This window comes from Sturnira hondurensis, unplaced genomic scaffold (genome assembly GCF_014824575.4).
Source record: "Sturnira hondurensis isolate 20B ecotype Veracruz unplaced genomic scaffold, ASM1482457v3 Scaffold0000780, whole genome shotgun sequence".
Lineage (NCBI taxonomy): Eukaryota > Metazoa > Chordata > Mammalia > Chiroptera > Phyllostomidae > Sturnira > Sturnira hondurensis.
The window spans coordinates 12261994-12406172 of record NW_028073411.1 but is presented as its reverse complement, the minus strand read 5'-3'; the positions used below and the strand labels follow the sequence as shown (position 1 = coordinate 12406172).

General features: G+C 40.2%; 1 long non-coding RNA gene across 1 annotated transcript; it reads left to right on the top strand.

The window, feature by feature from the left end:
* The first annotated feature begins 52322 nt into the window (after positions 1-52322).
* Positions 52323-102790, top strand: LOC118989770 (uncharacterized). The gene is made up of 4 exons (XR_005067083.1): positions 52323-52643; positions 58847-58901; positions 100788-100973; positions 102082-102790. It is a non-coding gene; the product is annotated as an uncharacterized LOC118989770 (long non-coding RNA).
* The last annotated feature ends 41389 nt before the right edge of the window (positions 102791-144179 follow it).

Sequence of the window (144179 nt, the reverse complement as noted above, 5' to 3'; positions counted from 1 at the left end):
GTAACAGTAATGATGTTATTATCCCACCTCAAATGAGCCTCACAGTGGTTCAGAGGTAAGATAGAATTTCAATCCAATTCTTCTGATATCAAGCTTTCTAACTCTAAATCTAATTTTCAGTCCTCTCCGTGGCTGTTGCTACCTGAATACAGAGTGGTCAATAAAGGTTTGTTGAACTGGATTGAGTGGAACTGGAGGCCAAAGGGAGTTTTAGGTCTCCCTCCCAATAAAGACAATTTTCTCTGGCCCAGGTCCCCAGCTTTCTCTTCTGCCTCTGAGTTCATTTGATAAGAGACTTGATTTGGGCTTGTTTTAGTAGATAAGTTCAGTTAATATTTGTTTTAGGAAAGTGGGATTAGTGAAGATAGGCGGGGAATGAATTATACATCCTTTGAGCAACCGAAGGTCATTAGGAAAACGTGCAGCTGCCAGAGATTTCTAAGTGAGGCGAGCTCAGAGAGGGCTGGAGGCGATTTACAAATGTTTTGGTTTACATGTATTGGGGTCACTTTGGAAGCGGTGAACTGGGACAATTAAGTTCTTAATTAAAATGGAAGAGAACTTTTAAAAAGAGAAAGTGACACATCTCTATTTAAGTATGGAGAAGGCAATTCTGCAGACTGGGAGGATCCCAGGAGGAGAGTTGCCTGATTTTGTTGAGTCACTGTGTGTAGGAAGTCAAGAAGGAGGTAGGAAGAACCAACTCAACTGGCAAAACAGACCTGTCAAGGGCAGCCGTTCTAATGCAGAGTCCACAAAGTGTTCCCACCTCAGGTACCATTTGGAACAATGTGGGCAATGAAAATTTTAGAGGCACAGACAATCTCCAGGAGAATGAGACTAGAGGTTGAGATTGGGCTGTAATAATAGCTAATAGGACATTTTTCATCCTGCGGCCCCATGTGCTGGGCACTTTGTGTGAATCAGCACATTAAATCCTCCCAATGACCCTGTGTTCCAGGGAGGATCATACAAAATTTACAGATGGGGAAAAACTATAAACCTTTGATGTCTTCACCCAGTTCAGAAGCCCAAAGTGGAGGATCCAAATGCAAACTCAGTTAGTGTTGAGCTGTTCTGTAGCGGAGTACTTCATAGTGTATCCTAAGCTTCTTTGGAAAGGAAATCCAGAGAGCCAGCACGTATGTTGTTTAAAAGGTCCTCTAGGGAGATGAATTTGAAGCATTACAATTTGGGAGTTTTATGGGTTTCTGGAGTCCTGTTCTATCTCAGGAAAAACAATGTGTTGGAACTATCCCTCATCAGTTGATGGGGCTGAGATTATGGATAAAAACGGGGTACACATGGGCAGGTAGGTAGGGTCTACCAGGTGTTCCAGTGAGAGAGTGCTGGTGGAAAAAAAAGAGCAGCAGAAGGACAATGGTCTGGGTGTCACTTATTTATACTGCTGGTTCTAGTTCTCTGGAGGAGCCTGACAATACAGTTCAGGATACTGAAGTACAGAAATAGGATCTTTCTAGGGACCCAGGGAAGAGGATGGGATAACTTCCAACTGGTCCAGGGCTCCTTCTGTGTAGTTGTTCACTTCGCGCTGCATCCCAATAATTAATGCTAGTCTAGAACTAAAGAAGATGGCTTCACAAAGTCATATGAGATCTATATTTGGCAGCTAAACTCTGTTCAGGGAGAAAGATGGGCCCTGCCAATGTCCAAGGGAAGATTCAACACTTACTGAGCATCAAGCAGGCTCACATGTGTTGCCTTTTTTTAATCCTCACAAAATATGCCTTTTTTTCATTTTTGGATGAGGACACTGAGGCTCAGGGCCACAATCCAAGCAAGGTCACAGAGCTGGTCCATGAATGAGGTCACTTCTGCCTGAATCCAGAGCTCACATTCTCACCATGAGCTTACTCCCTAAACCTGAGCCCAAGAATGGATGAAATGCACTCCCAGACCCGTTTACAAAACTTCTGGTAGGAGAGAGCCTGAGGGGCCTGAGGATGTGTGAGACAGTGCAGTTCTGCTTAGGACCCCAAGTCTAGTCTCACATCCATCCTGTCTGTCCCTCTTTATCACTGGCTCCGTATGCCTATGTGGTACTCATGAAGCTGGGAAGATGCCAGGTCCTGGCGGGCAATGTTTGCTTTATAGCCAAGCACACCTGCTCCCTGCAGCTTGCCAGACCCTTTAGCTACGGCTGCTGGTTGATTATCTGTCTCCCTTCAGACCCCATGCCTCTTGCCTTTCTTTTGCGTGAAATAAATAGCATCTCTCTCTCTCTCTCCCCCCACCCCACCCTATCTCTCCCCATCCATCTCCTCTATTTCTCTCTCCCGGTACCCTTTCCTTCCCTCTTTCTTTTTGGTTGGACTTTGTTCTCATTTTACAAAGATAAAAAAATCAAAACCTCTTCTAAATGCTTTTGCTGACACTTGAAATCAAGGCCCATTTCATTTAAAAGCCAGATGCCCCTGGCCTTCTCTTCTTCATCCTTTATTTGGTACCCCTACCAATCCCTACCCACCCATTTTCCTTTGTTGCTCTTTCTTTCTGCAGAATTTGACCAAGCTGTAAACACAGGTGTTTGTTCTGACTGATGCTCTGCTGTTTGTTATGCAAATAGGATTTCACTTTCGACATGATTTTAATTTGATGGATGTTCTGGTTGTTTGTCATGCTAGCAAGATCTTGCTGGTAGAACATTTTTATCTACCTCTGGTAACTCCCACATTCCCACAATCACTCAAGTCATTTAGTCTTATTACATGGACCCAGGATTTAGGTGAATTAAAACCACTTTGGCTATTTTCATTAAATCCATCATCTATAACAGTTTTTCATAGCCACATAAATGCATTTTTGTCATGGATTTTTTCAATGGTTAAAAATAGCAATATTTTTCAATTTTAAATATATTTGTACACATACATATGTACACATTTATACACACATGCACATCTGTATGCACAAATGTATATTCATACCTACAATGCTATACTCTTGAAATTACTTGTTATTTATATTAATAAAAACAATGACTTATTTTTTCATTAAAAAGCAAGAGCTCTTACTGGGGTGTGGCTTAATTTGTTGAGCATTGTCATGCAAAATGGAAGGTTGCCACAATAATTCCCAGTCAGGACACATGCCTGGGTTGTGGGTTTGGTTCCTGGTCATGGCACACAGGAGAGGCACTCAGTTGATTTTCCTCTCTCACATCAATGTTTCTCTCTTACTCTTTCTTCAAAGAAATAAATAAATACATGTCAAATGCAAACAAACAGAAAGCAAAAACAAGAGCTGTAGATCCTGGTGCTGAGTTTCACATGCTGACTGGAACATCCGCAGGAAAGATCCAGGGATGTGAGAACGCCACGTGCCTGTACAGAAAGGTGCAAGGAGTCCATAAACAGATGTCGTGCAGGGTGCAGTGGGCCTATGGGTGCAGAGGGCATTAGTGTTTGGCCCCAGGGGGGCAAAAGAGGGGGGCCTCATTATTCTCAGGTAAGTCCACTCAAAGTGAATCTACAAAAATGAAAATACATATTTTGGGGGAAGTAATAAAAGCAAGTTTGGGATAATGTATGATAAATGAAACTGAAAATTATGATAAGTTCATCCCGTGTTATATTGAAAAATCTGAGCTACAAATGCAATCAGAATCTAATTCTTCTATTAAATAAGGAATGGATCAAGTTGGTTTCATTATTTTGAAGGTAGGTGCTTTTCATTATAAATGTATGTGATCAGGATAAAATATTCTTTGCTTTCCAACAGTTTTCATACCATAACCTTGAAGAAAGTGCTGTTTTAAAAAGTAGTTAGTACTTTCATCACGCTTCTAAAAGCCCTTCTTAATCTTTTGATAATCAAATTAGTCGCTCTTGAAATACTTTAAGGTTATCTTTATAGTTTGTCCTTTTCCCCATTGTTAACTGATTAAGCTCTTCCATCTTCTAACCCATCTCTGGTTTTATGGAAAAATTGGGATCACCTCTCACATTACCCTTTTTTCCATGCTGTTCATGATGACAAATTTTGTTCAGTGTTGAAAAGGAGAGATGACCGTGAGCATACTCCTTTTGTCTAATTTTATTGAGAAAGGTTTTAATGGCTCGCCATCTGTTCTGATGCTTAGGTTTCTGAAATTCACCCCTTATCAATGTCAAGAGTTTATTCTAGTCCTAGTTTTCAAAGTTGTTAATAATTAAAGGATATTTAGTTACATCAAATAATTTTTATTCTTTTTTGTTAAAATGTTGGGGTGACCCTGGTGAAGTGATACAGGTTTCACATGCCCAATTCTACAACCTGTCACCTGTACACTGTATGGTGTTCATCACTCCAAGTCAAGTCTCTGTCCATCACATTTATTCACCCTTCACCCTCCTCCATTTCCCTGCAACCTCGTCCTCCCAGCAATCACCACACTGTTGTCCATGCTCATGAGTTCTTTCTCTTTTTTCCTTCTTTGCACAATCCTACACTACCCCCACCTGGCCTGTTCTCTATCTGTGAGTCTATGTCTATTTTGCTTGTTAGTTCATTTTGTTCATTAGATTCCATATATGAGTGAAATCATATGGTACTTCTTTTTCTCTGACTGGCTTATACACTCTTAATATTTTGTATTGTATTCCTGAAGCTGGAAGCCATATCAAAACAACAGATGCATTTATAGCCCCTGACAATCACTAAAAGTCTAAGCAAACAAGACATTGATACAGTATATCAAGGTGAATGCCAGGGTTAAAGGGCAGATAAGTGAGAGTACTGACTCGTTTTGTATGTGGTTATTTCATTAGTGAACATTTTTACTATTGTTTTGACTTTTGCTTTCCTTGAAACTATTTAACTGTGGGAATAAAAACAGGAAGAGCTGAATGAATTGTGAGATCTTTGGTCAAGAATCACATCTAAGGGCCGTTAGGTGGTTTGGCAGCAAGAGGAGAGGGAGCGTTCAAAATCCAAAGACACGGGAAATACACTGGGAAGCAGAAAGGCAGGGTAAATGTCTTATTGCACAGATGCAGGGTGAAGCTGACATCTTCTGAACTTGGTTTCTGCTGGGGGCTTATGTACAAATGCCGGACACCCTGGGATTGTACTGACAGAGATTAGCATGCAGGAGGTGTTAGTAGGGGAAGCTCTCGGGGTCTACACTGGTGGCAGGGAAAGGAAGGAAGCAGGACTGTGCAGAGGGAGGTGACAATTTGCAACATGGTCTTATCAAGAGCCTCAGCCAAACTTTGGAGGCTCGACCACTTCAGAGTTGTCTTGCATTGAGGGTGAAGGATGCAGTCATACCCTCACAGTGAGCAGTCAGTTCCAGGAAGGTGATGTGAGTTTAGGTAGGTGCCCTCTTTCATGGGGGCAATCTCTACAGAGTGCCAGTGAGTGAGGCTGTATGCCAGGACAGTCCTGTGAGCCTGGGATGATAATAACTTACATGTATTGAGAGTTTACTATTTACTGTGTGTGTAGTCACTATTTAAGGTGCTTCATTTGAATTATTATTGTTTAATCATTTATTTTTTATTGTATTTTCCATTACCATTTATACCCCTTATACCCTCTTTCCCACTCTCCTCCTCCCACAATCACCATACTGTTGTCCATATCCAGAAGTTTCTTTTCTTTTTTGTTCAATCCCTCCAGGCCCTACCCAACCCTCTCCATCCCAGGAGCTGTCATCCTGCTCTCCATCTATGAGTCTGTCTCTGTTTTGCTTGTTAGTTGAGTTTGTTCATTAGATTCCACATAGGAGTGAGATCATATGCTATTTGTCTTTCTCTGACTGGCTTATTTCACTTAGCATAATGTTCTCCAGGTCCATCCATCCTTTCACAAAGGGTAAAAATTTCTTCTTTTTTATGGCCAAGTAGTATTCTCTTGTGTAAATACACCATAGCTTTTTTATCCACTAATCTCCTGATTGACCTTTTGGATATTTCCAGATCTTGGCTATTGTAAATAGTGCTACAATGAACACAAAGTTGCATATATTCTTTCAAATTAGTGTTCCAGGTTTCTTTGGATAAATTCTCAGAAAAAATAACTTATAACAAACTTATATAAAAGATGCTATTTTACCTTCACTTGAAAGATGATGAAATTGAAGTTTAATTAGTAAATGGAATAACTCTAGGCCTGCTGTTTATAGTCCAATGCTCTTCCCAAATCACCCCTATTTATCAAACAGCTCCTGTGCAGAGTCTTGCTAGTGCCCGAGAACACCACATGAGCTATCCTTCTAGTCATACGTTCCTCATCCAGTACATTGTGGTACCATTTTTCCTTTTTTTAGGTGTGCCTTACAAAGCACATTTCTCTATTTCCTATAAGAAAGAAATACTTGTTGCTCCATGTTACAGAGAGAAACATGCGATTCACTTTTCCATTCATTTACTGTGTCAAAAAAAGTAGATCATCAGCATTATTGTCAAGCAGTAAAAGCATGAAGCTTGGGGGGTGTCAGCAATGAACAAGTCAGACAATGTAACTTCCTTTCCAAGTTTATCGTCCACCTACTTACAGAGTTTAGTTGACTGCCAAAGTCACAGTTGTGGCAATGGTCAAAATTAGGGTGGGCACTCTGGCCCTTGGACTCTAGAATACCTGTGCTTGTCCCTGGGCCTCCTGAATCTTGGATCTTTATTCCGACCTCCTCTCACCTGTACACAAAAGGAGGGCCGCTCCTGGGAAAGCTGCCTTTGTCCCTCCAGTCCCCACACAGAGAGCCTTCTAAGGAAAAGTCACCTGCCCGTCAGGTCTTCTGACTAGATGCTTGTGTCTCCACACCTTCATGTTTGATGCATATCTGCTTCGTGTGTTTCATTGTCAGCCACCAAAACTGATGAAGGAATAAAGAACTTTGGTGGGAAATACATTGCCTCATCTGTACTAAGCCTGGAAACATCTGGTTTGGATTTTGAGAAGGTGATTTCAATGCAATGCCTGCCCCCAGGCAGCGGCATGAACCAAAATGCCTTCAGCACATCTATTCTCCCCTGGGTGCCATCTCTCCTTCTGAAGGCAGAGCATCCACCGAAGCGGGGAACAGCCCAAGGATGAATGAAGGTGATACAGATGTTTAGAAAGATTTGAAGTAAGTTAACACAGAATTGCTGTCTACAGAAAGGATTTCCACAGCGTTACTGTGCTCGGTGGGTTCCTCATGACGAAGCCTCTTCTCCTTTCCTGTTTGAGGTTCTCGTGGCTGATGGAAGTTAAGTGGTTCTATAAATAGTTTTCTGAATCTCTATGAATACAATTCAGTTATGACAATTGTATAAATCTTTCCTTTTCAACTTCCTGAGCTAAATATATAAAAACTATCAATACTTACAACAGCAAATGCAAGAATATAGAATCCTGGGCCAGGAAGATGGGAAGCAACCACTAAATGTAATACATTGTAATACCATGGCTCTGCCATTGTTTATGAATACCTTGTTTTAACGCTTTGTATACATGATTTTCACAGACACTAAACATTTTTAGAACAACAGGATGAGTATAAGGATGAGTGATGCCATTCCCGAGTTTACCGTTATGTGCAAGGGGTTCTGTAAAGCATTTTATTTTATTTAATCTCCTACACCTGAAATCAGATTCGAGTTACTCAAAAACATGTTGATTTTAGAGGCAAAATCAGAATTTGAGCACAGGGTGAATGTGACTAAAGATTGCTCTATTCCCTAATTCCACTGGCTCACCATAATCCCTATCAGTGTGCAGATAGTTAAAGCATTGTTTGTGCATCTTTGTCACCTCAGTCTTCTGGAGCATGGGATGGGTATCTCCAAGGCTGGGTGATAACACCCATTTCTTGAGCTCCTACCATTGTTAGGCATTGGACTTGACTCTGGGAAAAGAAAGATAAAAGATGCAGATTCGACCTGCAAGGGGTTTAGAATTTTTAAGGAAATAGTACTTTACTCATTACGAGGGCTATGGGAAAAATATATACATATTCTTTTATATGGCTTATGAGTATGCTATTGAATTTTATCATCCCAACCACATTGTAAGGAAGATAAGAACAGGTATTATCCAACTTTCGGGAGTCCAGTTTTCTCATTTGTCCAATGGATTTCCAGTTTACACAGTATCTGATACAGGATTGCCAAGTGCTGGTCTAATTAGCAGACCTTACTTTTCTGGTCCTAGGTAATCTCATGTATGCCCTATGCAAAAATTGCTATCATGAAGTTAAATATACAATGTAAAGAGTAGCTAAAGTGGTTATGGGAATTGGAGGAAAGTTAAGGAAGGAGGGCAATAAAGAAAAGCTATAAAATTTTGTAGCAAGTCTTTTATGCATGAAGCATTTTGCTTATTTCAGTTTTTCAGAGAGAAAGAGATTACATGGAGAAGTAAACTGTTTTGTTTGAGATTTCATAGCTAGAAAATGATACAGCCAGGAATGAAATTCAAGCCCTTTTTAACCCCCAAACCTGGGTTCATTTGACTGCACAACAAACCCAGGCTCAGAGAAGGGCATGAGCAGAAGAGATCATTTGAAGAGATCATTTCTATGGCTAGGGGAGTCCTGTAGTGTCAGCTCTTAGGACAAAGACTAAATTCCTCTTTTCTTCCTAAGTGCACGTCATTGTACAGATTGATGGCAGGCAGCAGTGAAAATCAAGGGATTAGCTTTATGTAATTATGAAAGCTTTGGTCTTTTCTTTTTGGTTCTGCTAATATCATGGATAATTGGATCTGACTCTGGATAGATAAACAATAAAGACAACTGTTCTAGCAGAGATGACTAATATTCTGTTGCTAAATATAAATGTTAACAAAGAAAACCACTTCCTTTCATTTGGAAGATCAGTGCTTGATACATGAAAGCTTTAGTACAATTCAAAGTAGATGTTTATTTATAGGTAAAAATGGAGTGTTCGCAAAAGGAAAGCACAAACGTTGTGATAGTCTCTAGTTTTACTCTGAATACCTCCGTCTCTGTTCTTTCTGGGTGCATTGAAGAACAGAACTTCTGATGCCTTAGTGAAGTAGAGATGCTATATGAGTATTTCTGACCAATGGATTGTGAGCAAAGGTGATAAGGAGCAAGATTTGAGCACTGAAATGAGACCTTCCAGTTTTCTTATTCTCCTTGGTGTGTTGACCGGTAACGTTTGAGTGCTTGCTCGTCCAACAGCCCTGGTTTCTGAATGAGTCCAATGAGAAAAGCCTCCACCTACACCCTCTGTCCTTGCTGACCTCCAGTGATATGTAGTATAAACAAGAAATGCATGTTTTTTATTTTAAATATTGAGCTTTTTGGATCATTTTTTCTTGAAACTGATCCCACACTAGCCTGACTCATACAAGAATATTCATGGGACACACTTAGTAAAAGTGTTGGTATTCTTGCCCCAAATCCTTTTTAATATCAGCATTAGGAATTATAAAGAGTGCTTCTCAAACTCAAAAAGAACAATTCCTGAAGAAGGGGAGTATTTCCCCTTTTATTTCTCTAGATCACCTCTATATTTCTGACAAAGCAGGGTTAGAAATAGAGTGATAAACTTAAAGGTATTATTTGAGCGTATTTGGTTTTGGACTTTGTATTCTGGATGGGGATAAACTTGGGATAAAAATCTGTGCTTCTACTGTTTGTGGAAAGCATGCTAGCCAAAGGTGCCACATAACACATGCTCAATTTAAGATTTTTATTTTGAGTGGAATCACCTGGGCCAAAAGCCACACATGTCAATGGAATTACCATGTACTCCTGAGTTTCAAATATCACTGAGTAACTTTCTTTATTCTGGATTTTGCCATCTTTGGAAACACTGATGTTAGCTTCACCATTTTTATAAAAATGGACTACAGAGTGATGGTTTTATATGATTGAAGACCAATAGTTCAAAATTTTAAAAAAGTTACATAAAACAAGAATTCCAAACAGTTCAACACAAAAATTTAAAATACTGCAAGAAAACATTATATTCTTATCATTGACATCTCATTAAAAAAGAAAAAATGCTTTGTCTTCAACAACTTCTATGCAAAAAATCATGTCTGTATATCTTTATATATACAGATATGTATATATACATATAAATATATGTATGCATATATGTAGATAGGTATACATATAAAGTATATATATATATATATATATATATATATATCAACTACTTATCTGTTAATAAACAAAGGGAGTAGCTACCAGGTTTTGAAAAACTAGACTGAGGGACTCTGAGAAATGAAATGCTTGGGCAATGACTCACAGTAGAAACAATTCTTTAAAAAGAAACCTTGGCAAATTTCAAGATTTGAAAATAACTTTCCTTAGATCGAGGACAGCAATATTCAAGACTGATGGAAAACTAAAAAAATCTGTTAAGGTTATCTGTTCAGCACTATTTATTTGCAGACAGTTTCAGATGGATAATTCCTTGGAATGCACAACCATGTACATAAATAGCTATATAAACTCTCTGTCTCTCTGTTTCTCTCTCTCTCTTTCACTCTCTCCCTCTCCCTGTCTCTCTCTTTCACTAACCTTTTCTAGCTCTTGATTTTTTTATTTTAAATATATTATCCTTTGTTTTACATTTCTATTTATTACTTAAAGACATCTATTATATTTATTATTATAAACTTCTTTATTCTAAATTTTTATTTAATAATCTTTGTCTCCCTATTATATTTTATATGTAAACTTAACACCTTCTTGCATACAAAATGCACACAACTATACTTCTAAATACTTTATAATAATTTTTATATCTTTAATGCTCTTAATATCGTTGCACTTACTTTTGAATCTTTACCTTTTTACTAATATTATCTGTAAGTAATATTTATAAGATCTTGGTTGCAAATGAGAAACATTAGACCCAAAACATCAATTTTATTTTCTATCTACTATGGACATTTTGAGCCATCCTATTGTGCTTTTTGACTCATGTTGCATTTTCAATCATTGGAAAAATATTTTCTCTCTCTTTTGAAAAATAAAGATAGTACCCAATTCATAAAGTTATTTAATTTAAATGGGGGTTTAGAAAACATATGGATTCAATAAGTGTTGCTTATAATAACCATTATCCTCCTTCCCTCATTCTTCTTATCATCTGTAATCTTTACATTATTGGCTTTTTCATATTATTTAGGTTGAGAGAGAGGGAGAGAGAGAGAGAGAGAGAGAGATTCTTCCCAAAATAGTCCTCTCTAATCACCCTCTGTTGTCTACCATTTATGATCTCTCCTGCTATTTCTCTAGGAAATTCTGGGAGAATCTGGACCCAAGTTGTTTCCAAAGGTTAATAAATTGTCAGCACCACGGAGAGCACCACGGACCACATCACTGCAGCAGCATTTAGTGGTGTTGCATCAATTCACTTGACTCATCCCATTTGTCTTCTATCTTTACTCAATCCTTTATATCCTCTCATACAAATCCCCTCAAGTTTGCCTTATTGAGACCACAAAATAAAGTTTAATGTCATCTCTAATTAATTTAATTGCACTTGTTCGGTTTTACTGTTAATATTCTATAATTTTAAACACTTATTTTGTTGGATCATGACTGTCAGAAAAAAAATTATAAACAGTTTTTGGCCAAAACACTAAATGCGTGGGTACTGATAAGGGTTATTTAATTCAAATAATAGATGTTGCAGAGCCCTTACCTTGTTTTGAGTTCTAGGTAGACACAGAGAGAGGGGGACAAGAGTGGGGAGAGAGAGGAAGAGAGAGTGGGCAGGAGAGAGAGAGAGAAAGAAGACAAAAGAGGAAGAGGAGGAGGAAAGGGATGGGAAAGAGGAGGAGAGGATGAAGGAGGAAAGGAGCAGTAGAGAAAGGGAGGAATCCAAGGAGAGATGGAAGGAAAGAAAGAGAGGGAGAAAAATAGAAGATACAGTCTTTACTAATGGCAGGAACCTGTATTACAAAGAAAAGATTGATATATGTGGAATTATTTATTATATTGATAACATGTGATTAGTGTTATGAGAAAAGCAATGGCATTGCTAAATAAGAATTCTTTGTAATTGTATAAAATTTAAGAACTTGCAGATTATTTTCACATGTGGTTAAAACTTAATTTTATAATGCCTAAAACATCCCTGTAAGATCAATATCCCAGATAAAATATTCTATTCTATGAATAAGATTTGGCCCTCAAATTAAGTCTTGCTATCCCTATTTCCCAGTAAATTCCTTCTTTTTTATTATGCCTCAATTCTATGATATTTTATTGATATTTTAGCATCATTTTTTTGGCTTTTTAGTTTAAGATCAACAGTGTCCCCTGCCACAAATGGGAGAATAGTTTTGATCTTGGTTTGTGAACATTTGTTTAATAAAATTTGTGTTAAAAAACAACCAGACAAACAAACAAATCTGTTTACTTTCCAAGACCACATAACTTAATAAACACACTTTTAATTTGTGTTTAGAATGTGCCAGTAACTCTAATAAGCACAAAAAATACTGAATGGAACAAGATAAAGCTCCCCATCTTTAACAGCTGAAATAAATATGCGAAGACAAATAATATTATCTATCTTCTATTATAGGAGGAAGCACAGAGCATGCATAGACATAGGACAGACATAGCAGAAATCATAATTCAATACAGATGGCATTGTGCACTTGTATAACCCTGAGACTGACTAGCTTTGATTTTTTGTCACAGGGACCTCACTTGTCTCAACCCAGTCCTGAATTCGGTGACAGTGATGCCAATTCTGTTATATACCCACCTGGACTATAAGTGTCTACGAATCTTCAAAAAAGGTAGGTAGTGGGGGTACTATCTTAGACAGGGGAAAGGCAGAGAAAAGCTCCTTGTAGAAATTTTACGAGGAAGCAGCCAACTGAGGATAGAGATAGAAACATTCTGGGTAGAGGGACCAACATGTGGTCGGGCTAGAGACTATGAGAAAGTGGTCATGTTATGAAAAGAGAAAAATGGGGAGTAGGAAGGAAGGTGGAAATGGGGTGAAGGAGCTTCCTCACACGTTATCTTCCTTTCTTCTGGAATGACCACCCGAAGCACTCTCTGTCTCCATACTCATTCACATTCCTGACTCAAACATAGAAACACAGATCAGGAATCTCCCTAGAATCAGTCATCTGATTCTTCTGCCCTAAGTGAGTTTGAAAGTTACTTCTGCATGGCTTTCTGTATCTTGGGTCTCAAACATACCCCATCGTGGCAGTTTTCACTCTCGTCTATATTTCCTAATTGATGAACCTCCCTCTTGGCCAGAGAGTAGACTTCCAGAGTCCTGTTAAATCATCAGTGCCCATGGAGACTGGGCATATAAACATTTAATGAGAGTCAGGACAGCTGCTTGGAGAACACATAAACACCCAGACACCTGGGAGGCACTGACTCCCATTTTTTGGCTCTGATCCTGTATTTGGGTGGTCGAAGAGTCCAGGTTATCTCTTCAAGTTTCTTCATTTAGTAGAATAAGCATAGTGCCCTGTGCTTATTCTTCCTAATCAGGCATTATCCAATTTTATAAAAACCCACAAATGCTATTAAAATGCAAAATGTGAGCTCTTAGTCACGCACCCAGAGAGCTCTCATTCTCCAGCTCACACTGCAAGCTGAGTTGAGGGCAGAGCTGGTGGTGATGTCTCAGCCCTCCCCCTCCCGGGCTGAACCCCTTCCAACCCTGGCACTGGGCCTCTCGCTAGCTTGCTTGATTCAGCAATATTTTAAAAAGCCAGATTAAATTTTGGAAGTGTTTTTTAATTTTTTTCTAAACATTAACAAGGCAGCTGAAGTTTCAGAGCACTAGATTCACATATTAAATTAACTTTGGTTTCCTCTTTCATTAATATGTTTTTCTATTTATTTGTTAAGTGCTCTCAAACTCCTGGGCATGAGCTAGCTGCAGGGACTGCAGTGAAGGGTAGGTTAGGACAGAGTCTTCATCTCCCTACTTCTAAAGAGCTTTGAGTCTGAGAGTTGTGAATCCTACAAAACACAAGTCACATTTATCATATGACACTTGCTGTGCTGAGTATTATTCTGGAAAGCATTGAAGGCAAAGGTCACAGGATAAAGGGGAACCTGTGCTAACATAGAAATAAAGAAATAAAGGAAAGATTCTCTGAGAAGAGGGCCAGATAAGGTAAGAGTGGGGATCTATCATAATCAAATTTTAAGGCTAAAACTCTAAGGCTTTACCAAAATTAATCATATGTGCTTAGAAGAGGGTTCTAGAGAAATAGACTTCGCTCAACCTCTTCCTTCCTGGAAGTTCAAAGTCAATTGAGACACCTACATATGAGTCAAATAGGGATGAAAGCAGCTTTATTGTTGGTTAAGGGTGATGAGAGAATGTGGCTTTGACTTGCAGTCTAAATCGGGCTTTCTGTTCTTTCTCCCTAAGTTCCAGCTTTAGGAAGAATAGGTTCGCGGATCAGCTCTTTGCCCATCCTGCTGTATGGAGGTCATGATCTGCTCATGCCCATGGACCCAGAAATGATGAAAGTGAACACAGAGGTGAGCCCCCTGATCTGCCTCTGGAAGGCATCCCTGGACCCTTAGTCATGTGAACCTTCAATGTGGATGAAGGGCTGGAGGAAAGAAAGCCCTATTCTGTAGGCTCACTAGGGAGAAAAAAAGCCCAAAAGAAGCTGCCCAGGGCAGTCAGACAAATCACTCCTCATCCTATAGAGAGGACTGACTATGAGTCAGAAAAAGAGAAAATGTCTCTACCTGATACTTTTGAGAGGGTCAGAGCTTCTAACCATGGCATGCCAGGACCAGACAGAGAGGGAGGTCACAAGTCTCCCAAAAAGGTATCATGTACTCTGGAAATTGTTAGAAATCTTCATTCACAGGAGATAAAGGTCACTCCTTGCACTCTCTTCAGTCATTTCCATTCATTCATTTAACAAATACTTACACATGTCCTAGAATACAACCAGTTGTAAACATAGAGATACAAAAGTAAGGAAGGTCCAGACCATGCTGTAAGGGGCTCACATAACGTGGGGAGAGAATATACAGGGATGATGTTTATTGCAGTGAAAGAAGATCTTCAAGGAAGAGTCAATGTGGCCTTTTGTTTAAAAAAATAATAATACAGAAGGGATAGAGGGTAGACACCAGTTAGCCCCGTTCTGAAACTAGTTTAATTTAATAAGGGGTGGGGTGGGGTGGGCAGCATAGGTTATTTGTGGGGTCTTGTTCCAAACAACCTGGGTGCAAATTCCAGCATTATCCAGCAAATTCCACACTTACTAAATAGAGCACCCTGGGTAAGACACTAATTTATCCATTTTTTTTCAATTTGAATTTCAAAAAAAGTAATAGTAAGTTTTTTTCATAAGAATGTTCAAGCATCAAATATGGTAGAACATATAAGGCATTTGGCAAAGATCTTGTATATAACATGCACTCAACACTGCAGATTTCTTAAAGTATATGAATAAAATGGAAGAGAAGCTCAAAATAAGTTTCATTCACTATCTTACAATGAGAACAGACCACTGCACGCAGGCACTTGGCCTGAAGCTCAAGTTCTATTCACTTTCTTACATTGAGAACTGACCACTGCATGCAGGCACTTGGCCTGAATGCTCTGCTCCTCTGTATTTGTCATTCTTACATTGTGCTGTCTTCCTTCCTATAATGATTACTATGAAAAGGCAGGTTTGATAGATTTGGATTTAGGGACAGTAAGGCAAGAGAAAGCTCAGGCTGAGGCACCTTGTTCTTTAGTGAGTTTGGGGGAAAGTTGACTCCCAAGGCCCAGAGCAAGGGAAGAAATAGAGACCCGGGCATTCACTCTTTTTGATCCGTGATTATGTCTTAATTTAGCAAAGACTACAATGTTGCACTGATGTCACGTGACTTTCCAGGTTGAAAATTTGATGTGAATAATTTTTTTCTCATTTTCATTGTTTTAATTAATAACTAAACTTTCTTTACATTAAGAATTTGTAATGGTCACTAATTTTATGTAATTTATATTGAATGAAGTTTATTCACTTTTATTATTTCCAGTCCTATTTTTTGTCATTTTTATTGTAGTTTTTCATTACCATTTAGTCCCCATATACTCCCCTCCCCCCAGGAATCACCACACTGTTGTCCATGTCCATGAGTCCCTTTTCCTTATTGCGTAATCCTTCCACCTTTCATCCCACCCCCCTTAGCTGTCACCCTGCTCTCTGTGAGTCTGTCTCTGTTTTGCATGTTAGTTCAGTTTGTTCATTAGATTCCACATATGAGTGAAATCATGTGATGTTTGTCTTTCTCTGACAGGCTTATTTCACTTAGCATAATGTTCTCCAGGTCCATCCATACTGTCCCAAAGGGTAAAACTTTCTTCTTTTGCACAGTTGAGCAGTATTCCCTTGTGTAAATATCCCACAGTTGTTTTATCCACCTATCTACTGATGGACATGTGTGCTGTTTTTGTATCTTGGTCATTGCAAATAACACACTATTTTTGAATTTTTTTTCTTTGTTTTCAACTTCTTCTCTGTGCTAAATTATCTTTCTGGATTGTGTCACAATTTCAATTTGTACATAGGCTAAATAATTTAAAAGGTTGAAGAGTAAAATATAATAAATTAAAAGTGTACAGAATTTTAATTAATGTTCGTCAAAATGTAAATTAAATGTAAAAAATATTTTTGTTTATTTTTCATTTTTTCTAAAATACTCAAAAACTTAAAATTGAAATAATTTTTAAATTATATTACTATGTGTAAAAATAGAAAAAATACATTTAAATTATTGCATAAAGCTGGAATATTTATTTATTTGCAAATTTATTTAAATCTTACTCTTTTTTTAGCAATACTATATACTATTCTAACATGTAAGGTTCATTTCAGTTACCAATGTAAGGAATCAGTATCATGCCCCATGACTATTATATCTACAAACAAACATGTAAAATGGTCAGAGCACGATGAATTATTGAATGTGGAAGAACATTCCTATATTCCTTAGCGGTCCTGGGGAACTGATGTGAAAAACACACCAGTTCGAGTCTACCTCTGGAACAAGGAGATAAAACATGAACACAAAGCGAAAGACTAGATGCCTTGTGTTATGTTGTCACGCACAGATCTACTGCATTTGTACTGTCTGCAAAGAAGGATCACAAGTTAATTAATTTCTGCTCTTGCCTAACGCTCCTACAGCAGAAGTCCTGCAGCCTCTGTGTCTGACACGGGCCATAGCACACTTGTAAATCAGCTGGTGTTCACAGGCATTTACCTTCTGTTTTGGGGGCTCAGGGCAAACAAAGTGGAGAGGCATTTTCCTGGGGCTTGAGTACTTCCAGGAATGGAGGTTCAGGGATCACCCTGTATCAGAACCGATACAGTGATGGAGGTCAAGAAGCAGAGGTGGTGGTACACTCTTTAATAAATGCATGTTCTAGTCTGTCTACAACATGCAGCTGCTTCCAAAACAAGGGGCTCAGATGGAGGCCCTTGCTGGCTAGCTTTAAGGGTAGCGCTACCCAGGGATAGGTTGGGTTGTGGCCACACTCAAGAGGAAATTAAAGATGAGCACTTAGAGACAGGAAGTAAGGAAGAAACGCTGTTGGTAGCCAAAGTGGCCCCAGGGATGTTTGACATGAATATCAAAAACCCATGTCTTTGTGACTGCACCTAACTGAAGATTAAAATAATACTGATTAAAATCACCTAACTGATTAAAATAACACTACAGAAGTTACCCTCCCCCAAACACACACTCACACACACACTCTGCAAGAGTTGCAGACTTGCCTTGCCTGTGAATGGATTACATATATTCTGCTGCATGAAAGGCAGGAAAATGATACCTTACTCCCTTGCACCCTGACTTAAGTGAAACGTACAAGTACCTGCAAAAAGCCCATCCCGTGCCAATCACTAACATCCCCTTGGAGACTGTTTGAGCCTGCAGTTTCTCAGAATCACCATATTTTAGAGACCTTCGGCTTTCAGATTTTTGAGGCTGATTTGCCAAGTCATTAAAGTAAAGCTTGGAATCGCTGAACAATGCACAGTACTTGCCTTCTGCCACCAACAACTCCCCAGTCAGATTTTTCTGGCTGCTCCCCGGGAAGTAACTAGCTCGGCTCTGGGCCTGGAGGTTCTTTACTGAGGACTATAGTCTGTGTGCCTTCCAGCCGGAGGGGCCACTTCTCCCCCTTCATGGTTGTTGGTCAGTCAGAGAAGACATCCTGACCAGGACTCTTCTAATAATTTATCATTGAAAAATTATTTATTTATTAAGTTCTTTCTATGCATCCAGCACATTTCCTATGGCCAAGTGAACAAACCAAACCCGTGTCCTTCCAGAGCTACTTTCTGTTGCAACAGTAGGTAGTGGGAAATTCTCAGTGTTAGTCCATAACGTGCCAGCTAATCAGAAAAATAGAGAAGGGAGGAGGATAAGACATGTGGAGTGACACTTGCTATTCGGGTCAATTGTGCAGGGAAGGTCTTCCTGCTAAGGTGTACTTATGCAGAGACCTGAATGAAGTTCACTGTGGAGGTCATGCATGCACCTGGAGCAAAGACATGTGGGCAGAGAGCACTGTGAGTAAAAGGACAGGGATGTGCTTGGGTGTGTCATGTGTCAGAGGGACAGCACAGGAATCTGGGGTGGCAGAGGGAAGGTGAGAAGGGGAGGCCCATGGGGAATAATGTCTGAGAGGCCAGGGCCCAGATCAGTGTGAAGACTTTGTTTACTGGGAGTATGAGGTGGTAATTTGCTGGAGTATGGGATTGTTTATTTATTGAGTGACTTTCTCTGGCTGCTGGGTGAAGAGGCCCTGAGGAGCAGGGATGGAAGCAGAAGGAACTGGAGAGATGTCACTACCACAACCATGTAGACAAAAGATGGTAACAATAGGCACCACTTAGCTTTTACCGCAGGTTAGGGTCTAAGCATCCGTCAAAGTCCTTTGCATGTGTGTTAATTTACAAGTACTCACAACAGCTTTATGAGGTAGGTGGCAATACTTTATGTATTTTGTGGGTAAGAACACTGAGGCACACAGAGTTTAAATAATTGACCCAAGGACACACAGGTCATTGACGAGTTGGACAAAGGTCATGGCCTTTGAGATGGGTGGATACAGATGTCCCCTGAAGATAGAGGCAACAGGCTGTGCTGATGGAATATTTTCAAGACGTCAAAAGACCAGAGTTCCCATTTACCAAACATAAAATTTTGCTGGCTTCAGGGCTAAGCTGTTTATGTAAATCACCTCATGCAACTTTCACAAGTACTTCGTAAATTAGTTATTACTATTCTCTGCCGTTTTTAATCATGGGAATGGAGACTTCAAGAATTTGAAGTCTTTATTCGTGGTTATTGCTGGCAGGTACCGGAAGGCTGCAAGCCTCCATAGGTTATGAGCTCCTCAATTGGACCTCCTTGCTTTTTTTCCTTGCTTGCTTATCCATCTTTATGTTTATGCAGACACCTTTTGCATCATCCGTAATCTCTGGCTCTACATTTGTCCTTTGAACTTGAGAGCAGATCTAAGCTCTTGGCTTTAGATGCTACTTTCTGCAAAGGCCTTTCTCTGGCCCTTTCCTTCCTTTTTTAGTCCTTAGTCTGTATTTTCTACATAATATTAGATCATATCACAACTCACATGACACATACCATATCATACCCAGTTATATGCATTATGGTCTGGATTGTGTTTTCTCAGATTCATACTTGGAATTCAAATTCATATCTTACTCCAGATATAATGGCATTTAATTATGAGGCCTTTCAGAGATAATTAGGTTTAGTCAAAATCTTGAGAGTGGGCCCCGTAATGGGATTAGTGGCCTTATAAAAAGAGACACCAGAGAACTCTCCTTCTACCATATAACACACGAGAAGGCAGCCATCTGCAAGTTGACCCTGTTGACATCCTGACCTCTAACTTTCAACCCCCCTAATTCTAATCAAATAAATTTCTGTTGTTTAAAACACACAGTCTATGCTATTTTGTTGTGGCAGGCTGTGGTGTCTGAGACAATATGTATCATATATAACATATGATGTATATATGTTATATATGATACATGCATGTTATATACATCTATATAATGTATTATATTATCTCTTTCTCTCCTACTCCGTTTTTTATTTTGTCAGCCTGCTTCATCCTCTATCTCCAGAAAGTTTGATATCACCTAGCACATAGTGTTAGCTAGGCATACAGTGATATTTGGTAGATGCACAAATAAATAAATGAATCTAATTACAGCCACACCAAATACCTACCACCCAGCTCAGCTTCGCTCTGCCTGACCAATGTCTCCAGGGAGGCTTCCTCTGGGTCCAGTGGAGGATCCGACCGGTCAGCCCCTTCATTCAACCCATCAACGTTTCCTGAGCGAATCCCAAGTCCGCAGCTCCCTTCTCCAGGGACCCCGGGCAAGCCACTTCCTACCCTCCTGCTTTCGCTGCCTCATCAACCCTGGGCACAGCCAGGGTCGTGACAAAGGCAGGGTCTGAAGATCAGCATGAAACGAAATGACAACTGCTAAGGGTAGCATAAATCAGAAAAACACCTCCAAGTCGATCATTCTTCTTGGGACCAACGCTGTCATTCTTTGTGTCCAGAGCTGCTGGAGGTGGGGACAGAGAGGCCTGGGACTGCCCACCCACCGTGGCTGAGTTCCAAGTCTAAGAAACGGGTCAAACTCAAACCTGTGTTTTATCCTCTCTTTCAACAGGCTGCTGGTACAGAGGCACCGCTGATCGATTTGCGGTGCCCCAATGCTTGCCCCTTTCCCAGGGGCAGTGCCCCTGCATATTTAGCAAGACAGATGATCATCCCAAATGGGGGTAGAATTGAGCTGGGTGGTTTGGGTCAGCCACAGCCTGGACTCTCAGACTGAAAAGAGAGGACCCACAATTTTTGCTGATTTGGGGCCAAGTTTTTTCTCACTTCATTTGCCACTTTAAATCTATGTACTTTGCTCCCAGCAGCTTCCCGTCTGGATAATAGAAAACACTTTCCTTAAGTGGTTAACTTGACAGGCTTTCATTTGTACCTGGGCTGCCAGGAGCTACGTGTAACTCCTCCATGTTTACTTCTCCGGGTACCTGGCTAGGATTCATTTGTTCATTAACCCACTCATTCATCCATTCAACCAGCTTCAATTCAGTTCCCACTATGTGCATGGAAAAAAAGATAAGTAAAGATGTTTCTACTCTGAACAAGCTCTCTGTCTAATAGACCAGGCATGGAAGGCAGAACACACCGTAATACAATGTGTGATGTGTTTTGATGAGTGACATGAAGAGCCATCTGGAAAAAATGGCCACAGCTTGAGCCCAGCTTAGATTGGCTGTCAGAGAGAACATTTCAGCGTATGTGTCTCTGTTTGATGGCCACTGTTTTTATCTCAACATTCAATATTTAAGTAAACAAATCACTGAATATCTTGAATATCTTGGGAATTTTGTTTCCTCAAATCAGCCAGTGAGATCAGGTTTTAACAAGTTTCCTAGAATTTATACAAAAATATCTATTTTCTAGGTATCCTCTAGACTCGCCCCCACCCCCTGCCCCAGTGAGTAATTCTTCAGAGCAGCTAAGAGGCTAACTTTGGAGTCAGACAGCTAGAATTCAAATTATGTATTCACTTTTCACAGTCTATATCCCATAAGAAAACTGTTTAAAATCCGTAAGCCTAAAATTCCTGGCTGTAAGTCAATGTTTGAATAGGAACACCTTCATAAGGTACCTGGAAAAAACTTTATTTAATAGTATCTATGACTGCAGAAAAACATTAAAAGCTCCATGAAAACCTATTGTATTTGTAAGAGAAGACCACTGGAATATGTAAAATATACTAGCCAAAATACAGAAGTAGCTCAATGGTTCTCAAGCACAGATTCCCTCCAGAAGGGACACAGAGCATCAGCAGAAAACACATGGGGTTTCCACAGTTCAGGGAGTGATCTGGGAGGTGGCAGCCAGTGATGTGACAACCCTCCTCCAATGCACAGGACAGCCTCCACAGGGAACTGTCACTTGGCCCAAAATGTTAATAGAGTTTAGGTCGAGAACCCTGGATTAGCTAAAGGCATCTGTTTAAGATGACTGAAGACATGTTAGAATCAAGAGCTACTTTGCATAATGACAAATATTCATTCCTTAATTTAGTAATTTTTTATTTAATAAAGATTGAGCTCATTCTCCTGACCCTTCCCCAGGTACTCAAGAAAATGAGGCTGCAGCCTGTGAAGGAATTACTTGTAAACACTGAGATGAGAGGAAAGATTGAAACAGTCTGAATTATTTCAAGGACAAAATTAAGACCTGGCCTGGAGTCAAAGGAGTTCCATGAAAGTGGATCTGACAAAAGAACAGTTAGGGACAGGGATTCTATTCTCATTGTGATCTGGGGGAGCTGGGATGAAGCTTCTATGACTTGACCTCACTATCATTTGACCAGCCTGGGACTCAGCTGTCCCTTTATACCTGACCTTCAGCCATGAAGAAATATCCCCACCCCCATCTTTCTAATGTGCTGTGGGTGTGGCTCTCACTGGTCTCCACGCCCTGGTCCACTGCACTGGAGTGAAGTGCTCTGTAAGACGCCACATCTGGACCACACTCTCTGACTCTTCACCAGAGAAAACCTGTAACAACATCTTTATTCTATAACATCCCAAGTGGACATCCAGCCTGTCCCTGAGCCCTGGGTTATGCCATCCGACCTGCTTACTGCTGTTCATCATGCTGGAAGCCACCTAGGAACAGGACCCTTGTCACCTGTCATCTTTGTTTCTCAGCAGCCAAACAGAGTTCTGGCATGAACTGGATGCTCTGTAAATATTGGTTGAATAAATGAAAAATTTTGAAACCATTTCTGCTTCTAAAATCGTGTCTTTTGCAAGCTACAAAGAACCTGGCTAGCTGGGAAGACCAGATGAAAAAACAATGAACTAAGCAGTTGTATCTTCGAATTTACATGTGTGCTCACACACTGATGGGTGTCTGAATGTTGCTGCTCGTGCAGTGTCCTACCACTGCCCCGAAAGAAGGGGAAAATTTCCTGTGAGAATTGGGACAACTGTAGGTGAACAACAATATAAATACATATATATATATAAACAAATGAATAATTAAGTAAAATACAATAAAACAAAAAAAGGAAATGAGTATCAGTTATGTTCTAGATCATTCAAAGATGCCTATTTAAAATCTTTTAGGCTGGAATTAAACACCAAACAATACCAACAAAAGTAGACATGGAACTGTAACTGGAAAAGCTGGTATTTATGCTGCCTGTCATCTACCAGACCAGATGCACAGAGACAGGGATTGTGAACCTTTACAGGTGCTTTATTCAGATGGTCGGTGATCTGAGAAGATGGCAGATTTGTACCCTGACAGACCATCTTACACTCCATTTTAAAATGGCCTTTTTTATAAGGAGAACAAATTGTAGGTGAGGGGTTTGGAATGCAGGGAATTAGGTTTAAAAAGCTGCATCGTTCTCGCCCTGGGCAGTGGTTTGTAGCTGTGCCCTGGGCAGTGGTCATCTCACTCTAGAGTGTAATTGCTCAGTCCCATCTTGAATTGCTTGCAGTCCTCCTGAGGCACAAAGGTGGAACCACTTATAGTCTCCTGGAGTCAGGGTGGGTCCTACGTTCAGTTCCAGGGCAATAGCTTTTACATGCATTGATTATTAAGCTTATTAAGTATTACTTAAACTAAGATTTCCAACTTTTGAGTCCTCCATCAGAACAACTGACATGGGTTCCAGAAGCCTCCGTATTTTTGGCACTGCTAGAAGCATTGCAATCTTACGGTGGCCACCAAATGTCAAGTCTTGGTTCCCATGGCTATGCACCACATGTTTTCATACAAGGTGGGTAGTAAAATCTCCTGTGAACTGTAAGCAAACAGATTGACCATAATAGTGGAAGATGGGAAACAAAATTATCCCGCGAGTTGAAGAAGGGAGGTAACTTACCTACGATTTTGCCTCTATGAGCCTTACATTTGTAGAGTGGGAATAGGAAAACCTATCTTGAAAGGTCTCCATAAGATTTAAAGCAAACAATGCAGGTGAACAAAATTCCTATGTAAGGAGTGGAGGTGGCTCAGGGCCTGACTGCTTGTGTTAACCATTTTCTTTATTTTCTGGATTCTGGCACATTGACCTGGGGGGCTTTGTTGTCCGTGGAAGGACTGGCTTCCCCAGGGCTAGCCATTTCCTAGCAAAAACAAACCACTTGCCTAGGGAACATTCTTTTCAGATGCAAACCAACTATTTAGAGTTAAACCCCAGCTACCTCTTTTGGGGGGGTTTTCTCCTTTGGGCCACTGCCTTCCTGCTCCAGTTACTCCAGGGACCAGACAAGTAGCCAGGCAACCAGAGACCACCCCTATGCATCAAAGCTGCTGAAAGGATTCAGACAAATTACTCAGGCCTAAATCTGCTTGCCCTGCCTTACCTGCTATTTCCTGCAGAAAACTCAATGAAGATTCTTGTCCACAGTTTTCCCTTCTCCGCTGCCTCCTGACCAAACTCAGTGCTTCCCCAGTGGCTCCCCCTCCCCTCCCGTGGCATGACCCCCTTCTCTTGGGATCTGTGAGGATAAAAATATATTTTAATGGCAGTTGTCTCATAATCTGTTGATGTTACCATGCCTGAATTCTGCTCAGTGCCTCTGCCTCTCAACACCCACCGTTACAGAACTATTGTGAGCTCAGTCTGAAACCACAAAGAGCACATGCACGAAGTGCCAGGCAGAAGCCAGGACCTGCATCAGGCCCAGAAAGTCTCCCAGGGGGGAGATTTTTGTCTTCCTTGCTTTTTTTCTCCCAACTGGCCTGAATCACTATGGCCGATGGAATCTATTTCTTGTCACCTTTCTCTTCATTCATGCTATTATTCCCAAAGGGCTTCTTATAGACAGGGCAAGATATCTTGCTATAAAATTATTTTTTTTCTATGACTTTGTATGTACCAATGTGAAACATAAAGCACCTGTTCCAGAGGCGCACCACTCACTTCGGTGATGTCCTGCTAACCCAAGTGGTCCCAATGGATGCCACTTCTGAAAACAGCTCATTCCATGCAAGTTGACAGTCCAATTGTACAGCCCAGAGGGATACTACAATAAGATGCTGGTAGGAAGTAGGGAACAAACAGTTAGCTTTGTTGACCTTTCTTACCAGCTATTTCCCTTCTGTCCCTGGTACATAGTATTTTGGAAAAATCATTCATTCACTGTAATAAGTCATGCTTCCATGCCAGGTTCGTGCCCAGTCCAAAAGACATAGATACAAATGAATTGCCATTGCTGTTCAAACTGGCCAAATGAATAGCTGTGCTCATTCAAATATGCCTCTATTCAGTTCTCAAGTATTAAGACCAGGATTTGGTTTTGGAGCGTGGGACCACCTATAAGGTCATCCTCTGTCTAGTGAGGGGAGCACACAGCATACAATAGGAGGTCAGAGATAACTATCAGGAGAAAAATAAAAATGAAATAACATGGATATTTGAAAAAAAGGTGCATATTTACTTGGGAGGCCTGAGTTACTAAGAGAAATGAGACTTCATGAAGAAGATTGTATTGAACAACTGATTTAAACTAAAAAACTGGAGAGACGAGGTTTCTGGAACAATGAAGAGTAAACAAGTAAAAAGATAGTGAAATGGTTTGAACAGTGTCCCTCTTTCCCCAAGTCTGTGTGCTGCAGTCCTTTTCTTCAGCAGGAGCGCATTTGGGGACAGGATTTGGGGACAGGATCTTTACAGAGGGAAACAGGGTCAGGTGAGGTCACTGGCGTGAACCCTAATCCAAGATGACTGCATCTTCACATAAAGAGGAAAATTGAACATCTATTTGAGTCCTGACTTTAAAAAGTCAGCTGTAAAAAATAAATAAAAATATTCTCTATTATTTTCCTGACCAAGCCAGGTTCACTTGTTTATTTATGCTCCTGTTCACATTTCATATGTGACCTCTATTCTAATCTAAACCACCTACTTTTTGGCAAATTAATATGTACGTGGCTTGAGCATGCAGAACACTCTAAGGAACAAAAAGTAGGAAATCTTATCTGTTTTGTTTATTGCTCTGTCCTCATTGACTAGATTACCTGGAACTCAGTAGGTTCTCAATCAATACCTGTTGAGTGAGTGAACAAATGACTCATATTTAGCTAAGTACAGGGTTGGGATTTCTGATTTTCTGTTTTCTGATTACTCCTTAGCATAATTGTCACCTCCCCAACAGAAGATGTGTTATTGATATTCTGTCCCATATACCCCTGACCCAGTTGAGTTCACACATCAAATACAGTTTCCAGCATGCTCTCAACTTTCTACCTAAGCACCCATTTTCTCCCCCCATCTAATGGTTTTCTTCTGCAGGAAAGTAAGCACAACGCAGAGGTGCATAGCCCCAGGAGTGCCCCAGGAGCTGCCCTCAGCTAATAGGGGACTGGGGGCCATTGGAGACATTCTTCGGGCTTTCCGTCTTCTGGCAGTGGCTCAGAGGATCCCAGGGGAGCATGAACCCAGTTATCCACACCAGTTACCTGTGTCGGAAAGTGTTAGGGAAGCTTAAAATACCATCCTTGTGCCTTATCCTTGTGACTTGTGCAACCACACATTTCTACAGTGGAAAGGCATAGCTGTTCCAAAATCTTTATGTACCTTTAAGCTTCACAGTCCTTGTGAAGTAGGGTTATTATTCTTGCTTTCAAATATGATGTAACTGAAGCTGAGAGAGGTTAGCTAATTGATTCAGTAAAAGACTGGCGCATATTGCAGTGGCCAGGATGTCCGTTCAGCTTTGTCAAAACACAGAGGCTCTCTGCTCTCAGCTATAAAGGGGTACATTCCTACATTTCCAGGCTGAGGGAGTAAGAGACCTAAAGATATTCTCAGTTCAATAGTTGATTTTGGAACCTCAATGTCATCCACTTCATTATTAGCAAGCATCTTAGTTTTCAGCATTCTGGTGCTTTCACTGAAGAAAAGATTTATATCCTAGAAATCACTGTTTCTGTCTTTTCACCATTTCTATTACATTTTCAAAGGGCAAGATGATGGAAAACAAAAACATTGAGGAAAAGAAATAGAGAAAGGTAAAATCAAGCATTTTCAATTTCAAACCCCAAAGCTATTTTGAAGATAAATGGCATACCAAAGAGATAGAGTTAATCTTGGGCTTCAGACAACCCCTGCATGGGGTTTTCTACCTTCTCGTTTACTTATTTGATTTTGGCCTGGCAGACCCACCATCAGACACATTCTTAAATCTGTGATCATCTACTTGCCGTGACCATGGGTGCCCTCTTGTTGTTCTAGAGTAATAGTAAACAAGTGAAGAAAATATTAACACGATGACCAGGGACCCCGTTGTAGAAGATGGGAAGTGATGAAGAGGGAGAAGGTAAGAGTGAGTCTGGAGGAGGCTTCCCTCCAGGGGCGGACACACAACTTCCTGGGGTCTGAATAAATGACACAGAGGTAATGGAGGCCACATTCCAGCCCCATGAATGCTTCGAACCATTTGTTAGTCACATCAAGACTCTTTTGGACCAGGAAGCACGTTTCATCTGCATTTTACACATAAAAATGTGACGTGCAAAGAGGATAAGTGACTTCCCTTATTCACTCAGTCTGTAAATTGCAGAACTGGGCTCCCAACCAACACAGTGTTTTTCTTGAGCCTGGTCTTAACTGCTATTCGATGCTGCTTAGCACCCTGTGTGAGCTCAAACACATTAGCCCATATTAGCGATATTTAACTGCAATCAACCAGGGAGCCTCAGTTGCTAATGTAAAAGAGACGTTCTCAACTTCTGTTTTTTTCTCTCTAATGACGCGAACCAGATGGTTGCCAGTTACCACACTGTGCGTTCCCTGCCATTCTCCCCTTGTACTTCCGCTCCCTTTCTCAAGATCTCCTCTTTATTATTTCAGTCAAAGAACCACTTTCCTAGTGATTCCATAGAGTAGAGTCATGTTTGGAGTAGATATTTTAACCCCTCTTTCAGAGTCTATTGTTAATCTGATTATTTGTCAAAAGGAATGGTGCATTTACGGTGTGTTTAGGGCAGAGTACTGAGATGGCAATGGCAACTCTCAAGAGTTACTGTGCCTTGTGGTACTTAGAATTTTCCAAAGTTCACAAAATCTGGTGATGGGATTCTCAGTGGTAGCAATTTTTCTTCATTATTGGAGGATTTGCATTAATGACATGACCATCCAGCTGTTGAGGAAATGTACACTTCTCAGTGTTCCCTTTCAGTGCCCTTGTGCTCTAGAACTAAGCTCTCCCTCCCAGAGAGCCACAGTCCACCCGCACCATCACTGCATCGTTGCTTGGCAACAGCAGTTCTCCTTCCACTTGCAAGATGGGAAAGAGACAAATGGATAGCCAAGAAAACCCCAGCCTTGTAATTTCTCACACCATTGTGTAAAGGCACAAAGTGAATGCTCAGCCTTAATGCTATCTCAAAATTGCAGCCTGAAGATATTTTTGTTACAAGAAAGGGACTATTAGTATCCACCCCACTTAAAATTAAGGGCCTCTTTAGCTCTTAAAGCTGTAATGGTTTAGGTAGTGATCTTTATTTATAAACCTGATTACATTGCTAACTACTAGGGAGATACTAGTGGTAAATGATCTGGTAGTTACCCTGCAGGTAAATTGATGTAAAGAAATTAATCAATCCATAACTCATGCAAACTTTAGGGAAGACTTATTAGGAACACCAATAGCTATCATTTAATGACTACTTTTGACATGTGCAGCTTCATGCTAAATGCTCTACACATCACCTAGTTGAACGCTTATGATGCTCTTGTGGGATAGAATTTATTATTCTTGCCTTAGAGTTAAGGAAATTACTGCTCAAGCAGGTGAAATAAATTGTTCAGTGTCACTCAGAGTGTCAGATTGGAACCTAGGGCTGTCTGACTCCACAGTCCCTTAACCTCTAAGATCATTTGTCTACTCACTTGCTACTCAGCCACCCCTGTGCCAGTCTCTGATATGTTTTACAATGCTAACCATTCCAACAGTTCTTACCATGTATCTACTATACAAAAGCACAGAGCTGATGGACCGAGGCTGAGTGAGTGAATGAATAAATTCAGACAATTGACTGATATAGGGATCCAAATGAATGGGATTGAGAAACAGCAAAATAGAAAATGACGTACTTGAGAATCAAAAATACCTCGATTTTATAGTTGGTTCCATAATTGGTTCCAAAGCTTTTCTGCAGAAGCTTAGACATGTTACATCACTTCTGTGAGTCTCACATTTTTTATATGTAAAGTGGAAATCATAATAAAAGCAACTCAGAGGTATGGTAAAAATTACATGAAACACTGTGTGTGTAGATATATAAATATTACCTGCAACACAGAAAGCAAACAATATATTTTATGAACTCTTAATATATTTTGTTAATGTATTATAAACAATACATTATTATGAAAATTACATAAGGCTCCCTGTGCGTAGATATATACATATTACCTGTCACGTTGAAACAAAACACTGTATTATTATGTACTATATTAAAATATATTCAGATTATTTGTATTAAAAACAAGTTCAAGCTAAGTTAAGCAGACAAAAGTGGGAGGCACGTGATGTCTCTGAAACCCAAGTACAAAATGGCTTCTAGCTCCCAGGAAGGATGAGAAAGGGACTAGATGAAGAAGGAAATCCTTTTTGCTTCTCATTGCTGCTTTATTTTCATTTGTTTCTTTGTTCTGTTAGTGTGACTGATCATTTCTTTTCTTATTTCTTTAGGTTGTCTTTCTCTGCTCCTGGCACACATGGCAGAAGATGCAGACATCCCACCACAGCAGAGACTTTAACGTTGGACCCAGCCCAATGAAAAGACACTATGCTTCTAATTCTAATATCTCAGGGAAGAGATCCTATGTGGTTTGTGGGGTTAGATGCTCACCTTGAATCAACTTGCTATGGCCTGGGGGCAGTTGGAGGGTGTCGTATAGGGAAAACCCAGCTCGGCGTGCCCACTCCTGTGGAAGAGGGGTAAGCAGAAAACTCCAACACAGTGCTACTAATTTTATTATCATACCATGATTTGGGTTTCTAACACTTAAAACCAAAGAGTCTTGACTAAGGTATAGAATCAATAACACAGAGCTAGATCGTGCAGCCAGCTGGGGAACCTGTTTCACCTTGACCTAAGAACGATCGGAAACCACAGAATGCCTTTACTCAGCCATGATCACAGGCAAACTTCAGAACTGCCATCTTGGCTACAGGACAGAGGCTGAAGGGAGAAGACAGGAGACAAGAAAGAGAGTTAGGAGTTATTGTGGGTGAGAGGTAATGGTAACCTGGACCAACACCGTGGCAGCAATAAGAAGACAAGTAGTTGGACTTCAGCATTGATTGGAAGGTAGCTGGAGCATGGCTTGGCAATTGATTGGCGTGAGATGAAAGGAGAAAAAAGGGAGATGAGGACAATGCCCAGTTTCATTCTGGAGTGACAGACACGTGCAGAAAACACATTTCCTGTGACAAGACATTCAAAGGAGGAGGTTTTGGTTGGGGACTGATGGCATTGGCTTACAGGTGACTGGGTGGTAACATACAAATAGAGATGACCAGTGGCAAGGTTAGATCTCAGACCTGCTTATTAATACCCCAAAAGTGAAGCTCAAGATATGCAAAGTACATGGAGTATAAGTAAGTTGAGGAGAAAAAAACCAAAAGAATTACTTAGGAACCAGGGTTTTATAAAGCATTTTGAACACAGCAACAAAATTTAGGGAGCTGATTTGCCTCTTATTTCTATTGCTTTGTAACTATAAAAACATTTCTGAAAATTCAAACTGAAGAATAAAGTTAGAGCTAAGGCAATCAGCATAAGTAAACAACTGATGAGCATTAACTCCAGGGAGTCTCCTTGGCTAGGGAGTGTTGGTTTTACCTACCAGGGCCTCCGGTGTGGAGACCTGCACTGGTGATGGTAAGCATTTCCATGTGGCCATTTATTATTTCCAGCATGCATTACCTTTTATGCCTTCAGTGAACAGGACAGAATATTCTGAGAGTGCCCTGCCTTGTCCTGCTTGTTTGGTACAATGCTTCTACCTTCCCCGTGCTGGTCTGGGTTTGCTATTGTGCCAACAGAATGCAGTAAGTACGATGAGGTTACAGGCTAATGTCTGGCTCACTGATCACACAGACTTTACTTTCTAAAATGAATAGCCACAACAGACTGCATTGTAGAGGAAGCTGCAAGAGTGTTGCTCACAAAAGCATGCAAAGAGCTCAGGGAGAGGGCTGAGGGTGGTTCTGTGGGGACAGCTATGTTATGGGTGTGACAGGGACCATGGCTGCAGCCCCACAACCCAAAAAAGTGCTGCAGAATTTAAGGCCCATGTGATGCTTTCTAGAACATACTTATTTATGGGCAAAGTTGCATGGTGCTCAGTATATTCCAATAGTTTAAAAGAATAAATAAAATAAATAAACAAAATATTTTTTCTCTTGATGCAGCCTAATTCTTACGAAAATACATTGGGAGGAAGAAGGGGCTGAAGCTATATCTGCCTAACAAGGTCATGAAATAGGCTTGCCATTTCATCTTTTTGGAATCTAGCATTTACTCATTTAAAAAAAGACACAAGTTTAGCCAGACTAAAACTTCATAGAGTCTATGCAGGTAAAATAAAATGTTTTAAAAAGTGATTGCTATGTTATTTTTCAGTTGTGTACCCCTAATGAAGTTATTCAAATAATTTATTTTTATTTCTCTTTCTAATCAAGATGTTAACACATGCCTTGGTTGATTTCTAGTAACTACACAGAGACATGTCAGGCATACAGTAATAAAGGCTCAATATATGTTAGCTATGGATATTATTATTTTTCCTTTATAAATGAAAGAATGGAGCTCTGCATAGTGTGGCTTAGTGGACTGAGTGCCAGCCTGCAAACCAAAGGGTCACTGGTTCAATCCCCTGCCTGGGTTGCAGGCCAGGTCTCCAGTAGGTGGTGCATGAGAGGCAACCACACACTGATGTTTCTCTCCCTCTCTTTCTCCCTCCCTTCCCCTCTCTCTAAAAATATGTAAATACAATCTAAAATAAATAAGTAAAAGAATGGAAATTTAGAGCACTTAAGCAATGTTTTAAGCTCTTATAAGTAGTAAATGTTAAGACAATGTCAGATGGAGCAGAGGCTGTTCCAACACAATGCAGTGTCCTTCTAGATTTCAAACGAGGCCGCACTGCCAAGGCCCTTGCCTGCTTGCCTCCAGGAGATAAGGGGTATTCAGAGCTCCGTGGTTAGTCCCCGCCCATCTCAGCTTCCTTGGAACTTCTATTCATCTTTTGTTCATCAAGTATAGAAACAGATGCACGATATTAATTAACAGCACTTACAGATTTAGTTCAGAGGCATCAGGGAGGGAATAGTTTGTTTGTCGGCTACAGGAAAAGCAGTTTGAACACTGGCTGGCACGGGCTTTTATGCACGGGCACCAGCATGGAGATTAGTGACTGCCTACTGCATTGTTCATGTGCCCCAAACCAGGCAGTCATTTGGTTCAAGTATAGAGAAACTGTTCAGTTGGCCTCTACCCTGAGGGCAATGACTATTCATGACACAAATGAAAAGGGTAATTTTTGAAGTAAATTTTGATCTCTCCTGGGCAATGGGGAAAATGTTACCCATTAGAATCAAAGGGAGATCATTCCTCATGGGGAGAAATGCGGATTCTCTCCCTTAATTTGCTGAACTTGTGCAGGGACTCCGACTGCATGATGTTTACGCAGGTCGGTTTGGAGGAAAGGGCATCCAGGTAGGTATATAGACAATGGATTGTCTATAGACAATTGGATCTTAAATTTGGTTCTCTAAATTGTGTAACCATGGGCAAACCATATTTACTATTTACTCCACGTGCTTCAGTTTCATTTTGCATGAAATGAAGTACTTGGACTTGATTGGAGGATTTCAAACTTCTTCCTCACAGATTTTATACTTTTTGTTTGTTAAGTGACACTAATATACAATTAATTGAGTCTACATTGTCACTCATTAGGTATACATAAAAAAGTCAGTTTGGACTTGTGGTCATAATAAAATAACCTATGTTATTGAATTGATTTTTTTTGCAATCACTTTGGTCAAGTTCAAAGCAATTCTATGTTCAGATGGCCCAAGAGTCCTTAGGGTGTGTAAACAGAATTCTTGTGCAGTGACTACCTCTTCCTCAGTGGATAGGGCCTGCCCAAGTGCCTGACATTAAGATTTTGACTGTCAGGCATTCAATTCAAAAGACATCCATCTTGAATAAACATCACCCACAGGAGGTTATGCCCACTTGCAAACAATCAATAAGAAAGCAGCTTACACCTATGCATAAAGACCCCTTTTTAGAAAGCCCTGAATAACCTAGATGACAGACCACTTGAGCGACCCCACCTCTCCCCTTCCCTCACCCTAATTCCCACTCTCATGATTTAAATCAGCCAATAAAGAATGAACCTGTTTAAACCTAAGAGGTCCTACCCTGAGTCTCTAATAAGGACAGGGCCCTGGATCCCAGCTCTCCTTCTCTCTCTACCCCTGACCTCACCACGTGCCTGTCAGGATGCTGTGTACCTTGCAGGACCTGTGAATCATACATCTTGTTTCTCAAAGCCCCCTGATAATTGTTGCTGAAGTGCGCCTTGCAATTATAATAAGAACTGTCAGCACTGGTCTAGACACAATATTGGCCCTAGGGGAGAATGTCTGCTGGGGCCGCTATGAGGAAAACAGGCCCGAGTGAGGGCCTCACATACCCCTAGCCAAAGTCTCACTATCAGCGGACTGGGAGACACACAAGCCTGTTTCTATCCTTCCCAGCTTACCTGCTATCATTGTCCCTTCACCCACTTTTCCACAGTGACACTGGCTTCCTTTTGCTTCTTTAGTCATTGAGCCCTTTCTTGTCATAAGACTCCATGTACATTGTGTTCTCTGTGTAACTGCTCTTCCTCCAGCTTTGGTTCAAATGCCACCTTCTTGGAGAAGCCTCTGTGACCCCATTTTCCAAGTTGATTTTCCCCTGCTCATTTCTGTCGCTTAACTCAGTTTTTCCATCTCTTTATTGTCTTTATGGCAATTCATATCTATCAATTTCTTTGTTGACTTACTTTTATGTTGTCTGTCTTTCCGATTTGTGTGAAAAATCCTAAAAGATAGCAACCACGTTTGCTCTTTTTTAACCTATTTCCTGTAACCATCATGGTATCTGGCATAGCACTAACAATAACTATTTGTTGGATAAAGACTTTAACATTAGGGCCATTGTAAGACATGGGAAGTGGTCTGGGTGTCTTGTCTATGAATTTTATGCACTTCTAAGAATTTAAGGAAGCCATGGGATTAGTTGGCCCAAAGGTCCATTGAACCTCAAATAATATAAGACAGAATTCTTCAACCTACTTATTATTGGCACTTTGAACCAGGTGATTCATTGTCATGAAGGCTGTCCTGTGTATTGTAGGATGTTCAGCAGCATCTCTGACTTCTACCCATTGAATGAAAATAACAAACTTAATCAAATGTGCCTGGAGCACAAAATTGCCTCTTGGTTGAGAACTACTGAGCTAAGATGACAAATTAAAACACACATGTTAAAAGTTACATTAATTTTGAATGCTGAGACCCTTTCTCTTTATATATGAGAGATTTTTTTTATAAACAGATCTCATTAACAACAAAATTTATAGTAATTTTTTAAGAATGTCCCTTAACTTGTCATGCAGGTGAGGGAGTTTTTCAGAGGAGTTGTAATAAGAACAATAGAAGCTTTCTTTGATGTAAGAAGAAGAGGACTTTATTAAAAGCCTGTTAGGAAATTATAGAATTGACAAGAGTTTGGAGAACAAAGGATAGTACATAGCTCAGAACAAGGAAGATAAGGCCCCAGAAACCCACCAAATCTGTCCCCAGTGTGACTTGGCCAGGCACTGCTGCTGTTGCCCAGGAAGGCCTGATGTCTCAGCTTAGTGCCTCCTGTGGTCATCGTGGGTACTGTCACTCTTGCATGGGGACTGTTCCCACCACTGCCACTGCCACAGAATGAATTCTTTGAGGCTCCTGCTTCTCTTTGTTCCACCTTCCCAATTCGGAATTCTCTTGTATGCCTTTGATTAGCTGAGACACATGCCAAGATGCAAGAGTGACTAGAAAAGTATGATCTGGATTTTTAACTTCTCAGATGACATGTAGGTTCAATTTTTGAACAGAACCGTGTGATGGCAAATGCACTAATTACAGGAAAGGGGTCTAGATGCCAAAGTTCCAAAGCAATTAATATCCACTCACTAATCAAGGGATATACTATGGCAATGATCAAACATGTCCACAGTGGAATGGAGCCAGGTGCAGATTGGTCTCATCTGTTGGAGGACTAAGCCTTTTACACGCTGTGGTGTATTTAACCCTCTCCTTAAGAGGCACTTCATGGCCTTTCCATCCGGGGAGTGGGTGCCACACGCTGAGCTTCAGTATCCCATTTCTTTTCCTTCTCTTGGAAATCAGGGTAGACACGGTGTGATACCACTTGTGTGAATGTCCAGGAAGTCTTGAATGTGCATAGCAGGGCCCATTTCCTTGATATTATTCCCCAAAGGGACATGAAAATGGCTCCTGAACATGGACAGGCACACAATGTTCCAGCTACCAAAGTGTAGCTGTGTTTGCCGGGTTTCGAATTTGACCTCATTGAATTTCAATGTGCCGACTTGTCCTCTGTGCACCAGGCTGCATGATGAACAGGCAGAACCTCCGTGTATAATTCATGCTCCAGTAGCTTCTCAGTTCAGATGGAACAGCACCCACTTTGCTAGAGTGGAAAACAGATTATAAACTGCAAACACATTTGTTCTACAAATGTTTGCTGTACTTAGAGAAGCAGTTATCCATAATTTTCTTCATTCCCTTCTAGAGTCAACTTGCCTCTCTTTGAACATTTCTTAGTAAAATAGGTCCAGTGGATGTTGGAGTTGGAGATGACAGGAAAACTGGGCGTTGTATGAAGGGAATGGGGACCTTACTTTTTTGTGCCTCATTCGTCATGTGTAATACATTAACCACAGTTATTCAGAATTAGCCAGGTAATGCTGGAGTCAACTGTTAACCCGTAATAGCTACCTTTGCACTCACATAGCATGTCCAACATGCTTTTCCCAGAATTCTGCTCCACATAACTCAAAGTCACAGATATCTCTATGTGGTTTTATATAACCACAGGGGCCTGAGGCCAACCCAGATTGAACAGGAATATAAAGACTTTCTAAAGAAAATGAGGCCTGAGATAAGACTGCAATAATGAGGAGGGATTAGCTAGAGTTTGCTTAACTTTTCTTAAGCAGAGTACAAGAGCAAGAAAAAATGGGGTGTGTGCAGAACACTAATATTGTTAATCCTGATGATAGAGATGCAAAAAGACAAAGAGATTAAACAAGGAAAAGGCAAAGTTATAGATAACTCAAATCACCTTAAATTGTGTAGATTTATATACAATAGGTTGTCTTTGAAGGGGTTTCAAAAAGCTATGAAATGGTCAGACTGTTACTTCTGAGAAATCAGTTTGGCTGCAGTGCAGAGAATGGATTTAGCTGGGAGGGATCTGGTGGGAAGCAAGTTTGCAGGAGGATTTTCCTAACCCAGGGTGGAGAAACAAGTAAGAGATGGAAAAGTGAGGAAGGATACAAGTATTTGGAAGTACAAAGGCAGGCCATACATAGTGATTGCTAAGGTGGGGGGTGCTCAGGCAGAAGGAACTGGGTTCACGCAAAAAGGAACCAATTCTTGGTTTTTAGTCAGATAGCTGTTTGGATAATCACCCGGAGATATGGGGTGAGGGAGGGTGAACAATCTTGGGGAGTCACAAATTCAGAGTTGGACTAGTTGAGTTCGTGAAGACATTTGATGATGACATTGAGCAAGCAGTTTGGCTCACAGTTTTGTAACTCAAGGAACAATTTAGGATTAATATATATTTCAGAAGGCATGAACATATGTGTGGCATGGGAAATCTTAAATAAGAATAAATAATTTTTAGCAATATGGACACTGGGGGGGATCAGCAGCTCACGTATAAAAGTCCAGGGAGCACCTCCACTTTAATGGGTGGATAGTGGAATATGAAGTAGACATTAGCAAGCGGACTGAGAGAGACACTCACAGAGGTAGGAAGACAGCTAAGAGTTTAATGGGTCCTGGACATCAAGAAGGGAGATTGTTTAAAGAACACAAGTCATCCAACGGTGTGAAACACAGCAGAATGATCCAAGAAAGTAAAGACTGAAGTATCACCTTTAGATTTTATAGTCATCATATAGTTGATCAATTGTTTCCATCAATGGCAGTGGACTGAATCACCAAATATTTATGGAGCAGCTACCACGTATCAGATTCACAGTCAATCAAAAAGCTCTAGTCATGTCCTTGCAGAGCTTGAAGGAAAGACATAAATAGTCCCACACAAAATTTTAATAAATTTCTGAAGACAAATATGCAAAAAATGAGATGTTAGTGTGTATTTTTATTCCAAGAGACAATAACTCTACTTATAGGTAGAGTACAATCTGAGTGTCAAGAAAGGGTTTTGGATTGAAAAATATTTCAACAATGTTGCTAAAGAAACAGAATACACAGAAGTAAAGAGAGAGGAAAGAGAGGCAATGATTAATAGATCAAAGCCTGGAAGAAGCAATGGAGTGCAATGCTTCCTGTATAGGATGTGGTATACGTAAGGGTGCGGGGCACAGTCCTCTGAAAGAGAGAACAACACACTGAAAAGGAGGGTGAAAAATGGGTCTGGTGGGGTTGATGTTCTTCATGAAGTGGGAATCAAGTCCATTTCATAAGAGTGGGGAAGGCGGAAATTAAGTAAAATGAGTTTTTAGGAAAATATAAGAATTAGTAGCTATTTAAGAGCAAATAGACTATTTTTTTAAGTAAGCAGATAGGTTGCAGATGCATGTAAGCTAAACATGCTTTATGATCTCTGATTTAGAGGCAAGGCTGTGTGTTCATCACATTGGGGCTCACAGTAAGGCAACATAAGCCAGCATCATTTATTGTTGAGTTGGGGACTATGTGTTCAGGTGAAGGAAAGGTGGATAGAAGCAATGTAAGATACTTCCAGCCTTGGCCTCCAAATACCCTACATGACTCTTTAGCCCTTGGAAAACACAGGCTCTAGATATTGGGTCCCAGAGTCATCAAGTAAAAGAGAGCCACCAAGGAAAGCTACAAGTACTAAGTTACCTGTGGTGTGAATGAGAAATCTTTCTTTTTTTTTGGCTTAAATCACTGAGATTTCTTGACATGTTAGTTATTGTCACATAATCTAGTTTATCCTGACAATTATAACCACTATTGAGAGATTGTATTAATTTATTCATAATATATTTATCAAACAATTATTATTATTATTATTATCAATTACTTTATAGTTTTTTATTCTGTTTTTTTTAAGTCAGGAATGTATTTAACCAGACACTGTTATACTTATTACTTGAATGTCTTTAAAAAAATACTTTTAGATTTTATTGTTGTTCAAGTACAGTTTTCTGCCTCCCCCCCCCAACCACCTCTGTGACTCCAGCCATCCTCACCTCCCTCCCCTGATTCCACACACCCTTGGTTTTATCCATGTGTTCTTTACAGTTGTTCCTGCAAACTCTTCACCCTTTTTGAATGTCTTCACTTATTTTTGAAGCATAGAATTTAGGCCAAGATAGCACATCTTAAAAGCATAATTTGTCCTATTGACAAGATTCTACACTCAACTACTTGGACCCATTTCCCAACTTATTTCTTTGCTTTCAAGATCAAATTTCCGCTCTCTACATGTTCCTCAGAGCATAGGGCTCCTCAAAGAAGCAGGTATTGATTGGTGAAGACAAAAAGAAAAATACCTCTATTTCTTACAATAAATAACTATATCTTCCAATCATTTCTAACAGAATAGGACATGTAATATCAGGCCTTTCAGAATCCTAGAGTCCAAGATCATAGAGCTTAGAGGCCATTCACTTTAGCTTTTATTTTCTTTACATACAAGGGTCTCCCTTACCTTGTTCTTCCCTCTTCTACATAAAGCCTTCAAAATTCTCTACTCTCCCTTCCCCACAATTGGAGTTTCTCTGCTATTTTTAGTGCATGTAAAAGCACATTGCCAGGCATATAACAGCACAGCTTGTGGTCAGACAAATGAGTTTTTGGTATCTGTTTCTGATAAATGTTTCCCCTGTGATTTTGACGACATTCCTGAAAATAAGGGCCTCTAATCTCTATAAACATGGGGTAATTATTTAATATCTTTCTACCTTCATTTTCTTACCTATGGGATAGGAGTGGAAATTACATTAAATAATACATGTAACACACTTTAACCAGATTTTGATATATAGCATTAAAGATGAATTATGATTAACAAAAGCTGACTGTCATCTAGGAGTACCTAATATATGCTGGTCACCTTTTTTTTTTCAATTGTCTCTCTCATTCTTAAAAGAGTGCTGTCAAACACAACCCTTTATGGTGTTGGAAATGTATATCTGTACACCACCAGCACAGGTTGCTATTGAGCACTTCAAATGTGGGTAGCCCAACTGAAGAATTGATTTTTAATATTTAATTTGAACTAATTTAAAGTTCAAGAGCCACATGTTGTTAGTAACTACTATATTGGCCAACACAACCTTACAAAAACCATCAAACCAGAGACACATTATCTTACTTTTATAAAATAGAAAATGGTGTCTGGAATGTTAGTTAAGTTGTTTAGGGTAATTCAGCAAACAAATAAATGAACTAGGATATTAATCTACCTATCTCATGGTTACTTTTTTCCTTTTAGCCTGTTGCTTCTGAGAATATTAACATGCATGGATCCTCAGTTTCCTCATGTGCACCACTTTTGATTTTATATCAAGTAGTTTTCCTTCCCTGAAACTATAACCATGCAATATAGAAAAAAAAGCTCATGAAGTAGCTTAGTTCAACTTCTGATCTCCCTAACCCAGGGATAGTCTTTGTATTTCCCTATAGGTGACTTCCCAACCCTTTCCCAAATACGACCAGTATCTGGTGGGCTGTGACCTCACAGTGTCACCTGTGCTGTTATTATGACATGCTTTCCTATCCTGCATTAAACTACAACCCAATTCCATGTGTTGTGAGAGGGGTGGTTGAAATTGGATGAAGCCACTAAAATAGTGTCTTCTCTGCTCATGAAAGTCATTGTCCTGCTATCAAATTCCTGCAAATGTCCATCTTACATTGCAGACTTCAGGGACATACAATGGAAAGAGGCAATGAGTGAAGTGAGGTCAGATCCTGGCCAGGCAATCCAGCATATTTGTCATAATGGTTTGTGTTAATACTAGGACATTTTGTCAGGGCGGAACTCACTCACTCATATGAATGCTCCTTTTATAGGTAACACGTTTAGAAGAAAACAAAGTCACAAACTAATATGAATAGAGAGTAAGTAAGTGAGCAGAGAAGGACGGTAAGGCTGGAAGATGATTGTACAGTGGATCAAATATGAGAACCAGCACATTCTGCTTTACGGAAAAAAGGACTGTTTTCTCTTAGTTTGGAGGGTGCAGCTTCCATCATGGCCGTGGAGGAGGCCACTTAGGAGGCACAGTTTTTCAAGGGCAAGAGTTCAGGCACTGGAGTCAGAAAATTCAGCTCTGCCTGGCACTTGGTTTTCGTGCTTGGTTCTTTCTTCATAGCAGCTACTTCAAACCTTCCTAGTTCTTCTTAAGTTCTGGAGCTTTGCCATTTTAACTCATCACACTTACCGGGTGCTATTTGTCTCTGTATTAAAGAGAGATTAGAATCTCTCGAAGCTACTCCAAGTTCTTCAAATGTGTATAGATAAACTTACAAATTCACTCTCCCAGGATTTCTTTTTGTTAAAATGATCTTGCTTAGCTCTTTCTTCATAAGAATAATCCCTCCTGCCTCCTCAGGGTCCTCACTGTGCTGCATTGGCATCTTCTCCCCTGAATCTTCAATAACTCCCTTTTTATATACACATTCCCCCAGATTTCAAACCTGCTCAAGTCTCTCTTATTTAAAACACACACATATACACACACATCTGGAAACTTTCAACCATTCATTTTCCTCCAGGTCTCATTCTCCTTCTCACTTTCACATCAGTCTTCTCACATGTATTGCCCAAACTGCCTGCCTCTAAGCATGAATTTCACACTGTTTCTTCAACCCAATGCACTTTACATTTAACACCACCATTCTTTTAGAATTGTTATCACTAAAGTCATCAGATGCCAGCATTAGTTGAAAAAAATTTTTTTATTATTTAATCATTTTTATTGTTCTTCGATTACAGTTGGCCCAACTTTTCCCCCTTTGCCCTACTCTGACCATTCCACCCCCAACTTCCACAGTCAATTCCCACACTGTTGTCCATGTCTGTGGATCATTCCTACATGTTCTTTGTCTATTCCCTTCCCCATTTTTGCACCATTATCTCCTTCCCCCCACCCCTCTGGTCACTGTCAGTCTGCTCCATGTTTCCATGCTTGTGCTTCTGTTCTGTTTATTACTTTATTTTGTTCATTGGATTCCTCTTATAGGAGAGATCATATGGTATTTGTCTTTCACTGACTGGGTTATTTCACTTAGCATAGTATTCTCCCTTATATTCTGCAAACTATAAATGCACCACAATTTTTTGATCCACTCATTTAATGGTGGGCACTTAGGCTGTTTCCAGCACTTGGCTATTATAACTAACACTGCTGTGAACATTGGGGTGCTTAAGTTCTTTTGAATTGGTGGTTTAGTATTCTTAGGGTATATTCTCAGCAGTGCAATTGCTGGGTCGAAGGGCAGTTGTATTCATAGTTTTTTTTAGGAAATTTCATACCCTTTTCCACACTGGTTGCACCAGTCTGCATTCCCACCAACAGTGTACTAGGGTTCCTTTTCTCTGCATCTTTGTTAGCACTTGCTCTTTGTTGATTTATTAATGATGGCCATTCTGACAGGTGCTAAAACTAAAAAGCTCTGCATGGCTAAAGGAACCATGATCAACATGAAAAGGGAACAGACCACATGGAAGAACGAATTTGCCAATGATTTATTGGACAAGAGTTTGTTCTCTAAAATATAGAAAGAACTCATATAATTCAATACCAGAAAAACAATTCAATTTAAAAATGGGCAAAAGACCTAAATAGACACTTCTCCAAGAAGGACCTACAGATGGCTCATAGACATACGAAAATATACTTAACATCACTAGCCATCATAGAATTGGCTAGTGTTGCAAAGTAACACCTCAACAAGATATCACCTCACCCCTGTTAAAAAAAGAAATTCTTAAATTCTTTTTTCTGAGCAAACTGTCAGAGGAGTATATCCTATTTACTGACATTTTCTCCAGGAAATGCTCACCTTTGTGACCCCACACACTTCTACTTTGGCTTTTGTGTGTGTCCCATTTTGTTTTTTTTTTTTGTGAAGCCCTACTTATACCTAACATCCCAACAAGCAGAGGTCTTGGTTCAACATGCCATGTAAATGCTATTGTTGCATGGGACTCTAGTCTGAATGCGTTTTTTCCCTTTTACCACATAGCCTCCTATTCTTAAGGCTTCAATTACTATTCCCAGTTTTCTATGTCAACACCTTTTACATGTCTAGATCCAGTCCCATCCGTACTGAATTCCAGGACAATAAATAAAATCATTAGTAAACATCTTCTCTTACACTTCAAATGCCTGAAAACTAAACTCATTATTTTTTGAGACTATGAAATAGTCTCGCTTTTCACCCTGTTGCCCAGTCTTTAAATTTGGGAATCATCTTGGTCTTTACCTTCTTTCTTATATCTACATTTAATCAGTCACTATATTTTCTTTATTCTGTCCCTTCAGTAGTCCATAATCTTCTTTCCATTTCCAGTTTCAACCATAGTCTTAACTACTCTCATCATTTANGGGGTGGTGCCGGTGACCAGTTCTCTCCCAGAGACGGTGTTGCCCACCCTCGGCTCTCATAGACCGGGGCGGCCGGCCCGGGCCCTGGCTTGGCCTGGCAGGGGGCCCCGCCACCGCCTCTGTGCTGCTCCCTCATACCTCGTTGATTTGTGGTCGTCTCCTCTCCTCAACTTCTGGTCATTCAGTGTCCGCTACAGTCTCTGGAGTCCTGCTTTCTTATATGCTGAGTCCCAGTTTAGCATCTTCTGTGTTCTTCCGCAGATCAGCCAGGTCCTTCTCCGGCGCGTGGAGAGAAGCGAAATCCTTTGTCCTACTCCGCCGCCATCTTCCCCCTCTGCCTATGTCAACACCTTTTACATGTCTAGATCCAGTCCCATCCGTACTGAATTCCAGGACAATAAATAAAATCATTAGTAAACATCTTCTCTTACACTTCAAATGCCTGAAAACTAAACTCATTATTTTTTGAGACTATGAAATAGTCTCGCTTTTCACCCTGTTGCCCAGTCTTTAAATTTGGGAATCATCTTGGTCTTTACCTTCTTTCTTATATCTACATTTAATCAGTCACTATATTTTCTTTATTCTGTCCCTTCAGTAGTCCATAATCTTCTTTCCATTTCCAGTTTCAACCATAGTCTTAACTACTCTCATCATTTATCGTCTGTATTGCTGCAACCATCTACCATGTTTTTTCAGTTTTCTTTATCCTGCTTTCTTCCAATCCATTCTTCACTTTGTTCTTAGAATGATATTTTAAGCAAAACTGAGTATGTCATTCTTTTCATAAAATGTTTAAATGGTTTGCATTGCCTATCCTCCAATTGAAACTTATTGACCAGTCTTAAATGGCACTGTGAAATCTATTCTCTCTCCTTCACAACAGATTCATCCCTGCCTTTTGCTATAGGTACTATAATTTCAAGGGATCCAAACACCTTGAAGTCCTTCTATTAGAGGTTAATTCTAATTTCATGAGTTTCAGTCACCTAAAAAGACCACTCTTAATGCAAGAGATACTTTCTTAAACAGATATATCATAGGACTCAGTAATGCAAGGTCCCTACTTGTGAAGAAAATATCTCAATTTGCATCATCTCTTCCACTGATGCACAGTCAATGAAATCAGGTATCCCTGAAATTAAACACAGAAAGGGACCCACAGCCTGGTGCTTGTCTGTGAGGTGACATGGAGATATCATTGACCCTGCAACACCTATCGGTTTCTCAGCAGCAATTTCACAGCTTTGGCAGAATAGGAAGGTTTCACTCAATATGGCACCTGGCCCCTTACTCACTGGACAAGCTATGCATGAAGCCATCAAATGTTACCTAGAGAAGGGAGAGTGATGATGTTACTGGCTAGGTTTTAGACAGGAGGTGAAAATCTGGCTTTGGCTGCTGCTATTATCATTGGTAAGAGCAGTTGGCATAGGCAGAGGAAATTTAGATGACCAAAGGAAAGAAAAGACTAGAACATATTTCTGACTATTATCTCTAGCTGAGCTATTTCCTCATCTCATGCATCATTTCCCCAATAATCAAGGCAGTGTGAATGTAGAGCAGAGTTCAGGTCTTTTCATCACATCACTCTATTCCCCATTACCTAAGGGTTTAAATGAATTGCTTCTTTCTCCGATATCTACAAGAATCAATTCTGGCAGGGAAATGAAAAAGCTTAGAAAATAGAGTAGGTACAATAAATACAAAGCCAATTTAAATATACTAATATTATAAAAAAGAAGGTCCTTGTATTCTATAATCTGTGCCTGCTGGAAGACTGTAACCAATTTGAGTAAATATAACTAATGAGCTAGGTGTAGCAAAAAAATGATATGTAAAAAAAATTCTTCTCACAAACCTAAATAAAGTTGGACACAAGCATAGTTGGGAATGTCATGGTAATTGGGGTATTTGTATTTGAAGGAAGGGACTATGTAGAAACCCAAAGACAGAAAGGATGACAAGCCTGGTGGATACCTTGCCTTTTGAACTCATCCATGAGGTCTCTGGAAGGGCAGTAAATCTCAGTGGTTATAAATAGGGGCTCTGCAGTCAGCCTACCTTAGTACCCAAGGCAGCCCAGTCATTTGCTGGTTGTGAGACCTAGGGCAAATGGCTTACTCCTTCTGAGTTTTGTTTCTCATTTATTAAATTGGGTAAAATATCAAAGGGACATCATGAGCCTAAAATAAGATCTTGCACGTTTAGTATGTAGCACAGAGCTTGGAAGAGAGTATGTGCATAATGCATTTTAGCTTTTAAAGTTAGAGGTTGTAAAGAGAGAAGCCCAAGTACCATCTGAGGAACTGGTCCCTAAGGAAGTCCTTAAGAGACTGAGGCACAGGTGGCTACTGCTCTAGTACTAAGTATGACATTAGGTAGAATGATGGTTTTCAACCCCTCTTTCTAGAAATGTAGCTAGATTCTGGCATCACAGGGGGAGGCATCATTAGAAACACAAGAGAAGCCCCCAGCTTGGGGTAGATTTCCGTGCTCTCCCCTAGTATCTGTACACATGGACAGTCCCAAGCACTCCAAACTATTTGTGAGCAAATAACCCTAAAGCAAAGGAGAGGAGGAGGAAGATGAGTGGGCATTCTGTTTTTACTTTCTTGTGGATTTGGGGGTCATTCTTTAAAGATCCTGGGTAAGTCTCTGTGGCAAGAACCCAATGACTTTTGAGTTATTATTAAAGTGGCTCTGTTTGTCCCCATAAATGAGCTTTCCCCAAATATAAGGGCGCATGTTTTAGCATATTCCATTGTCCTCTTTACAAGATGCTTTAATATCTCCAAATTTGTAAATCAGAAGTCTGCTTATTTCCTAACATGCAAAGCTCCACAGACAGATGTTCACCAGAGTTAGTGGGGTGATCACCCTGTAAGGTATAAAAATGTTGAATTACTACATTGTACACCTGCAATGAATATAACCAGCATAACACTGTATATCAAATATACTTGAATAAAAATTAAATTAAAAACAAAAACCCACCACAGTTTAGCACACAAATTCTTCTCAATCTAACCCTAACTCCACTTTTACAGCTTTATATTCTGACACTCCCCTCTCCCCCCATAATTTATGATCTAGTTACATACAGGCAAACCCCAATTCTCAGTGAGTGTCTGACTTTTTGCTTCTCCCTCTAAGGTCTCTGTATATGCTGCGTTCTGTTTTTAGAAGACAATTTCTCTCCACACGGTGGGCTTCAACACAGAAAAGACTGCAGAAAAAAATTCTCTCTGCCAACTCCCTCAACATTCACTCTCAAATAGCTGGACCAGGTGCTCTCTCCTTTGTCCCTATCCATGACAAGTACAAAGTACATCATACTTGAACTTGCCTCCTTGATAACAAATTATTTGCATCTTTATGTACTATGTCTCAAGAGCTTTGCCTTAGCTGTTTCTTCTCAACTGATATTACTCCAGATACTTCTTATGGCTGTCTCCTCACCATTCAGGTCAATTGTTAATATGACAGTGTTTTGCAATTTCAAACAAGGCAGATCTGCCTGATCTGCAGACACTCCTGATCACTCTCTCTCACATGACCTTATTTTACCTGTACCTGACATTGTCTAATTTATTTAGCCACCAATTGATTATCTCCCTACCACCAGAAATAAAGGGCCTTGAGAGCAAGGATTGGCAGTTTTATTTCTGCACCTCCAGCACCTTGACCATGACTAATGCATAGTAACTGCTCAATAAACATATGTTGACTGCCTGTCATCCTCACTCGACAGTGACCCTTTAGAATGAAAGCTGTACCTTTGCATGCCCAGCACCTACCACAACGTCTGGCACGTGTTATGTGCTAAAATATATGTTAATCAAAGGCATGACATTTTTAATTAGCCAATCAAGAACTGGCTATTCATTGAGAGGTCAAGAAGACAAACAATTCTGTGGAGTATAATCACTGGGGGGAGAATGTCCTCTGGAGACTGGCTGGAAGACAGCAAGGAATTGATTAAGGTGCCAATGAAAAGAAACCCATGCTTTGCACATTGAACAAGTTGAACATATGTTTGTAACATTGACTTAACAAAAAGTGTTTTACACTTCAACACTAATTCACTATTTAAAAAATACCTTTTGAAACCTGCCATAGAATCACCTGCTGCTTCATTCAAATAGGGGATGAGTTGCTCTGTGACAGGTGTCTGACAACATGCTAATAGCCAAATCTATTGAATGCGCAATGTTGACTTTCAGGAGCGCTTTCCTTTTCTTCCTCGCCCTACCCCCACTTCACAAAAAGAATGCCACTCTCCTGAGAGTATTACAATAGCAGCCCACAAATGAATCCTCTTCCTTTGAGAGAAACTAACTGTAGGGGAAAAGATAATTACTTAGTGCCTTTATCTCCAAATTATTTGTAATAGAATCTGAAATCACACCACAAGGTCTTTCATGAGGATGTCATAAATTAAGATGCATTGGCGTATCTGGTGCATCTGTTCCATTCTCTGGCCCTTTGTCTTCTGCAAAGAGCACACCAACCTCAGTACCCAGCAGACAGCATTTACGCAAATGATGTCGTGGTCTATAGCATTAATATTCAGTGATTGTCTGTCATAGACACCTTACTGTACATCTGTTATGCAAATGTATGTTAATTCCGACTCCCTGACAGCTGCCTAGCTTCCCTCCCTAAAATGATCTTTTCCATTTTGAAGTTTGCAATCTGTTCCCAAAAATGTTATTCCAACAATTAGCTGAAATTGCTCAACAAAAATTGTACATGTTCAGTCCAAAATAGAAGGAAGCATTTAAAAATAGATGGTGAACCTTGTTCCCACATTGTTTATTTTCTGTGTGCTTCCACACAGGGTAAGGTAAACATTAATCTCTGTGCAGCTTGGCTTGGGGCAAGTGACAGGTTTGCCTACCCCAATCCTAGTAGTCCGACAAGATTGAATGGTATCACCGGTCCTGTCATTAAGGGACTTGGTCCTTAAGATGTTTTTAGTGATGCACAGAGTTTCTCTCTATGTCTGAAACAGCTTTGTTTTCCTCACCAAAATGATTAGTATCAAGCACTTGGATATTAACAAATGGCAACACAGAAGCATAAAGTAAGCGATGAATGGTTGTGAAAGGAGACCTAAGAGAACATCCTATGAGACACAGAGTGCTGTAGACAATCTTTGTACATGTTGATGATGTTAAATGGAGGATGCTTCCATATTTCCTATCTCTGTTCATTTTGAGGAATAGGTGAAGGGCTTTGGAACAATAATAGAACTATCCATTAAGACCTATAAAGGTATTGTGGTGCTTGATAAGTTACAATAAACATATAGTGAACAAATGAGTGCTTGTATCTGACCTGCCGTGTATTAGTCACCATGCTGGCTGTATGAATTAAATCTTGACAACGTTCTTGTGGGATGAGTATTATAGACAACCCATCTTAACAGTGAGGATCAAAGTGAGGAGGGACTTTGCAAACCAACAGAGCTGTTGTGACCCTCACCCAATGTTTATTTCCAAGTTTTTCTGCTGAGGAAGAACACTAGAACTGGAGTTTTTACAGACTGTATGCAGTGAAGAAATCACAAATTTCTGCTTTAATAGGGTTTCTGACTCTGACCTCTATTTCTGACTCTGGATATCTGATGCTTGGCCTTCTGGGAAATCTAAAGACTAACTGAGAGAAATGGACTTTAATCTGCTCTTGTCCAGCTGTCCTGAGGACTCAGTTTCTTGAGGACATTAACAGGTGGAATTCCTCTCTCACCGTGGAAGAGTCCATCTCTACTATGGTGGTGCTAAACCAGGTGATTCTCAAGGTTCTACTCTAGTCTAACATTCTTTCTTTATAATTTATTTCTGCATTAGTAATAGGACAATGAATGAGTTAAATATATTAAAAATATCTTGAATACATGATATATTACCTTTACTGATTTTCAATGACTCTATGATTAAAATGGATATGGTAATACAAACATTCATTAGTTTTCACAGGAGTCTTTATTGTTATTATTTTAATAGATTCCAAGGTCTTCAAATGTTATAGTTTCATTTTATTTGTACTTGAGTCCAAAATTCTTGATTTTAGATTCCATAACAAGTTCTAATTTCTCTTTTGCTATAATTTAAATGCTATAATTTGAATAGGATAGGATGGCAGAATTTTATAAACTATTCCGAGGGACCAAATACAGCTTTATGTCATTTTATTTACATTTTAAGGTAATATGTATAGACAACTCATTATAAGGCACTATCTAATTATGTTCTAGCGTTATATATATGAAAACAGGGACACAAAGTAGTTAAATATTTTGTCCAACTTCATATACTTAGTAAGCAGGATAGCTGAGACTTGGCCTAATACTGAATCTCTTTTTATATTACAAATCCATATACTATCCTAATTATTTTTAAAAAATAGAAGATTATAATAAATTATCAAATTTGTTCTCTGAATATGAGGTGGAATAATATATATTTATGTGTGTGTGTTTGCTGTCTTAATCCAGCGTAGGAGTTCTGGTTAGAAGCTGGTCTGTTCTCCTAACTGAGCAGGCAATTAGGACCTTCATCCTCTCCTTTTACAGGATCTCACACTTCAGGCCACAACACACCTGCCTCAGTTTTCCCAGGACCAGCTACTGGGCAGCCAAGGACAGCCCACGTCCCAAAACCTGCAGAAATTGTTTACACTGGTCAAGTCTAAGACTTCCTGCCTTGTCTTGTCCATTCCCACCTGTAGAAACTACAGTAAAAATGCTGACTCAGATAAAGTCAAGTTCAAGGAGTTCATCATCACCAAGCCCTTATTATATGAAATGTTAAAGGGACTTATCTAAGAAAAAGAAGAGAAAAATTATGAACAGTGAAAAGACAGAAAACTCACAGTTATTAACAACCACACCTAAAACAAAAGTTAACAACAGGGGAGTAGGGGGAGGAAAAGGGGGGAGAAGACACAGAGAATAAATAGCAAAGATGGTAGGGAGAAAATAGACAGGGAGGGGGCAAGAATAATATGGGAAATGTAGAAGCTAAAGAACTTGTGACACATGGAAATGAACTAAAGGGGAGGAATGGGGGGAGGGGTGTATAGGGTAGAGGGGAATGAAGGGGGAAAATGGGACAACTGTAATGGCATAATCAATGAAATATATTTTTTTAAAAAAAGGAAAAAAATGATGACTCACGGTTCCTCCCTCCCTGCCTTGACAGTGCTCCCACGCATCCCCACGTGGCCCTGCATGTTTTGCTGTGTTCTCTCTCAGGAATGCCGAGCATAATAAAACTGTAAAACTTTTAATTGCTCTCTCTTGGTCTACATCCGGCCTCATCATACCTCACTCAAGGTAATCAGGTTAAAACGGAGTGTGACAGTTCTAGGGATAAGAATCACCTGACTTTACTCAATCAAAAGCTGTGAAAGATTGCTGCGTCTGGTTAATGACCAGTGAAGAGCATTACTCTGAGGCTTGCGTTGCTTATTGTGCTTCTCTGTAAAAAGTTGGCAATAATTTCCAACTCATAAAAGTTGGGTTGAGGTTCCAGTAAAAAGACATATGCTACAAAAACTTAAGTCTTAGAAAGCATGCCTAAAGCAAGAAGAGTGACAGGGGGGAATGCAATTTATCTCAAAATTTAGAAATAAGTATATTTTTAAAGGTAACTCATTCCACAGAAATGTTAAGATTTAACTCATGTGACCAGCATAGTGACTAGTACATCACAGGTCAGATACAGTGCTTACTTGTTCTTAGTAGGTTTTCACTGAATGTTTAATGAAACTTATCAATGTTTACATAACATGCATTATATATTTGGATAAGTTATGCATAAATATGTTGATAAGTTGTCTTAACATTTACATACATATATACTAGGTGGGGCAAAAGTCGGTTTGCAGTTGTTAGTATGGAAAATAATATCAATACAGTGATTAATAAATCATAATACAAGAATAAACTCTGTGTTTTGCATAGTTACAACTGTAAAATTACTTTTGACCTACCCTATACACACATATGTACATATAAATAAATGCACATGTATGTGTACATATTTGTGTGTATATTTCTGTTTGCTACTTTAGAACAAATTTTTCTACCTATTATCTCCTTTGTTCCTCCAAACCCCTTGCTGATGTAAGAACTCCAGTGACGATCATTTTAAAGGCAGGAAAACTGAGGTATAAGATCATTAATTGCATTTTCTGAGATATCTTGCTTGAACTTAAAAAAGTATTGCTCAACAGAAAGTTGTGTGCCATCCATCTAAGCCAAGGTGCATTTTGGGTGGAAGTAAGCAGCACTGGTTAGTAGGTACAACTCTGTAGCACTTATGAAAACAAAGCGAGGATCACATTTCTGCACTTCTTTGAGAAATTGATGTTTCCTCCTTTCCCCTTTGCAACCATTCACAACACTGAAGTGATTATATTTATCATTTGTACCTTTTATTCTGTCTTATATTGAATACATTATTTCACAGAAAATTTCTCCTCTGATCTTTCCTGTTAAGGATTTGGAGTGGTATTTTGTTGTCTTAGCATGTAATCCCTATTCTCTAGGGTTCTGACCAAACTGTTACACAAACCATGAACTGTCAGATAAGAAACCAAGTGTAGAGTACTCACAGCTGGGCTTTTAATGGAGTGTAAGAATAAGGTTTGGAGTTGGAGTCTATTCCCTTACACCAAGTCCTCAATGGATAGAGAAGGCTGAGCCCCAAAAGGGGCCACAGAGATTTGCCCTCACCAGGAGGAGAAACCTAGCCAAGTCAACTTACAAGGAGCAAAGTTGATGACAACATTGATGCAAACAATGATATTTAAGGCCCACTAATAAAACATGCTCCATTAGTATTCTACATTTACCAATTAGTAAATGTAGAATACCTCACTTAGGAGAAGCTGCTAATGGAAAGGCGCAGAGGCCTCAACATGAAGCAAGGGTCAGAGGTTCTCTCTAGAAGAGATTCAGGGAATATTTTCTCTTCCCTCTATTTACAAGAAACTTCAGAGACAGGCGTGGTAGAAATTATTATCTACATTTTTATAGGTAAAGGAAATTGAATCCTAGAGCGATTTTATGACTTGATTAGAATATTCCTGTTGTTAGGAGCCACAGCCAAGCCTCAAAGCCAATTTTTCTGACTTCTGCTTTACAGGTTCTTTCCACTTCCCAGATGGTGTCTGTGGGTTTGGCTCTCACCTTCAAGCTTCACCAACCCTGCGTGATGGATGGAATTTGCTCTGGGCATCCGAGCCCAAGCTGAGGTGCAGGTGCCCAACTCACTGTGCACTTTCCATCTACCCTTGCTACAGTTCAATAAAGCACCCCCAACACCTGCCCAATGAGCTGCCTACATTGAGATTATGATTCATCCCAGAGACCAAGGACAATACGTGAAGCTGCTCTCAGAGGACAAGATCCCTGTGCACACAGCTGACATGGCCTCCTGGCTGACTTTCGAGTCATGATGGAGTCCTCAGAATGAGAGCGCAGCTGGGGAAAGAACACCAAATGGAAGTGCAGCCACACCCAAACTCAGCAATGTGTCTATCTCCATTGTGGATTGGACCTCCATCCCTCTTCTTTAGTGCCATCTTTGGAGGCTTTTGTGGTTTGTAGTTTTACGTTGCAGTAGACAGCCTCTTAGATGATTCCACTGAAGCCAGTCATTGGCTGGCTAATCAGAAAGGTAAGTTAAATTGGAGAATCAAAAGCAATGATGCATGACTCCCTTAAATATTTTATTTGAACTGATAACAGAATAATGTCTACTCATTTAGCAACGTTTCAATGTAAAGGCAAGATCTGTGATTTCAATACAGGTTTTCTGATTGGATTGCTACATTAAATTTCCTGTGTAAACCTCATTCCTAATGAATTTGTTATGACTTGCAGCTTCCTTTTCCTTAAAGTGAACTAAAATTTAAAGATGTTTTTAAGGTAATGGGAATGCAGACTCTTTCTAGATTAAAACTATTTCTTTTCCGCTAGTTTATTGAGTCTTGCCACAATTTAATCTGATATGACTTAGCACTATCCATTCTATGCAAAGCATTAAATTAAATTGGTTTTTATAGGAAAGACAGAATAAATGGGTTCCAGTGAGAAGAAGGTGGAGTGGGTTTTATGTCTTTGGTACGGTTGGCTTCATCACTTTTCAGCAGAATGTGTTTTATCAAAGTGCCTTATCTCACTGCATCTTACTTTCTGGTGACAAGGACAATGATGAGAAACTACCTTGCAAACTATTGTGCAGTTTCAATGAGTTGATGCTTGTGAAAGATGAAAAAATTATTACAGAATGTGGGAGAAAAGAAGGATGTTACAGGAAGCTATGAGTGGGGCATAAGGATGACTATTCCTTTTTGCAGAATTTCCTCTTGCCACCCGAGACCAGAGCTACAGGCATGGAAACACTAAATAGCCACCTCATTAGAGTGCATGCTGAATACCAATGAGTGCTGCAGAGGGGCAGTGTCTGAGGCTCCACTAACAGTAAACCTGGGATCACTGGACAGAGTGAGCTCAGGGTATCCTGTTAGGAACTAGTTTTTACATGTAGCATATACTAGAAGAAGAGCTAGTATCATAAATTGAGAAAAGTCAGTAGTGACTTCCTGAAAGAGAGGGTTCTTGACTCTGGTCATAAAACATAGGTAGATATGGCTGAGTTTTAGGGACTGATGGATGGTACTTCAGGCAATAATAAAAAGGCCAAACAAGGAGACCATAGTATATATCTTCTCCTAGAGAGTGATTAAACACAGCTCAGCTAAGACAATGCTCCTGAGAAGTTTTTTTTTTCCTTTCATTCTTTCTGAGCAAAGTCAGCCTTGATTTAATCTATGTATCCCCAGCTCTCCATGGGGTATAAACAGACATGAGTTTGACTCAAAGGGCCGTTTGTTTTTCTAGCACAAGAGATTTCTGTGGAGAATAAAAGGAATTCAGGAACATGTACAGAATGGGGGAGAGGTATTGATATTTTAGTGTTTTCATGCAACTTAGCAAGGGCCTAGTTAATTCCAATTTGTTCTCAAAAGCACAGCTTGATATAAAGGAGGCAAAATAAGTGCATAAGGAAAAAATCCAGCATTCTCTCTTGTTGTATAGTTGGAGGGATCTACGAACAAGAAGGTGAAAATCCCCAGATCCACCCACCAACCATGTGTCTTGCCCTCTGACCCAGCATGTGCAAGGTCTTGATTTATAAGGTCACAATTCAAAGAAGTTTTGTGTTCAGAGATTGTTCCCAGGTATCCCACATCTGGGGAGCTGAGTCATTTTTATGTATCAGATTTATCAATCATTTTAAGTAGGCTACAGCAGGAATCCACCCACAAGTCTACCGAAAATTATGAAATTAGTAGAACTCATCTTTGGAGCCTTCAGCCCCCATGTTTCACTTTTCCCCTGCCACTCTGAAGCCACCTTCTATGTCCCTGGAAGCCCTATCAACCTCTTCCCTCCTAAGAAACCGGACTTTCATAAAAAGAAATATTTCAATGACATTGCTAATTTTTTCCTTCTTTAAAGGGTATTTTTGACTGTGACAGCAAAGGTATTTTAGAAAAGGCATTTTTTTTTTTTCAGAGAAGGCAGAATGTCATCCCAGATCTCCCAACATCATAGTGTTTCCTACTAGCTGTTCTTAAATGGTATTTGTGGTTTGCTTTGGCACAATGCATATATTTAAAATCACACAATTAATGGACACTATGTACAGCTAGGTGTGTTCAAAGGTTATTACCAGAGAGTTGAGAACAGATACCATGCCAGTATTCACAAGAATAGCTGTATGACTAATTACTTTCTCTGTTACACACACATGCATCATTTCTGCCAAACCTTTCCCAAAATATGCTCTGCGAATAATCAATAGATATCAGTATCTATTACTAGATGGGCTTTACCCTTAGAGAATAGATCTTTGTTACAACAAAAGTTGACCCATATTTCACACTGATTACTCCTCCCTTCCTCTTGACAAGGCAACTTGGGAATTTTTAAGAAAATATTTTATTTATTTATTTTTAGAGAGAGGGGAAGGGAGAGAGAAAGAGAGGGAGAGAGAGAAACATCAATCTGTGTCTGCACCCCGCACTGGGGACCTGGCCTGCAACCCAGGCATGTGCCCTGACTGGGAATCGAACCCGTGACCCTTGGGTTCACAGCCTGTGCTCAATCCACTGAGCCATACCAGCCAGGGTTTTTTTTATATTTTAAGGGAATTTTTTCTCAGGTTTTCATTGTTAAAACATCTTGAGATTCCTGGAGGTTCAATCCAGGAAATCCTTAAGTCTGTGGTTCCAAAGAGATAATCTCTCATATTAATCTGCATTCAGCCTTCAACAATTAGTTAAAAACACTATTTAAGTTTCTTTACCGGGTAGGGCTCCAGGGATTTGTGCTCTAGGTAAATAGATCTCAGCTGTGAGTTTCTGGATTGGATTGGTCAGCTCTCTAGATCTTACGATAGTAGTATGCCATGTTACTTCAGTTCAATGACAGGTTCAGCAAATGTCATTGATAGTTAGTTTGTTTTGCTATGTCTTGCTGTAAAGATGGAAGTCACAATTTCCAAAGTTTGTTACATGTTGGAGTTGAAACCAAAAGTGATCTCCATATTTTTTTAATAATATTTTCAATGAATATAGAATTCAGAGCTTCTCTTTCAGCATACTAAATAGTTTATTCCATTGCTTTTCTGCTTACATGATTTCTGATGAAAGTCTGCTGTAATTCTTATGAATGTTTCTCTCTGTAATATCTTTTTGGCTACCTTCAAGATTTTATTTTTGTGGATTTCAGAAACATGATTATGTTAGAAGTAGGTGTAGTTGTATTAGTATTTATTCTGTTTTATGTTCTCAGACCTTGGATCTGTGGTTGGTATCTGCTAATAATTTCAGAAATTTCACAGTTATTATTTCTTTATTTTTTTCTTTTATTCTCCATCTGTTATTTCAGTTCCATATGTTAGACTCTTTTATATTGTCCCTCATTTCTCTGATGTTCTCCTCTACTTTTTCCTTAATTTTTTGTTTTGTATTTCAATTTGGTTAATTTCTGTTCATTTCTTTTAAGCTCATGTCTTCTTTACTTGACTGTGTTGAGTCTACCAGCAAGTCCATTAGAAGCATTCTCCATACCTGTTATTGTGATTTTGGTATTTTATTTTAAATGTCACAATTTTATTTTTATTCATATGACTTTCATTTCTGATGACATTATATATCTGACGTTGTATTTTGTCCTCTATTTTTTTGTAATACAGGCTTTAAAATACAAATCATAGTTATTTAAAATTTTTATCTAATAATTTCTCTGCTCCCAGAGAAATTCTGTCTCCTGAAGCTCCCTGTCCTGTGTTCTAATATTTGTTTTACTCATTGCTTGCCAGTGTGTGGGAGAAGGTCCTGGGGAATACTTTGGTATTTTAATTACACATTACTCTTCAGCACTGTGAACCTAAACCTTGAAAGTGCGAGCTTTTCCAGTGTCCCTGCCCTTCTCCCAATGTAATACTGTCTTGCATTTGTTCTTCCTGATTTCCCAGGGATGGGATTTTGTTTTCTGTTCCTTTCCCCCAGTTGAGTTTCCACCAATGCCTTCAGGCTAAAGTTTGTTTACTTTGCTTTATGCAGGTCAATTATTTTGTTTCATAGGGGAGATAGTGACTTCAGGACTGAGCAGAGTTACAGCAGTGACTCCTGTGCCTCTCCCCTACCCAGGGCATGGTAAAAGCTTTCTTGTACTCTCTCCACATATTCATTTGTGAGAAGCTGGTGAAAAAGCTGGGAAGAGTACATAAATAGCTTTATGTTTGTGGCCCAGAGCAACTTCATACTCTCACAAATGTATACTTAGTCTTTAGAATTCACTAAAAATTTTTAGTTAATTCTTCTTATCAGTGCATGTGGCATTCAATAACAATGTCCCAAGCAAATAAGGGCCTAAGTTCTGTTTTTCATTACTAATGTCTGTCTCTTTCCATATTTTAGGTTATTTTTTGTGACTGTACCTCTCTGATAAAACAAATGCACAAGCAAACAAACTTGTTTGCTGAGCAGTTTCCTTGTTTTAAAGGTGGAAAAGATGCTTGTTCTAGTTATCACTGACCAATTGCTGGCCATTCACTTTTGACTTTACATTTTGACTTTTCTTTATTCAGTCTACCAAGGTTTGTTCCTTTTTCCATATGATAATTAGCAAGCAGGTTCCCTAATTCAGACCCTTGATTGCCTGTGCACCTCAGTTTATCTCCAAAGCAGAGTACAGACATCCAGATTTTCTCAAAATTCTTGTTTTGGTATTCTATTCTTTATGTGATATTGCCATTGCTTATACTACAGTCTGGGTTACAAATTTATAATTCCAATTTTTTTAAAGCTTTTATTTATTTATTTAGAGAGAGGGGAATGGAGGAAGAAAAAGAAGGAGAGAAACATCAATGTGTGGTTGCCTCTCACATAGCCCACCCTGGGGACCTGGCCTGCAACCCAGGCATATGCCCTGACTGGGAATTGAACTGGCTACCCTTTGGTTCACAGTCTGAGCTCAACCCACTGAGCTACACCAGCCAGGGCATATATTTTATATACCTATTATCTTCCAAGAATCACTGAAAAGCACAATACAGAAATAATAAATTAAATTGACACAGTTCTTATCCCTGAGGAAGCCACATTCTAATCAATAATATAATGTTTACATACACCTGAGACATAATTTACCATGTAAAGTTTGAATGAAAGAACCAGAATGTTATAGGAACCCAATTTTATATGTGGATAACAAAATGTGTGCTTTAAAAATATGCATGCAGTTTTTATTTTAAGTAAATATATTAATGTAAAATATAATATAGATTACTATGCATTTATTTTAATTTTTGTAGTTTTATATATAAGATCATGTAGCTATGATTTTTTTTCTATAATTTGTTTCATGCAGGGTTTTAATGAGAATATTTGAGACACCATTAGTAAACGAATCTGAGCCAGGAACAAATCAAACTCTGCATGCTTACAGCAGTCATTTTGAAACATACCTGTGATCTGAGGAACTCAAAAAACATTGGACTTTGAAAGACTGGTTTGAAAGTATACTCTGGAATTTTAATGTTTTTGAGGATGCAAGTAAGATGGAAGGAAGGAGGATAGGCAGTGTACCGGTCATTTTTAATATCTAAGCAAAGTTTTGATTTTCTAAAAAAAAGAAAACCTTCTTTCAAACAGGGAACGACATTTCTGTTAGTCTAGTTCATATTGGAGAGACTATCCCCAGGAAGGAACTCTTGAGACATGTTAGAAATATTGTTGGCAATAAGAACGATGGAGCAATAACTGCTAAGGTGTAGAAATGCACAGAGACATATGCTCCCAACAGGATGTCCTACACACAACTACTAGACATTCACAGAATAAGGCTTCACCTTCAGAGTAATGGTTATATTTGGGGAAAGGAAGAAAATGGGCTCAGGGAGAAACAAAAAAAAGCTACAACTACACATATTGACTTTAACAACAAAAAGGCCCAAAAGAAGCCTATTGGAATTATCTCATGTTAAATTTCCTTGTTGGGTACATTATCATATTATCCTGTACAGTTCTCTGTATGTTTGAAATATTTTAAATACAACTATGAAGAATCCAGAGCTATTTCAAGTTTCTGATTCCACTTGTATATGGAGCACTGCTTTCCTGATGGGCTGTGAACTAGCGTGAAGAAAATACGGGCTCACACAAACATTCAGGTGTTCAAACACACAGGAACATGGTTATATTGAATATCCATTCAAATTGGCCAAGACTACAAATCCTATCAGCAACGAGGTGGCCACACGGGGCAGGAGCAGATGTAGCACTAGTTCAGCATGGCTTTCCTCAGTCCTAGGAATTCCCGGAGGCTTCACAAGGCTGTCTGCGTCACTCTCTTTGCAAAGGTGGGTAATACAGGTTGTGTTAAGTTCAGTTTTTACTAAAGCATTGTCCTTTTTACACATGACCTTTTAGCATGATTCTAGAAATCATTCCAATAACACTGAATGTGCTTTTTTTTTTAAAGAAATGTTTTCTGATGTTGAGTCTTCACTTATCTAGAATGAAGCTCTGGGTCTGCGAGGTTATATACTAATTCAGGAGAGAGCACTGTGCCACTGTCCCAGAATAACTGTATCATCAGGTTTTTAGTAGCTTGTAATTTCACAACCTTTAAAACTGAAGGTTAACAGGGCAAGTGGTAGACTTTTTTAGAGGGATTTTGAATCTCTACGTTGTTTTGTAGAAACATATGAACAACATAGATCTTTAAACATAACATATATATATGGCATGATTCTAGATTGTTAAAAACTTTGTGTGCTTTGGTAGAAGACTAGGAAGATATCTGAACAAGCATATTAACAACTATTATCTCTTTGTGGTGACTTTATCAACATATTTTCATTGTTCATTTTGTATTTTTAAAATTATTTAAAAAATGTATGTGTTATTATAAAAACTATAGTATTTTATAGAAACATAAAGAATATAAATATTTAACATAAACATTTTATTAAAAACAGAAAAATCTCTGTATGACTTATATGGCCTATAAGTATATAGAATTTAATAAAATAAGAACTAAAGGTCTTGTCATAATCCGATTTTAAGATTAATAAAGGAGTTAGCATTAGAAATATTTACTGTGCATATTTCATCATGATAAACAATGGCAAGTTTTGCATTTCAGCCTTGTCTTTTCAGTTTCTTTTTCAGAATGGCAATATCTAAAAAATCAGCCCTCATATCTCCTTTGTCTTCAAGACCATATTCTATAAAACCAACTTCTTTTTGAAGTCGTAGGAAGGTGCAATGAGGTGGATGTTACTGGGAGGCAGGAGGAAGATGGTGACCATCGACACCACACCTGAGCACCATCTGGATGGGACTGAGCTCCTCTGTAGACCACTCATCACAGACCCAGACCTGACAGATGTCTAACACAAACAGCCACCTGGAAGCAAAACTCTGCCCAAACCCAGCTGAGCTTTCATTCCGTGCTTTCATTCTCTTGTATTCAGATATCCAGGGGCTCTCCTGATGTCAGCTTCTGAATTCCCTGACTTACGATTATTCTTAGGGGGTGTCAGCCAAGGCTCCAATGACTTCCAAGAATCTGTATCATTGGATGCATTCAAGTCTTTCCCGAGCTCCCCCCTTCACTGTTCATTGCTTTTCTAATTCTTTCTCCAAACCACATTTATTTCCAGGCACTCTCCTCCATTCATTCTTAAATCTCAGTATTTAAACTCCCGAGTATATTTACATTTAAATGGAGTGCTGGGGCCTTTTGGTATTTCAAAAAGCATTTGAGATTTTTAATGAACTTTTAAAAGGTTCTTGAATTGATGCTTTGCCAAGAATGGGACTATTCAAAACAACAGGAGGTTTGGGTTCAATTTCAAACTACCCAGGCACCAATCCAGGGCAAACTGGAGCCTTCAAAACTCTGCAGGTGCTCCCTTGCCCCTCAGCCTCACACGCAAGGGCTTTGTTGGTGGGCCTCTGCCTCCCTTGCCAAGCTCATCTCTAATCCCACAGAAGACCCTAGGGCCTGCCTGCTCTTCCCCAGATGTTGCTTCCTTCCATTGTCCGTGTCTTGCCTCTTCTTCTCCCCTTTGCCTAGGACTTCTTTCCCATTTTCGTCAACTGCTATTCCAAAATTCACGGGCTAGGTTTAAAATCAACCTCATCGTGAAACTTTCTTTTGCCTGTGGAAGATTTGGAAAAAGTCCATACAGTAGTTCTCCAAACACTAGATTTTATTTTTTACGTGATCCCTCAGAAGCCATAGAACTAAGGAAATTGTAATACAATTCTATCTTCATAAGATAAAGCTTTGGACTTCTTTCACACATGTCTTCGGTGTAAACAGAGTCATGTTTATGGAGCTCTTGATGTGTAATCAGTGTATCTGTAACTCTGGAAGTTGGAAAAGTTATCTACTCTCTCTACTCAGAAGTCATATCTGAATCACAGGTGTAGTAACAGGCATTCCTGAAAATACCATGGGGGGGATTAACTGAGAAAATCTATGTAGAATCTTAGAACACTGTTTAGCAAAACTTCACTATTTTTATTAACAGATATTCTCTTCTCTTCTCCATGCTTATTTGAATAAGCTCTGTATAGAAGTTCAGGCACCTGTGCAGTTTCTTTGCCTTCTCAAAACATTATCTATTATTTGGTAACAAAGACCATATTCTCACAAGACCAAAGACCATGGTACATATAAACTTTCAATACACTATATACATAATACGATCAAATTAAACCTAGAAAAAATATGTGTTGGTCTATTTGTGATGGCTCCATACTTGCTATTGTCTCAAAATTTCAACAAATAAAACCACTAAAGAATGTAAACAATAAAGTTTGACATTAAAATGAAAATTTATGCAGTAAAATACTACCAGCCATAAAAAAGAAGGAAATCTTATCTTTTTGACAGCATTGATGGACCTGGAGAGTGTTATGCTAAGCCAGTCAGAGAAAGACAAGTATGATTTCATTCATATGTAGAATATAATGAACAAAGTGGAGACAGAGTCTTAGATACAGTGTACAGACTGACAGCTGTCAGAAGGGAAGGGTGGGGCTGAGTGAAAAAGTGAAGGGATTAAAGAAAGAAAGAAAAAAAACCCTCCTAGGCACAGACAACAATAAGGTGATTACCAGAAGGAAAGGAGGGTGTGGGGGAAGGAGGAAGGAATACTACTATGCAGTAGTATTCCACTGCATAAACTTTCATTTTAATGTCAAATGAGGACAAATGGTAATGGAAGGAAACTTGACCTGAGGTTGTGAACACAATACAATATACAAATGATGTGTTGTAGAATTATATACCTGAAACCTACATCATTTTATTAACCAATGCCACCCTAATACATTTTTAAAAATCACCATCACCTATCTCCTATTCTACTTCTTTTCGAATAAGGAAAAAGTCCTCCAAATACCATGCTGATCTCTTTAACTCTTGGCTGCTTTGTTTTTGTTTGGAAAACAGGCCACAATTGTGTGTGTGTTATTGACAGATGACTTCCCCCTCCCAGAAGAAAGAACTGAAATATTGGTATTTGGTTGAGCGTACTAAGCTGTTTCCAGGAAAGACTTTTGATCTTGAGTAGACCTGCCAAGATTCTGTATTCCAGATTGATAGATGATATTGTCAGCATCATATTTTCATTATTTTTGTTCTTCTGTGCTCTATGCCAAACCACCATTAAATCACAAATACCAAATGTTGAATAAATTGAAACATCTATGAGTTAGAAATCAGTTCTTATCTTTTTCCTTCACTTTCTCATCCAATGCTACATTTTTCATCATTCATCTGGTTTTCTCAATCTCTCATTAAATCTTTATTTTGATTTTTCTTTAAGTTCCTCACGTTTTAAAGGAGACAGCAACAAAATGACTTTGAGCTTTGAACCAGAAAACCTGGTCTCAGTCTGATTTGCTGTCTACTTTCTTCATGACCTCAAGGACCTGTTTTCCTTGCCTTTCAAAAACACAATGTGCCACATTCTCTCCAAATTCCTCGTTAAGTCTATTATTTCTGATTTTTCTTATCCAAAAATTTGCTCCTTTGGGACTGTATTCTGAAAACATGAATCTTTTTCCTGATTTAAAAAAAAATGGCAAGGAATTTAATTAAGTCTCTGTCTTTATTTTATGCACAGGATTATTTTAAAGATTATATAATAATAAGCATTATATATCTTAGCACAATCTTCCTTCTTTACAAATTCTTCTTTTATTTTTACCTCCTCTTCTTTTTCTCACCATCCTTGTTTTTAATTTTTATTTCAAAACCATCTTTGATTTTTCCATTATTTCATATCCTCAAATTTAATTCATTAGTAAGATTTTTCATAAATTTATTCAACAGGTTATATAGCCACAATGGGCTGAGCACTGGGTTATTTTGTTGTTTGGAAGGCCCAATAAATAAAGTTGTCATTCTCTGCCTGAGCTTGAAACTAATTGAGAAGTAGGTTTAAAAAATTGAGAGATGAAGATCAAAACATATTGATAAAGCTGTTAGCCAAGCGACCAAAGGGGAAAGTAATATTTCCATAAATCCTTTCAAATCCATGCACCAGCTGAGTTCCTGCTCTGTTGCTGGGGAGAGAGTGTCAGAGAAGAGTCGGGGTGGGGACAAGAAAGAGGCCAGAGTGTTACTGACGCAGGTCCTGCCCCAAAGCAACATGGGAAGTGGCGGTGGCGGACGTGTCTAGGGTTCACTACCACAGGGACTGGAGACATGCCAGTAAATAAAAGAGCCAGAACATCACTCTTATAGAGTTAATAGGTTTTTGAAGAAAGAGGTTGAAATATAGTTAGAAGGGGCTAGTATGTAATACAGAAATAAGGCATGCCATAGGAATGCAAGAAGGGGAAGCGTACTTCCTCTGGGGAGTCAAAGAGAGCTTCTCTAGGAAGTGTCACATAATCAGAGATCTGACGATGAGAATGAACAGGACAAAGAGCTAGCTGATGAGATGAGTGTTCCAAGCCATAGGAAAAGCACGAGAAATTTGTGGCCCATTTGGAGAGCTGAAGTGTGACCAGAGACTGGATGATGAAGGTGAATGGCACTAGAAGAGGTGAAAGAGCAGAGCAGAGCCCAGATCTTGTACGTTAGAACTTAGATTGTACCATAACGACATGGTGAAGGCACTGAAGGATTTTAAGCATCTGTTAAACACCCATATGAAGATGTCCATTTAACAACTGGGTCTGGACATCTGAAGAGAAGACTGCGTAGCATATATGAACCTGAAAATCATTGGCAAATACATTATTACTGAATCTCGGGAAATGAACATAATTGCCTACTGAGTAAACATTGTGAGACCAGAGCAGAGTCTATGAATGAGCTCTGAGAATCTCCAACATGTAATGACTGGGTGGGGAAAGCTGGAGAGCTAGGAACACATCAGGAGCCAGAGAGCGGAGTGCCTGCAGATGAGGGAGATCTTCACTGTCTGATGCTGCCAAAACGTCAAGTAGGAGGAGGACTGAAAACATAACACAAAGCCACCTTACCCTGCATCCATTTTTCTTCCAGTCTACAACAGGAAAGAAAGAGATACAGTTTTCCTACATTTCATTTCTGTATTGTTCATTTATAGATTTACCCTAGAATATTTTGGGTAAAATTTTGTATCACAAACATTCTTAAACCCGGTCCAAGTCTGGCTTCCCCACATCCACAGCTCTTTGAAATTATTTGGTTGATGTCACCAGTGATAGATATTAGGTGAGTTTGTGAACTAATGTTAGAAATTCCCAATATTTTCAGTTTAAAGTACAAGAAAGTGATATCTATTAAGAACGAGAAGACACCAGAGGGATCTGACTTTACCAAGATTGGAAGAGCAGGGTAACTAGAAATACACATTAAACTATTTCTGGGCAGGGTTTAAGTTCTAACTGAGATTAAGTTCAATTATTTCACAGTGTCAAGACTCACCTATTTGGAGGCACCATGGATTGAACAAAGGTGAGAATTGGGGGAGCTCAATTGTATGTCGATGAATGGAACTAGATTTTGGGTGGTGATCACGACGTAGCAAATATAGATGTTGCTTTATAAAGTTGTGCACCTGAAACTTGTATAACTTTATAAACCAATGTCACCTCAATAAAAATAAATTTTAAAAAGATAAAGCATTGGAATTTACCCATCTTCCGAATTGTTCAAGTAGATATATAATAAATAAATGAAATGCCAGAGCATACACGTGAAGTTTAGTGAGGACATGGATTAAAAGCAGGGGTTTTAAAATACAATCTGGATGCAGCCACAGTAAGTGTACTTTCCTATAGGTTTACCTCATCATTGATCCTCTGATGAGGTAAAAATTTGCATGTGGATTAGCAAGTGCACTGTAAGATTAGGGGGTGTTTTTTATTTTTTTATTTTTATTTTTTTTAACATTTTATTTATTTATCTTTAGAGGGGAAGGGAAAGAGAGAGGAAGGAAACATTAATGTATGGTTGCTTCTTGTGCATCTCCTGCAGGGAACTGGCCCCTGCCAGGAACTGGCCTGCAACCCAAGCATGTGCCCTGACTGGGAATCGAACCGCGATCGTCTGGTTTGCAGGCCCGCGCTCAATCCACTGAGCTACACCAGCCAGGGTTATTTTTTATTTTATTTTAATTGTTGTTCAAGTACAGTTTTCTGCTTTTTACCCCCACCACAGCCCACCCCCCAGCCCTCCCCACTTCCCTCCTCTTTCCACCAGGTTAGTGGATTTTGAAGAGGAAGTGTGGGACCCATATCTGCAGGCTCAGAGGCAGAGCAGTTTCTGAGGGCACCGTGTTGTTGGGTGGCCCTGGGAGATGATATTTAAGAAAAAATGGAAGGGAGAAGGAGATGAAGGAACATTCATGTTATATTCTTTTATGCTTTTTAGTTGTATAGCAGCATGTGAGTTAGGTGAAATATTGCAAAGACTTCAGTGAATAGGAACATATACCCTTCCCCACGGCCCTCTCTCCATCATGTGTTAGTAAATCTTGTTTTTCTTCCTGGAGATGGCTGTGATTAGAGGGCAAGGGGGCCCCTGTCTCATCAAATATTTGTCAGGAAGGGGGAAACAACTTTGGTCATTTCCATAACGATGGTGGTACTTCTCTCATCACCATTGCAGCAGACAAATTCGATATCCTTGTCCCTGAATTCTAGTCTCTCACCCTAGCAATGGCAACTTCAAGGGATGTTTTCAAAAGGGTGAATTGGGGTAAATGAAGCTGATGACAAGTTTGAGGTGGGTGGGTGAGACCACAGGGGCAAGGCAGAGCACCATGGATTCTGTCAGACAGTTCTTGCAGAGCACACTTGTGAGGCAGTAGGTAAGATTTATCTTGCATTCTTCCTTAGGATAGAGAATGCTAGTAGCTGAGAATGTGACCAAGAAAACCCAGTGAAGTCCCAAGTGCATCTCTTTACTGATAGTTATATCCAGCTAATATCTTAGTTTTGGGCTTGTGTGGTAAAGATTGTGAATGTAATTATAATAATTAATTAATTGATTGATTAAACAAATAAAATATCATTAAAGAGAACAATGCAAGATTTAATGACGATAAGTGCCCTATGAACCAAAAATATGATAACTCAATCATGTAAACCTAATGTCTAAAAATATAAATAATTAAAAAGAGGCTGTTCTTCAGCTGCAATGCTGGCAAAGAGCCAACACATGGAGGATGTTTATGCAGTGATAATGAACTTGCAGGTGTATTTTAAGCACAATGCAGAAGAGTGTGCATAGTATGCGTGCATAATGCATAACATTTACATAAAATGCTGAAAAAAAGAAATAAAGACATGATTGGATATTTATAAAATATTTCAGAAAGAATAAAGATACTTAAAGAATTTGGCAACATCTGGCCATCTCTTTTGAATATTGCAATATTTGGTTGTTATTGGATTAATTATAGAAGACATAAAACCTGGTCAGTCAAGTGAGTGAAATCTCCATCAGCTTTATGTATTTCTCTTCGTCTCTAGTACTTTTTTATTCTTTCCTTTTTCTTTCCTTGTTCTTTCTATCTTCTGTTTTCTTTTGTACTATCATCCCTTCTCCCACTTTCCTTCTTCCTCCATTTCTCTTCATTACTTTCTAACTTCATAGCTGGCAGATTATGAGGCATTACAGAAACTTGGGCTATAGCCCAATTGTCCCAATTTTAAGGAGTTATTTTTTGGAAGCTTTGCTGAGGTGTACTTGCTGGGGCCTCTGCGCTCACCATTTTCTCCAGGTCATTGCCATCTCCCTGGCACTCCTCTGACACCCATCATTTGGAGGGATGGCCTCAGTCCCCTTATTGCATGATCTCTCTTTTGATCCTCTTTCTCCTTTTCTAACAAATTTTTTCCTAAATATCCCCTTTAGCTCTCTACAATGTTTTCTCCCCTTACAATCTTCTTTATTTTAATACCCAGAGTTATTCCTAGCACTAGGCAGCCCAAACTTCTTGCAAATTTCTAATCTGAAACTAAAATGGTCTATGTATATGTCATGTTTTCACCCTCAGATTAGACAGGGAAGCAGTTAAAAAACCAGTTATTTATTGGAAGCTGCCTCTGCTCCAGATCATGTGTTATGCTTTGGAGTGACAGAGACCAAGAGGACACGAGCTTTGACTTCACTGAGAGTGTGACATGAGAGTGTGCAGAGGAAGGGGCAGTAAGCAGATGTGAGCATGCAGGATCCTATAAATGTAGCAATGAGAAACCCACTGTACAGTGGGGGCGGGACAGAGGAAGCTGCTATTAGCCCTGCATGGGAGCATCAGAAAAGGCTTCGCAGAAGAGAAGACCTGTTATTTGGATATTTAAGCATGAATAGATGTAGAGATGGGGGAAAGAATTCTAGTCAGAGGGTCTCACATGTGCAAAAGCACAGAGATACATTTGGGGTGGGGTGGGGCATTTAAGGTTTTAAATATAGATGCTACTTAAAATATCTGTCACTCACATCTGCCACTAGTTCTCAATGCCATTTTAATTTAATTTCCTTGTTTTAACTTTTTGTCTTCTTTTCTGTCTCCACCACAGCACTGTTTTTTTCACTTTGTACATCTCCTAAAGTCCAAATTTCCTCTGAGGCTCTGATGAAGGTGATTCAATGATGTCTTTACGTCACAATGGCCCATTTTGCCTATGTCCCCAAATATGTCCGTTAAAGGTGATCTTTTTATATAAAATAATTTTTCCCCATTGAGAAAATTCTGAAATTTGCTTGAAAGCTGTGAGTTTGTTCTCTCTTACATTTCTTTTCACTGGCCTGACCTTCTTTAGTCCTCATGTACCATCCTCTTCTACTATAGGTACAGATGTGTAAATAAATGTATTAGTTGGGAAAATACTGAATACTTTCATTGGCTAACCACCTTGAAATTGCACTTATTTTAGTCCTACAGTTCCATCCACAAAGTTGAACTTTGGTGCCTGTGGGTGAACCAAAGACCTTACTGTTCATCAAGTCGGTGTAAAAACAGGCTTACACGGGCCACACGTTGCCTTGTGAACCACAGCACTGTCCAGCCAATGTGACTCACCTGTCATGTGTAATACACCAGATTGAGACAGTTCTGTGCTTTGGTCTCTTGCTGTTGCAAGTAAGGATTGCAGTAACATTACAATTGTGAAGTTGTGTTTGTATCTTATGGAAAGGTCAGCCTCCACCCTACTCACTTGGGTCCTTGGTCTTCTTGCCTTTGAGTCTTCTCTGCTCTTGGACACAAGATAAGGCCTCCTCAAATACTACCATGACTTGCCCATTTCCGAATTTAAGAACTTTCCATAACTTTCCCACTGAACATGAAGCCTGAAGACTTGACATCATCCCTTGTCTCCTTTACCCAAGATGTGACGTTGGGCAAGTCACTTAGAGTTCTACAAAATGAAGATATTCCCTGGGCAATCGACAGGCTTATTAGGAAGATCTACTTTCAAACTAGGTTAAATAACTTGTAAACTCTAACATGATATTCAGTGTAAGTTGTAATTTTTTGCATAGGTTGCCACTCAACTCTCTAGTCTGTTGTTCAAAGCCTCAATTAGATTTCTACTGATATCTTTAACTTTTTATCTTCTTACATCCAAAAGAAACATTTTTGTGCAGAGGGCAGAGAGCTGGCAACTGTCATTTATAGTAATCTATTACAATAGACCCTGTCATTCAGAAGCTATATGAATCAAGCACCCATCTCAGTATCAATAACTTGCTTACTCTTATAAACATACCTAACTTCCAGTGTTATTTCTCAAATTGTACAAAATAGTTATAAATAATAAAATGCAACAAAAGACTAAAATATGCTTTGCATTTAAATTTTAGAGGGTCCCATTGTGCCTAGCAAAGTCTTGGATGTAAAACTTCTCCAGTTCAAAACACCAAGGCAAGAATTCCCTTTTTTCTTTCCAAGTCACTATTATTTTCTCAGTTTCAGCAAATAATCTCAATCCTAACACTAGAAACATTTATGTCGTTTTCCACTCTTCCCACTCTTCCCTCTCCTTCCTCATATCCTGTCAATCACCAGATCCTATTGATTCTGCTGACTGAATTTTAAAATGCCCCCATTTCCTTCTGTTACTCTTTTTTATTTAGATCTTCAAAATTTCTTTTCTGGATCATTGCCTCAACCTCCTGTCTGGTCTTTTCCATTTAGATTTCTCTTCATTGTGTTGTTCCACCCGTTGCCTAGTTACCAGAGTGAGTATAGTCAAATGGAATTCTAAAATGACTTTTTCTTGTTTTAAGGCATACTATGCTTCAAGCACAAGTCTGGGACCGAACTGCCTGAGGCAGATTTACAATTTTTATCTCTATGACCTCAGTGGAATTATCTCCCAGTTGCTCAGTTTCTTCATGTGGTGACCATGAGGATGCACCTCTCAGACCTTCAACTGCAGGGGCCATAGATGGACTACTGGTCCTAAGTGTTGCCCTCTGAACTGTACCCCCACATTCAGGCAGTGGCTGGGCATCCCACAGGTTCTTCCCCCAAATGACAGTAAACAGCAGAGCTACTACTGCAGACACAGTAGAGTCCTGGGACACAGGACTCTTCTGACAACTTGTCTGTCTTTGGCCTGAGGACTTCCCAGTGACTATGTCAACATCCTTGGACTCATTTTAGTTTTAAACTCCTTCACTCAATAAACTCCTTTTAAACTCCTTCACTCCTTCACTCCTTCACCCTTCCTTTCTTCTGTCTTACCTTCTCACTTCATTGGTAAAATAGATGTAATAATAATACTATTTTATAGGACTACTATGAGGATCAAGCATTATATAGATATGAAACAAATCCGTTTTTAACATCTATCTGGTGCATAAAATAGTTTGCTATTATAACCATTATTAATTTGCTACTCATTCAACATAACATACTCTTTCATGGAGATGTTCATATGTGTATCCTCTTCCACTAAAACCCCTTTCGTTCCAAACCATGTAAAGTAATACTTGTCCTTGAGGGTCCAACTCTGAAATTATTATCTATGCAATGTTTTCTTTTTTAAAAAACTCAGCTGCTTTTTTCTCTGTTGGAGCTCTATATACTTCACTGTTCTACCACTTAAATCAGTACTAATTTAAGCCACTAATCATATGTTTACCTGCTCCATTTTTGAGCCACTAATGATACATTTACCTGTTGTTATAGTTGAAGCCTACACTCCATAATGAATTATACTTTGTCACACCTGGTTTTGGTGTCTGTAGTACTTTGCAGAATATCTGGCACATTTTAGAGGTTAACATAGTAGGTTTTTATATTGAGTAAAAAAAATGCTTGTCCATATGTATTGTGTTGATTTGGTAGCAATACAGAAATATAAGAAGCCACAATGTTACTCACACCAGGACATCTGAACTTCCTTTGCTTGACTAGAATCTGTAACACTTAGAACTTCTTAAATTTTTCAGTATCAACCAAATTAAATAGCTTGTCCTTGGTTCTAGTGTGAAGACACCCCTAATGAAAAATACATGCTATTTTTCATAAATATTTTTGTCCTTCTATCAGCTATAACAGGCTATAAATTGAAGCCAAAATCAAGAAGACACTACCAAAAATTTAATATTACTCTTNATAATAAAATGCAACAAAAGACTAAAATATGCTTTGCATTTAAATTTTAGAGGGTCCCATTGTGCCTAGCAAAGTCTTGGATGAGTATCCTCTTCACACTTTCTGCAGTGTGAAGACACCCCTAATGAAAAATACATGCTATTTTTCATAAATATTTTTGTCCTTCTATCAGCTATAACAGGCTATAAATTGAAGCCAAAATCAAGAAGACACTACCAAAAATTTAATATTACTCTTAGTTTCATATTTTTATCTTGATTTTTTCAACAAGGAATTTAATGAACTAAGCCTTGAGAAGCTAAGACTGAGGCATCATCGTTTTCTCACATTCATCCAAATCTGTGCCCCATATTCCTGTCCAGCTGATCCTTTTTTAGTCTGCATATTCACAGACCTAATTATACTTTCTTATATCATCATTAGTGGATGAATAATGATACTTAAAATAAAACTTTCCATTTTTGTTTATTCATTAAACAAATATTTACTGAGCACCTACCTGGCACAGTTCTAAGCACTCAGTAAACATAAATCCAAAATAGACTAAAACAAACCAAACACACAAACTAATACCAGTTTTCTACATGGAACTCACACACTGGTGGGGAAATACAGACAATGAATAAAATAAGTGAATAGTATGTGATGATAACTAGTACTATGGAGGAAAGTAAAAAAGAAAAAGAGGAAAGGAATACATATCTTGAGGGTCCCAGATATGTAATAATTTCAAAATATAGTGATGAAGGAAAGCCTCATTGAAAAGAGGACATTTAACAAATACCTGAAATAGTTAAATAAGTGAACCAGTAGGTGTCTTGGGGACAACATACCAGACAGAATGAAGATCAGATGCTGAGTCTCTGAAATGAAAACAAATCTGGGATATTCCAGTAACATCAGGAAGCCATGGTTGTGAGAACAAAAATATCTAACAGGAGAAAGTGGTAGGAGTTGAAGTCAGAGGGACAACAAAGGGTTAAACTGAAGACATGCTAAGGAATCTAGATTGTGCCTCAAAAGAGATGAGGAGACACTGGAGATTTTAAAATATATTTTCTAAGGTTTCTGGGTACACACCTATAATCAAAGATCTTTATGTGATACTGGGTCCTCAGGAGGAATGGCACATTGGTTTAGAAACCAAAGGGTGAAAACAGGTGTGGCACACTCTGAGCATCACCCCCGGGATCCACTCGGAGAGTGTGAGCTCCTCATTCCTGCAGCTGTATGCTGTGTGCTGTTGCCACTCCTAAGCCCCCAAGGGGGAACACTTCCAGAAAGGGACTAAACAGAATTGCACTTACATATTGAGCTATGGCTGTGCCTAGGCACTTTAGGTTTCTTGTATCTGAGGATTGTATCTGGGTGATTCATTACCCAATGGTGATGGTAAATGAATAAGAGCAGAAACTGTGGCCAGCTGAGAGCCTAGTAACTAGGGGCTCACACTCCCCTGAGAATGGTCTGTGTCTTACCATGAGGTAAGCCTCCAAGACCAGCAGAGGTGGTACCTGTAGGTAAAGTTGATGTAGGTTGGTTAACAGGGAACAGGGATGATGAGTATCAGGCATGGCTCTGAGACTAACTGCTGTGGTAAGAGCTGTCACTTATCTCTCTAACATTCTTTTTCCAAGTTACCTCTCAAGAGTCCTGGGCAGGGTATTCCTCAAATAAATATGAAAATGTGGATATGAGTGACATAAGAGATGGACTTTGGAAAACACAGTAATGCACCATCCAGATATCTCTTCAGTGAAGGACCTATCACCTTAGCTTCTGGACATGCTGCGAGTAGACCAACTTCAGTGTCAGAACCTTCAGGTCTGGCCCGAAGAGATCCATCTGGCTCAAGTCATGCTCTTCCCAGCAAACCTATATTAAATGGCTGATTGAGGTGTGAGTACAAAGGTGCAGCTATTTCAGTTCGGTGTGAGACAGCTCTAACAGGCAATTTTTCCCTAGAGCTCCCTGGGGGCTGAGTCAGGTTCACCTAGCCAGTGTCTCAGTTATATTTGTCCCTCTCCCTGATCCTGCTTGCTTCCTCTTCATTCTTCAGGTGGTGACCACAAGGATGCTCTGTAATAAATGTTCTGCTTGATAAACTTTGAGTCTGTTTCTCAAGGAACCCTAGCTGTGACAGAGAGTGCGGGACTTCTGTTCAATAAATGGTTCTTTTATTTTGCTGAATACTCAAAGATTGTTTTCAGTATTTAAATGTTTTCAGTATTCCTAGGAGTAAATGGGCAAATTGGGGCTGCAGATAGCCCAACTGGTCCAGTCTAACTTAGCTAGAAAATGTGGGATACTCTGGGACTAATTTTTTAGGGAAAGATCAAAAAGAAAAATAGGAAACCAAAGAAGGAGAGATATAGCAAGCAATGGTATGAGGCTGGGACTGCAAGGTACGGACAAGCCACTGATAAAATTGTGGTGGGCCGGCCCAAGGAAAGGGTGTTAGTCACGAAGGTATCTGACATTCGGTTTTGCACTGTTTGTTTAATCTTATGTAAATTGTCTCTCTGTCTTTCACATCTAGTAAGGTCTGTTCTATACAAAAGTTTTTCATAGTAAACTTTTTTTTGAAAAGTGTTATATCTGGATTAATAAAGACTAAGACAGTTAGCAAGCTGAGGCATTGATGTATCACATTTATTGAAGTCGGGAGCTCAGAGTTCTTGGTGATCATGATGACAGGGGCCCCAGTGAAGGTGCTAGAATTTAATCTTATCTAAATCTTAAACAGTATCAGAATTGTATCTGTTTATTTGTTTCTTTTATCCTCTAGGTTGCACTTCATTATAGTCAGGAACAGCGCCTGTCATGCAACACAATGTCATGTTCCTAGTGTTTGTGGAATAAACGTATCTGAGCATAAATGAATATACATTTAGTTAGTTGTACAGACATCTGCCTCCTCACTCCAACCTTTCCTTATTGACACCTTTCATTTCTTGGGCATGCCTGGGAAAATAGAAAATTGGTTTGAAAAAGAGAAGATAGTATTTTTCTAGATATTAGAAAGAGCAAGAAAGCTGTACAAGGAGAGAACAGCATCTTGAACATAAGCTCTCTGTCCCTGAGGTTCTCAAACACAGGGGAAATCGCCATTTGGAGGAATATGGTATGTAGAGTCAGACACCAAATAAAATTTGGACCAGAATAGATAGTCTTTAAGGGCTATTCATTTGTGAGAATTTGCAGTTTTATGATTCCATAGTATGATGTTTGTTATGCTATGAAATAATCCAAATTCTTCCTGTGGCAAGTGTTTTGAATAGAGATAAATTCCTACCAAGCTCCACCTCCTCCTTCTTCATTTTGCCACACAAAGTTATACTTGGCCAGATGCTTCTCCTTTTTATTTTCTATTTAGGTGGTATTTTCAAATATGGAAAACAATTTTGTAAACTCCCTGCCGTTTCTGTTCTGCTTGGGCTCTGCAGAGGCCCAAATAATTTATGGAAAAACAGCACCTGTGTTTTTACCAGGGATGGTTTTCACAACATTGATGAATTTCAAATGAAGGGCATCTACCTCATTAAAGTTAAATGAAAAGAAAATTCTTTCTCCGTTTCCAGAAATTGATTGCAAAATCCACTCGAAAAGTGTTTTCTTGTCCCATAAAAACACTAAACCAGATGTAAACATTATATACCAGGCTCTACCTTTTGAGAAAAAGGTAGGTTCAATTTTATCAGAGGAAAAAATTCTAAGGTTCAAGTTTTCTGAGGATTTACCCAACTAGGTTGATTTATTAATGCAACAACATTTTGTGAGGTACTCATTCACTCATTAAACAACTATTCATTCATTTAGTACCTGTTACATCAAAAATCATCATAGTAAATAGATATATTTTATTGGGGGGTGCATGGTAGACTTTTAGTTCAACATGGAAGTTTAAACACATGAGTTTATCTCTGCTTTTATCTAAATTGCGGGTCAACTAAGTATGATCTATGGACTGACCACCATCTTTTTAAAAGAAAATGTTATTGGAATACAGCCACAAACACCAATTTACATACTCTTTTGTGGTGCTGTTTATTATTACGTTTGATTCCATTTTTTCCTTTGTGTTTTATTTTGGACAGTTTTTAATGTTATGGCTTCATGCTTACTAATTTTTCCTTCTGCAACATTTAATCTGCTATGGGTGCTATTCATTGATTTTTTTTCCATTTCACACATAATTTTTTTCATCTCTTGAACTTAAATTTGGATGTTTGTCCATCTCCCGTGTCTCCACATAACTGCTTTAATGTCCTTCTCCCTAGGGTCCTTCTGCTTGTTTTAACATCTCATCATTTGGGGGTCATTTTAGATTGATTGGTCTTGTATCTTCATTTTGGGTCTTATTTTTCTTGCTTTTCTGCATTCCTAGTAAATTTTAACTGGGCACCCCAAATCGCAAATTTTATTTTATTGGGTAACGCATATTTTTGTCTTCCTATAAAGACACTGGACATAAAACAAGGAAAGAGAATGATCCTTGTAAGACACAAGCAAGGTGCAGCAGAGCAGAAGTGGCGGACGTCATTATTTGAAAAGTACTTGGATGCCTGCAAGAGCCCGGGGCATTCTTCAGTCCAGGGTTCCCTGTCGTGCAACCAGAATGTTGACAGTCACCTCTGGCCACAAGAAATTGTATCTGTTTATCTCTAAGTGTCATACGAATACTATCATTTTTTAAAGAGAAAAATTGAATGAAAAAATTAGGAAAGAACTTTCTTAGACCTTACGATGCCAAAGAGTTTTAAAGATAAGCATCAGGAACATGCCTGGTTATATAAAGAGTATACTTTATACACATATTTGAAAGTTGCTAAGAGAGTAGATCTTAAAACCCTCATTATAAGAAAACAAATTTGTAACTATGTGTGGTGATAGATGTTAATGACTTATTTTTGATGGTCATTTTGCAACACATAGGTTGCAACGTATGTGAACCATTATATTGTATACCTGACACTAATACTACGTTATATGCCAATGATATCTCAATACCAGTTAATCAATCAAAGAACCAATCACACTTGTTATGGGGTAGAAGAGAGATCTGAGGGGGAAAGAAAGATGAAGGTAGGGGGAAAAGTTAAAAAAATTACAAAACACCCAAAAGATCCTTTTCAGACTTCGGGGTAGGTGATCAGAAAAGTCAAACCCTTAGAAATGTCTTATTTCTTAAAAAATTTTCACAAAGAATTTAATACAGTTAAAGGTGAGATCATATGGTATTTGTCTTTCACCTCCTGGCTTATTTCACTCAGCATAATGCTTTCAAGTTCCATCCATGCTGTTGTAAAGGGTAGGAGCAACTTCTTTCTTTCTGCTTCATAGAATTCCATTGTGTAAATGTACCATAGTTTTTGGATTCATTCATTTGCTGATGGGCACCTAGGATGCTTTCAGCTCTTGGCTATTGTAAATTGTGCTGCTATGAACATACCATATGATCTCACCTTTAACAGGAACCTAAACAACAAAACAAACAAGCAAGCAAAATATAACCAAAGACGCTGAAATAGAGAACAGGCAGACAGGGACCAGAGGGGAAAGGGGAGGAGATTTCAGGGGAAAAGGGGAAGGATTCACAGAAACAAGTATAAAGGACACATGGACAAAAACTAAGGGGGGTGGAAATGGGAGGGAGGTGGGGAGCACTGGGGGGTTGGCTAAGAAGAAAGTAAAAGACAGAAAACTGTACTTGAACAATAATTAAATTAAAAAAAGAATTCAATCCACATTATGTTATTTTTGAGGTGTGTGGACAATGCACCCAAAGGAATAGCACGTGAAGGTAAACAGCCAAGAAGGGTTCACCGAGCTACTTAAATCCCTGTGAATGATTATTCTTAAGACAGCTAGCCCTTGGAGAGCTAGATTTGCTTCATTTTAAAATTCTCAGCAGTTGTGCAGAGATATGCAAGTTCATTATCACCTCTAATAGCTTCTAATTAAACTGCTTTAGTAAAACTGTGGAATTTAAAAAAAACACTAATGCACAGTAACACCTGTTATGTATTTTCATATATTATGCACAGAGAATACAGAAGCTGTACACACTTGCTCTATGGCATACTGTCCCACTTCAGGGGCAGGCACTAGACCAGCCTTTCCGGAAGGGACCTCTGAGACTAGAGATTGTTTGGTATATAGTGAGCGCCTGTTTCCGGCAAGATGCAAACAGGGTGCCAAGAGGTTCTGGATGACTATCCAAGTGTCTGGATAACAGAACCTCCATGCCAGTGAAAATATATATACAAAAGAAAAAATAAGAAAACCTCCAAAACTTCTTCAATCCACGTTTTGGTGTTTCTGATAATCTGGGAAGATATTTAAAGGCAAAATAAAAAAAAAAAACATAATACCATGTTATGTTTGCTCATGGTCTTACAACTTAAAATGCAAGTCCATGTGATTTATTGAGTCAATTACCAATAAATTATTGAGTCCCTATTATACCCTTGACATTGTTTCCCATCCTGGGATACAGAGATGAGGTTGATCTCACAAAGCTCAGACTCCAGTGGAGAAGAAAGAGACCTGAGTAAAATGGACTATGCACAGTCCAAAGCACAGTCATTGGACCACTGCATGTGGTGCTCCCAGCAGACTTCAGGTAGCATGGAGAGGGTTCAGCCCAGTGTGAACTGCAGGGACATCTGCAGTGTCAAGGTTTGGCCAATGTCCTAAAGTCTGTAAGTAGCTAAATCTGGGCCAAAACCCAGTTATTTGGGATCCTCCTCTGGTTCCCTTTCCTCTGCAACCCCATTTTCATCAGGTCATTGTCTCGTCTCTCTGCAGAAGTTTTAAGAACACAATCCCCATGCTCAGATTCATGAGGAAGAGAGCAACTGGCATTTCCCATTGAGAGAATTTGAAAGAATGGCTATGATAATCCCTATGGTTTATGGTTTATGGACCCAAGCCATAATCCCTATGGTTTGCTTCCTGCTTTAAAACTATTGTAATGGAGACTGAGGAGCAGCTACAATTCTGTGTCCTTGATGAAACCGGTAACTGGTGATCAGGAGATAAGATTGTGCATCATTGCTACCACCAAAGACACAGAAGAAGTGGAAACACAGGCCTGGTGAGGATTCTGGGGTGTCTTTAAAAGCTTCTCAGGGTATAAGTGAAGAGGACCACTCTGGTGTCTTTAGGAAAATGCCCTGCTTCCAAAGAAAGGGAAGAAAAATAAGTTCTAATGTACAGTATTTTTCTGAAATGAATTAGCCCCGGGGCATGAGGAAGGTTTACTGCTTTTCCTGGCTGTGCTCTCTTCATTTTTGTTTCTGGATGAAATTGAGAAAATCAAGAAGCAGACATTTTTGGCCCTCAGTGGACTGGACTCACCATGAATCCTGTGCAACCCTGAGCTGGTTCAAAATAACATTTATTGAGCACTTCCATTATTCCATGTCTGGTGCCCATTGCTTTCATGTTTTAATACCTATATCTGTATTTATACATATCCTGTGTGTATGTGTGTATATACATTCATATACAGAAATCATAGAGGATGAGTTAAGGTTATATACACACACACCATATTTACCATTTATGATATGACATAGAAATATAAGAAAAATATCACTCATAATATATCCAAAAGTTTGCAACTTGTTCTGCTTTATAGTAGAGAAAAGTGAAATAGTTACACAATTGTGATAAAAAGAGTTAACTATTACATAGAGGGATCTGTATATAACAGGTTTTGTTCTAAACATTTGTGTTTTTTTGTATACAAACTCATTTCTTTTTTAAAAAGTCATAGGAACACAAAGGAAACGATGAAGTAGATACTACTAAAATCACACTGAATTTTAAAACAAAGAAATGCAGGCACAAAGATGCTGACCTGCTTGAGCTCTCTTGATTAATAAGCGTCTGGGGAGAGGCCTCAAAATCAGAAAGCCCAGATGTCACCGTGCACCGAGTAGGATTCCTTGCTCAGCGTATTAGGTTCCAACTGCTGCTGTAACAAATTATCACAAGCTTAGTGGCCTAAACCAATGAAAAGGATTCTATGGAGGTCAGAAGTCTGAATGGCCTCAGGCTAAAAATCAAGGTGTCTGCAAGGCTGGATTTCTTTCTGGAGGCTCCAGGGGAGAATCCATTGTCTTATGTTTCCACCTTCTAGAGACGGCTCTCATTTTTGACTGGTGACTTTCCATTTCTTGTCCAAAGCCAGCAGTGGCCAGTGGAGTCTTTCTCACGTTGCATCCCTTGGGCACTAAATTTCCTCCCTTTTCTTTCACCTTGTCATTATATCAGGCCTATCTGGATAACCCAGAATAATTCTTCCATCTCAAGATTTTTGACTTAATTGAATCTAAAAAGTCCCATTTGCTATGTAAGCTATCATATTGATGGATTCTGGGGATTAAGACACACATACCTTTGGGGCACCGTCATTCTGCCTGTTACCCCAACTATCTGATTTCAGTAGTTTTAAGACAATATTTGTCAAAATATTTCAAAATTTAAAATGTGTGTATTTTAATTTATCAATTTCATTTCTGTGGATTTAGCCTGCAGAAATATTTAACACATGTTCATAATAATATTTACTAAGAAGTTAATTGCAGCATTAACTGTATATTTACACATTTACTATTTATCTACCTTTGCTGATATGTAAATTCCTAAGGGAATGAATTTTGCTAGATCATTGTTTTACCTGAAGCTCTTTGGATGGTGCCCGAATTTACTAGGAACATAACAAATATTTGCAGAATGAGTAAATGAGTGAATACAGTCATTAAAGAGAATGAATAATAACTATGTACACTGAGATAAAAAATGTCTAAGATGGACTGTTATATGAATAAATGGGTAAGATGAATGTGCAAATAACATATTTCTTGAATAACAATCTATAATGTAATATGTTGTAACTTTCTACTATATATGTGTGCATATATATACACATGTCTATGCACAAATACTTTCACAGATGCCTATATATTTTTGCAACTTACACTAAAACATCATGAAAGATATATACTACAGTAATATTACCTGTGGTTTATTTTCACTTTTGCTGTGTTGTCTTTACTTAAATATTTGTATTATAACTAAAACTTTTCTTAATTCTATCATTTAAAAAACAACACCATGTTATATAATGCAGCAAGTCCATTCCTAACTATATAACCAAAAGATGTGAGTAAACATACCCACAAAAAGAATTTTTCAAAATTGTCTTAGGTCTGCTAGTCATAACTAAAAGATAGAAAGTACCCAAATGTCCATAAATAGGAAAATGGATAAACACACTGTAGAACATTTAACTAATCGAATACCAATAAAAATAAATCACTAATACATATAACCATATGGACAATTCTCAAAAATATGTTATGTAAAAGAAGACAGACACAAAAGGTTACCTATTTTATAATGCCATTTATATAAACTTCAAGAACAGAACTAATCAATGATGATGGAAATCAGAATAATGATTATTTGGGGGGAGAACTGAATGAAAAGGCAGACAGGAACTTTTGGACTACTGTGTTCTATATCCTAACCAGGTGCAGTTACCCCGGTGTGCACATTTGCAAAAAATGCATTAAACTGCACAATTATGTTTTTAGTGCAGGTAAATTATGCCTCAATAAATTACCGTGAGCATTTAACAAATTGCTATGGCATTGCAGACTCAGCCTTACTGATTTCCTCACTTCAGTACTTATGAATAAAATAGTCAACAATCTACACTTCCGTTTTTGCCTTGCATTTATCCTACTGGATTCTAGCTGTGGTCCCTTTATACTCCTCCTCATGGAGAAAGAGAGCAACTTGCGATGATCCGTAAGCAAATTCCTTCACGTACATAAAACTTGCAGGAATTCTCTGGAATTATACAAGTTTGAGCAAGAGAGCATTTTGGTCTAATGTAAGCATTTCAACATATCACAATGCCTTATGTCTAGGGAATATATTAGCAAAAATTACTTTTTATTCCAAAGCCCTAGGACTTCAAGAAATTCACCAAAATGGTAACAGAGAGTGCGACATTTCGTTGTTGCTGCTGCATTTTCCAGAAAGCACACACCTTACATTGAATGAATCTATAATTGTTGGACAATTTCTTTTTTCCAGTTGAACAGCACTTTTGAGACTGTGTTTTCCTGAGAGGTCGTGAAAAGAAAATTGAAAATATCACATATCCGCTGACATGGCATAGAAGAGTCCTTTCTTTTGCATTTTCCTTTTACCTCTGAATGAAGGGAAAAGGCTCTTTACAGACCAAAATGCTTCCTTTGGGTTCTCTCCTCTGAATGGAAACCATTTATTCCATAATTTGAGGCAACGTGTCTTAGAAATAAAGGCTGAGGTTCGAGGTAGTTGTTTTGTTGTTTTGTGAATGTGAGAAGTCTGTTGACTCCTCAATATAAATAAAATATTAATACACACCTTGAAAACACTAAATATTCCACTTTTATATTCTCTTAATATTTTATCCCTTTTGAAGAGAAATATTTGAAGGAAATTGCTCCCTCTTTTTTCTTGTTTCATCTCAAATAGGAGAATTTACTCCAAGTATTTCCATTTAGTTGAATTTTTGCCCTACAGGCCATTGATATATGAAGCTTCTCTCAGCCTGAAGGAGAACCGTATCATGTTGTCAACATTTTTGTGGGTTTAGCACTAGACTTATTGTCAAAATGGCAAGCCTCACGTATGACCTTGTGCCTAGTAGGAATTTCTTCCTTTTCTCATTTTTTAGGAGCCTAGTTTCATTAGACCCAGTGAAGTCAATGAAAGTTTAACAAAAGCCAGCGTCTGGGCACAGAAATAATCCTTCAATTTTAATTAGTTCCTAAGATGTCTTTATTTCAGGAAGAGCTCAATGCCCTTTAATGCAAATGGAAATCTCATAATGAACTTATTGGGAAATCTCCTTGTGGAAGTATCTATTAGTGCATATAATTTGGGAATCTTACTCCTTTCCTCTTTCAACTACTAAGTCATATTGCTCACAATCAACTTCCTTGTGAATTCTTGTTCTCATTGAGTCTTTTCTTCTTGAGATAGCTTATGTACAATTTGTATGTTTATTTGTAATAGTTTATGATTCTGTATTTTATTATATGTATAACCTTATCTATGTAATAAATTGTTATAAAATGTGGAGACGGAAGTAATCATTTTGTTTAAGAAATCAAGGGAAATCACAAAATACCTCAGAAAAAGGTCAGAGAAAAATGGTGAATCACAAATTGCATATAAATAAGTAAAACTGGAAACAATTTTAAATAATTTTGAGAAATGAGAGAGTATATAAGAACACAGGTACATCATTTTATAGACACGAATTTGAATTTGTAGAGTAAGTTGATATTTTTTAGCAAACTATAAGCTACCAATATTCAAAAAGAAGTAAGTAATGTGAATAATCTAAAAATATAGATGAAAATATTCCAATTAAAAGAAAATCATACTCTAATTTTTCATTAAATCTTCCTTTGACCTTAAAATAAAAGATAATTTCAAGGTTTGTTCAAGGTTCTAAATGGCATATGGGAGTTCCCCAACTTGTTTTAGGAATGAAGCTTAAGCTTGATACCAAAACTTCAGAAACATAATACTAAGATTGAAACACATATTAATTTTAACTGTAAATATAAATGTTAAAACTTGAAAAAATAGCAAATGGAATTCCAAAAATATCTAAAGAATAATATATACTTATCAAGGTTATAGAAGCACCCAATATCAGAAAATCTATGCTATAATTCATTATGGCAAATAATATCAAAGAAGAAAAAAGATAGGGCTCTATTAATAAAACAAACATTATTGGCACAAAAAAACTCCACACAAGTTAGAAATAGAATAATACCATTTACCACAAGAAAAACTATTTTCCAATAGTGAGAATCAAATTAAATGAGGACACGCTCAAAGGTTCTCGTCATAGGACAGATATGTTAGATATTACATGGTTTTGGAGGTTTTAGCTAATGCAATAAAAGTAGATAAAGACTATCGGTGTAAATGTCAGGAAGTAAAACAACTTCCAGTTGAATATTGTCTGATTGAAGACTTTAGAAAGGAAATAAAGGGGGAAGAAAGGGAGGGAGGAAGGAAGGATGGAGCGGAGAGGAGAAAAGCCCTTGGAAAACAAAACCAAGTACTAGAATTAATAAAGTAAGTTGGTAAATATACATAATTATTTCCCCTATACTAGTAATATCCAATTAAAAATAAAATAAAAAACATTTACAATAAACAATCTACAAGCAGCAAAGCATTAATTTAACAAGAAAATTGCACAGTCTATGAAAACAACCAAAATATTTTTGTTGGACATAAACCAAGAGCTGAACTAATGGAGAGAAACTGTTTGTCCCTCTATACAAATAACTAGTATCATATAAATGTCAATCATTCCAAAAAATAACGAACATATACAATTTTAATTAGAATGTTATTTTATGTTGATTACAACAATTTTTAAATTGTCATATATAGCCATAAATATCTTAAAATGAGAAAAAGACAAAGTAGGCTACTAAAGACAGCGTGATTTCTTCCTTCCCAGATATTAGAACTGTGTATAAAGCCACATAATTAAAACCATGTGGATATGAGAACAACCAGATCAGTCAAAGAAAACGAATATATAAAGTTCAGAAATGAGAGGGAACTGGTATTTAATATATGTGAAAATAGCATTTCAGTTCTATGGAAAGATAATATCTTCTTTTATTTTTTAAAGAAGTTTTTTTTTTTTAAGATTTTATTTATTTATCTCAGAGGAGAAGGGAAGGAGAGAGAGAGAGAGAGAGACATCAATGTATGGTTGCCTCTCGTGCATCCCCTGCCAGGAACCGGGAACTGGCCTGCAACCCAGGCATGTGCCCTGACTGGGAATCGAACCGCGATTGTGTGGTTCGTCGACCCGCGCTCAACCGCTGAGCTACACCAGCCAGGGCAATATCTTCTTAACAAATAGTGCTAGTATAACTGATAAGTCACATGGAATGGAACACAATTAGGAGTATATAAAACATTCGCAATAGGTTAATATTTAAATATTTTTAAAATCTGAAGTATTAGAAGAGAAGTTTGGAGAATATTTATAAACCTTTCAGTGAAAGAAATGTTCTAAGAAATTAAAGAAATTCAAAATACATCAAAACCAAATTTTAATATAGTGAACTTATGTATTTTAAAAGGCTGAAGCCTGAAAACAATATTTGAAATATATGAGAGTTGTTCTTAATCTGCAAATAGCACCTTGAAACCAAAAAGAATTATACTAATAATTTAATACAAATCTGAGGAAGATATTTAAAAAGGTACGTCTCAGAAGATGAAAAGCTAATCATCAGCAAACATAAAAAGCTAGTCATCCTCTCTTGTGAAACTACCTGAGAAACTGCAGTTTAAATCAAATAACCTAGAGTAGGTGAGGATGTGAAGAAACAGGCCATCCTGTCTCCATTAGCTGAGAGTGAACCGTTTACCTTCGAAGAATAAAAGCTTTTTGTGAACCGAAAGGAAGTTCCATTTTAAGTGAATCCTGCCACACTGGATGAATTTCCTATTCTACTAAATAATCTATAAATTCTAGAAAGTTATGCAAGTGTTTGACAACTTCTTATTTCTTTAAACAAACAATCAAATAAATACGCTTCAAATAACACAGGAAAATGGACTTTCAGACGCAGTCAAAGCCTTGCAAGAATCGCGTAAATGTACATTGTCAGTAGTTGTTGTGATTAAGACAAAAGCTGAGGCAAGACGTCCTCAGGGGGCTGGAGAGCCAAGCCAGGCTTCGCACCCGAGACTTCAGCCTTGGCCTGTGACTTGTGCGGGCACCTGGAATGAGTGGCGTTCTGGGAGTCAGAAGGAGCTGAATGGGAGACTCGTGTCTGCCCTCTCAATGGGGAAATAATCATGGCTTCTATTCCACAACAGCATTTCAAATGTAAGAAAAGATGATGTACACATATAAAATATGCATATATCATATACATTTAGATATACGTAATCTCACAAATGATAATATTCAACACACACCACACGGAGACACAGTTCTAAGGGCTTTATGAATATTAATTTTTAATACTTCCTGGAAATACTCTATGAGCTACTTTTGTCATCTCTACTCTACAAGTGAGGAAACTGAGGCACAACAGTACAAAAGAATTTCCCCAAGGCCCATGGTCACCAAAACTCAAAGATGGAATTTGGTGCCAGATTATACACGTAAACAGTACACCGTGTTGCTTTACTTGCTGGGCTTATGGTTGCTTTCCTTATAACCAGCTCAGCAAATAGCTCTCAATTAATTGTAACTAGCAAAACAGCAGCTTCCTAACTGACACAAAGCAACATTCACTGCATTTTGCAGAAACCACAATCTGAAAAGACTTATATTTTCTCCTTAGGGAAATATTTTGTCATCAACTCTCTGTTTACTAATTGAGATTTTATTCTCTCTGTAAGCTATCCCAACTTTCACAGTCAGAGTAGTTTTTCCCTTTTGAGGGGAAATCTGCTAAATTGTTAATCTGTCTTTTCCCCACATATAAATTCCAAACCATGCCATCCAGGTTGAAGGTATTGCTGCCGAGCCATTCGGAGGGCTCCTGTGAGCTTACATTTATTACTGATTTCTGCTGGCAGAAGGGCACCTGGGGTGCCCTATACTCTCTGACGGAAAAGGAGAATGATGCTCACGTGGCTTTGTAAAACACAAAGGTTTCAGGAGAGCAGGCCAAGCCTCAGCCCGGGGTTTTGTCTGTTTGTTTCTTGTAATTCAATTCATTAACTCACCACTGCCTGGAGCATGTGATTTGTTTGCAGACATCTGGTTTGCAAAGTCCTTCAGGAGCACCCCTTTTCAGAGGCATGAGGCCGAACTGTGGAGACACTTTCAGTAACTCAAGAAACAAATAACCAGCTTAGAGTTCATCGCTGCCCTTCCTCCCCTGTTTGGCAAATTTTCTACTCATTAGTCACTTTCTCCTGAGGATAAATAAGATCAGAAGGAAGATCAAGCTGAAATCAGTCAATTACATCTACTTGTCAGTGACTGAAAGGGAGGGGTGAAGTCCTGGTGGGCAAGGATTCAGAGACAACTTGAAGGATTATCTGTGAATTTCAATTACCCTCATACTTCCTCAGTCTATTAGCATGAATAATTGAGATCTAGGAAACATAAGTGCTGGAACTTGATGGTACCTTAAGAATCATCTTGCCCAATCTCTTTTGTTTATAGATGAAGGACTACAGGCGTAGGACCAGATGATCACTCGTCTGCTCAATGACAGACAGCTTGCTAAGGGCACACCTGCTGACCCCAGATGCCTTCTGGAAGGCATCTTCTACCTTGTAGTTCCACCAAAACCAAAGATAACAACAGCCCCAACCCCCAGCAAATCTCATGTTAGTAGCAGTACCATTTTATTTAAAATAACCCGTGGGTTATTTTATTATATTATAGGTAAAGTCTCAAAAAGAGCAGGGTCTGATGGGAAAATTCCCAGGCATCAGAAAGCCTAGGTCTAATCATGGCTTATTGCTCTCGTAGCTCTGTGATCTTGGGCAAACGCCCCCAACTTCTTTGGGCTTTTGTTTTCTCACTGAAAAGACAGGGAGCATTATCTCTGTCTTGACTATCTCTCTAGGTTTTGGAGAGAGTCAGAGAATATAAACACAGTAACAAATTACTGGTGAGAGTGGGCAGCTGTCTATCAGACAGATAGAAGGCTAAATACCCAGTATCCATCATCTCTTAATCCTCATGACAGCTTTATGACTCAGGTGGTGTTGAGGATTTAGAAACTAAAGTTCAGACAGGTTAAATAACATGTTCAATATCACATGGATAATCACATGGGAAGGAATTTAATAACTCTAAGTAGATCACAGTTTCTGCTGTGTGTGTGTGTGTGTGGGAGAGAGAAAGAGAGACAGAGAGAGAGAGAGAGAGAGAGATCTCCTTCCTTCCATGCAAAGACAAGTTGTGTTCACTACTGGGGACCCTACACTCACCTTGCAGTCTACATTCTGGTTGACCAAAGCGAAGGCAGCACTTTGAGAAGCTGTTGAGGTGGTGCCTTCTCGAGATAAATGAGTCAGGGTAGAGTGTGGACAATCTGGGAAGCTATGCCCATACTTTTGGACTGAAGTCCGAGGAAACAGCTAACTGTGGAAGAATTTTGGGAAGAGGGGTCTCAGCCAAGGTACCATCTATGAAAGATCAGTTAGCTATCGGAACCTAAGATGAATGGACCTGTGGGAGTACTATAAATACATAACTATTGTTTTTGAAAGCCTCGGACAGTGTTAGAACCCTTGTAGGATTCTTTGTCTGCCTTTGACCCATTTTTATGTGAGACTTTAGAGAGTAGAGGAGAGGCAGCTGGGGTGGGATTTTCTTGTCTAAATAACTATTTGTCAATAGCATTTTTCTAGGAAATGATTCACATGCTGTAGAATGTTAGAAATGGGAAAGACATCAAAAATAAAGCCCCACAATCAACTGTAACTGTGAGATGGGGTTTTTAAATGACTCCTCCCCATGTTATCCAACCTGACTCTTAAACTCACAGCCAGAAGCACTTTTGATAAGAACCCAGCTTTGTAACAGGGTTTAAGATTGCTCACTCCCGTCCTTAGATTCATGTACTCAGGTATTCCCCCACCAAGTTCATTGCGTTCCAGTTGCTGTCAGGCACTGTGCTGGGAATGGAAACTTCTAAGGGTGAGGAAGATCCAGTCTCTGCCTCCAATGGGGGTAATATGTAGCGTGGAAGTGGACATGCACGCACACAACTGCATCTAGGTGGAAACCTTCTGGCTGAAAGGTAAATGGAAAATGCTCCCCAGTTTTGTAAAGAGAATTTCCTGAAACACCATCATGACCATTTGTTTACATAATGCCTACATCTACTTTCAAGTCACTGTGTGAAAGATGAGTCTTGTGACAGGTATAACCTGTGTAGCCCTACACAGAATGTTTGCAGACCCCTGCTCTAGAGGTCCATCCCCCAGGCTACCCAGTAGAATCATCTAAGGAGCTTTTAAAACATACTGATGCTTACTCTTTCCAGAAAGATCCACATTCAATGGGAGGATGAGATGGGGTATTTCTTTGGTTAGTCCTAAGGTGATGTACCTTTAGGGTGCCAATGTGCAATCTGGATAGAGAAAGACTCTTCTAGATCTAGAAAGTGGCATCTTGGATGCAACTTGATGTAAGAATAGTGTGTATCCATCACAGAGAAAGGGGATGAATGTTTTCTGAAGACACACACACACACACACACACACACACAGAGAGAGAGAGAGAGAGAGAGAGAGAGAGAGAAGAATACATGCAAAGATCTGGAGCAGAGGAAACCTACAGCCTGTCTGAAGAACTTCAGTTATCTCCAAAGAGGGAAGCTGGCCAGGAGGTGGTGGGGCGGAGGATAAAAACAGGGGCCAGACCATGAAAGTTCTTGTAAATCTTGTTAAAAACTGTCGGAGTTTATCTTAAAGAGAAAAGCAGGGACCGTGTGTGACTAAAGGGTTTTAAGCAGGAAGAGTAACAGGGTTGAATTTACGTTATAATAATGTTAGTAGCTGTATGCATGGGGTCCAGACTGCAGGTAAGTGGGAAGGGCAGGGCAGCTGGGCAGCAGTAGTGGAATGTTCTAAGGAAGTGGGGAGGTGGGGAGTGGAGGAGTGAAGAGGCCAGTGAAAGACTCCATATTCACCTTTCATCATTCATGCAAGTCCAGATCCAGAAGACAGTACCCTGACTCTAACTGCGCTTTTTGTACTGGTGAAGTGGACCTGCCAGGGTTCACCAGCTTCCTCTGCTCCCTGATCTTATCTGAGCAAGTCTCACTCCCACACTCCATCCTGAGCTGCTCGAGGGGCTGTCCATGTTCCTGGCCACCTTGTCCCTTTCTTTCCATCTCTGCACCCCTAGCAGAGCACTTCCGCACATAGGAGGTGCTGAAGAGAAGAAATCTGTTAAACAACGAACCTCTGTTTTCAAGTGAGGAAACTGAGAGGCACACAAACACCTGGCCACCAGCCTCAGAGTTCAGAGCAGCACCCGTGTGGCGTGACTCAGGCATCAGAGACGTCTTCCAGGTGGGGTGCGAAGCTGTCCGCCTTCGCGGACGCACAGGTCAGAAGGCCAGGGCTCTGATCCAGCCTCTGCCCCCTCCCCTGCTACCACCCCTTCTACCCTTCTGTCTTGGGAAGAACTCCCAGGTGGCTGCGCATTTCAATTGGACAGGGCCCGTGTCCGCATGGTGTCAAGGCATCTGGCGCTCACTGATGCTCACCTCTCACTGGGAACAACTTGGCCATCATTCTCAGCAAGTGTCTTTTATCCCATTTTTGATTCTTTCTCTGCTACCTCTTGTTTTCTGATATTGCCATTTACATTTGTGCCTTAGAAACAAGATCCACGATGGAGAACTCCTTTTTTGTCTTATTGAGTATTTTACATCCTGCTTTCTATTGACAATGAATCAAACAGGGTTGGGTTTGAACAGATAATTGTGCTTGTTCCTTATGAGCTCCAATTTCCTGGTATTAAAGCCTGCGTGAAGAAAACAGAGTCGTTTGGGCTATTTTTAGAGAAAGGAGCTAGATTGCCTCTCTCTCTCTCGCTCTCATTTCATTTATTTATTTTTCCTTGGGAAGATCTTAAAACACAGTGAACTTTGGTTAGTTCAGCTGAGGCCGTGCAATTTTTTTCTCTGGTGGTGCACACAGCCGCTGCTTAATTTAGAGTGGTTCAAAAAGCAGGGGGGACAATAATGCGAAGTTCACGCTGTTGGGAACGATCACTCTGCTTGAAGACATATGCAGCCACAGAAGGCTGAACAGATCACAGTAGCTTAAGGCGCTGGGAGATAAAAGAGACGGCTTTGCTGATCAGAACCCCAGAGACTGCTGGCCGCCTGCACACACCCACCTGACCACTTTCATCAACTGTTCTCTCTTTCTCCCTGCTTCTTTCCCCCCTTCCTTCCTTCCTTCCTTCCTTCCTTCCTTCCTTCCTTTTTTCTTCTCCCTCCCTTCCTTTAAAAATAATTTATTAGTGAAACATGTGAATTTATGGCAGGAGAAGGAAATAGAAGAGGGCAAGATGAGTTTATTCAAACCTCACAGATATGGCTACCATTTCACACACTTGATGCATGAAGCTAACAGATCCTGTTCTTCTCCTTGATTCTGAAACTGACCATCATTAAAACAAAAAGTTTCTGTGAACTCAGGATGATATGTGGTGTTGTGGAAAGAATCGACACCCTGAATCTGTGGCCAGACAGGTGCACACATTCACTCTGACCCTTCGGTATCTGTGGACATTGGACTTGGTTTTCTGTGGATAATAATCCTACAGATTCCAGTGGGAAATAATCCCTAACTTGGGGATTTGGGAAAGATTAAATAGCATCATAAGGACAGATTCCAGTGGGAAATAATCCCTAACTTGGGGATTTGGGAAAGATTAAATAGCATCATAAGGATTAAGTGCCAAATGCAGTTATCGTAGCAATGAGTGCTGAACAACCTAGTTCGCTCACAGTTTTCACTCATTTCTGCATAACCTCAGGAAACTCATTTAGACACTCCGAGTCTCAATTTTAAAAAGAGCTAAGTTGACAGTGTCCAGAGAGGAGAGGGGAGAAAATTTCAGGGACATTTCAGGGGAAGAAGGGAAGGGTTTACAGGAACAAATATAAAGCACACATGGACAAAAACTAGGGGGGCTAGTAATGGGAGGGAGTTGGGGAGAGTTAGGGTGGGTGGGCTGGGATGGGAGTAAAAGACAGAAAACTGTACCTGAATAACAATGACAAATTTTTTAAAAGAATAAAATAAAACTAAAAATAAAGTGTACAATAATTAAAAAGAGCTAAGAATGTGCACATAATAAGTCATTTAAAAGGACTGGATTAAGTCACGTATTAAATTGCTCATGATTGTGAGGGGCTGCTCACATGGGATGCACAGAGTTGTTACAGACTTTGTGACTCTACATAATTTATGTCAGTCAGCAACAGAAAAGCACCCTCGTAGACAGACTATGCATTGTATGTCAAACACTGTACTAGGAAATTTAAAATATATATGCTCTCTAATTATTACAACCACCGTGAGCAGGACATAAGATCATTTTTACCGAGTGGAAACTGGAACTGGGTTGTTAGTTCTGGGTGAGATGGCAGCTAATGTTTATTCTGCACTCCTGACATGCTGGCCCCTGCTGTAAAGGCTTCAGTGGATCAGTTTGTGTATCTTTCGTTCTCACCAACTCCGTGGTGCAGGTACAGTTATCCCCACAGATTAGGANCCAGAGAGGAGAGGGGAGGAAATTTCAGGGACATTTCAGGGGAAGAAGGGAAGGGTTTTCAGGAACAAATATAAAGGACACATGGACAAAAACTAGGGGGGCTAGTAATGGGAGGGAGTTGGGGAGAGTTAGGGTGGGTGGGCTGGGATGGGAGTAAAAGACAGAAAACTACCTGAATAACAATGGCAAATTTTTAAAAAGAATAAAATAAAACAAAAAATAAAGTGTACAATAATTAAAAAGAGCTAAGAATGTGCACATAATAAGTCATTTAAAAGGACTGGATTAAGTCACGTATTAAATTGCTCATGATTGTGAGGGGCTGCTCACATGGGATGCACAGAGTTGTTACAGACTTTGTGACTCTACATAATTTATGTCAGTCAGCAACAGAAAAGCACCCTCGTAGACAGACTATGCATTGTATGTCAAACACTGTACTAGGAAATTTAAAATATATATGCTCTCTAATTATTACAACCACCGTGAGCAGGACATAAGATCATTTTTACCGAGTGGAAACTGGAACTGGGTTGTTAGTTCTGGGTGAGATGGCAGCTAATGTTTATTCTGCACTCCTGACATGCTGGCCCCTGCTGTAAAGGCTTCAGTGGATCAGTTTGTGTATCTATCGTTCTCACCAACTCCGTGGTGCAGGTACAGTTATCCCCACAGATTAGGAGACCGAAGCACAGAGGTTCTCGGTCACTAGTTCAAGGTTATCCAGCCAGTAAGTGACAAAATAAGAATGCAGGTATTCTGACTGCAAAGCCTGAAGTCTCTTCTATAATATTATATGACAAAGTGCTAAACTGGTTACAAGAGTTTATTCCTTGGGTTCATAGACACACTTTTCACTTGAAACTAACTCATGAGAATATTTCATAAGACACAATATCGTTTCTATTCATTGCATTGTTTCCGAAGACAATGAATACATTATTCAAATAAAGCCTGTTGAAAAAAATAGTCCTGTTACCATGGAGATCACCAACTTGCCACCATTAGTAAATATTGATCTTCTTTATTGAATTTATTGGGGCGACATTGGTTAATAGAACTATATAGGTTTCGGGTGTACGATTCTATGACACATCATCTGTGTATGGTATTGTGCTCCCCACCCAAAATCGAGTCTCCTTCCATCACCACTGACCCCCCTTTGCCCTCTTCTATCTCCCCCTGGCCTCCTTTCCCTCTTGTAATCACTATACTATTGTCTGCGCTTATGAAGTTTTTTTTCTTTGCTTAATCCCTTCACCTTTGTCACCCAGCCATCAAACCCCTTTCCCTCTGACAGTTGTTGATTTGCTCTCTGTATCTATGAATCTGTTTCTGTTTTGTGTGTTAGTTTATTTTGTTCATTGGATTCCACATATGAGTAAGATAATAGGATACTTGTCTTTTTCTCACTAGCTTATTTCACTCAGCATAATGTTCTCTGGGTCCATCTATGCTGTTGCAAAAAGTAATATTTCCTTCTTTTTTGTGCCTGAGTTGGATCTCATTGTGTAAATGCACCACAGCTTTCTTCTTTGCTCATCTAATAATAGACACTTTGGGGGGGGGGTGCAGATTGTGGCTATTGTAAATAGTGCTGCAATAAACATAGCAGTGCCTATTTTTCTTCAAATAAGTTTTGGATTTCTTTGGACATATTCCCAGTAGTGGAATTGCTGGGTCATAACGCAGTTCTATTTTTAATTTTTGAGGTATCTCCATGCTGCTTTCCACAGTGGCTGTAGCACTCTGCATTCCCACTAACAGTGCTCCAAGGTTCCCTTTTCTCTACATTATTGCCAACATTTGATACACCACACTAACAAAATGAATAATAAAAGCCATGTGATAAAAACTGTATCAATAGATACAGAGAAAGCATTTGATAAAACCCAGCACCCATTTATGATATAAAAAAAAACCTCTCAGCAAAGTGGGAATTGAGGAAACATACCTCAATGTAATAAAGGCCATATACGACAAACCCAGAGACAATATTGTACTCAAAGGGTGAAATCTAAAAGCATTTCCTTTAAGATCAAGAACAAGACAGGAATGTCTGCTTTCATCACCTCAGCATAGTACTGGAAGTCCTAGCCACATGAAGCAGACAAGGAGAAATGAAACACATCCAAACTGGAAAGGAAGAAGTAACACTGTCACTATTTGCAGATAAGATGGTCCTGTATATGAAGAATCCTACAGATTCCACCAAAAACCATTAGAACTGATAAATTCAGCAAGACATAAAAATATCCAAAAATCTGCTGTATTTTTAGATCCATGTTTGGTGTGAGTAGCAGAGATCTTTGAAGAAAGAAAGAAAACAACCTCATTCACAATTGCTTCAAAAAGAATAAGACATCACTTTTAAATTGCATCTGTAATCTGGGTGCGTATACTTATGTAACTATTTATTAATATATCTGTACTCCCATAAAGCTCACCTACTGCTTAATGATTTCTCTCTTCAGGATGCAGCCACCAAAACACCTTCTAGTCCAAAATCTAGAAATCATTAAAAAGCGATATTAAATCACCACTGCCATGGACTTGTACTCACAGTCTCTGAGAGTCTGCAAAGTGCTAAGAGCCTAGAGGGCTTCCCCCTCTTTCTACACTTGCACTTCCCAATACATAATGTGCTTCTTCAACAAGTATCCCCTAGCCCTTCCCTAATAGTGTAAATTAATCTCATCTCTGTTGTCTCTACCCAGCATCTCATCAACACCATAGCTGCTGAAGAATCAGCACAACATAAATAAAGCAAGAGCAAGAGATGACAAAAAGTTGTGAAAACACAAGGAAATGTTTACCTCTGATGTGTGTATGTGTGCGTGCATGTTGTACATATACATATATGCAATTTATATGCATACATAAGCAAATTCATATACATATACAATTAAGAATTAGTGTCACCTGTAAGAAGATAATATATATATTTGTGATAAACATTTCATAGATTAAAAACCAAAGTCTTATGATATCAATAATTAATATCATGTAACTAGAGCGTACTCTCCATTTCCTGAAACTACATTCAGTTGACCAATTCTCTCTACCATGTCTGGGTTGTTCATGGGTTGGAAACATCTGAGGATCATTTCTGTGTGCTTTCTGACAGGAGGAGCCCACAAACGCAACAGGCCTGCCCCTCAGCTGGGTGGAAACCTCAGTCCTTCACCAGCAGCAAATAGGGAGGCCAGGGCTGTCTACCTGGGAAATCCTGTGTCAGCAAAGGATTACATAAAGCCAGTGGGACATAGTTCATTCTGCTTTTCCCTCTTAGCTACCTCTCCCCCTGTTCCTAAAACAGATTTTCCTCTGGCTTTGAAAGATGCTAATGGAGCGTTATTAGTCCAGGAAGCAAATTGCCCTGGAGGATCGTAATGACTTCTCTGCAGGGTGACATCAAACCAGACCATTTAAGAATAATGGAGTTTTAGTTCCTGTAGAGAGTCGGATTTGGGAGATAAATAGCAAGTGAAAGTCCCATGACATGTAAGAGAGAAAAGAAAGACAAGCTTTTGGATTTCTTTGGTTGCTGAAATCGTGTCTGGGGCCACTCCAAACATCTCCTCACATGTGAGATTTGAAGAAGGAAATGAAATATTTAAGACTGGCTTAAGCTCTTTCCTCAGGCTACTCTCCCACTGGCTGTAGATGAGAAAGACTCTGCAGAAAACAAACAAACAAAATACTTCTCTATAAACTAAACCCCTTTTTTCTCATACCCATTTTTTCTAGAAATCTTTAAACTGGCTTTGTTTTCTACTCTAATAAAACAAATGCCAAAAAAATTAAGTTATAGAAAGATTGACTGGATGAAAAAGCTATGGTACATTTACACAATGGAATTCTATGCTGCAGAAAGGAAGAAGGAGCTCCTACCTTTTGCAACATCATGGATGGAACTGGAGAGCATTATGCTGAGTGAAATAAGCTAGGCAGTGAAAGACAAATACCATATGATCTCACCTTTAACAGGAATCTAAACAACAAAACAAACAAGCAAGCAAAATATGACCAATGACACTCAAATATGGAACAGGCTGACAGGGTCCAGAGGGGAGAGAATCATAGGGGAAAAGGGGAGGGACTCACATGAATAAGTATAAAGGACACATGGACAATAATTAAGGTGGGGGGCAGAAATGGGAGGGAGGTGGGGAGCACTGCGGGGCAGGGCTGTGAATATAAAACAGAAAACTGTACTTGAATAAGAATTGAATTTAAAAAGTTACAGAAAGATTGTTTGGTGTCCAAAATGTGATTATTTTTAAACCATTATGAAAACACATTTGAAATTCTTGAGACTTTCTTAATGTGACCTATCAAACAAGGGACAAACTAGTGCATGCGGCCTTTAGGATATAACAACAGAGAGTGAAAACTGCTGCACATTTAAGGATCATATGCCCATAGGGAGTCTAAGATGGAAAGGAGCTGAGTTCATGTCTTTGTTCATATAGCCAAGAACAAGATAAAGATGTCAGGTTGATGGTCCAGGTCCTAGAGGGAAAGAGAGAGCCAGAGAGAGGTGGGGGAAGGGGAAGGCAGTGGGGAGAGAGGGAGAGAGAAAAGAGAAAAGAGGAGGAGGAAGAGGGGGAGGAAGAAAAGGAGAAGAAAGAGGAAGAGGAGGAGGAAGAGGGAAGGAGGAAGAGAAAGAGAGTTAGAGAATGAACAAAAGGCTTTGAACTAAGACAGACCTGGGGATAGCTAAGACACACATCTTCTCCATGTTCGCTGTGAGTAGCAGAGATCTTTGAAGTCCCAGAGACCACCACACCTGTGATTCCTTGTAATGTACTAACTGCAAGAACTTGTCAAGTCACAGAACATCTCTGATGTACCATTTTTAATCTGTCGATCTTGAGAATCTATCAGAGGACTTCAAAAGATGATGTTTAATATAGCATTTGGCATATGTTAATAAATAATGAGATCTGGCATAGACACTCAGCTTTTTTTAGTGGAATGAATATTATTAAACCTTTTGACATTCATAAATAACTTCCATCCCCCCACACATAAGAGTATGTGATGTTAGAATTTAACTCTATGTTTGACTTCAAAGTTCAAGTTCTTCTCAGAAGATGCTTCTACAGGTGCTGAGTTTGAGTCCCAGACACATAATCTTTCCTTGCTGACCTTTGCAAGTATTTCAATTTCATGGAATCATTTGCATATCTGTAAATAGGAGTAGCAAAAGTAAAGTGTCTATCTCTGTCGAGAAGTACTTGATAGCCCTGGCTGGTGTAGCTCAGTGGATTGAGCACAGGCCTGCGAACTACACGATCACGGTTCGATTCCCAGTCACGTGCCTGGGTTGCAGGCCAGTTCCCGGCAGGGAACACAGGTGAGGTGACCATACATTGATGTTTCTCTCCCTCTCTCCTTCCCTTCCCCTCTAAAGATAAATAAATAAAATCTTAAAAAAAAGAAGTACTTGATAAATCTGTCAGATTTTATCTTCTAATAGCCCTCCATTTTGCCAAGCCTCCATGTTGACCATCACTTCTGATAATCTATTTCATTCTAAAGCAACAACAAAATAAAATGTTAACATACAGAAAGGAAAATACAGTAGATCCCTATCCAGCAACACCTAGATTTCACGTACTAATGAAGTCAGCATTATTGATAAAGCTGGGGACTGGGGANGAACACAGGTGAGGCGACCATACATTGATGTTTCTCTCCCTCTCTCCTTCTCTTCCCCTCTGAGATAAATAAATAAAATCTTAAAAAAAAGAAGTACTTGATAAATCTGTCAGATTTTATCTTCTAATAGCCCTCCATTTTGCCAAGCCTCCATGTTGACCATCACTTCTGATAATCTATTTCATTCTAAAGCAACAACAAAATAAAATGTTAACATACAGAAAGGAAAATACAGTAGATCCCTATCCAGCAACACCTAGATTTCACGTACTAATGAAGTCAGCATTATTGATAAAGCTGGGGACTGGGGATGTGGCCGAGAACCAAACAAGCAAATAACTCTGCCCTTTTGGGCTTGGTATTTGACCGGCACATACTAATGTGCTAAATTTGTTTCAGGCATTTTTAAAGAAATGATCTCTCACAGGTATAGCTGGGTTCACTTTTCCATACCCCGTTCTCTCCTTCCACCCCTGAGAGCCTCCAGAAGTAGAAGGGCATCCCTGAGGTTGAGTCATAGTGTCGGGGTTCAGTCCTCCTTCCTTGAACTTGGTAGTCTGTCTTTCTTTTACATGGACTTTCTAAGACAAGCAAACACCCAGGAATGTTGCAAACAGACCTCCAGGAACTCAGGAACTGCCCCCCTGGAGCTCTAAAAAATTAAAGGAATGGATTCATGAGAGAGATTTTATGAACTGTAAAATATTTCCCAAATGCTCTTGGTCACTTCTTAGGTGCTGCCGCACATTACTGGGACCATACCTCACAGGAGCGCCTCAGCATGTTCTCTACTATCAGGTACCCCTTGACCAGCTCTCAGAAAGCTCTTAGTTCCCCACCAGAGGCCACGGCCAGAGGTCCTCAGCTCCTCACGCGGCATCTGGCCTCAAGTGCAGCCTATGTCTCAGGGCAGGGCAGGGAATCTGGCTTTCCAAGAGCTTTCCAAAGGTGTGAGGTGAAGCAAGCCAGAGTTCTAATGGGAGTCGGGGCTAAATTCTCGGCGAGGCAGACTTTGCCAGTGTGGGGCAGGAAACAGGGGACTGGAGGATGGATTCCTGTGTGACTCGTGGCTCCCGTGCGTGTCTGAGGCACAGGCCTTCTGCATGCCGTCTGGAAGCGCAGTGCTCCTTGTGCCGAGTGCTGGCTGCGTTGCTGCTTGGAGCGGAGCCAGCTGGCGCTTGTTTCCCGTCCTTCCCCGCTTCTCTCTGGACGCGCTGTGGTTCCACGTCCTAAAGGAACTATCCCCGTGCTTGCTTCGCCTCAGGCTTTCCCTAGGAAATCTGGGCTAATCCTTCTCTTCCCCCACATCCTTTTCTTCATTTCCCTGATTTAAAATGCCTGCAAAGTGGAAGACAGTCGACGAAGGTCTCAAAACCACTCAGATGGGAGCACCGAATATTCCCAAACACCCCCACATGCCTGATGGTGGTGTTTCCCATAGGCTGGTGTGCTGGAAAATGCAATTAGGGTATCCCCATCTGAAAAAAAGAGCAAACCGAGGAAGGAATGAGAAGGAGGAACTAGCAAAAATAACCTCACCCTTTCTTGCTCATATTCTACTCCAAAGGAAGAATGTGTGGCAAAGGGGATGCGCTGAAGTACGGGGGTAAACATTTCTTGTTTTCTCTTTCATGAATGCGCTGGTTTCTGTTTATAATGGTCCTTGGTGACTACTGTTAAAGAGAGTCTCTCGCTTTATTTTTTTCTCCAGCTGGCCTTGCCCTAGCTCTGGTAGTGGATGGTTTTCTCCTGCACGGTTACAGCAGCTTCCAAAATGAGTTCCTTCTCCTCTCTCCTGGCCAGGACCTCCTCCACACTGCAGCCAGGGTGTACTAGTCAGCTCAGACTGACATAACAAAAGACCACAAATTGGGGACTTAAACAACAGATAGTCATTTCTCATAGTTCTGGAGGCTGAGAATTTCAAGATCAATATGATGGCTGACTAGATTCCTGGTGAGGACACTCTTTCTGGCTTGTAGACAACCACATTCTGTCTGTTTGCTCACATGGGCTTTTGGGGGGCACATTTTGGAAAGAGGAAACTCACTAGTGTGTCTTCTTCTAGAGACACTGATCATCTTGAATCAGAGCTCTACCCTTAGGAATGCATTTAACCATCGTGCCTTCCATAGGTGCCCTTTCTCCAAATACAGCCGCACAAAGAGTTAGAACTTCAACATAAGCATTTCAGGGGGACATTTGGTTCATTACATTTCATCCATGGGACACCCCCCAAGTTTGTGTCCTTTTTACATGCCAAATACATCTATTCCATCCCAGCAGCCCCCAACGTCTTAATTAATTTCCTTATCCGTTCTAAATTCTGAAATGCAAAGTCCCATCTAAATATCACTAAATCAGGTATGAGTGAGACTCAAAGTAGGGTTCTACCTGAAGCAAATGACCCTGTGAAACCAGACAAGTTATATGCTTTCAAAATACAACCTAGGCCTGAGATAAAACATTCTAAAAGGCAGAAACTAAAAGAAAGAAAGGAATAAAGTGTCCCAAGCAAATTCAAAACCTATCGGTAAATTCTTATAGGTCTTAGGGATTCAAAATAGTCCCCTTTGGTTTGATGTTTGGGCCTCCAAGACCACTGAGATGGCAGCATCGCCTCTACGGCTTGTGGGGATGCCCTCGCCGCTGTCACGGAGGGCAGGCCAAGCCCCTGTGACAATGAGTGGCTTTTTCCTTTAGGTACTGGGCAGCAGCATCCTGACCCTCAGAACCAAAGAGGACTTGCCCTTTGAAACCAAAGAGGAACTGTTAGTGTAGGTCGTTAGATATTAATAAGGGAAGAAAGCAAGGGAATCGGGCCTTATTAAGCATAATCACCTGGGGAGCACGAGCCCGCTTGCTTCACCAAAAAAGTTATAGTTACACAGACTCCCCAGAGAACCACAAGTCCATTCCTTGCAGATCCCTGAGAGAAGAGAAAGAACAATCAGGAGGAAAGTACACACACGCACAGCAAAAGTTAACATGGTTCAAAGGGGAGGTGTCAAAATGGCAACGAAAAGGATTCATTGCTCAGGAGGTGGACCCATGAGACGCCCGTGAGACCTTGGGAAGTCGACTGGTTATTTTGGGAAAGCTTCTGGGCATTCCCAGGCCCAAGATAACACAATCCGAGGGAACAAAGCCTCTCTGCCCTAGGAACCAATGCAACCATGAGAGTCTACTAGCCGTATGGGCCCGTGGCAGGCTTCATGGTTTCCAAAGAACTAAGCTTTAATATGAACCAGAAACCCTGGACTCCGGCCTTTGTTTTGGCCTTAATAAAGACAAAATTGGCCTTTTTCCATGGGGGAACAGAGAGAGATGGGGAACTGATAACCCAGGGGCATCCTTCTATTTCCACCCAGATAAATCTTACCACACCACCGCCTCCCAGGCACGGGCCTGTGGAATGCTTCTCTCATGATCCTGGGAAAGAGCCCCACTTCCACCCGCAACCCTCTCACGATATTTAGTAGAAATGGTTTTAGTTCGTCATCTTTAATGAGTTTCAGATGACTTTTCAAAGCAATAACTTTTTTTACAATTACATACACTAGTGTAGATAACATTTTACTAAATAACATGCAATTGGACATATGCAATTAATATGAAGTACAATTGTCATAAACAGTGTAGGGAATGAATACATACAATACATAAAGGATTAGGAATACAAATTGGTAGCTACAATATAGTCATGGGGGTGTGAAAAAGCACAGACAATATTGTCAATGATATTGCACTAACTATGCAAGGTGCCAGGTAGGTATCTGAAACATCACAGGAAATGCTTTGTAATCTAGATGATTGTCTAACCTCTATACTGTATACATAAAACTAACAGTTTACATTAAGTACAAACTATAATTTAAAAATAAAATAAACAAGAAGTATACAACTCCAGCGACAAAGGCAAAGTAATATGACTTTGTCTAACTGAGCCAAGAAATTCACGTCATAGATGGACACATAAAACCAGAAGGAGGCAAACACATTTAATTCAGATAAATGTATAACTCCTTCCCTCGCCCCGATCCAATCAGGCAATTACAGAACTGGGCCAGGATTTCCTCCCACATTTTGTACATAAAACACAATTCTGCCACCAGCTGCTCACCAGCATTTTGTTTTCTCCTCAACAGACAACAAAATGACAAAACAGATCAGCAGAGGGTGATCTGCCAGCATAACCAATGAGATGCAACCCCCCTCCAACCAGCCTGTCGTCAGGAAGCCGTTCCCTGTTTCTAAAATAAGCCCTCTGAAATCACTGCCTTCCTGCATCTGCGCTTCTTCCCCAGAAAGAGAGATGTTCTCCCAACTCACAGGTGCCTGGGTGTGCGGAAGGAAGGGGACCGAGGGGGCGCGCACGTACCAGGGTGAAGGACAAGAGGGCAGTTACCCAGGTTTAGGGAGTAGAGGTTTCTGTACTTTCCATACCCCCAGTACAAGAGTGTTTAGTTCTTAGGTATCAGGAGTGTTTAGGAATGCAGTCGCCCAGCCTGAGAATCCACCTTTTGTTACGTCAGTTGCTATACTTTATTCTTCGATCTTATTCATGTTCCTTCTGACCTGACCTCATCTTGCCTGTCTTGCCCCTCACCTCCAATACTCGGTAAGAGCTGACCGAGCATGAGATGCTTTACATGCGGGAAAGGGGGTTGGGAAGGAGATGGTATTTCAAACCCAAACTGGCGGTAGCTGCTTCCGTCCTTCAGAGAGGAGGCACAATAGTGACAACGCAGATGTTACTACCCACTCCCTCAACGGAGATGGGGGGAGAGGCGGGTGAGGCAGAGGAAAGGAAGGAAACGTGGAGTCTCTGCCAGATCTACGCGCTTCCGAAGGGCGAGCCCAGGGCAAGACGGTCCATCACATCCCAGAGCACATTAATGAGAGAAAGAATTAAGGGCTTTTAAAAATTTATTTTAATGTTTTCAATTAAATTTATTGGGGGTAGCAATGGTTAATAAGATTATATAGGTCTCAAGTGTATAATTCTATGATATATCATCCGTATACTGGAGAGTGTGCCCACCAGCCAGAATGAAATCTTCTTTCACAGTGTATTCAACCCCTTTTACTCTTCAGTAACACTTCACCCCCACCTTTCCTTTGGTAACACCATACTCTTATCTGTGTCTGTGAGATACATACAATGGAATACTACTCAGCCACAAGAAAAGAGGAAATACTGCCATTTGTAATATACAGATGGATCTTAAGAATATCATATTAAGCAAAGTAGGTTATGGAGAGCCAGATGTCTCCACCGGGCTGTCAAGGAAAAGGCGTCCCTAGCACTCAATGCCCACTGTGATGCTGGCTGATGAATCCCTCTCTCTTGCCAAATTTTCAGTAGGGAAGGCCTTATAAAAGGCATTCGAGTTGCTTTCTAACTACTGAAATGCAGAATCAACCCTGCATTTTCTAGAGGAATTTAAATACAGAACAAAGTAAGCACATTGAAGATGGTGAAAAGACACACAAGTGAAAGGTTTCTGGAAGAGTATACGAACTTGAGAGGTTCAGCGTCCTAAGAATTTGCAGACATTGGCGAGGAGGAAGAGTCTTGGACTTCCTACATGTCATGAAATGGCGTGTTTGAAGCCAATTGTTTTATTAAGATCATAAAAGAGGTCACTGTAGCTGACGCTAGGATTACATAAATTTCAAACACCTAATTCATTTCACAGATAATTTTCTAATGTAAAATGTATGTGACTTTTCTAAAAAAGACAAATGAATCAAAATCGTATTATTAAAATAAATTATGACATACATATAAGACGGGGTGTCATTAAAATATAGGAAGGACATTATTGTGGTCTTCTCGAAGGTGCCATAGGGCATGACCAAGCAGGAGTGACAATGGGCCCTGTCAGGGAGTCAGCCCAGGTTTGACTGCCCCGTGTGGAGTCCTTGCCTCATGGCAGCAGAACAGCTGTCAGCTCAGTCCGAGCTGCCTGGAGGTGGTGAGCAAGCTCCCAGGGTCCTGTTAGAGTATTTGGGCCAGGGAGGGAGGGCCTTGAACTGAGCAAACTCGTAGATACCGAGCTGGGACAGTTTGCGCAGCCCTTACTATATAAATGAGCTTATTGTATAACAATACATTTATCAGTGTATTAAAAATACTTCTTATTAATAGTGGGCTTTGAAACAATTTTATTTTTTGTTTTGGTTACTCTATGCTACTAGTCTTTCTATGTGATTATTTATTTCTGTTTTTTAAAAGATTTTATTTAGTTAGTTTTACAAGGAGGGGAAGGGAAGGATAAAGAGAGGGAGAGAAGCATCAATGTGTGGTTGCCTCTTGTGCACCCCCTACTGGCGCCTGGCCTACAACCCAGACAAGTACCCTGACTGGGAATCAAACCAGGGACCCTTTGGTTGGCAGGCTGACACTCAATCCATTGAGCCACAACAGCCAGGTCTACTTACTTCTATGTTTTAAAAAGTATAAATACATGTTACTTTGGGTACAGTTTGGGGGGTCCGATGTGTAACAAGTGACCACTGGACTCTGGGGGATCTAGACATACGATGGAGTGATGGAGTGACATCAGTGTCCATGTCCCCATGGCCTGTTTATCATTTTGGCATTTGTCAGAGAAAAGTATCCAAACACTTCTTAGAACATTGTTATTCTGAGACAGACAGACCTGCTGCCAGAAAATCACAGTTGTATTTCCATTTCTGCAAAGAGAAAGGAAATTATGCAACGAAGTGTTCAGGTTGGGCATACCAAAGGGAGCCCAGCAAATGAATTATGGGCCGTTCTCCATGACGCACTACAACATGAATCTCCTGGAACACACAGACTTCAGCACTACTTGTGAGTTATACGGTCACTTGCAACTCAAGAAATAAATAGTTTCATTCCAATGTCTATATTATTGCACTCTCTTCTTTATATAGCCAGCCAGTTTAGCTATAAAATTTGACAGTCAATACATTTCTAAAGATTATATGGCTTCCCAGATTTGATTTGAACACATATTTAGCATTCCCCACCCTGCTTTTCAGGTAGAGTCAAAGAAGGTATCCCTCACATTTAAAAAATGGACACCCAAATTAAAGCAAATAGCTGAACTCTCATCAACCTATTCACCCATCCATTCATTTATTTACCCATCCATTTATCTACCTACCCATTTATTTCTCTATCCGTCCATCCATCTATCCATTGAGGAATACTTCTGGTAACGAATTCCACCTCTTCCACTTATTTATAGTATAACCTAAGGCACTTTAGGTAACCCATTTGAAATGGTGGGAATGATAACTTCTACGTCATATAATGTTAGAATATATTGAGTGCTTTCAATCATTCTTCTTTCCTAACTAGTTGAAAGAGAAACTATAGAAGCTATAATTTAGATGCCAAAAAATACTAGAATGTTTCAATGGAATGTTTCAATCCTTCAATCCTTTTCGGGACACCTGAAGAGGACTGATTGTTTAGGTAAGTCCTGAGTGGAATGTCCCCAGAGCTTCAGGACAGCCTGGAGTGTCAGGTTTCTGTAGCTCACTCAGGGAATACTCTTTACCTAGGTACAGCCCTACCCTTCAGAAGCTGAGCTAAATCACTTCAACTCTCTGCTGCGTTTCCCATCTCACAGAGAGAGATGAGACAGATTTTTTTCCTACCAATACATGTATCCAACACTACACCTCAGTTTTACTGGCAATTTGGTTGCAAATAGCAACACTACAAAGTATAGTTACACCTGGAATTACTTGATACTACCTATATCCCAACATGCATCGGATTGTAGGAGATTTTTAAAAATTGTTTTATTTTTAAAGTGCTCTTAGGAGGATTCCTGTCTCCTGTTATCCAAAGTACTTTGAACCCCTACAGCTAAGAGGTTCCTTGTGACCCCCTTTGCCACCACCTGGATTCTGCTGTTCATGGTGTTGATTGAGTGATTTCCAGTCAATCTGCCAAAGTAAATGTCCACCAATTCTACTCATGAATATTTGAACCCAAGGATTCACTCTGGGGGTTGGTGACCAGTATTGGATTTCCGTGGAAACCATAAGGAAATCTGTGACTCTGGTTATGCTGAAAAGTTCAATTCTTGGACTTCTCAATAATGCAATGACTCCTTGCCCTGGCTTCAACCCTGGCGTCTGCACTGTGCATGCCTGGATCTCCCTGTGGTGCCGACTGAATGGAGGCTTTGCCCTCCCTCTACCCAGGTTGAGACACTGCCCGTGGTGTCCTGGCCACTCTGTTTCACAACTACAGGGTGGAGTAGACCCCTGAGGTACTCATCTACACCTGCCACTAACGTTTTGTTAACAAAAGCCACCATGTCCGATAAGGTTTTATATTTGTACCAAAGAATGATTTTCTTTGCTGTTATTCTTTTTTGTTGAATTCATTATTTTACTTTTTTCCAGTGTTTAATGCAGTGTCAAAAAAAAGCAATTAGGGCATACATTCACCATCTGTTTAATCATTTCTGTTTTTTCTCTAAAATGACATTTTTTCTATTCATAATTTATGATTCAAATTTGTTACTAGCTTCTATCATGATAGTAAGTTTGATGTTTAATTTTATATGTGACCTTAGCTGGGCCATGGGACCCACATGTGTGGTCAGACAACATTGTGAATGTTTTCCTGAGGGTGCCTTTGAATACAATTATCCTTTAAATCAGCTGACTTTGAGACAAGCAGATTATCCTCTATAATGTCAGTGGGCCTCATCCAATCAGTTGAAGGCCTGAATAGGAAAAAATAAAGGCTGACCTCCCCTGCCCACCACCCCCAAGCACACACATGGAGCAAGAAGATATTCTGCTAGTAAATCACCTTCAGATTCAACCTACAACAATGGCTTTTCCTGGATCTCTGCCTGCCTACAGATTTTGGACTTGTCAGCCTCCATAATCATGTGAGCCAATTCTTAAAATAAATCTCTCTGGCTCTCTCTCTCTCTACACACACACACACACACACACGCACGCACACCACATCCTGATTCTTTGGAGAACACCTACTAATACAGTTTATTCTAATACGGTTGTTCGGTCCACCCAAAGGCAGACCTTGTGTAGACTTGTGGAAGCAACATGCTGGAGTCGCAGTGCATCTGAGCCAATGCACTCTCTCCAAAGTGTTGAATTCAACAAACTGCACTTTGGAATCAGAGAGACATGGTTTGAACGTCGGCATTCAGCCACTTATGTAGGCCATGCGTTGTGACCTTGAGCAGGCTCATCTCTCTGAGGCTCACTTCCCACATTTGTAAGATGGGATGATGACAGTTCTCACCACATAGGTTGTGATACAGATGAAACGAGTTAGCAGGCGTCATACCCTTGGAGCCATCAAACACCCAGTAATAAAGGTGAACTATACAAAATGAGGTTATCGTGAGGAACAGAAGAGTTTCCCACCTACTGGACGCTTGTTGGGTGGATGGCCCAGCGCTGAGAGCTATACATACATTTTATTTGTTTTCATTACCACTCTGAGATAGTTGCTACTGCTGTCTTCGTTTTCCAGTGCGCCAATCGGAACAGGTACACAACTCGACCAAGTTACCCCGTTGATAGGTTCTCAGTCTGTGTCTTAGTCAACTCAGGCTGCCATAAGAAAATACCATAGCCTGGGCGGCTTCACAACACACATTGATTTCCCATACTTCTGGAGGCCAGGAAGTTTAAGATCAAAGTGCCAGCCAGTTCAGTTCCTGGAGAGAGTCCGATTCCTGGCTGTGGACTGTTCTTTTCTCACTATGTTTTCCCAGGGCAAAAAGAGAGAAACAGATCTGGTCTTTTTCTTTTTATAGAAATGCTGATCCCATCGCGGGAGCCCTACCATCTGGACCTCACCCAAATTTCATCACTTCTCAAAGGCCCCAATTTCAAATCTCATCCCATTGTGGGTTAGGGCTTCAACATAGGAATTTTGGGTGGGCAAAATCATTCAGTCCATAAAAATCTGTCTGCAGAATGTACACTCTTAACAACAATGTTACAGTCATTGAAAATACATCACAGCACACATGGAAAATGCTTTTCAAAGAAATATTTAAAAGTCAGCGTCATCTATGCACTGCAGTCAAAAATCGGTTAAAAGCATGCACAAGAAAAAATAAAATGGAGACATTAAAAAGAAACAGAAGAGAGATTATTCTAGTTTATTTGGGTATTCAAATTTCTTTTTTTCCCTTTTTGGTCTATAATTAACATTTACAGTAATATTATATTACCTCCACAATATAAAAATACATTTCACTGTAATAACTTTATTGGTCCTAGCACACAAATTTTTTTTACAGAAGACAGTGTTTATTAAGTGAGTAAATGAATGAGGATGTGCTGTATTTCTATGGAATCTTTTATTATCATGTGCTTCTTGAGGTGCTGTCTCTGAAAGGTAAGGAGGTCCTACACACCCTGCATCTGACAAACCAGATGACTGAGCAGCAGTAAGAATTTTTTTTGACAAAGGTAAGCTCATATTCCTGGCAGTTATGAAAATACAACACAGGCCCTATATTTCTGATGGATCAATGGGGCAATGCTTTTCCCGGATTCTTTCCACTCTCAGGGATCAGGGAAAGAGAGAAAAGTGAAAGAAAGAGGAGGGAATTGCATGCACTCTGAGAGGCCTACCCAGATTATAATGGCAGAATTTGGCACTCAGACATTTGTACAGTTGGAAGCCTCACAGGCCAGCAAGGCTGGACAGTGTTAAGAGAGACGCAAGGTGGGAGTGGGTGGGGACACTCAGAAGGGCTCCCTGCAGAACCCTGCTACATCACCGTTTTGAGCATCTGTGATTTTTAAGACCTGAGAGCTGGGGGTGGGGACTTGGACTCGGTGGTTTCAGGCCATTTAGGAGGGGTAGAGAGCCCAGGTCCATGTGACCCCAACTTTCTGCTCTGTCCTTTGTTGTAGGGGAGTGTTGTTCGGAATAGGAATCAGGGCATCTGAATTCTAGGCCTAATCCTAGAACAAATTAGAGATAGGAATGTTGGGCAAGGAACGTGACCGTCTGATGTCAAAACAACATCAGCTAGTCTCTAGAAAGAACCACTTCTCCACCAGAGGATGTTTTTGAGGATTAAAGAGATGTCTTAGGGTGAAAATAATTCTGTAATTTTCTTAACTCATTTAATGGCTCCTCTGACCTGCCCTGACCCTACAGAGAGTTGGTTAGTTTATGTAGCTGTTGGGTTTGACATATTGTGTGAGTTTTCATGGGCTTTATTGAAGAAATATTCTTGTGTTTACGTGCTGCTTCCCCAGGTCCTGCTGAGAGAGCTGTACGATGTGGGGGATCATAAAATCTGAAAAACCCTGCAAAACCCTGCTGCACATTTAGCTCAAGTTTCAGATAAGGGGGTGTGGACACCCACTGATATGCCATTTTTCTCTCTGTCTCTGGACATGGGCACATGTGGTCAGGTTTTCCCCTTTATTTATTGAAACTATTACAATGACATTTAACAGAGGGTTATTCAGCAAATGCCGTGTGTCAGTAGTCAAAGCATACAGTTCTCTGCCAAGGACAGAGATGGGAGCAAAGGAGGCTTGACTCTCCATTTAGATCAGTGATTTGAAGGCTTCTTTTCAGTGACCTGAGGCGGGTATAGCTATCTTCAGGGAAATTGGGCATGAGACGATACACAGTAAAAAATTCTAGAGCTAAAAAAAAGCACCTCCCAACTGGGGGTTGAAAAAGGACATGCAAGAATCAATGAATGTCCCAGACTTGGGTTCAAAACCTAGCACTGCTCTTTGTTTGGGGGCGAAAGTGCACACACTTCTCTGACTTTGTTTCCTTGGCTGTTAAATGAGGGCAGCCATATATCCCTCACAAGGATTAAATAGAACAAATGAGTCTGAAAACCGTGCCTGGCGTTTTAACCACCTGCAAAAACAGACATCGTTTTAATGAAGTGCACGTGTTGGCACTGGGTTTACTGTGCTGTCTTGTTGCCACAAGCTGTTGGTGGCAATGACGACCCTCGAGCCAGTGAAGGCAATTCCCATCCCGTGCTCCCAGTGGCTGACAACGTGGCAGCTGTGATTTCCGAACTTCTCAGATGGTAGGCTCAGAGCTGCTGGTTTATTTTGCAATATTTTGTCAAGCATTAAGTATCAGTGAAGAATCTTCCCCCAAGATCTATCTGTGAGTGATCTGCTCCTGGCATAGTGATTCATAGCTGCAGGTTTGAGCCTGATGACTTAGGGAGATGAGATTATGGCGGCTCGGGAAGGAAATATTATCTGTAATGTGACTCCTGAGCCAGGAAACCATTTAATACCCCAGAGCTCACAGTCTCTGAGCTTGAGCACCAGGCTGTGCTTAGAAGGTATTCCCCCCTCCTTTTTTAATGGGCCTTTAGTACAGAGGCAGAAGGCCTATTAACCCAGAACCCAGAGCCCGCTACTGTAAATTCACCATAAAATCCTGTTGACATTGGTTGACTGTCAGGGACATAAAACTGTCAGTGGTCACATTTTAAATTAAAAGGACATTTACTCTGTGCATGTCAGTACATGCGCAGTATAGCTCATGTGTGGGAATCATCACGATCTCAGACATAGTGATGACCTGTCTTTCTTCCCACGGTGAGCTATGGATTTGAGGTCCCAAGGAATGGTCCCAATCCTCTCGGGCTGGGAAATAAATACTGGGGAAGGAGAAGCTCTGCTCTGGTTTGTTCCAGTAATGGTCTGGCTCTGCTCTAGTTTTTCAGAGTGCATTGGAATTATCATTTAATTAATTAATTTATTTCTCCCACTAGCCATTTGGTGGCCTCAGCTGTGTCTATTACTTGTTGCAACCTTCAGAATCTAGAGTAGTGCCTTTTATACAGGTGTCGTTCGGAAAATATCTCTGCCCATGACCTCAGTACTTAACAGTTGATTATGCTTCTATGCCTACATCACTTTCTGTCCTTGAGAAACTTAGCTAACAGATATCTGGGAATGGGTGCACTGAGCATCATTCCCCTGGTGCCTGACACCAAACAATCCAACTCTGGCTGAAGCAGACACCACATTCTAGACGAAGCCTTATCAATGTGCTTCTGCCCCTTACCGAAAACTGTTCTCTGCCAGAATGAAATCTTTCCCCTGCAGTCTGTCCCACTCATTCCCATCAGATGCCTTTCTTGACACAGACAGATGTGCCCTGCTGAGAACCCTGTACCAGAGGCCGATTTCCCAAATGTCGGGGGAAATTCCTTTACCCCCACATTTGAGACTCTTTATTTCACCCCCCCTCCCAATCCAGTTCTGATGTGTTTTTGGATGCACACAATGAGACAGGCCAGTAGCTTCACCGAGGCAGTGCCAACTACCAGTTTTAGGGAGTTACCTAGCCATTGGTTTGACTCTATGCTCTGCCACATTTTCACCATGTAACCTTGGAGAGATTAGGGGATCTCAGTAAGCCTCAGTCTCTTCATCTGTAAAATAGGCATAAATGCTACCCGAGTTGTGGTAAAGGTTAAATGAGGTACTGAACACACAGTGTGTTAGGGATCATGGCAGAAAATAAACGCTAATTTTCTCATAACTGTCTTCCTCCACTAGTTCTTCAATTCCTTCTGAAATAATTTTCCCATGGTGTCTTACTGTCCAAGTCCCACTTTCCTTCAATGAAAGTTTAGACACACAAAAGTGTTTGTAAAGTGGTTTGGGGTACATGGTGCTATTTGATCTGTACCCACTCTGCAAGGCAGGTGAAAGGGGCATTGCCATCACAGAGGAGACACAGGAGGACATCGAGCCTCCCCCCAAATAAGAGCCTCCGTGCTGTGATAACGCCTTAAGCTTCAGCACTACACGCTAAGTCCTGTGTGTGATTATGAGTCAAAATTCTTCACTTTTCAAGGCTCGGAGTTTTGGAGCAAGGCCCACATTTGGACACAATTGGTTGATCTTTTTGCTGTCTTTGCACATCCCTATGCAAGTATCCCTCTTTCTTTATTGGACCCAAGTCTTCACCTGTGAACAAGCTCCCTCAAACCGGTTCAAAATCTTCTAAGGGTATTAACTGTCAATCCTCAACGACTTTTATTTTTAAGGGAGAGAGTAGAAGACCTGTAATCTCAAACTCCAAATGTCATCATCATCTTTTGTGGTGTCATGGAAACAGAGAAATTTAAAAGTGGAGGGAGAACACCAGATGCTGGGCCACTGAAGGACTTTGCTGGCTTCTCAAAGAAACGCACCCACTTTACTCTCTTGTTAGGTTTTCTCCTTTTTACAGTTAAAGGAACAGCATTGATGAAATCCTGCAGCATTTAGAGAATCACATATCCTCAGTAGTTAAGAATTTTGAGCATACATTTCTAATATGTGCATGCTTATTTATTTATAAATTTGTATGTGGTCTAAAATACTAATACTTTCATAATCTGTGTGTTATGAAAGTGGATGTTAACCAGAGGGGATAAAGATGACACAAAGTTAAACGTCTTTGTGATTGTGGTGACATTGTAGCAGTCATAGAAAACTTGGGTTTCCTACATATTTTTTCCATTTCTCATCACTAAATGGGATTATAATATATGGTAATTTTGTATATTCATTTTATAAGATATCCATATAATTTATGGGATATCTGTAAACATAGAATTTTAAAAGTATAATACAATGTATAGAATGAGATATTTATATGATAACATGCACACTCCACTATTAACTTTGCATTTTACCTTAAATGAGTTTTATCCTGCAGGATATTAGCTGATGCTAATGACTGTGGGTATGAAACTGTATTAAATGCTCTCCCAAATAGTTTCAAGGTTTGTTTGTCTTTGTTTTGCTGTGCATACTGTTTATTTAGGTTGCATTACTTTAATTCATTAATGTGACTACCTTGGAGCAGGACTGCCAGGTACGCCATGTCCTTGTTCACAGGTGCTGGTGTCAGTGACATTATTTTAATCAGTCATTTCTTTGTAGAAACCCTGCTAAACCATTTGTTTATGCTCTGAGTGTTGGCAAAGTTGACGTGAGATCATGCAGCCTGTAGGTATAATTGCCCAGGAACGCATGAACCGCCATGCATTATAACACACGCTGTGGAGACTGCTGACTGCCCTTCCAGGCCTGTGCTTGCCCATTAGGAAAAATACAAGTTTTGGCTGGGCGAGAAGATTCCATGCAGATAATGTGATCATTTTACTAGGCTCCGGCTAAAGGAATACAAGCGAATTGATTAGTGTAACTTACATAGAAAAGGAATGTGCCTCCTATCTCTTTTTCTCCACTTTCTGCAAAAGCTGCTGCAGCCATCCTGGCTCACCATAGGTGACCTTCATGCTCAACAGGGGGCCTTATAATAGTGTTACCCTCAAGCAGGGTAACACTATTGTAAGCTCAGGGGTGTTCCACATCACAGGGCTCCTGTTTCAATGTTGCAAATCTCATGCAACTTGTGATAATCAAACAATTATGTTTGTTTCCTTTTACTTTTTCTTATTATATGCATTGGTCTTAACCTAGGGTAGATGCAACCCTCTTTAAGGTAAGGCTATTCTGTACATCCAACTGTTTGTATGAAACAATGGTTCTTAAAACGTGGCTCCTGAAATTAGAATCGCCTGGAAATTTGTTGGAAATCCAAATTCTCAGCCTCCACCCCAGACTTGCTGAATCAGAGACTTGAGGGTGGGCCCCAGAAACTGGTGTTTTAACACCCCCGCCGGGAGTTCAAAGGCCAGCTTGGGTACGAAAATCACGACTGTACCAGCCACCCTTGAACCTCAAGAGCTGAAGGAGCAGCAGCTTTCTGAGCTAGGCCTAGAGGTGGGAAGTAGAGAGATGAGGGAACTTGACATTGTGTTAGACAGGAAGTGCTGTGGGCCTCATTCAAAAAATGTTGTGAAGATGCTGGATGAAGGACAGAAAGTGTCCAACAAAGGATGGAACAGCACTTCCACTCCTAATCACGGAGAGATGGCCATCATGGTAGGGACAGGGCTGAGTCCTTCCCCGAAGGGACTGCAAGGGCGTCACCGGGATGGAAGAGGTGGGAGAGGCAGACTGCTTGCTGGATTGGTTGCTGGGCTTCACAAGGAAGCAGCCTGCACACAAACATGTAGCATGAACAGAACTGGCTAAGCCAGTGGCCCTTCAAAGATGAAACATTGGCGGGGGGGGGGGGGGATACCGATAGCTTTGTGGGGGAGGGGGAGAAACTAGGAGCAAATTAATTAGACAATTGTTGAGCTCAAGAGAGTTAAACATTTTCTCTACTGCAGTACTTTTCAGATCCTTTAATATGCTAACGAGCATTTTAAGTCTTCTAGAAGGGGTTACAGTAGGCAGTATCACCTAGTTATTTAGATTCAGGGAAATTCACTGATGAAATAGTTTTGAAGCACACTTTGGGAGGAGTGTCTTAGGAACTGCATGTATAATCTCCAACTCACGAGTTTTGATCAGAAAGAAGAAATTGGGTGGAGTGAAGGCTGGGCCCAAGGAAGGGGGTTTCTCAGTAATTTCTATAAATATTGGGGTTCAGAGCCCACCTTTGTGATGCGATAAGGGTGTAGTGCATTTCATTCTCAAATCCTGCAGGGTGACTGTGAGTCACTAGATTGTCATGATGGGTGTGTTCTCAGGGGATTCTCTTTCCTCTTCTGGTGTAGTTCATTGTTTATTCCCTGCAAAAGGGGCCAGGAACTAGGCTGGCTGTGGTGAGTAAAATATGGCATCAAGAATTTCTTTGAAATAGATAAGGGCTTAAAAGAGGTAATTGCTGAAATAACAATTCCAGGTAGTTCGTTGAGTCTGGTTCAGGATACAATCCATTACTGAGGGTATTGAGACAGTTTTGGCCAAAATTAGCTAGCAGATCAGAGGAATGGCAAAAACAAATGTGGCCAAAATGAAACGCAGGCCCACAAAGAAACTTGGGTACAGATGGGAAGCCAAAACAGAAGCCTAGGGGAGAAATGGCAGAGGTCGGTCTCCTGGGAAAATGCCTGTGGTTTGAAGGTTCTTATGCTCAGCGAAGGCACGCAGAGACATGGGGATACAAAACTAGCTACACTGGACCATGTCGTTGGATGCCTCCACCATCTCTTTTCTGGAGACAATAAAACTTTAGGGCTGGAGAACAAGAACAAAATTCAAAGTCATTAGTTTGATTTTTTTCAAATATTACCATCATTGTCCATGTAAAGGTGTCTTGCATAAAAATGTGATAAATGAATACCAGCTATTGTTAATGTTATTTTAAATCCCATACACAGGTGAGTCAACCAAAGTTTCCACCCAAGTTTAATGAAGATTAGCAGAGAGATACTGGTGGAGGCCGCCTCTGCAGGTGACAAGTCTTTAGGAATGCTGCTGAGAGGGAAGTTCAGGTAACTCGGGAGTTTTCTAGTTTCTCTAAGACCCCCTGTTTACATTAGGTGTAGCCGGGGCCATTGCTGTCTTTTATATTCTCTTTCCACTCTGGGGAGCAGGGACTAGGCTAGGATGTGGCTCAGAAGCCAATCATCTCAGACACAGAATTTAAGAAATGCCAAAATAACTTAGTAGTCAAAATGAAATCATTTGCAATATTCTTAAAAGTTAAAAGTAATGCAGAAGTTTTGTGATAACCAGCATCTCAACAATTTAATTAAAGACTTGATATACTAACCAGTACTGAAGGCTGAAGCAAAAAAAAAAAAATCAGAAATGCTAATCTTGTCTTGATTTCAAATGTTGACATTTTGCTCATTGTGGATGCTTGGGCCTAATTTCTGATTTTTCAAATATCACATTAAAACATGATTTATCTTGATTACTAATCTTTGGCATCTCCTTATATTTTATGCCCAAGATGAGTGCCTTTTTTCACCTGCATTCAGTCTTTTCACTAAATCCCTTTTCCACTATAATTACATGAACTCCTGTCCCTAAGCAATCATGTTGGGTTTAAACCAAGTCTCATTAAAAAAAAAAAGCCATTTCAGTCTCCAAGCCATGGAGAGCAACGTAGAAGGAAAGAAAAGAATGAAACTTCTCATGCACTGTTTGTTTCATTTTTTTTAGAACATTCCAAGTAAGATTTTGGGACAGTGAATTATATCATTTCTTGAGCTTTCAGGGAGCTGGATAGCAGAGTGTCATTCTTCATCAAAAGAAAAAAAGAAAATGCAGCTCTTCTTAGTATCCTGCATTTGGAGAAGTGTAGTAAAAACATAACGGTCATGATTGATCTCTTCCTACATTCACTGCTGTGAACTGAATTATGCAGCCTCATAAGCTGGAACAGAGTTATAAATTAACTGCTGAAGCCACAAGGTGATTCATTTAAAGTCTATAATCTTTGAGCTGTGCTGTAGAAGGACTCGGGCTGGAGGACAGGGTTCTGCTTTCCGGCTCTACCGTGAGGGACCTGGAAAGTGGGGAAAAAGTATAGGAACCAGGAAGTAATTCCAGGTCCCCCTGTAATTGAAATTACTTACAATGATTGTTAGCTCCACACTTAACCACTGCCTAAGGCTGAAGTTCCTACTCACTGGCCATGCTAATGACCTCTGCTCAGCAGCCACTCTGAGAGTGAATATGGCGCCCCTGCAAGCTGGTTTACTTGTGAGCATGCCTAGAAGCAGAGACTAGAATCGGTTGCCCGATTCTGAGCCCTTGGCTCAGGCAGCAACACCAAGAATAAAGGGAACTTGAAAGAGGCCACAGAGGACTGAATTCTCAGTTACTTTTTGGAACACTCTTCTATGGCTTCATACATGTATATGTGTTTATTTATTCAACACACATTTGGTGAGAGCTTGCTCTCATCAAGACGCTGTGCCGCATGCTAAGTACACAGTGCTCAGCAAAGACCCACAAAAGCCTTGCCTTCACAAAGCCTATACGACCTATTAGGAAAGGTGGATGATAATACCATAATCACAAACAGCAGAAGAAAAACTGCAAAACAGGTGCAATAAGGAAAGGCATACAATGGTACGAGGTGTTATGTACTCCTGATCGAGGCCAAAGCATTTGGAAATGCTTCTCAAAAGTGCTATTTGGGTGACAAACATGACGAGAAGATGGAAGAAAGTGGGGTCCTTTCTGGGCAAAAAGACTAGCAGGTACCTACCATGGTGCCTGAGATCAGGTACCCTTAAAGCAAGCTACTTGGGTACTGTTATGCCATTTCAGACAGAAGGAAAGTAAACTCAGTGAGATTAGATACTTCTCTGATGTTTGGTAAGCGAGTAGTGCAGATTTCTTTCGATCCTTGGTTTGCTTCATTCAAACCCCAGAGCTTTACCATTATTCTCCCTGTGAATGCATCATGAGGCAATGTTCTGGGTAAGGGAGCTGGAATCACTGTGGCTACTAAGAATGAGAAATTCTGCCTCTAGGGCTTAGTATTGACAACTAAACTTCTGTGAAAATCCACAGGGAATTCCCTGCCCCCCAGATGATTCCCCAACATCCAATGAGGTCGGCATTCTGAACCTCCCCCTTCTACCCTATAGGGCAACGGTGAAATAAGAAAATGTTCTTCTAACACCTCATGCTAACACCAACAGTGCTGGGTATCAAATTAGAAATGTGCTTTGTGGCTCAAAATAACCTCCACTTGCATTACGCTCTGGCTTCAAACCCATTACTGGGTCTGCATCTCCGCTCTGTCTACTGCTCTGAGGTTTTTCTGGGCTTGTCTCCTGGGATCTCCTCGTGGATAGAATGCATATCCTGTGTCCAGATGACACATATAACCTTGAATCTATTTTTTTAGGGCTTTTTTGAGAACTGTTGAGCTCCCCACATAATGAGTAGTGAACCCTTTCATACTGAAATACTTTGTTAATGGGGTCCCCACTAGACATTTAAAGCAAGTGGTGAGGAAAATGGCTCTGTGTAAATAGAAAAGAGGTCGGTTAGCATAGTATGCTGGGGTAGAAATGTGTTCGTTTTAAAGCCAGACGTACATGGCCTGAAATTTTGGGCTTGTCTTTCCTCCCTTTTCCCTCCCTCTCTCCCTCCCTTCCTTCTTTCCTCTTCTCTTTCCTTCCTTCTTTCTTTCCTCTTTATTCATTCCATAAATATTTATCAGAACTCTATTTCACTCCAGGTGCTATCATAGGCACTGAAGATACAGTGGAAAACTAAAGAGATAAAAATATCTGCTTTCATGAAGCTTCTATTCTGATGCAGAGATAGGAAACAAACGTGGTTTGTGTGCCTAATGTGTATCAGTTAGATGGTGAGGCAGAGATGCTTTGCCACCATGATATAATCTTGTAACTTCATAACACTGGTTCTATTACTCTCCTCAATGTATAGACGAGGGAGAAATAAAGCCCCCAAAGGTCATGTTCATGAAGCAATAATTTCCCTTAGAATGCCAAGACAGCCAGAGAGCACCTCACCAAGAAGGTGACATTTTAGCAAGGTCCTGAAGGATGTAGAGGGACAGCCACGTCGCTTTTGAGGGGAGGAAAGAAGAATATTTTTTGGAAAGAGAGACAGGCAGAAGGAAATCAACGGACAGGATTCCAGAAAGAGCGAAAAGGTCACTTTTTATTGTCCTTTCATAATTCAGTCTCCTTACTAATGAGTTCTCATTAATGGCATAAAAATATCTCTTTTGGATGATGTCTTTTATTAACTGTAGAAATTAAATTAAATGTACTCATTAATGTCATTGCAAATATGAAGATATTTCTTGTACTAAATTTGGGGGGATCTGGGACACAAGGCGCGTGAGTTTAGGACAGATGAAGGTAAGGGGCAACATCAACCCCCAGACCCCCAAATGAAACGATCATTTGTCTTGTGAATGATGTAATATATAATTAATAAGACAAAGTAATGTAGTTCGGGTCTGGCATCCAGCCATCAGCTGTGCAGCTTTATGTAGGACACAGGGGCATCCTAGAGCCTCCTCAGAGAAGGGATTTAAAAACAGTGCCTTCCCTGCTGTCTCTTTCAGTGTTACGTCACTAATGTCTAGCACACTGTCCAACACAGAGTGGGGACGCAATCGATAAAACCCATTGAATGAAAGGTACTTGAAGTCTGTTAATATAGGAGGAATCAAATGTGTGGAGAAAACTGTCTTTGGTAAGATTCAGAGAAACATGGTAATGACCTTCAAGTGTCCTAAGTGCTATCCTTTGGGAAATGGCTTACTTGTTTCAGTCAAATTTACTCAAGAAATGTTTTAAAAGATGTGATAAACACTATGTGATACACACTATAGTTGGTAACTATATATTTATACATTAGAACAATATATATATATATATTGTTCTAATGTATAATAGGCATTTATCTTTTATTCAAGTATATAAAACATTATATATATGTATTTATAACATTATATATATTTCACCAACCACAGTGTTTTTCATATGGAATCCAAATGACATTCGAATCTTGAAATTTTATTCATATATATTTAAACAAAATATATTTTTAATAAAAAGTGTTCTTTGCTCTCTAGAGATAGTGAAGAGTGTGTTAGACCTTGCCTGGTTTCAACTAGTAGAACCAAGACTAGAGTAGATGTTACAGAAAATGAGGTGTTGACTATATGAAAAAATAAATTTCATTGTTTTTTTGACCTCAGGGTTTTCTGCAGCTTTGTAGCTAATCCCGTGAAGGTGGCGTTGCCTTTCAAAATAGACAACCAATAAACATGGCTGGCAGTGCCTACCCAGAAATGTCACCATTTTTCATGACCTTCAATTTACCTAGAAAGTTCATCATGGCCACCTTCTTTCTTCAAACTAATCACCTCTCATCAGATTGCTACTTCTCCTTCAAGATTCAATTTAATGGTCCCCTATTCTACAAAGTCTCCCTTGACTTTCCAGGAAAAGTGCCAAGGAAGATTCCATAGTATTTTACATGCTTTCTTTAGAATACACCCTTTTGTGTCATAATTGTTTGCATGTGTGTTCTCTTACCAGCCACAGCTCCTGGAATCTGGCTACTTCCTGAGCAGATTAGGTGCTGTTTAAAATGATGCTCAGTAACGTATCTACTGCCTAAATGAATAACTGAAGGAATGGCTGCTTGAAAGAGACGCTGATGGAAAGTTGAAAGGAGGGTGTGTGTAGGGTGGGGAGGAGGATGGGTTACTGGCTGCACGTCTTCTTAGTCATACACGGCCACGTTGGTCTTTGTCCTGTGTTCTTTTTCTCACAAACTAGTCAGAGGACTAGTCAGATTCTACAGGAAAGGACCACAAAATGGTGTGACTAGTCTGAGGCACGAATCACAGGTGGCCCCTTCTTGGAGACAAGTTAATAAAATTTTGTCATCTGTCATTGATATAATTGTACCAGGTTAATTGATTGTACCTTTTCTTACCCCAAAGCCCATTTTGGTTAAATTATTCATAGGATTATGATACTCTTTACTTTATTTATATCTTTACTCTGATTTTGTATAGATGACCTGCTCTTTCTCCATCTTAGTTAATGTAATATTCAGTCTTTGAGTCAGCAAAGTTTATTTTGTAAAGGGTCAGATAGATGGTAATAAATATATGAGACTTTGTAGACCATAGCATCTACATTGCAATTTCTCAGCTTTGCACCTATAATACAAAAGCAGCTATAAACAATATATAAATGAATGAACATGCTGTATTCCAATAAAACTTTATGTACAAAACATAAAGGAGGGCTGGATTTGGCCCCCAGGCTGCAGTTTCCAATCTCTGAGTTAATACAATATGTAGTAGTTTCTACTCAAATCCCAAGAGATGTGTTGTTGTACCTGTCACCAGAACAACAACAAAATCTTATGAGGAGGAAACTTCCCCAGTGCCAAAGGATCATAATTCACTCTCTGTAAATATGACTTTCATATACAAAGATCTAAACAGTTATAAGCATTAAAGATAATGCATATTTTGAGCTGAGCGACACTATAAATAACAGGATAATGGGAGCATCATTTCACACCCACCATTTCTCCAGCATTTCTATTTCTAATTTATCTGCCACAAGATGTGAGGATAGAACCAAAGTATTATCTGAAAGCAACAGGATTGTGGGCGTGTTGCACACAACCCTGGAAACCTGACAGAGCCTTCTGAGTAACTAGGAGCCTCAGATTGTGAGGCGATATAGAAGGGTTACTTTTTATGGACTAGGAGCTCTACCTATTGTAAGTCAATTTTAATAAAAATATACATTTGTTTTCTTCAGGTTTCAATCTTGAAATCGGTTCAGATTCTGGGCCAGGAGGGAGGTAGATTGAATCCACCAACAGCACAAGGTCCGTGTGAAACCTTTCCCAGGTGCGAACCTCCTGGTAATCGATGCCCTAAAGGATTTTGGTGTTTCTTCTCCTTTTTGTGTCTTCTGAGCAGGCCCTGCGGACTCAGATGTGAACAAGCTGCCGTGTAAGCCTATGATTTTCTGAGAACCTTTGCAAGGCCGTGAGTATTTTGTGACATAGAGTATCTATAGGGACACAAAGAAATTCATACTCTTTCCTAAAAAATGGTCCTGTAACCTGATATATCCAATACTTAAGGTGATATGTTGATTGTTCTAAATCTTTTTAATATGGAGTTAAAGGAATAGATCATTGGATTTGGGAGAAACTGAACTAGCAATCTTCATTTATTTATTGTTAAACATAATGCCTAATGCTATTTCTCTATTTACATTTTTCATCTTCCTAAGTGGTCTAGTCTATCCACTCCTCCTGATCCTGTCTGTAGGAAGTCTGAGGCTATGAAGCCTACAAATAGCACACAGGAAAATAACAAAACAAAGTCAAGCAAAGCATAAAAGAATGAAACGATTCTACAAAAACTGGAAAACACGTACATAAATAACACTAGCCTTCACCTGCTCCGAGAACACAGGCGATGGGCGGGAACTGTAGATGTGAGAGCGCAGGCTTCATCATGGGGCGGTGGGGGGGGGGGCAGTCACTACTTGGTTCAGCCAGCTGCACCTACCTCATGGAAGGGCTGACCCAGTGACTCCATTTCTTCTGAGTGTGAAAAAGAAGCTGTGCCTTCCTGTGTTAACATAGAAGCTTCAAGTTTTTAAATTGATTTTTTAAAAGCAACTCATGGGTCAAATATTACATGCATGTACTGACGGTCAATTTCAGACCTCTGTTGCAGCTCCATGAGGAAAAAAGTATCTCATCTGTGTTTTGTTCCTTAGTTTGTTCTCCTACCGCATCACTGCAATTGTTACAGGGAGTGGACCGTGGAAATGCTTAGTGAGTACTTGTTGAATGAATAAACAAACAAGGGAATTGTGATGGGGAAAAGACACCTTCCTAAAGCTTCCTAAAGCTTTTTCAGCTTGATCTTTAGTCCTAGTGGAGTATTCATTTCTGTGTCTGTTAGCAGATGCTGCATAACAAAACGTGGGCATTTATCACATCAACCAATTATTTGTTCACAATTCTGCAAATTAAGTTTGGGTCAGTTTATTTTAGCTCCACAGGGTGTTTGATGGGATCATTAATGAATCTGTCATCGGGGCAGGTTGCCCTCACTCACGTGACTGGGGTTATCAGCTGCATCCATGTGGCCTCCCCAGCATAAGAGAACTTTGTGTGGTGACTGGGTTCTAAAACGGCACATCCCAATGTACGGGTACTGAGTCGATGTGGGCGGGGACTGCACAGTATGTAGATACCCAGAAATGTGATTCATTGGGGATAATTAACATAGCAATTCACTACAGTATATAGGGATATATATATATATATATGGATATATAGATGGATATATAGATGGATATATATATATCTGGATATATATATATATACACACGCACACAATAAGTGGAGTTTTTTTAAAGGAACTAGGATCTCAATCTTTCCCTATGCCAGATAGAAACAGAACTTTGGTGTTAGCTCCCTTTCTTCCTGAGGTGATCCAACTCCAGTGGCCAGAAAACAATATTTGGTCTACAGGCTTCTTTCCTCCCCACAGAGTGTCAACGCTTATCTTCCTATTCAGGTTGTCACCAAGCTTTGTATAATGCTGGTGTCAGTGTTGTTTTTCATTCAGTCTAAGACACTGTCCTCTATGCAAGGAAATAAGACCTCCAACTCATCTTACAGAGGTCACTGAACAGACGTCAGATGGTAATGACTCATTACTGACCTCATTGCAAAGGATTTGAACCAATGAACTACAGGTGAAGGGTTCTCTATTCCATTAGTGTGGGGACATTTCACTCCTCTTGGAGAAGACTCAAGGTCTAAAGAGCATTTGTCACTTCATATCAGCCACATTAAATACATGTACTTCTTTTTTTTTTAAATAGAATAGCAAAAGGTATCCTATAAGTGCTACCTTTTCCCAGAATATTGAAGAATATGCCAGAGCACAGGGGTTCTGTTCTGAAAGGCAACAATGCCAATCTTCACATTTTTAAGTCTTGTCAGTTACCCAACAGGCTGATTGATTGCACTGAACACCAATAACACATAAACATGAATTCATGGTTCACATCCTCAGTTGTACGGAATCCATAGCTACACAAAGAGGCATCTGAGGAGAGGAAGGAAACTGCTCTGGATTTGGACTCTATTAGAGGTTTCTCCAGGAAGTCACTGTTTGACCTTGATTCATTCATTTCGCTTTCTGAGAACATTGGGTTCTTTACCTGCAAAAGGACAAGTATTGAATGCCTATCATATTTTTCATGCATTCTATATAATTTTCACAATAGTCCTATAAGAATAGCAGTTTTATTTCTATTTCTGCCTGAAAGATAAATAAAGTGATGCTTAGAAATATTCCAAATTCAATGGGATAACATTCAGCTAGTAAGTAGCAAAGCTAGTATTTAAAACAAGGCTTGATCTGGCCCTGCTACCTGTCTGTGGTTCATTGTACCACCATGTCACTTTCCCGTTGGTTGAAGATCTTTCTAAGGTATTATTATGTCTGACTTAGTCTCATCAGCTCTGAAACTTATTCTATGGTCAGCACAGATAGCTATACCTGCTCCAGCTCTGTCTTGGAATTATTATACGTAAAAGGTAGTAGGATGAGAGATTTCTCATTTCATTTTAGTGCCCCAGTGTTAGCCAGTTTAGGCTAGATAATGCTTCAGTGACATTACTCCCTCCCTCATAATCTGTGTCTTAACACTGCACAAGTTAATTTTCTTTGCTGACATTACATGATTCACACGGATTGATGATAGCTTCTGATTCAAAAATTGCAAAAGCTCCTCCATCTCGTAATTGTCCCATGGAAAACCCACAACTTTCTCAGTTGGAGAAAGAGACTAGAAAACAATGACAGTACTTTCTTAGGCCTCTTCCCAGAAGAGACACATACCATTTATCATCATATGTTATCAGCTAAAACAGTCCACATGTTCCAACCAGCTGCAGGATAAGCTGAAAGTATAATCCTGGGTATGCCTAGAAGGGGAAAAGTAATAAATGCTGGTCAATACTAGTTATGCTTACCCTCCAAAGGCCCAAAACATAACAAAGCAAAAATTGCATTTTCTTATTACTTTCCTGTAAAGCTAGCAACATAGTTGGGGTTATGTCTTGGTCTTCTCTGGGCTAAGGTAGTGTTTCCCAGTCCTGATGAAATGCTAGAGTGCTCTGTGTGGAGACATTACGCTGCCCGCTGGCTTCCTGTCTAATTTGATTTCTCTCTCTTCCCAGGTGAGGTGTCCTGGAAAGAGAACCCTGCTCTGTGTACCCATGTCACTACCTACCTCTCTTACAAACTGGAGTCACTTCTATAAACCATGTATCTTTACTCTGTATTATAATTGGAGATCTGAGGAACAGAGGTCTCTGTCCCTTTTAATATCATGACAGGCTATACCAATTAAGACTCTTTGGTTGAAGGTGACAGGTTACAAAGCTGATTTTTTTTTAAATGGTATGTGTTAGCTAACAATAGCTGAAGGAGAGGTAGCCTCAAGTGTGGTTGGTTAAAGGCACTTGAATAGTGTCATTCAGGCTGCGTTGCTTTCTCTCCATTTCTTCGCTTTATTTCCTTTTGAGGTTGCGTGATGACGGCCAGCAGTCCTTGGGGCTACGTGCTTCTAAGTTCTCTCCCAGTGGGAAATAGTGAAACTTGTCAGGTCGCTCCTCTGAAGATCCTAAAATTAATTCTCGTTGGATGACACACATCATGTTCTAAGAACACATTTTCTTGGCATGTGAGCCTACCTGCTCATCCTTTGATCCTCGTCTTTCTCTACTATAGTGGCTGGAAGACAAAATTGCTCTCTGCATGCATTGGATATAGAAAACCGACACTCAGCATCTATTTCCACCTCCTTCTATTGTGTCTTTTTTTAATTCCACAGACTGGAAAAGTAAAAACTACATTTCCAAAACATCCTCAGAGCTGGGATGCTAAATGCAAACCAGAGTTTTACTGGTTTTATGTACATACCTAACATTTGCGAGGCAGAAATTAGAGACTAATCTTCTGCTGCTCCAGGCTGTTTTGTGAAGATATTTTTCCCTATCCCTGCAACATCTTTGTTTTCCTGCTTTGGAGCTACCAAGACAAATTTGCAACAGGAGGCAGGAAGTAGCCAGACCTCACAACCTGATGTCCCATGACCAGATTTTTTGGGATGTAAGAAGGCAATAGTAATGATGTAAAACCAGGTCGCTGATGCTGGTTTTTTGACCCCTCGCTTTGTAACTAGGGTGATCTGTGCTGTAACTTACAAGTGCAATGGACACATGCACATTCTACGTGGGCCGTATAGAATGTCTGTATGGACACAGGTAACAACAAAGTCAAAAATGACCCTATGACGAGAAAGGACAGTGTTTCCTCATGTTGCATAGAGATTAAAACATAAGCTTAGAACATTTATGCACAACCCATGGACAGGGACAACAATATGGCAATTGGCTTGAGGAAGGGAGAGAGAGGGGCTGGGTGTAAAAGCATAAAAAATAAAAATAAAATAAAATAGTCATGTAAACTTATTAAAAGTATTCAAGTTCAAATCCTAGTTGCACATTAAGTTGTATACATGTGATCAAGTGATTGAGGTATTATCAATTGTAGTGTCCTTTTCTATATAATGGGTCTAGCACTATACATGCTGGAAAATTGCAGAAAAGATTAAATGAAACAATTCATGCAACATACTGACTTCTCCAACAACTGAAAAAAATTGACTTGCACTCTGCTGTCCAGCTGCTGCTATGTTTTCTACCTGCTCATCTGAGGTGACGTAACACCAAGTACAAATCTCAACCGGAAGGCAGAGAGCTCTCCCTTGCTGCTCTGGGTCCCCGCCCTACCGTGCAGCTGTCCACTTCAGTCTTTAGTCCCATCCTAATACTTTCCCAAGTCTAGAGTCTCATTTGGACAGTGTGTTTTTTTGTTTTGTTTCCTACAAACACTCAGGAAATCAGAATGCCTTTCTTTTATGTGACCTTTTCAGGAACACAATCACTGAGCGGTGTTTAATTCATAAACGTGGACACTCCCATTATGTGGAGCTATTGCCTGCCCTTCAGGGAATGGTGTACTACTCTCGGTACATTATTTCAGAAGGAAAAACCTCCTTATCCCCACAATTTGAGAGCGTGTTGCCTTGCTCTTTCTCAGAATAATTCTTTTCTGTTCAGTTCATCTCCAGCTCTTAGCTTTGGGTGAGGCAATCACGTTTTGTTGCCTTTAACTATTTGGAAGTTTCTTGCTATTTCAATTTATTTGAACCTATTTAAACCACAATAAAAAGTAAGTCTCTTCCATATAAATTTAATTCCAATTACTCTGACTCCTTTGCTATCTTGCAGTTATAATGTAAAGCTTTTTTCAAACTGGCATCTTTAAAAGGTGATAATTCACCTAACAGCTGAAGAAACTAGGATCATTTAAGGGAGAAATAATTAACGTTATTTTTTAATGCAACCTAGCTATTCTCTGTGTATTCAGGATACCAGCAGTGCCTTTTGGGGCTTTGTAGAGTTCTTTTCTTACTACATGTCTAAGGATTCCATTGATTTGTTCATTTATTCAATAAATAGTCACTGTGCATCTACTATCTTCCAGCCCCCACGCTAAGTCTTGGAGACAAAAATGTAAGTAAGACATGGTCTTACCCCTCTCCTCTCTTCTTGTAATCAGGTTAGATGTAAGAAACCAGAGCAAAGGATGACAGAAGGAAAAAGGGAAGTTACACAGCTATAAGGAATAGAAAAGAGAAATGATACAAGAACAAGAAGAGAATTAAAGAGGATTTAAGAGGCAGAGAAGAAAAAAAAACAATTAAAAGACATGGTAGTAAAAAAAGGTATAAAAATTTTTCAGTGTGGTAGTATTGAAATTTATATACTGCTACTTTAATTTTCTATAACTCAAGTAACTTGGTAATAAGTTCTCCAGTTCAAGTTATGACAGCAAAAATTTTAATCTTAGCATTTTAAGGTTATCTGTGTCTTCCAGTTTAAATCATAGATTCTCTTTGGGTTAGCGCAGTCTATTCTTGACTTCTACTTCTTTTCTTCTCCCTTCCCTTCTCCCAGTAGAAAGATTGTGGGATGTCACGGATAAAGATCACTAGTCTGAACCACTGTATCTGGGCCCTGCTGCTTCTGCAGGTGATGTAAGTGGTCTCTTGTGTCCTAGAAATGGCCTCCAGCCTTAACGTCCACTGTGGTAGAAAGGGTAACAGCATCTGAAAGATGTCCATCTCTTAACCCCTAGAACTTTTGTGCATATGCTACTCTATTCAAAAGGCAATTTAGGTTGCAGATGGAATTAAGGAAGCTGATCAGCTGACCTTAAGATGGGAGATTGTCCTGAGCTATTTGAGTGAACTTAGTATAATCAAAAGAGCCCTTCAAATGGAAGAGTGAAGAGATTATGTGATTATGAACTGTAAACATGGTGCCACGGTGCTGGCTTGGACCATGGAAGAGGGCCACCATAAAGCGAGAACCATGGGAGGTTCCCACAAGATGATAGGGCAAGGGGGACAAGGCAGGGAAATGGGAAAGGGAACCTCAGACTTATTCCTGTCCGATCAAGTCATTGCACCAAGTCAACTTTCCTGAGGCTGTTCTAGGGGAGAACAGGGTGTCCTGCAGAGTGTACCCCAGAGCACTCCTACAGGAGGCAGGGCAGAATCCTTCTCTCCTTTCAGGTGCTTTCTCAAAGCAAGGTTTCCTGACACCATGAAAGAATCTCAGAGCTCAGAGCTGGTGGGTTCACCCCCAGTCCGCAGCACCTCACCCCATCTGTGTACCCCATACTCTGCAAACACACCCAGGTGTGATGTCACTCTTCTGTATAAAGGGGGCAGTTAGCACTTATCTTCCCTCTCCTATTCTGTGGCTCATGATAAGACTCTATGCCAGACGCTGGTTCTTGACCTTTAGAAAAGTGACTTTTAAGTTTTAGAAAATCTGAATTTTAGAAAACTGTTGTTTCTAAAAGAAGATTCTGACTTGTCCAAGCAAAAGCTTTTGCTTGTGCAGTGTTGGTTCTTAAATGCATTTCAAGAGCCTATTTTTAAAAGGAAAACATAACATAGCATTCCCATTTTCTCATCTCGGTTTTCTGTTTCCCCTGAAGCAGCAGTTGCCTCGGCTTCAATGGATGAGGGCTGCGCAGCAGTGAGACTTACTAAGGCTAAAAGTCATCCTTAGTTGTATTTTAAAATATGACAGTGCTATAAAAGAAAAAAAAGAAAGAGACAGTGAACAAGGAGGAGAAACAAAGAAATGACAAAGTAAAGTAAATGAAGGTGAAACAGAAGAAAAGAGGGGATGAGGCGACCATACTTCAGCTCACTTGGAAAAAAAAAAACAAAGAATTGACAAAATTAATCTTCCTGAAGTTTCTTCACAGAGAAGTTCACCGTACTCTGAAAGTGATGGGTCCTCACCCTCACCTGAGACACCTCTATTTTCCTGAAATAGACTCCTATGCATCTTAAGGGTTTCTGCTCCTTAGTCCCCTGTCCTAGCTCGCAGAGCTGCTTGTCCCCCAAGACTCAGTTCCCTCCTATTGCTAGGAAAGGCCTTTCCACTTCTTTCTGTTAGGTGGTCTGAGCCAGGCAGCCCTCCTGAGCATCTCCCAATCCCTGCACTCATCACGGGTTCTACAATAGCCTGCTCACAGCAAACGTACACACCTTCCTTGTAACTCAGTTGTCCACCCACAAATGGAGTTATGTTGAAGATAGCGTTCCCTCTTTATAAACGATTCTGCTGTAGTCAGTGCTATCACACCTACCTCACTACTCATTTCCCAAACGTGTGTAAGCATTTCCTATGTAACGGCAGGTTTCACACTGCCTTCCATCCCGGCTGAAAAAACGCGAACTCCACACACTCAGCTAGGCTCCTGCTCTCTCATTCCAATCACTCTGAGTAAAACGTGAACAAAAAACAAAAACAAAACCTGAATTGAAAAACAGTCACCAAGCAATGCCCAGGTAATAGCACTGCAGAGTTAATAGGACAAAGGGATTAACTAGGCCCTTCCGTTTCTCTGCCGAAGAGAATTGCACAGTCTCATTCTCCTTTTTCTCCTTCTGCAGTTTGACTAATTTCACACAACTTTTCACCAAGCATGCACATGCATGCACACTTCACATGTACACATTCTCACACATGTAAGCTAACTCTCTGACACTCTCTTACCTAACATTCCTTTTATTTTTTTCTTGGTGAAATAGACAAGGAAATTTGCACATCTATCTTCTTTCCCCTTGGCTAAAGCCTCGCCTTTATCGCCCCTTTTCTGTTTCCTCTTTCTGCATTTCCTTCTCCTCGGACCCCGCTTCATGCCTGGGACTCACATGACCAGTGAAGCACAAGTGGTCACACTGTGTTTCCTAAGTGATTGGAGGATGACATTTTGAGACCAGCAGCTGTGTAGTCAAAAGTTTATCCTGGGGATGGAGGGAGTTTTATAAATATTCTATAAACAGAGGAGGATATTGGTCAAATGTGAGTTTTATGAAATTTTGTCTGCTGGAAGGGTCTTGAAATAGAGTGAGGATGTTATGAGAATCAGGGAGACCAAGGTTGAGACAAGAATGATGATGACCAGTCCTGGCTGGTGTGGGTCGATGGACTGAGTGCCAGTCTGTGAACAATAGGGCTATAGGTTCGATTCCTAGTCAGGGCACATGCCTGGGTTGTGGGCCAGATCCCCAGGAGGGGACACAGGAGACACAACCACACATTGATGTTTCTCTCCCTTTCTTTCTTCCTCTCTTCCATTCTCTCTAAAAATAAATGAATAAAATCTTTAAAAAATGATAATGACCTGTCTCCAGTATGGACAGTAGCTACAGGGAGATGATGCTAGTTTAGGAACCGGGTCAGGGGTTACAGTACAGATGCTTATCTCTGCTCTACCACAGTGACCATGTCAGATAACGTCGGTGTGCCCGCACAGACAGTGTGTAATTGTAAGTGTGAAAACTTACTCTAAGTGTTAAGTGTTCCTAGGTCTTAAGTAGGCTGGCTTTCTAGGATAATGGCTATAAGGCCAAAAATTAGGTGTGTGGATTTGATAAATTTGTACAGGGAAGAGGACTATAATGGATTGTGAGTTCAGATATTCAATATGGCTATGAAGAGTTTTATGTTTTCTTACATTTGAGTCAAACTCATGGGGGGGCTCAAATATTAGAAAAAATCTTAGTTTCAGGTAATAGCTCATAAGCTTAGCAATCGATGTATGTAAAAAGCTATTGTTTCAGGAACTGAGGGTATGATGGACCTTGACTCCAGGAGACCATAAGCGGTTCCACCTTTAAGCCTCAGGAGGATGGCAGGCAATCAAGACCATATCTGAGTCATTGTGCTCCAGGACGAGATGACCACTGCCCACGACACAGAGACCACGGACCAGATCACTGATAAAGAACACCACGCAGGACACAGATGAAAGAACGCTGTGGCTTTTTATCTGATTAACTTTTTCCCTGAATTCCAATCCCCCTACAGACACTTTTCTTCTCCTATACAAAGGGTTGGTTGAAACTGGAATTTAAGACAGTCTGTTAGAGTACAAACCCACTCACTCACTGTCTTCTCAGATCACCAGCCATCTGAATAAAGTGCCCATCAAAATTCAACCCCTGTCTCTGCATATCGGGCCTGGTAGGTGACAGGCAGCAGGAACACCAGCTTTTCTGGTTTTAGAACTATTTATTGCTCTAAAGCTGAAAGCATGCCATTGGTGTGTGGAGAATTAGCTCCCTGAGAATTATGGGGCATTCTTAGGCAAAATTTCTCAAGAGTGAATAAATGTTCACAGTAGCTTTATGAGATAGAAGACACAGATACAAGAAAAGTGAAGGTCTTACTATTTAAGGGTCATAGAAACAACGGTTGACATAAAAATTCTCATCAAGCTAACAGGTAGATGGCCACCTTTTAACTTCAGATACTGGGCTGCTGAGATGTTTTAGTAGGGAAACAGGGAACATGTATTTTACCTCCTCTGTAATAAGGTAGCTACTGCTCAGTAACATTCTGCCTCAATGATTACTTTGGTCTGCATGCAGCAAGAACTTCACTCACCATCTAGAATAGGAAATGTTTAGAGAAGATATAGAACAGGAGTTCTCTATCTCTTAAAACTCTCTGTTTTGCGCAGGTTTACACAACAACCATGAGGGACATAAGTAGAACAATAGATACTGAGGTTAGGTTTGTGCCATAAAATTAGTAAAACTCTGGACCTCACAGAGAGCAATCTGCAAAATGGCAAATTGGTACCAGGAACTCTGACTACAGCATCACTTAGAAGCTGTCTGAGGAAAGAAGAGAAGTTCTCAGACAAGGTGTTACCCCTGAGAACCTGGCTAATGTCCCCAGTGCCTGGGCGAGGCGGGCTGAAGTTAACCGGGGCTCCCCAGGTGTAGTTACAGGCAGAAGAAAAGGGGCCACACGTTAACCTGACAAGCTCGGGGGAGGCCTTTGAGGCAGCCTTACAAACTAAACTCAGAGACCTAAAGTAACCACATAGGATGGTCTAAAGTAAAACTTACTAATTAAAAGCAGTTCATGGTGAGTAGTCTTGTCCTAGACCAGTATTTTTCCCTAACAAAAGTCAATCTTTACCTTAACTAAGCCTGTCTACTGTCTTTTTGCAGCTATGATAACAGAACTTTGGAATGTCAGGGTAACTTCCCTTTTCCCCCAAACACCTTGAGAATGAGCTGAGACCACAAATCCCCATTGTTATTGGTATCATGTTAATTGTTGACTGTTAACTACACTTTACCCACCAATATAAAAGAAGTATGTGTCTATCACTTTACCTTTTATCTAATCCAAGAGGTTTCCCCGCTTTGCTTCTCCCTGCCTTCCCACTAGTGGACTTCATGCAACCCCTGTACGCCTCCTCCTCTGGTTCCAATGTATAAAATAAGGTGCTAACCTGACATTCTCCAGAGCATTTCTCAATCCTTTGAGATATTGCTTGTCATTAGTTTGGCTCAAATAAACTCTCCAAAAATTGTCTACAGGCTTGAATGCTTCTTATTCTGACATACACATGCAGTATTTACATATTATCTGAGACACGTGAACTTAAAAATGTGACTTTCATATCTTTACATTATTAATATTGCTCAAATATGCGTGAGCTTCAGCCCCGTGTCAGAACAAGCGCGTTAGCAGTAGTGGGCTAGCCCGCTGCTCTGGCAAGAGCCCACTCATACATATTTCTTTCCAACTTTATGTAAAGAGAAGTCACATGAGTAGCTTGAAATTGGTCCTGGGAGGAGCACTGCCCCATTGAAATCTGCAAGTTGCGTGAATCAGGCTCCCTTTTCAGTGCCAGTTGTTAAACATCCCCCAACATATTGATGTGTCTCAACATAGCAGCCTTTCTGAATCCTCTACATACAGAGCAAAGCCCAGGGTAATGCATGTCTATTGGATAAATGGACAGAAAAGAGGAGGTCACAAGATTCAGAAGAACAAAGAGAGACATTAAAGAAAATGTTTTAAGGAGAAAACGTGAGTTTTGAGTCACGCACAGGGGAGGATATATTTGGGAATGAAAGATGAGAAAGAAGGCTTGGCTCACACTAACGAAAAACTCATGGAATCAGAAGTGTAACAGGGCACAGCCAGCACCTGCCCACAAGAGGGATTTGTAATGGGGTTCAGAACTCGGGGTGTCCAGGAAATACTACAAATAGGTAGATGTTCTCACCCCTTCAAGTCTGAACTGGGGAATTGGACACAAGGAGCAGGGCCATTGAGAGTTATTTTGCATATCAACAGTTATGCAAAAAACTGCAAGAATGGTCATTTAGCTCATCTATAACTTTTGACTGGTTTCATAGATATGTTAAGTAGCTATGGCCAAGCTTTGAGCTTGGGAGATAGGAGTGACATTGACCTAGGACGTAACTGGGAGGCAACTCCTGTCGGTTACAGCACCTGGGTTCGAGCCTGGAGACGTTAGCTCCACGCCTTGGGGCCATGCCTACCCAGACTTACTGTGGCAGCCCAGGAAAACTGGGGAAAAAAAAAATACCGGGATGCTGGCAGGTGTAGCCAATTGTGGGAGGAGTCAGTAATGGGGATGCAGAGGGAGATTCACACAGGGATTTAAACCCAGGTGTGGCAGCCATGCAGGGGGAACTACGCCCTTTTGGGGCTCGCTTCACCACACAGTTTAGGAAGCAGGAACGCAAGATGTAGCTGTGATGCAGAGCTCTCTCTTAGCAGCTTGGAACAATGCAGGAGAGATGCTGTGGGAAGGAAAGGGGTGAAAGGACTCTTGCTGGTGGGCCAGGGGAAGGTGCCCTGTGGGCTTGAATTAAGAACTGGACATCCGGGCAACACAACTGATGGTGCTGGGAACTGCAGGTGGCCTGTCAGATCAGCACGGATCACTGGGGAGAACTGAGGGGCTACCTGAGCCACAGACTTCTATTTCTTTTCCTGAGGTACGGTACTCCTGACTGGGAAAAGGAGGGGAGGAAGGACTGTGTGTTTGTGGGTGTTTTAAAGCATTTTGGGATTTTAAGGATGACATTAAGTCATTACTCTTAAGTCTGTATAACTTTTGAATAAATAGTTCCTTTCCTTTTTGCCAAACTCTGGCATTGAGAGCCATAATTCCCTGGCAGCGGGAAGGTGAACACAATACAGGGAGACCCTGGGGGAAGGGGGTGTCCATTTGGTAATAGTATCTTGTCCCCGCTCCCATGGGTCCCTTCTGTAACAGAAGGGTCATAAAAGAGTGAAAATCACTTGAGAACAGAATTCATGCAGACGACATGAGTAAATGAAGACCAAAATTTCAATGATGGAAAAATCCTCAGCACTAGTCAATGTCTTAGACCAGCAAAGATGAACAGACAGGCGGTTACATGAGAAGTCCTCACGTCTCATGTTTCCGTACAATCATTTCTTACACAGAGGTGAGCAAGTCTGTATACATCTTGCTGAGTTTGGACATATACATATTCCCATGAAACCATCCCCACAGTTAAGGTTCTAGTCCTGTCCGTCACCTGCAAAACTTCTTTTGTATTCTTTTATGTGTGTGTGTTAAGAAATCTTACAATAAAATTTATCTTTTTAATGTATGTTACGGTATGCAATATTGTATTACTAACTATAAGCGTTACAGAACAGAGGTCCAAGGGGGGGGGCAATATTTGGCCTACTCAGGGATGCCAAAAACTGTTACAGAACAACAGGGCCCCCCCTCAAGGATGATATACTAATACCGTCCTGACCACCTACTGGGCTCGTCTGTCTGCTGCCAGAGGAAAGATGTCTCTCAGTGCTAGAGATTTGTGAAAAGGAAAAGAAAGGTTTACTTAAATCTATACAGACTTAAAGTAGTGACCCAATGTTCCCATTAAAAACATCAGAGTCCTTTTGAATATCCATAGACGCCCACAGCGCTTCTTCCCCCCCTGCCCTAATTCAGGGTACCGTAACTCAGGAAAAGAAGCGCACATCTGTGTTTTAGGCCGCTGGCACCATCAGCTGTGTCGCTGTCCAGGCAGGATTTCTAATTACTTCAAAGCCATGTGGCACCTTCTCATTGTCCACCGGCAAAGAGTTCTTTCACCCTTCTTCCAGGCAGAGTCTCTCCTGCTTCCCAGGCCACACGGCTAACGGGAGCACCCCAAAGCTGAGTGGGCCTCTTCTACCAGAGCTGCAGGGGTCTGCACTCTGGTCAAAACTTCAGGGTTCTTTTCTTCACATGGCTGCGGAGAGGGTAGGGTCCCCACTCTGGCAAAGCCACGTGGTACTCTCTCACATGGCTGCTGTGTCTGGGTTTTAAATCCCTGTGCCAGTCCTCCTCTGCAGCCCCACTTCCGACTCCTCCTACAATCAGTTACCCCTGCCAGGACTCCCATACCCTCCCAGCTTTACTGGGCTGCCATAGTGAGTCTGGGCAGGTGTGGCCCCATGACCTGGAGCCAATCAATTCCAAGCTCTCACACAGGCGCTATAACTCAGGGGACCAGCCGCCAGTTACATCACTCCCCAGGGTAGAAGTCACTCCCTTCTCCCTGACTCAAAGTGTGCCCACAGCTATTTAACATATCTATGAAGCCAGTTAAAGGTTATAGATATGTTAAATGACCATTCTAGAGGTTATCAGCTAAACTCTTGCTATGCAAAACAGCTCTCAACAGCCCTGCTCCCTTTGTCCCTTCCCCCAACTGACCCCTGTGGAGCGGGTAAGGGGTGAGGACATCCTATACGTCTTTCTAATATTTCCTGAACACCCTGAGTTCTGGACCCCATTCCAAATCCCTTTTTGGGGACCCCCTCTCAGCTGCACCCTCTTACATAAGTACTGTGTTGTGCAGCATATCTCTGCAACTTACTCAGCTTGTACATCTGAAACTTCATACACTAAGCAAAAACTTCCCACTTCCTCAGCCACTGGCGACCAGCACTGTGCTCTGCTTCTGTGAGTGATTGATTTAAGGACCTCGGGTAATGGAATCGTGCAGTGTTCATCCTTCTGTGGTTGGCTTCTTCCCCTTAGCCTAACGTCCTCTGGGTTCATCCGTGTGAATTCTGCTGCAATGAACCTAGGGTGCAGATATCTCTGCTAGATCCCGATCTCGATTCTTTTGAAACTTCTTTTTTTCTGAGAAAATAAACCTAAAGACCAACTTTAGAAGCCTTCTGTTCCAGATTGAGGAGTCACAGAGTAACTGGGCACTGTTCTGAGTCTTGTGAGTTATCAAGACCCAGTGAGCAATTTTTCCTGTTTTCCAGGTTTCTGGGTGAGCTCCTCTGAGGACCATCTTCAGAGACTAACAGCTGAGCGGCAGCCGTTCTGAGACATGTGACTGGGTGGGAGCATGATCTTGTTAGTCTGGTGTTTCAGTCAAGGACTGTGGACACCCTGCTGCCTCTGCTAAACTGTTAAAGAAAACGGTGCTCCACACACATTCCCCCAAGTGTGTACGTGGTGAAATCTCTAGGGTTGAGGATGAAAAGGACTATTTCAGTGGCACTATAGCATTAGAGCACTAAAGATTTTGTCACACTCCTCATTGTAGGCAATGGAGGAAAATAAAGATCAAAAGGTGATTTCATTAGAGTTATTTACTTAAATTGGGGTCTCCTGAACACTCCCAACCCCCAGTTCTGATTCTGTCCTTTAAACCTGGAACAAGTGAAATAAGCTGAATAGTGTTTAATGATGCTAAAATTCATAACTATCTGGATCTTAACATCCACTCACTCCATATCCTAGTTGGTGACACTGTAGACATTTTATTACCTTGCTGAACCTTATTGCCCTGGCTTATAGCATAAGATGGGGGAATAACAGGGTTTATTCAATAATATTGTATGAGAATTAAATAATATCAATAGGCAGAGTATTTATATAGTCTTAGCATGTGATGAAAACTTAGTGTGTGTTAATTATTATTTTTGTTGCTGTAAGATAAGGTGATGGAGATGATGAGGATGATGATTTTATCTTATCTTAATTTTTGGATAATGATGTTTTAACAGTTTTAATGTTTTGGCAATTGGAAAAGGCTTTAAAAATGTGTATTTGCAATCCATATAAGATTACCGGAGATAATGTGTTTTTGATTTGTTTCAACTGATGTGCAACCGTCTTTACACGAAACCATTAGCTTTGCTCTAAAGAAGTACTACAGTTTGATGAATAGTTCATAATTTTAAACCAGGTCCTCTCTGTCATTGGACCCGGGTGAAGTTTTATGGGAGGGGTTGATACACAGAGTTGCACTAAAATCCAACAAGTGCCACCTGATAATTAAACAGATTAATCATTTTGACCACCAATGCAGTTGACCACTATGACTATAGAGCATTAAGACCTAGCAGGTCAAGATTAAAAGTCAGCAAAGTCATAGAAATCAGTGTCCATGAATGTCTCAAAGAAGACTCACTTAGCTGGCATGATGACCCTCCCCAAATGTTCTGGAGTGTAGTCAGCAGGTACCTGCTCTTCACAATCTGCTGGAAGTAGCCATTGGAAAGCAGATGCAAATCTCCAAAGGAACCAAAGAAACCATGTAAATGATGAATGTCTTGAGATTGCAACTTTCTTGGGGCTGGAATCCATGCCCTATACGTGTCCTCCTTCTTTCCACATTCCGCCAGCTCCAATCCATTCTCCACACAGAGGCCTGAGCAGTCTTTGAAACATGTGGCTGTGTTTTGTTATTAACTTGCTTGAAGCCATTTGATGAACTTCCATCCTGCTTTAAAGTAAATCCAAATCTTTTACGCTGGCCTTCAAAGCCTAGCCGGATCTGTCTCTCCTCACCTCTCCAGACTCATCTCAGACCTCCCTACCCTTATCTCTGGCCCCCAGACACAGATCACTGTTTCAGAGCCTCAGACTCTTTCTTTTCTACCATCAAACCCAGTAGCTTTTGTCATAGATGTTCTGCCTCTTTGTGTGACTGGCTCCTGCTTATCCTTCGGATCCCAGCTGAAATGTCATTCTCTCGGTGAGCCTTAGTCCACTGTCCCCCTGGTATTTTTTTCTTTTTATTTCTTTGGTTCACAGCAATATCTTAAGAAGACTTTTAAAATCATCTGTTTGTTTATTCTCTGCTTATGACAGCTCAATGAAAAAGGGACTTGATCTGTTCTGCTTGTCAACATAGTAGATAACCTAAAAATTAGCAATCATTAATGTGAATGCTATAGTTGAAATGCATTGACCATTTACAGTGGCACAGTTTCTAAGCTCAGCACCATTAATAGACGTCCTCATCTATTCCTCACATGAAAACTATGAAGGCATTAATATCATGCCTACTTATTAATGAGGGGACTGAGCCAAAGAGTGTTTATGTTTTTCATCTGAGATCACAGAGCCAGTGATAACAGAGTTTAGAATCTTAATTTTTACTTTGAGAATAAATGAGCGAATGCAAGGTTTTCAACCGTATCTGACCATCTGACTCTGCCTATCTGGGTCTTTGAGATTTTGCTCAGGCATCAGTCATTCAGCGTGACTCCTCCGCTTGGTCTGACATGGTGCCTCCGCTTGACCTTGAATTCATTTCAGATTGAGCATTTGTCACACTGTTCCCAGAACATCTGAAATTCCTTAGTGGTGGGGACTGTCTCTTTTATTCTTATTTTTCTCTATTCATCCTTCATACAATAAATAAATATTAAGTGTGTATTCTATCTAAATTTTGTTTTACAGACTGAGAATATGACTTGAACACAACAGATAAATTCCCTACCTTATAGAGCTCATAATTGTGAGGAAGAGAGGCAGACGTTAGCGAAATAAAACATTTAATGCATAAAATTATTTTAGATAATGATGCATTTTATAAAAATAATAATTAAAACCCCCCAGTAAAATGGCATAAAGAGAGGCCAGAGTAGACGTGCTGCTTTAGATCGGATGGTCAGAGAGGGCCTCTCTGAAGAAGTGACATTTGAGCTAAGACTTGCAGCTGCATGGAACTGAGGGAAAAGTGTCCCCATACCAGGACACAAGGTAGAAGCCCAAAGTTGAGCATGAGCTAGGCCTGTTTCACGAGCAAAGAGCAGATACACTGAACCCAGCTTGTGATGTACCCTAGGTCTGTTCAGCCTCACTGGTCCCTGGGTATGTTGATTAATTTATGCGTCAACTTGACTAAGCCCTAGGATACTCAGGTATCTGATTAAACATTCGTTCTGAGCATGTCTCTAAGGATATTTCCAGAAGACATTAGCACTTAAATTAGGGTATTGAGGAGAATAGATGTGGGTGGGCATCACCCAATCCATTGAGGGTCTGAATAGTCCAAAAACTTTGAGGAAGTTTGAACTTGTTTCCTGCTGGTCTGCTTGAGCTGGGATATTGATCTTCTCTTGTCCTCAGGGCTCCTGCTTTCCAGACTTTTTGACCTGGACTGGGATCTACATCATCATTACTCTGGCCTTTAGGCCTCCAAAACATACCACTTTCCTTCCTGAGGACAGATGACAGATTCTGGAACTTCTTATCACCCATACTAGTGTGAGCGAGCACCTTATAATAAACCTCCTGGACCTATTGGCTCTGTGATCATTCGCCATCTTGAGTTGCGCTCCCTCCTTCCACACTGCATCCCCCCTGTTTTTCTCACTCTTGCTTCCCTGAGTGGCACACTCAGGTGAAGCCTTTCTGCATAGGACTGTGCCTCACTCTGTTTTCTAAGGAGCTGGAACTAGGACAGAAAGCCAGTGGGGCAGGAACACAGTGAAAGAGGGTACGAGAGGCCGGAGAGGCAGCTAAAAATGTGGACAAATTGGATGCTGTCGTGTCTTCAGGATGTCATCAATGGATTTAGACTTTATTCCAATGGCAATCCATGGGAAGAGGGATTGCATGGTCTTATTTACCTATTTTTTAAAATTTCACTTTGGCATACCACTTCCTCTCTGAATAATAGTCATTCATGAGCAGAGTTCATGTTGTGCATCAGGCACTCAAAACATGCATGTCCTCAATAACAGGTTCTGGTTTCTCAGTGTGGGTCAAACTGTCTCATACATGGACCTACTCATCAATCAATGTTTGTGGTGATGGCTCAAACAGAGTATATGGAATTTTATTTCATTTCACAATTTTTTCCTTCATTTTACAAACTTTCTTCTCTCTTATATTGTTCTCCCCACTCTCTCTCTCTCTTTTTTTAATTGACCACCATTTTTATTGAGTTTGAGTTAAGATCCTGCACTATTAACAAAAGTTAAATCTAAATTACTTAAGAGATGATTTAGTATGAGTTAGCATTTCTGAAATTGTTCTACAGCTGAACTTAAAAAAAGGGATGTTCTTCTTGTCAAGTAATTAAACTTTGACTATTTTGTGGGGCAGTCTCTCATTCTCTGCTCACACTCACAGTGAAGCAGAATTGTGGCCACTTAAGAGAAAGCTAAGAAACTAAGCCTTTCCGCATAAGCCTCCTGGCCTTTTCTTTCCATTGGAGGTAAGTATAATGCAGGAAATTGTTGATGTCACATGAGGGTATTGTTAATCTGTGAGAGCCAGTGATCTGCCTTGGGCTGGTGGGAGTGGGGAGGGTAACCAGGAAATATTTAGAAGACAGGGCACAAATTGCCCCTCCCCTACACAGGCTGTAAGCTTTCCCATATTCTTGGTGGAGTCCTCTATAAATATTCAGAGCCAAAGCAGGAAGAATGAACAATTTCATAAACTTTATACCATTATGTTCCTTAGCTGAAGAGTCATAAGATCCTGAACAGTTCGATACATTCTACCCTATATTTCCGTCCATCTGACTAAACCCTCTGCATTCCTCTTTCAGTATTGAGAAATGAGGCAGGCCAGAAAGAAATGGGCTCTCCATTAGAAATTGCAGTGCCTGAAAACATACCATAGGCCTTAAACCAAAGTTGATCCAAGCCAGTTCTGAGTGGGAGCCAAAAGTCAGTCACCAAAGAGACCAGAAGCAAATCCCAAGACTAAAGCTTAAAAAGAGGAATGTAAATATAAGAAGGAGATGAGAGATAAGAGCCAGGGATGAAATGAATCCAAATAAGCTTAAGCAGAGACTCCAAGTGTCAAGTTGGCATTATTGCTTTGATCACTTTTGAGGCACTCGGGTCTTGCTTGTATGAGTCTGGGCTCATGGTGCGTGCATTGTTGGGCTGAATTCAATTGAAGATTTCTGTTTATTCATTTTTACAGGGCTAGATCCAATACTCTCTAATTCTTCATTTTTTAATCCTCTAACTGTGTATGGCTGTAGCTCTCCACCAGTAATCCAGGTACCACTCACACAGAGGTGTGAGTAATACCACCCATCACTGTAACCATAAATGAACTTGGTGTGACTCTAGTCCAGATGATATTCTTATTTTATTGGTTATTATTTGCACTAAATTAAATAGAATGAAAGGGTCATTATCAATCTTCCCGTCTAACATTTTTCCCTTTTTAGAATGTGTACACGATATGTTGGCATTCATGCCAGATTAGTAAAAAATGCTAAATATAGACATCTGAATATGTATGTGAACATAAGAGAAATAAAAGCATTATTTACACCTTAATTCTTTTAACAAGGATGATATAGTGATCAAATTTATTCTTACACTTTAAGTAGGTGTCAAGAGGGTTAATTCATTGACACCTACTAGTGGGCAAACTTGTCAAAAAGAGTTAGATAAAATAAAAAAGTTAGCTTATTGGACATAATATGAACAATTATAAAAACAGCAATGATTAGTGTGTTCTATGAATAAGGCAATGATGCACTAATTGCACAGGTATTTTCTCTAATCTCTCATTCATTCTGCAAGATAAATAGAAGACTCACTTAAGATACAGGAAAATCGGATCTCAGAAAGGCCAGCTCACCTGCCCAAGGTCATAGTACTCTAGTGAAACCAAGATGGTACCCAGTCTTCCTGATCTCAAAGTCAACATTCTTTCAACAGATTGGTGTCTCTATAATAACAGGCAGGTTTGCTGCCCAGTTGACAACATCATAAAAAAAGAAAAACAGAAACCAACAACAATAAACAAAGTACTGCTTATCTAATGAGACTATCTCATCTAATGGAGGAATAAGATGAAGTATATAGAAAGAGAGAGAAGTTTGCGTGCCTGGTTAGTTTTGGAGCTAATAGGAGAATGCATCTGTCTAGACTCCCAGTCCTGGGCTTTCCTTTGCCCATCTGCCTCTTACCTATGACATGTACAAATCCTAGCTGATCCCCTATGAATCCAACCTGGGGCAACATTAATTATGTGTTTTGTCCAGTGGTTCATTTTCTTTATTCCAAAAATCCAAAGGCTGAGGAAAGGAGACAGAAAGCCCCCAGTGCTAATAAAGAAGGAAAACTGGACAGACAGCCCAATTACAGTTCTGGCTCACCTCTTCAGCCCTCTGAATAGCCCTGGGTGAGCACACAGGTCCTTGAGTTTCCACACCTTTTCTAGGAATCAGCAGTACATACCACCCTTACCTAATTCCCAGGGGTGTTGAGGAGCTCCAGAGAGGAAATGAATGCAAAAGCAAGCTTTTCCAATCCTGAAGCTCTGTACAAAAAGTAACATTCTGCTGGTCCAGAGCATCGTGAAATGAGATGTGGAGGTCAGCACACAAAATTGGTGTCTTCCCAAAGCATTCTCTTGACCTACAAAATTTATAAAAAGCCCTATGGACATCTCAGCTGAACCAACCTCTCTGCCACTGCTCTTTTTTTTTTTTTTTAGCAAGAATTTCCTCTAACGTCTGGAGGGCTTATTTTAGGAGTAACTTTAGCTTGAGAATACAGGGGTAGTTGTTGCCTACAGCTGTGGGCAGAAATGGGAGAACAGATGCTACAACTTCCTAGGCTTCAGTGGGACAATTCTGAGACCTTCTGTAAGATTCCCAGATAGCTCATGTGGGGTTGATACAGGGTGCCCAAAAAGGGATTTGGAATGGGGTCCAGAACCCAAGGTGTCTAGGAGATATTGGAGGGACATATAAGAAGTCCTCGCCCCCTCTCCCACGGATGTGAGTTGGGGGAAGGGACCCATGGAGCAGGAACATGCAGGGCTGTTTTGTGCAGCCACAGCCTTGCAGCTAATGGCATGGTCATTTAACATATCTATAGCCTTTGGTGGGTCACTTGGATATGTTAAATTGCTGTGGCCAGCCTTGGAGCTAGGGAGATGGAAGTTACTTCCCGCCAAGATGTAACTGTGGGGGCAGGTCCCCTGAGTTACAGCACCTGTGTGAGAGCTTGGAGATTGGCTCCACGCCATGGGGCCACACCTGCCAGGCTCACAATGGCAGCCCAGTAAACTTGGAATAATACAGGAATGCTGGCAGGTGTAACCGATTGTAGAAGGAGTCAGAAACTGGGGTACAGAAGAATTGGCTTGGGGATTTCAACCCAGACTCGGCAGCCACGTGAGAGAGAGTGAACCACCCGGCTGTGGCAGTGCAAATAGAAAGCCTGGCACTCTGGCAGAGCGGTGACCCCTGCAGCCGTGTGAAGCAGAGAGAACTACAGGGCTTTGCCAGAGTGGGTACCCCCACAGCTTTAGTAGGGGGAACCACCATGCGGCTTTAGCAGAGAATGTCCACTCCGCTTTGGCAGAATGGTGACTGCCCGCTCTCCACAGCTTTGGTGGAGGAAAGAACCGTATGGCTTTGGCCAGAGTGCAGACCCCTGCAGCTTTGGTAGAAGACCACATGGCTTTAGGGTGCTCCCTTTGGCTGAGTGGCCTGGGAAGCAGGAGAGACTTTGCCTGGAAGAAGGGTGAAAGAACTCTTTGCCAGTAGGCCATCAGAAGGTGCCACATGGCTTTGGATTAATTGGAGATCTTGCCTGGACAGCAACACGGCTGACGATGCCAGCGACCTGAAACAGGGACATGTGCTTATTTTCCTGAGCTACAGTACCCCAAATTAGGGCAGTGAGAGAAGGAAGCGCTGTGGGTGTCTGTGGGTATCCAAAAGGACTTTGATATTTTAATGGGGACATTGGGTTACTACTTTAAGTCTGTATAGCTTTAAATAATAAACCTTTCCTTTTCACAAATCTCTGGCATTGAAAGATGTCTTTCCTCCGGTGGTGGACACAACAAACCTTTGTGTGTGTGTGTGTGTGTTCAGTAACAGGGTTGTGTTCAGGCAACACCCCAGCCTTCCTGATTGCTCATCTCCTGTCCTGCTTGCTTTCTCCCTGTCAATTTCAGAGGATGCCCCCTTATCATGGTTAATTTTATGTGTCAAATTGCCTGGGCCACTGGGTGTCCAGATAGTTGGTTAAACATTTCTGGGTGTGTCTGTGAGGGATTCTGCATGAGATTAATGCTTGAATTGATAACACCAAGTAAAGCAGGTTGTCTTCCCCAAAGTGAGCAAGTCTCATCAAGTCTCTTGAAGGCCTGAGTAAAACAAAAGGCTGAACAAAAACAAATTCTCTCTCTGTCTGACTGTCTTCAAGCTGCGACATCAGTTCCTTGCCTTTGGACTTGGACTCAGGCTGGAACTTACACCATCAGCCCTGCTGGTTCTCAGGTCTGTGTACTCAGATTAGAATAACACCATCCACTCTCCTGTGTCTCCAGCTTACTGACTACAGACCTTGGACTTCTCAGTCCACATAGTCACTTGAGCCAGGCCAGTTTCTTACAGTAAATTTCTCTCTATCATCTATCTATCTATCTATCATCTATCTATCTATCTATCTATCTATCTATCTATCTATCTATCATCTAATCTGCTATTGGCTCTATTTCTTTGGGCAACCGAGAGTAATATGCCTCCACAATTAAAAACCTATATTCAAATTATTGTGTCTGCTTTCGGGAGACCTAGAACCAACATAGGTGAGTTGATTTTTAAGCCTTTCCATCAGATCAATTTTGATTCTTTTCCTCTATAAAAGTTTATAGAGCTTCTCCCATGTGCCAGGCACTGTGCCGGGGGAAGAGAGATATGACATGGTCCTGCCCTTGAACATACGGACTAATAGGAAGTGCAGACATGGAAATGGATGATTCAAGTGCAAAGTGGTAAGGGCCAGGAGGAGGGGAAGCATCCCTGTATCCTGGCCTCATACCTCACTCTCTGGACCAACAACTATGTTTGGTTGCAGCTCCATTTATTGACTTTCTGGTCATGGTCCCTCAGCGCAGCACCCCTCCCTGAACTTGGCACAGACTCCCAGACAAGACCTCTCCTTTAACGATATTTCTGGGCCTGTGCGCTGATGCAATGACAGCTGTGAAGAATTCTCCATCCTAGAAAGGTCAAGGAACAACGTAATCCACAGACTCGCTGCCGAAACACAGGTTTTAACCTTTCCGTTTCACTGAGAAAGTCTTCAGCTCCTGCACCCTGCCCGGGACGGGGGGGCGGTGGGTGACTGGAGTGGAATTCCTTTCAGGAGGCCCCGTGCCAGACTCCCTACCTGCCCAGCCAACCTCTACATATGCTGCATTAGGTGTTCTGTGCCTGGGTTTATCGGCCAGCCAAAGCCTGGTTAAAAGCGGCAACCCTGGAGCCCTCACTGCAGTAAATACAAAAAAGCGGAGCCCAGGCATGCCAGCTGAGGTTTTCCTGAATTCCGTGGGCCCGGAGGAAAGGATTCGCCTGCTGGGGCCCCAA